Source organism: Rattus rattus, chromosome 3, assembly GCF_011064425.1.
Source record: "Rattus rattus isolate New Zealand chromosome 3, Rrattus_CSIRO_v1, whole genome shotgun sequence".
Taxonomy (NCBI): domain Eukaryota; kingdom Metazoa; phylum Chordata; class Mammalia; order Rodentia; family Muridae; genus Rattus; species Rattus rattus.
This window is the reverse complement of record NC_046156.1, coordinates 1,270,035-1,414,213: the sequence shown is the minus strand read 5'-3', so window position 1 is coordinate 1,414,213 and position 144,179 is coordinate 1,270,035. Positions and strand designations below refer to the sequence as shown.

General features: G+C 38.6%; 2 protein-coding genes, 1 non-coding gene and 3 pseudogenes across 3 annotated transcripts; 4 read left to right on the top strand and 2 right to left on the bottom strand.

Moving 5' to 3' along the window:
* The first annotated feature begins 24,876 nt into the window (after positions 1-24,876).
* LOC116895259 lies at positions 24,877-26,840 on the top strand (annotated as a pseudogene).
* Positions 26,841-36,456: 9,616 nt separating this feature from the next.
* LOC116895201 lies at positions 36,457-42,973 on the top strand (annotated as a pseudogene).
* Positions 39,630-39,771, top strand: LOC116897658. The gene has a single exon (XR_004387623.1). It is a non-coding gene; the product is annotated as a U4 spliceosomal RNA (small nuclear RNA).
* Positions 42,974-90,738: 47,765 nt separating the features above from the next.
* LOC116895200 (late cornified envelope protein 1C-like) lies at positions 90,739-91,152 on the bottom strand. Its single transcript, XM_032896540.1, has one exon. The coding sequence runs from the start codon at positions 91,150-91,152 to the stop codon at positions 90,739-90,741; it is 414 nt and encodes a 137-aa protein (XP_032752431.1).
* Positions 91,153-98,176: 7,024 nt separating this feature from the next.
* On the top strand, positions 98,177-120,186 carry LOC116895199 (annotated as a pseudogene).
* Positions 120,187-128,243: 8,057 nt separating this feature from the next.
* Positions 128,244-128,822, bottom strand: LOC116895258 (late cornified envelope protein 1C-like). Its single transcript, XM_032896577.1, has one exon. The coding sequence runs from the start codon at positions 128,820-128,822 to the stop codon at positions 128,451-128,453; it is 372 nt and encodes a 123-aa protein (XP_032752468.1). The 3' UTR covers positions 128,244-128,450.
* Between the last annotated feature and the right edge of the window lie 15,357 nt (positions 128,823-144,179).

Sequence of the window (144,179 nt, the reverse complement as noted above, 5' to 3'; positions counted from 1 at the left end):
AAGTACCACTCCATCTCCTGTATTTTGGTGTCACTCATGTGCTAGGTCATGTACATGAGATTATAATGAACTCTTTCAAAACTTGACCAAAGTTTTATACTTTGTTTTTCATTAATTAAAATAGGGTGCTTGGTATTGGAGAGATGGCTCAGTGGTTAAGCACATTTGCCATTCTTGCAAAGGACTGACACCCTTGGATGACTCATAAAAGCCTATTATTTAAGGGGATCCAACACTCTTTTCTGATACCCATATTATTAAGCATGAATATACAACACATGTATACATACAAGTGCTCATAGACATACACATAAATAAACCTAAAATACCAGAATGATGTACACTTTGGCTATTTTCAACCTTTTAAACCATGCTGTGGACATGATCAGTGATGTTTCAAAATTTAATAACTACTCCTTAAGGCTCAAGTTACTACATAACAATGTACATCCTGAGACAGTGTAGTGTGAGGCCACATCACGGGAACATTTGCTACTGTCTCACTAGCACTCATATTTGCTCTCCTGCTCAGGTCGCTCCAAGAGCTATGTAATGGAGACAAGTCAGGAATTTCTTCCTGGTTTCTGCAATGACATGTCTGTAACCCCAACTCCACCTTCTAGGATGACAGGATTCAGATGCCAGCTGATACATACCTGTACGTCTCTGCATGTACATACTTAAGTCCTCAGCTCATATGTGTGACTCTGAGGATGTGTGAGTGCTGTGCCTGCTTTGGGAGACTGGAATTTAAGGCTTATCTATATACTCTCTAGTATAGGTATCAGGTTCATATTACCATATGGATAAGAAAAAAGTGGTTTACAAGTGCTCTATTTGTCAAAGTGTCTCCATTTCTCCATCTCATGCAATATAAGAAATGCTGGTGACCTCTATCCAGAAATGATTTTATCTCAAAAGTTGTCTTTCTATGAATTTTACAGAAACCAGTGATTAATGTGTTTTCTTCTGTTTTCTCCATTTTACCTGTAAACAAGCAAAGCAATGAAGCAGTCATCTTAGAGTACAAGAGAAAATTCAATTAATATTCACATAACAGCATTTAAAGTTGTAATAGATAAACTTTTAGCCAAACTAATTAAAAGGCAGAGGGATAGTATCCAAATAAACAAAACCAGAAATGAAAAGGGAAACATAACAACAGACACTGAGGAAATCCAAAGAATCATCAAATCTTACTTCAAAAACCTGTACCCAACAAAATTTGAAAATCTAAACAAAATGGATGATTTTCTTGAACATACCACTTCTCAAACTTAAATCAAGATGAGGTAAACAATTTAAATAGTCCTATAACCTCCAAGGAAATAAAGGCAGTCACTTAAAGTTTCCCAACCCAAAAAGCTCAGGGCTAGATGGTTTTAGTGCAGAATTCTACCAGAATTTCATAAAAGAGCTAATACTCAAACTATTCCAAATAGAAATAGAAGGAACATTGTCAAACTAATTCTATGATGACACAGTCTCCCTGATACCTAAACTATACAAAGAAAGAGAATTCCAAACCAATCAATCAGCTTGGGTTGGGGATTTAGCTCAGTGATAGAGCACTTGCCTAGCAAGCGCAAGGCCCTGGGTTCGGTCCCCCGCTCCGAAAAAAAGAAAAAAAAAAGAAAAAAAAGAAAAGATAACAGCTTGTCTTTGTGTAGGGTTATCTTTAGCTTCTGAAGTCTATATTACTGGTTATTTTCCAGCAGTATTCTACAGTTTGTGCAATTTAATATAATAATTTTGCTCTGAAGTATAAAATTTGAAAGTATAGTAATTTGATACTTACAACCTTGAGTTTCTGTGTTTGATTACTTTGTTGGTATAAGCTCTATTAAATACCATGTCTTACAATTGTTTTTCAATTTCAGTTAAAATTCCTATTGTAGTCTATTTGATGAGGATTAGATTGAACTTGAAGATTGCTTTCTATAATATAGTTATTTTCACATAATAATTCTGTTATTATATTAAAATGGGAAGCTTTCCCATCTTTAGTGTTTCTATCAATGCTTTTCTTCAGTGTCATAAAGTAACAATGTAGAACTCTTTTGCCTCCTTGATTTTGTTTATCTCACAGCATTTTTTTTGGTCAAATGCTACCATAAAAGGTAGATGTTTCCTGAGTTCTTCCACAGTGTATTCAATTTTAACTTATACAAATAATACTAAACATAGGATATTGATTTTTGTACAACACTATCTGAGATTTTTCTAGTGTCAATTTAGGGCATTTCAGATATAGGCTAATACTTTCTGAAAAAAGGGTAATTTTTTCCTTTTCCACTTGAATCTTTTTTATGCCTTTCTATCTCAGGCCTGTACCTAAAATTTTATAAGTGTAAAAAGTGAAGATCCTTGTCTTCTTCTCAATTTACCATGAAGTATTTTCACTTTTATCTAATTTAGGTAATGGTTGATACATCCTTTATAATCCTAACTTCTTCACTGCTCAGTTCATAAAGGATGTTTCCTTGCCTGTAGGGTTTTTTTTGTTTTCTTTTTTTTTTTTTTTACATCAGTCTAGAGAGTATCGTGACCTTGACTCTAAGTCTATTAATATACTCTATTGCATTTACTGATTAGCCATTGTTTCACAATTCTGCCATCAAAATAATCAAACCAACCATCATAGTATTGTTTTTTTTAATGTGCTCCATTCTCACTGTTTTAATATATTACTTATCAGTTCATCAATCTTTGTCACATACATATTCTGTAGATTGTTAATATTCACTCTTTATTCTTCCTAATAAGTCCTTCAAGAGCCCCTTCTAGATCCTCTTCTAAATTTAAGGGATGAAGTAGGAGGAGAGGACAGTGAGGTTGGGTAGGAAAATATAACACAATAGATGTTAATGATGCCGTGTAGAAATATGCATGGGTGTGTGTATTACTATCATCCGTGGACAATGATTCTCTGAAGTACAGTGTAGTCTAGTATAGATCCACAACTAAGTTAGGCTAATTCACCTCACATCATTGTTGAAAACTGTATCAGAGATAACCAAAAGAATATAAACTCTTGTGGCTATTTAGGGCTGTGAACCAGAAGCATATGGCTAAGATTCTTTTGATAAAAGCACCAATCACTTTTGTCACAGTGCATAGGCAAACACATTGGTACTGATGAGGGCATTTACATCATTCTGGTTACCTTTAATAGTCTAAAAACATGCTATGTTAGTTTCTGGTGAGTTGGAGAAAATGTTTTCAAAAGTATTATCCTACTGGAAACCTTATGAGCTACAATCATGACAGGAATGGCAGAATAGGTCCATTGGGACAATAGTGGCATAGATCTTATGAAGGTAAACAACCTTTTCCTGGTAGGATTAAGATCTATGTAGAAATTATGGTTTACATGTTATTTTTAAAAATAGGATGCTGGTGTCTGTACTTATGAAAATTGGTTTTCAGTTATATTTTATTGTGTATTTATATAGTTTCCTGCTAATTTTTAAAATTAGCATGTCAAGTAGAAGGTTATTTTCTTTTAATTTTGAGATTTCAATACAACTCCATCATTATCCTATTTCCCTTCATCCCTCCAAACACTACCACACACCCCTGCTTGACCGTTTTCAAATTCATTGCCTCTTTTTCTGTGATGTGTATTTCAGACATATAATTGAAACACATTTCTTAATTTAACATTCTTTGTCAGTATGATAATGCTATCTGTAGATATATTTTATATCTAAACATTTTATAGTAAGCAACTTGTTTATGTGTTCTTCCCCAGGAAAGAGTGTTTCTCCTGCTTTCAGCATTGCTAGTTGTCTGTAGGTCTTTCCGGAAGGTTGAGACCTCCAGGGATTTCCTCTGTTCACTTTGACATTTTTATTGTTGCTATTGTTTGACTCATGTGTAGGCAGCCATGCTGGTGAGAGTACAATATTATTAGGAGACACATTCTCATCGCAAACTCCCTGAGCTTCTGACCCTTACACTTGTTCACTCACTATTCTATAATGGCAGTTAGCCTTAGTCGCTGAGCTTGTTGTGCAGATGTTTCTTTTGGAACTGATCCTTGCAGTCTGCATTTTTGAATTTTAATTATCTCTGTTTAGAAAATAAATTCTTTAATTGAGAGTAAGGAGTACACTTTTCTGTGGGGAAGCTATGTCGAGTGCAGTTGAAGTTTATCCTGATGAAGTAAATCGATTGAGATAAGTTTTCCTCCAAGACTTAGAACATCACTAGCCCTCTATAGTTGTCTAGGTTTCAATACCAGGCATGATTTCCCTCTCATTGAGTAGATATTAAGTTTAATTAGAGAGCTATTGGATAACCCCAAGCTTATGCCACAACTGCAACCTTGGGGTTTTTAAGTCCTCCTGCTCCTTGTTATGTCTCATAAGGAACACATGATAACTGCAAACCTCAGACTGTCAACAGCTTAGTAGTCATGACATTCATGTTAGCTTGAGGCTTAAGTCTCCAGAGCTCACATTCAAGGCTTGATTCTAGTTTTCTTCTAGCTTGCATGCTACTCATACATATTTACCATCATTCAGGTCAGCTGAGGACCTGAATGCTTTTCTGGACAGAGACACAAGTGTGGACTAAGTGATATCTCAGTTAAATGATCCCAGAAGTTCCAAAGTGAGCCAGACATAATTGCTATTGGTGAAATCAGGGATCTTTTCCTAATTTCTCCCAGTAACTAAGGCTATTATAACAACCTGAGCAGGAAAGTAAAGTCAACCCAGTTGAAACAGTAAACGACTTCATTCTGTCTCAGAGGTTAGGTTCTTTGGATGATCCAAGTATTTAGGAAAATCTTTTCCTAAGCTTAGACATCAATAAAGATGCTAGTGAGAAGCTTAGACAATAGTAAATGTCTATAAGATGAATGTGTTCAACTATTGACTATAAGAGAAAAACATGAAAAATAAGAAAGGTTAAAGAATTCATCTTGACTATATTAAACTTCATAGATTAAAAGAAAAAAAGGTGGATTCAAGGTGCACTATCAAGGCACCTAAAATGTTTATCATACATTTTAGGGAAAATCATAAAATAAAAGACCAGAAAATAACATCAATTACTTAAGGACATATTTGAAAAAAGGTAGAAAACTCTTCAGGTTAAATGGTGCAAACGGTTCTTTAATAAAGGTCTTTATTTCTCTTACATGACATACAGTTCTGTTCAAGTTCTCTATAACCACTTTGGATAGTTATAGTTGGGAGTGCATACGGCCCATAGCTATTTGTCTCACAGGCAGGAGTAGACTGACAATATATCACAGCGTATGGTCTGCTCCTGTGTTGTTTTATAGGTGAACAACATCCTTCTTTCCACATAATGTGAACTGTTTTTATGACTTTCTTTTTACTAATGTGCCATCTGACGTCACCAGGAGAGCATACAGTTTCCATGAGAGAGACATGATGGCTTCTGCAGAGATATCCAGCAATATTGAAACATTAAGGACAAGAGTACCATATTCATAAAGACAGATTAGATGTAAATTCATGAAATATTCAATACAAAAATATTTAACAAGACAAATGCAAAAAAACAGACAAAAATAAGGAAACTGGCTCTCCCTGGTAATGATCACTGTTTTGTTATTTAAATTCATATTATATTTGCCAAATCTTGGGTTTCCTTGGGACATTTTCATAGACATTATTTATATCGCCACCTTTTTTTAAATTATTATTTCCAAACTACTGTGTTATTGTGTGTGTGTGTGTGTGTGTGTGTGTGTGTGTGTGTGTGCTTGTACCTTTAGAGTTATGAAGAAGGTGTTAGATGCCCTGAAGCAAGAGTTACAGTTGGTTTTGAGCTGTTCCACTTGGATGCTGTGAATCAGTCCAGATCCTCACTATAAGAGCAGAATGAATTCTTCACTGATATGAACCTCTCTTATTTGCTGTGTTTGAAAAGCAGATTACTCACCCCATATTTAGCAGTTTATATACATGTCTGTTGTAAACAATATAAAATGCTCTTCTTTTTCCCCGTGAGACATTTTTATCTGTGAATTGAAATTTCATTAATTTGATATATTTCAAAACAGATTCTACTTAATACTCATTGCGATAGTATTGAATATAAATAGATAGAATGGAATGTGAAATGACACAAGCTACATAGACTTTCACAGCCATACCTCCACATAGCTTAGTGCTGAGCCAGATCCATTATGTAGGGATTTTACTGCTGTGGATGTCTAAAGTTCACACACATAGGCACAACTGTAAAAGTGAATGGATGAAAGCAGTCATGCCAAAAACTTCAAGATTTGATTAGCTCAATGTGGGCTACAAGCTGCACATGTCAGAGTAAGAACCATCAGGAAAAAGAAAAAAGGTGATGGGGAAATTGTCAGTTCCTAATACAGATACCCTGTAGGAATGCCAGGTATAAGTACCTAGGAATTCACCCCTTCCCTTCATGCCTACCTTATGCTTTAAGAGAGTTGCAGCATGCCTTGGTCTCAAGGAAGAAGGTTAATGATCTGTCACAAAACCATGTGGGTGTCAGGAGGCAGGGCATCCCATCTCCAGCCACAGTCTCACAGGCTGAGACAGAGCACAGGATCAGAATAAAAGGACAGATGGACAGGACATTTCCATCCACTCACTGGCTGAGATACCCACAGATCTGGTGCTACCTCTCATCTTGGTAAGTGTCCACTGGAGGTAAGGGCTGAGACTTTGGAGGGGAGCCAGACTAGAGATGGACAGGAGACTGGGAAGGATCCGGGGGCCTTGTAGCCATGACATATCATGTTAAAATGTGAGAGTTGAGGCAATGGCATCTTGGACAACAGTAGTCACGGTCTCGGTTCTGAGAGCCACTGGAAAGCATTGGGTATTCTGGCTCTGGAGAGCAGTACTGTCAGTGTATGGGACCCCATTGGATGGGACAATTAAGCACAGAGAAATGTGCATCTGAACAGGTTTCCGGGGGAGAAGGAATGGATTTTGAAGAAAATGCTTCCCCTCCCTGCCGATGAAAATCTAGAGTCAGGAAAGTGAGCAGGGTCTCATTTTGGCTTGGGAAAGAAAAAGAGCCCAGCTTCTGGAATCTGTTCATATATTTTTGCTGATCAATAGGACACCACCATGATGGCATGGACCTTACCACCATTAGCTTGAGCAGGTGGTGATTTGGTTACATCTGAATCCTGACTTCAAAACAGGGGCTTGTGTTACCAAGGAATGTCTGAACAAATTTTACATATTTTTTTGTCAGGGGTTAGGCTAGAAGGTCCTGTGAAATGCTGACCTTAAACTAAAATCAACCTCAATTATGCTTGTTTTTTCCTTCACAACTAGTTACCTCTGAAGTAGCACATATACTGGCATACGTACAAGGACTAAGAATAGCAGACCTTTTTAAATGTCACTAAATGTTTATTTACTGCTACTGGAGTCCAAAAAAATAAACAATATGCCATCTGCATGGGGTTCTGATGTTTAATGACATGAAGAACAGGATGGGAAAGCCTGAGAATATTATAAATAAAATGATTATAGGTGGTGTTTCTGTGAACATCGGGAATCCTTATGAGGGGGTCAGAATTGGTCAGATGACCAATGTCTAGTGTCTAACAAGTGTGTGACTCTCTCACAGCTCCTGAACAACTACAATTGAGATGTCCTGCCAGCAGAACCAGCAGCAGTGCCAGCCCCCTCCCAAGTGCCCCCCCAAGTGCCCTCCCAAGTGCCAGACCCCAAAGTGCCCTCCAAAATGTCCCCCTAAATGTCCTCCCAAGTGCCCCCCTGTGTCTTCCTGCTGTAGCCTGGGCTCTGGGGGCTGCTGCAGTTCTGGTGGCTGCTGTGGCTCCAGCTCTGGTGGCTGCTGCAGCTCTGGGGGTGGAGGCTGCTGCCTGAGCCACCACAGACCCCGCAGATCTCTCCGTCGCCATCGCCACAGCTCTGGATGCTGTAGCAGTGGTGGCAGCAGTGGCTGCTGTGGCAGCAGTGGCTGCTGTGGCAGCAGTGGTGGCAGCAGTGGCTGCTGTGGCAGTAGCCAGCAGTCTGGGGACTGCTGCTGACCTCAGTTAGGAAGACTCTAGAAAAGCGGTGCCGAAGGAACACATGCTCAGAAGACTCAGTAATGATGCTCTTTTTTCCCCCTATTTTCCTCCTTGCCTTGCCCTCTGAGATGCTGAAATCCCCAGGGAATGCTCTGCATTCTACTTTGGAGAGGACAATGCCTCTTTTCATCTTTGTTGCCAATTAAAAAAGCCTTGAAAACATTCCCGAAAAGACTCTTGTTCTTTTGTTTGTGTTTGTTTGTTTGTTTGTTCGTTTGTTTTAGTATCATCCTGATTCCTATACCACTGTCATCTTTTCTTTCAGAAAGTGGCTTTCTGAGCTATTGTCCTCTTTTGTACGTGTATCTACTTCCTATGACTTATACCTACTGCTCCACCTTATCTGTAAGAACTTTCTTGATCTTTTTAACATAAAGCTGATGTAAGAACTTAGAAAAGGCAATCACTCCTCACAATTATAAAACCTGAATACAGATTCAACTCAAGGGATTTGAAGCCAAATGTCCACTCTTAGACACTTATTAGAAGGACCATGACACAGCAGTCAAGTTCAATGAGGATAATCAGCACAGCGGTCTTATATTTCTTTGTCCACTTTATGTTTTTGTTGCTTTCTTGTAAACACAGTTGTGACCTAGAAATGTAGAGACTTACATTTCTTTCTCATCACATATGTTGTTGCTATAACTGATCTGTTGTAATGTGGGAACCCCTGTATAGCTGACTATTGGCAATGGTCTCATTCTTTCTCCTAAATTAGTGGCTGCAGAAATTCTGATAAACATCAAGTTCATTAGTAGAGCGTGAAATGTTTGGCAATCTTTTCATAAACCTACTCCCTACCTTCCTGCTTTAATTTAATACATATATCTACAGTAGTACTAAGACAAATTTGTCTTTGATCTTGTGGTTTTCTTCAGATCTCTAACTCTGTCCACCGTAATTACTAGGAAAGAGAACTTGTCATCATTATTCCCTCTGTCATTTCCATAGAATTGTCCCTAAAGTGCACTCACTCACCCTGTCAAATCCCCAGTGTCAATTTTATATACATATGTGTAAGTCTAACTGTATGTGAAAATGCCCCTATAATACTTATTCACAGTGCTATGTATAATTTAAGCAAAAATTCATTAATTTAAATGAAAATTAAATTATTCTTGCATAATATTTAGAGTTGTATGCCACAAACAGAAATTTTCCCATTGTAAATACTGTTGAAAGTTCACCACTTGCAATTTGAACAATTCGTGTGTGTGTGTGTGTGTGTGTGTGTGTGTGTGTGTGTGTGTGTGTGTGTGTGATATATATATATATATATACCATAGCTCAGCTTCCTTCCTGGGAGCCACTGAGGACAACCAGGTGAGATACCCATTCCCCAAAACCCTGCCTACTGAGACCCCAGCAATCCCAGCCGAGAGGTCTGCTCTGTGCCCGCTGCTTTCCATTTTGCAGTCCACACCTCTAACAGCAGTCTTGGATCTGCACACCTCTACCCAGGCCACAGATGAGCTTGACCCCCACCACCACCGGGGAAGCCTGAAGCCATCTGGAACAACCAGGAAAAACAATGCTGCGTGCTTCCCTAGAGGCCTGCTTACACTCAAGAAAACCATTGGCCTGTATTCATTAGGAACTACCAGCTTTACTGGCAGTCTTACAGGCCTGCTACCACCACCTACTACCAGACCAGCCAATACCAGAGATAACCAGATGGGTAAAGGCCAGGAAAAAAGCAGATTCACAAAAGTCAGGGCAACATGGCACCATCAGAACCCAGCTCTCCTACCACAGCAAGCCCTAGATATCCTAACATACTTGAAGGGCAAGACACTGTCCTTAGATCTCATTTTAAGAAGATGATAAAGACCTTTAAAGAATAAATAAGTAAATCTGTTAAAATATGGGAAACTACAATCAAACTAGGTCTTTCAAGAGAAAATGAATAAATATAAAGAAATATAGTAAAATAAAATCAAATGAGTAAAGGAAATAAATAAGATTATATGAGACCTGAAAAGGAAATAAAAGCAATAGAGATAACACAAATGGAGACAACCCAGGAGATTGAAAACCTAGGAAAGAGAAGAGGAACTACAGAAGCAAACATTGCCAACACAGCTTCCACGAGTGTTGATGGCTGCTGTGGATATAAGACTTGTTTGTATAATAATGTACATATTTTATATTCCTCCTTTAAGGAATGTCCTTCCTGTTGGTGTTAAAGACTCCATGATAATAAGACAGCAGGAGTCAAAGAGGTGAAGTTATGGCTAATGTCTCAACAAAATAGTATATCCTGGGACCTTCAGGACAGCCCATAACACTGTGGAAAATATCTCTAAAAACATGAGTTCAAAAATAAATAATTTCTCAAGTATGCAAAAAAATAAGAATGCATATGAATTATATGAGGGGCTCACAAAGATAAAGAAACAAAGGTGGCTGCATTAATGAGCTAACTTGTCAGAAAGACAGAAAAGCAGACAGATACAAAAGCAGAAAGATTCCTGAGTTCAAACTCAGGCTGAAACACAGAAAGGTTAAACCCAATGAGCGGTAGAAATGATAATTTCAGGACAGGGTCCCACCAGCTAGCTTATCATCTATGTTTAGCAGAGATAGACAGATTTCTGAATTCATTTGCAATGTTAAAAGAAAATGTGTGCTTGCTGCCTAAGAATTAAGGGGCTAGGGACAAGGGACGCAGATTCACAGGATAATCAAAAGGAAACCTGAAGTAAATGACTGGATTCATATGTAAAATAAAAGATTGGGCTTATGATCTGCAGGAGATGAGTTATCCAGAGAATTATTTTTTTAGAATAGCAAAAGACAACCACTTGGAGAACTGTCTCAAGTAGAGCATAGAGACAGCTGTTGGGAAAACATGATCATCTCACCAGATGCTAAAAAAGCCTTTGAGAAAATTTACCACCATTCCATTTTTAAAGTCTTGGAAAGATCAAGGAGACAAGATGTATTCCCAGACATAGTAAAGGCAATATGCAGCAGGTTAATAGCCAGCACCAAATTAGATAGAGAAAAAATTAAAACAATTCCACTAATATTATAGACAAGGTGGGGCTATCCACTGGCTATATCTACTCAGCATAGTACTTCAAGTTATAGCTAGATCAGTAACATAATTAAAGGAGATCAAGGTGATATAAATTGGAAAGAAATAATTCAAAATCTCACTATTTACAGATGATATGATAGTATATATAGCTAACCTGAAAATTCTACCAGAGAATTCTTACACCTTATAAATGCCTTTAGCAAAGTGGCTGGAATAAAAAAATCAGTAGCCCTCCTCAATACAAACTATAAACAGGCTGAGAACGAAATTAGAGAAACAACACCCTTTACAAAAGCCACAAATAATATAATGTATCTTGGTATAACTCTACCTAAACAAATAAAATACCTGTATGACAAAAACTTCAAATCTCTGTAGATCAAAATTGAAGTAGATATTAAATGAAAGTTTCTCATGCTCATAGATCAGTAACATTAACATAGTATAAATGACCATCGTATCAAAAGCAATCTACAGATTCAATGCAATTTCCCTTAGAACTCCAACACAATTCTTTACAGACCTTGAAAGAGCAATTCTAAATTGCATATGAAAAAGAAAAAACTTGGATAACTGAAACAATCCTGTGAAATAAAAGAACTTCTGATAGTATCACTGCGCCTGAATTCAAGTTATGCTACAGAGCAATATTATTAAAAAGCATAGTATTTGTATAGTGATAGACAAGTTGATCAATGGAATTGAGTCAAAGACCCTGAAATAAACCCACTCACCTATAAACACTTGATTTTTGACAAAGAATCCAAAACCATGCAATGGAAAAGGGAGGATGTCTTTAAAAAACTGTTCTTGCTTAACTTGATATATACATGTAGGATAATGCAAATAGATCAGTGTGTATCACCCACAAAACTCAAGTATGAGTGAATCAAAGACTTCTACATAAAATCAGACACATTAAACAAATAGAAGTGATAATGGGAACCTTTCTTGAACTCACTGGTAGAGGAGACGGCCTCCTGAACAGCTTCCCATAGATCAGGCACAAAGACCAACAATTAATAAACAAGACTTCATGAAACTAAAAAGCTTTTGCAAGACTGAGGACACCATCAGTAGAACAAAACCACAGCCTTCAGAATGGTACAAAGTCTTCACCAATCCTCCATCCAATAGAGGGCTAAGAACCAAAGTATGTAAAGACTAAGTCAGATACCAATAATCCAAATAGAGCTTAAAGGGAATTCTCAATAGAGAAATCTCAAATGACTGAGACTCACTTGAAGAAATGTTCAAATCCTTAGTCATCAAGGAAGTGTAAATGGAAATGACTGAGATTGCATCTTACGCCTATAAGAATGGCTAACGTCAAAAACTCAAGTGACAGCACACGCTGGTGAGGATGTGGAGCAATGGCAACCCTCCTCCACTGCTACTGGGAATGCAAACTTGTAAAACCACTTTTAAAATTAATTTGGTTGTTTCTCATAAAATTGGAAATAGTTCTACCCTAAGACCCAGTTATATCGCTTTTGGGAAGATACCCAAAAATGCCCCACTATACTACAAGGACACTTGCTCAACTATGTTCATAGCAGGTTTATTAGTAATCCCCAGAAAGTCGAAACAATGTAGATGCCCCTTAACCAAACAATGAATAAAGAAAATGTGCTACATCTACACAATGGAATGTTATTCCACTATTAAAAACAAAGACATTATGAATTTTTCAGGAAAATGTACAGAATTAGAAAATATCTTCCTGGGTAAGGTAACTCTGACCCAGAAAAACATACATGATATGCATTCACTTATAAGTGGGCATTAGTCATAAAATACAGGATAACCATGCTAAAATCCACAGACCCCAAAAAACCTAAGTAATAGAGAGGATGAGTGAATCTCAATCAGAAAGGGAAAAAAATATCAGAGGTAGATGAAGGAAGGGACCTGGGTTGGCAGGGTCAAGGAAAGAGAATGGGAATGGGGATAAACTATGGGAAGAGCATATAGAGAGAGGGCTAGAAGAGAGAATAGAAATAGGTGGGGGAACTTCAGGAACTAGCAGGGGACCTGGGACTAGGGAGAGTCCCAGGGTATATGGGGGTGACCCTTACTGAGACTCCTAGCAGCTGGGAATATGAAAACTGAAGTAGCCATCCCTGTAGCCAGGGTAGACTTTTAATATAAGAAAAGAGACATAATGGGGGTTGGGGATTTAGCTCAGTGGTAGAGCGCTTGCCTAGCATGCGCAAGGCCCTGAGTTCGGTCCCCAGCTCCGGAAAAAAAAAAAAAAAAAAAGAAAAGAAAAAGAAAAGAAAAGAGACATAAACCCACCCAGAAAACTTTTAACCCAATATTTGTTTTCAATGCATATGTTACATGCATATAAAGAGAGATACATATACACATATACATGTAGATAGACTCATAAATGAAAGACAGATAAAGAGATAGAGGTATGACCTATAGTTCAATCCTGTTAATTTTGAGGAAAGTGTTTTTCATATTCATATACATCCCAAACAATGCACAGAGGTACCAATTTCTCTGCATACTCCTCACGAGATGTCACTCTGTGTTGTGTTCATTGTGGCCACCCTCTTGGCTCTGAAGTTATAACTTATATGGATTTTATTTGTCTAATAGTCATATTGAGCAACTTGACCTGTGTTTATGGGACAGTGTCTCTCTATTATTTTTAACATATGTATATGGAGTCTTTTCTAAGTTTTAAATCAGATTGTTCATTTATATGTTGATAAGTTGAAAGTGTTTATTACACAATGAATAATCTCTTGCTGTCAGATATACTGATACCAAAAATTGTCTTTTTGACGTATGGGCTTTGTTCAGTCATTCATAGAAAAATTTACCATTAATGTAGTTCATGCAATCTACTTTCAGTTTTGGTACTGTGCTATAATTTCACAGAAGTAGAAAATTCCAGTATTTCAAAGTTTTGCCATTATATGTTCTTCTAATAATTATGTTTGCCTTCATTCTTATTGTTAGGTCCTTTCTTTGTTGCATAAGGGGCACTGGGCCTGTCTACATTTTAAGACAATGAAGAGCACCTGATATTGATCAGTTCTTCTTGGTGGATTTTTCCTTTGATGAATATGAAGTGTCCTTCCTTATCTTTTTTGATGAATTTTAGTTGAAAATTGATTTTATTTGATATTAGAATGGCTACTCCAGCTTGCTTCTTCCGACCATTTGCTTTGAAAGTTGTTTTCCAGCCTTTCACTCTGAGGTAGTGTCTGTCTTTGTCTCTGAGGTGTGTTTCCTGTAGGCAGCAGAATGCAGGGTCCTCGTTGGGTATCCAGTTTGTTAATCTATGTCTTTTTATTGGGGAGTCGAGGCCATTGATGTTGAGAGATATTAAGGAATAGTGATTATTGCTTCCTGTTATATTCATATTTGGATATGAGGTTATGTTTGTGTGCTTTTCTTCTCTTTGTTTTGTTGCCAAGATGATTAGTTTCTTGCTTCTTCCAGTTCTTGATTCATGTGAGATGTTAGAATACCACAGCACTTACTTTTAAAATACGTACTTTTTAGTTAGTAGTTAGGGACACCAGAGAAAACACCTACGTAGCCAAAAAAGTAAACTAGCCTAAGCTGAACATGACAGTTGGATTGGCCTCATTTGTGCACAGTAAAGGATGACAGACACTTTACTACCTATACTATGTGGAGCGATCTATACACTGGCTATATGACTCACCCAACTAATATCAGCTTCTATTCAATTCAAGGCACTACTGATTCCCAGATGTTAAAACTAATATGTGACAGTGGTCCTGGCCAAGATAAACAAGAGTTTTGGTAGACTCAATAAAGAAGACTTTATTTTCACAAAATACTGAAGAAGAAAGAGTAGGTCACTGGGACAATTTCAGAACCTGATACAGAATTTCAGCAGTTCACAGACAAGGACATGAAGAACACAAGAACAGAAAGCATTGGCTGGTCTTCTAAACATGGCTTCCTCTGCATAGCATGTTTAAGATCTTCATGGCACTGGTCAGCAGCAGCCCCCAGACTGTTGGTTACTGCCACTGCTGCCACAGCAGCTACTGCTGCCACCACTGCTGCCACAGCATCCACTGCTGCCACCACTGCTGCCACAGCAGCCGCTGCTGCTGCCACAGCAGCCACTGCTGCCACCACTGCTACAGCATCCAGAGCTATGGCGATGGCGACGGAGAGATCTGCGGGGTCTGTGGTGGCTCAGGCAACAGCCTCCACCCCCAGAGCTGCAGCAGCCACCAGAACTGGAGCCACAGCAGCTACCAGAGCTGCAGCAGCTCCCAGAACCCAGGCTACAGCAGGAAGACACAGGGGGGCACTTGGGAGGACACTTTGGGGGGCATTTTGGGGGACACTTAGGGGTCTGACACTTGGGAGGGCATTTTGGGGTACACTTGGGAGGGGGCTGGCACTGCTGTTGGCTCTGCTGGCAGGACATCTCAACTGATGAGTGCTCCGGAGCTGTAGGAGAGTCAAGAAGTCAGAACCATGACTGTCCAGTCACCGTACCCCGCATGCTTAGCATCTATGATAATCATAGAAACACCATCTCTAGTAATTTCAGTTCTAATGCACTCATCCTCTCACATCCTCATTATCATGTCTTGGTAACATCAAAAACTTATTTAAGTCAGGTAAGAACTGACATGTGCTGTCCAGCAGAGAATGACAAGCTAATGTTCTCTTGAACGGCTCAGAACCACAAACTTAAATGTGGCAGAGCAAACCATTCCAAATTTGTCTTCAGACTGAAACCTCCAGATTAAAGCATCACTTCCAGAAAAAAAATTTATTTTACAACAAAGTCCAATCATTCTCTTTCATAACTTCCAAGCTGGTTTTACTATGTAAGTCACTACTGTAAAGGATTTGGGTCTATTGGATTGGTAAAGTGATTCCCTCAATGAAATGTCTGAAAGATCCATATTTCCTAGACTAGGACCATGAATCCCTGCCACTCTTCTCTGTAAAGCCTTCCCATATTCTAAATTCACCACCTGTTCTACAGGATAGCACCACCATGGTAAGGCTGGTAGTATTCCGGTCATGTCTGGAAGTGTGTGAATAATCCCAGACTTTCTCTGGGTTTTTCAAGTTCAAAGAAACATCTACTACCCTATTCTGCCTCCCTCTGTTGCTTCCTTTACATTCGGGGTCAAGGATAAATTTCAAAGTAACCCTTTGAAGCTTGTTTAAGGTGAATGACCGGCTGTGCTTCAGGGTCCCCGTTATGACAGATTCACTCTAAAGAGAAGCTTGTGATCTGCAGAGCCCTTTGTTATATGGACCCTGTCTACTCATGCCTCACATTGCTGTGAAAGTGCCCTTTTACCCATCATTCTTGTCTACCCTATATCTTCTGTAAGAATAGCCTGAAGGCTCTGTGGCCCAACTAGTCTTTCCACCATCTCTCATCTCAGCTTCCCTTTGGTACAAGCCATGCTATTGCCCCCAGGGGACACTTACCAAGATGACAGGTACTTCAAGATCTGTGAACACCTCAGGAGAAGTAGATGGCAGTATCTTGTCCCTCAGCCCTTTTATGCTGATCCTGGGCTCTGCCCTGACCTGTGAGACAGTGGCTGAGCATGAATGGCCCTGTATCCTGACACCCACATTGTCTTATGACTGGTGATGACAAAATATTCTTCACCAGGTTTGGCCCATTGTTTCAAGGATGCTTAAGCCTGGACTATGGTTTAGGCAAGGTGTGAGGAGGAAATAGATTCATGTCATCCTCAATTTCACATACTTAAAGGGTATCAACCTTAGGAACTAATCATTTCTCAGTATATCTCATTTACTGCCTATAGCATGAGACTGCAGTATTCAAGCCAGTCACTTACATAGCTATCTACACTACTATGCCAAATCATATGGCTGCATCATATGACTAAACATCTACAGAGGCAAAATCTAAGATGAAAGACCTGGGCCTTTTAGGCGACCAGCTAAGGCTGTGTTTTGAAATATTTTGGGCCTTCATATTTCCCCCTTTAACTATACTATTGAAGTGTTAATGAAAATTAGCTGAGCACTATTAAAGTTAGTGAAGTATTAAAAATAATAACAGATCCTATGAGAGAAAATGAATTATGACAGATTCTTAATAGATGTTTCCTCTGGCTTTCTGAATAAATAGAGATGAAACTTTTCTTTAAGAAAAATAATTGAGAAAAAAGAAAAAAGAAAAAAAGAAAAAAGAAAATAATTGAAAAGCTGAAGAGACAGTTCAGTGGGTAAAATACTTGATGTGCAATTTGGATCTCTAGAAATGACAAAACATCAGATGCACAGAACATGCCTGTAATCCAAGTGGAATGGTATAGATACTGGGTGATTTCAGAAGATCTAAGACTAGTTAGGTTGAATTGCCTGAAATAGGGAGCTTTGGGTTCTATGAGAAACCATGTCTCAAATAAAAAGATGCAGAGAGAACAAGACTATACATCCTGACGTAACTCCCGTCCTCCTCATGTACCTGCCTCAGACATGCACCCATCAGGTACATGCTCACTCACTGTACACCAGACAGGTGCACACAAAAAATAAAATAACAATTGTAGCTATGTCCTCAGTAGTTATACTTCTTATGTATGAACATTTTATGAGAACACCATTTCTGTAAAATTAATATATACTACTAATAATTAAAAGACAACATTTCCTTCTGGAAAAAAAAGAGTTTCAGTTGTCAGATGGTTTTACATTTTTTAGGAGGACTGCTTCATGAATTTTGTATCGTCCTGCCCATAGGCTATGGATGTCCCCTCTATTCCTCTGAGCAAGCATGCTGCAGAAGGGAACCCATCCCTTTGTTTTTACAGATGTAAGTTGTAGGTTTATGTTTTGTTTATATCTGTGTGAAAGTGTGGATATGCATGCAAATATCAGCAGATGCTGGAAAAGGTTGTCAGATCCACTGGGGCTGGAGTTCCAAGCTGTTACTGTGTTAGGATTCAAACCCTGGTCCTAGCACTCTTAACCACTGCACCATCTCTCCATCTCTCATATGCTTGTTTTCAAATGCCAATTTCTGGATTAGGGTGACATGGTAGTATAAGAAGTGAGAAAATAGTAAAACAAATAGAACACATATCTTTGTTGTCTGTACTAGTCTGAGGTTTGCGGTTTAGGGCTTCATATAGATGGAGGGGATGATGTACACAGATGATAAGAGAAGAGAGAAAATTCTGTGGCAGATTGCAGGCATATTTATCCATGTGAGGCAAATGAGACACATCCTTCCATGACCTGGTCAAGAGCAAGAATTCTTACTAATGGGATGGTTTTGACCTGTTGTTTTTAGGCATCTGTAATGTCTTTTCCCCCTGCCTCCCATTTTTTGTTCTGTTGTATAAGTTGCTTATGGAAGGAGGGATTAGATTTAGTCAATTTTAGCATTTCAATGAAAATAGTTAAGATATAGTCCAGTACAAGAGAGTTGTAGAGTCACACTGTGTTGTTCCCTAAAACTGAACAAACTCAGGGAGATTGTAAACACAAGCTAGAATGAGTCAGGTAAAGCAAAAGGTCTTTGGGAATAAAGGACTAAGATGTTGGAACAATGTTCAAGGCACATGAGCACGATAAGCATCAAGAAAATGTGAGACATATGGCTCCATATATCTTTCTTTTTGTCTTTCTGTCATCTGGCAACTATCTCTTGGCTTATATTTATTAATCTAGTTATCTATGCATCTCTTCATATCTACTTTTTTTCAGAGACTGTTATGTACAAGTGACAGGACTCTTCTCAGAAAATACCCAGATTATTTGAATATCTTTATTCTATTCTAGTACATGTTCAAATAAACTACTCTTTGTAGTATTACATGTCTGAGGTATAGTAGGGACTTCAAACAGTTTAAAGGAGCTCTGGCCTTTTGCTTTACCTGTACATTGGGTATTTTTCACTTTCCCTAAGAAATTATCGTAATTGATCACTTTATTTTCTATACTTTGTAATAAATCTATTTCCCCGCAACACATGCTATGCACTTTACCCTGCTAGGTGTGTTCGCATCTGTCCTTCTGATTTTTTTTTTATTATCCATATGGCTACAATAAAGCTAGGACTACCATCCTGGCCTTTGTATTTTATTTTCATTAATTCACAGAATGTTTCATATGTTGATTGTTTTAAGACTCTTAAATCCTCTAACTAACATTAACAGAACATTTCATAATATTAATAGCTATTCCTAATGACTCATGTCACCTAATAATGACTTGCACTCTGAGACTCCTAGTGTGAGGCATTGGGGCAACATCGCTAAAAATCTGCCACCGTCTCACCAGCTGTGATATCTGTTCTTCTGGTCAGGTTGTTTCAAAGAGCTTAGTAACATGGGGAGGTCAGGAATTGATTTCTGGATTCAGGGGAAGGTCTGCTCAGCTCAACTTCCAATTTTGAGGATGACAATGGACTGAAATACCAGCTGGTCCACACCTCTGTCAGTGTGCAGGACAACACCCAAGTCTTCAGATGACCTGCATAAGTAATACATGAACACCCAGCTTGCTACAGGTAACTGGAATTTAATACCTGAGTGTGAGATCATCTGGCATATGTGTCAGATCTCTATAGCCATCGTGGTCAGTCAACTATTGTCTTTTCAGGGGCTCCCTTTGTTGTAATTATGTCATTTGCAGGCAAATTTCCTTCTTGTTGATTATAAGAGAAATTTGTTGAATCAGAACTAGAAACAATTTAAACTGACCCAATGATGTGATCCTATGTGATCCAACAATGCACCAAGCATAAACCCTTGAAATATTCATGAACAATAAAACAATTATTTTGTAGTGTAAAAGAAAAATCAGTTAGAATTTATATGTAGCATCTTTAAATCTATAACTTTTTAAAAATCTTTATTTTAATGTATACATGCCACTAATTATATGCATACATATCACTTGAGGGCAGGTGTCTATAGAGGCGAGAAGAATGAGTTGGAGCCCTGGTACTGTTGTCATTCACAATTTGTGAATCATCATGTGGGTCCTGGTCGAATGCAGGTCTTCTGCAAGAGCAGCAAATGATCTTAAGCACTGAACTGTCTCACTTGCTCCCTAAAGTTATGTTATTTGGGGCAATCAAGAAGGCTCAGTGGATAAAGATACTTCATCCTAAGCCTGACAACCTGACTCGTATACCTGGATCTATATGGTGAAAAGAACAAACTCCTGAAAATTGTCCTTTGATGTCCACATACATGCTGTACCATGTAGGCGTTCATACTCATAAGCACAATATACTAGACAGACAGACAGACAAATGTAATAAAAAAATAATTTTTTATCTGGGTGATGTTAGTGGTACGGTATTAATATGGCATATGCAGGTACTTTCAACATTTCTAAGTAGTTATAATTAGCATTATTTTTCCAAAAATATCAAACACACCACAGAAAATTTAAAATCGAGATAAATTTGGATAATTTACCTCTATGTGTTGAGTACAATTTCATTGCTCTATATTCAATCTGCAGAATATAATCTGCAAAGCTTAAATTGTATGCTCACTCATTAATAACTCTATTACTCTCTCTATCTAATTACTGAAACTGAACATTTCTTGCCTGGGTACAAAGAGTAATAGAGTGCTATAGATGAGACTTATTAACCTCAACATCTCAGCAGATTAGAAAAACACAATCAGTCTTTTGGTCATTGGTTTATTATATTTAACACAATATATTAATATTTGTTCCATGTATTAACATAATACTCTCTTTCAAGACAATTTAATATTACATTGTGTATATCCACCAGGACTTTTAATAACACCCTAAATTAATGGACATTGAATTACATAAGCCTTTTGGCTAGTGTAAACAATGCAACTGCAAATGGGTAAACAAATTCCTTCCCAAGGTGCTAGACTTTCTGCTTCTCTTGAGATTGCTGGTGTATGTTAGGAGACATAAGGCTGTTTTCATAATCATCATTGCATTTCGTGTTCCCTACTTTGAGTAAGGATCCTAATTCCTCTGCACACTTATTACCAACTCTCAATCTCTGCTGTTTACAATACACAGTCTCATTTGAAGTGTCATCTGGGTATATTTACACTTACCTAACAGCAATTATAAGCCATTCAAATAATTAGTAATTATTTTTTATCTTCTTTGGGAAAATACGTATTAAACCTCCTTCTTGAATAAATTTAGTTGTTCATTCTTTTGTGGGAGAGTTGAAGAGTTTGTTTTATACTGTTTATAGTGCCACACTCTCAGAAGTCTGATTTACACATGTTTAAGTCCTACCTCAAAGCTTTGCTTTAATTGTGTTTACTGAGCTATTGAGTAACAGTCTTTTATATAGAAAAGAGTTTTGGTATCCAGTTTAGGTAGTCATTGCCAAATCCGATGTTGCAAGGTTTCCTCTTGTGATTTGTTCTTAGTTTTAGTCCTTTGATACAGAGTCATCCTGTGTGTGCTTTGATGTACCAGCTTCATTTTTGAGCAAGTAGATAGCTAATTTTTATAATTCTGCTGAGAAAACTGTGTCCCCCATTGAATTCCCTTAGCACTCTGATTGAGAGTCATTTATTCAACCATGTATGTGAGGATCTCTCTCTCTCTCTCTCTCTCTCTCTCTCTCTCTCTCTCTCTGTCTCTCTCTCTCTCTCTGCTCTCTCTCTCTCTCTCTCTCTCTCTCTCTCTCTCTCTCTCTCTCTGTCTCTCTCTCTCTGTCTCTCTCTCTCTGTCTCTCTCTCTCTCTCTCTCTCTCTCTCTCTCTCTCTCTCTCTCTCTCTCTCTCAGTGCAAGAACTCCGCTGTCTCTCTCCAGCTCTTGGTTCTCTCTCTCTCTCACTCTCTCTCTCTCTCTCTCTCTCTCTCTCTCTCTCTCTCTCTCTCCCTCTCACTCGTCTCATTCCATTCCTTATTTTCTTACTAATTTCTTCCAGTTAATATGCATCTCTATATCCTAGTATGTTAACAACTTCATTATTTTAGATTTGCAATAAATTTTAAAATCAGAAATATATTTCCTAAATTTTGCCTTTTAATATGCTTTGAATTATTCAGAAAATAATTTGTAATAGGTCATATTGTATACACTTTAAATATTATTATGTTTTCTTTATTGGCAGGAGGAAGAGCTCTTTTTGTGTCATAATGAACATGAGGAGATCAGAAGAGAAGTGTAGCAATTGGTTCTCTTAATCATATGGGTCTCTGGGATTGAACTCATGTTTTTATATATAGGGACATGTTAATTTAAATGAAAATGAGTCCTGGTATTAGAGTTGGTGGAATTGTTTGGGAAATGTTAGGAGGTGTAGCTTCCTTGAAAACAGGATGTTATTGGGGTGGGTAGGCTTTGAGGTTTCAAATCTATCATTTCCAGTTGGATCTTCTCTATGTGTCCTGCTTTTAGATCAAATATAAGCTCTCAGTTACTGCTTCAGCAATTTCCCACTTGCCTGCTGGCCATGCTCCATTACCTGATGATTATGAACTCACCCTCTGAAACTGTAAGCATCAGACAATGCTTTCTTCTATATGTTTCCTTTATGATGTCTCTTCACAACCATAGAAAAGTTATTTTTTGTCCCCACCCCGATAGAAAAGTTATTTAGTCAAAAGTTGACACTGAGAATGGGGTACTGTCTGACAGACCTGAACATGCTATTTATTGGAACAATGTGGAAGACTATGGAAATTTGAAGTAGGAAATTTGTTGAATGCTATAAGCAAGTTTTTTATAATTCAAATACACTTTTTTATTTTTCATAGATTGTAATAGTTATACATTACTGTTAACATATAGTGAAATCTTAAGGATAAGGAGGCAATTTATATAACCTCTTCTATTCATTGTTCAAGATGGAAGTTTCCAAAGGGCAAAGGGATGAGATTTAACACTGGAAAAATACATATGAAACTTGTTTAACCGGCTGCGCATAGAACCAGGCATGGCACAATAAATAGAGAACTGCATAATCTTTTAAAAAGACTGCTATATTTTAACACATCCTTACTAAAGAAGCACTATCAGTGGACAATCTGAAACTCTACAATGTGGCCAAAGGGAAAGTTACAGTGAAAATCTAAGCATTGTTTCTGTAACTTCTTCACACTCATACATCAACAGTCTTAAAGGAAGAATGCACATCTCAAATCCAGGACAAAAAAAAAAAACTTGATCAAGTAGTTTCTTGGGATTATTCATTCTGATCACAAGCCTAGATTGCTGGTAAATATAGGCAGACAGGTTTTGAAATCTTTCTCATCTCCACTAGTCAGAGCTTCTGGATACAAAGCTATATTGGAAGCTAACTGATCAAGCAGCCCTGTTTAATCCACCTCTCAACAAGTCATTGCATAATCCATATCTGATAACAGCATTTAATAGTTTTTAAATTGTTATGTGGAAGAATATCCTCCTTGAATAGCAGTTCACTGTGTAGACATGCACTAGCAAGGATTTACACATTACATCTGAAGTGTTTACTATGTCTATCCAAAAGACCATAAGAAATGCACCAGCTAATAATTTAAACAGCATACCAAAGCTAAAAATAAATACTTTATGTCATTATACTTGTGTACTTGAGAGTGTTAGCCATGTTCAATACCCTTCCCCCTCCTGAAGAGGAAACATGAGGCCAGCACTATCACCCCAGAGAGTGAAGAGGGAGCTTGATCTCCAAGCTCTCAGAAGTGAGCCTTGCAAATATGGAAACTACTCTTTAAACACACTGAAACAGCAAGACAAAATTGACCTTTTCTTTTATTTTTGTTTTGTAACCAGTTAAATATAAGAACGTTTTTCATCTCTATTAACAGGAAGTCGCAGTGACCAGATACTTTGAGAAACTTTCTGAGTCAGTGAAAAAGAAAACATACAAAATATTTTCTACAATTGGTAATCTTGCTGTTTTCAGAATGTCAACAAGCAAACAAATACCTGACACATGTACTGTGGAAACAGTGCTGCTCTGGCCCCGAATTCCTCCAGTGCAGGTGATTCTCCCAGGGACACACTGCCTGCAAGCACGCTGTGGGTCTTTGTGGTATTCGAATCCCCACCCCATTTCACTCTGAGAAGCTCAAATTTGAGGAAAAGTATGGCTATGATGTGGATCACATTTTCAATGATTTTTAAATTGTACTTAAAAACGATTTCCTAGTAATAGAGTATATAAAAGTCCTTGAAGGGGCCTGAGACCCCATATGAACAACAATGCCAACCAACCAGAGCTTCCAGGGACTAAGCCACTAGCCAAAGACTATACATGGACTGACCCTGGGCTCCAACCGCATAGGTAGCAATGAATAGCCTAGTAAGAGCACCAGTGGAAGGGGAAGCCCTTGGTCCTGCCAAGACTGAACCCCCAGTGAAAGTGATTGTTGGGGGGAGTGTGGTAATGGGGACAGGATGGGGAGGGGAAGCCCATATAGAAGGGGAGTGGGAGGAGGGGTTATGGGGATGTTGGCACAGAAACTGGGAAGAGGAATAACAATTGAAATGTAAATAAGAAATACTCAAGTTAATAAAGATGGAGGAAAAAAAATAAAAGTCCTTACTATTAAATTTCTCTTAGTGAAATAAAATATGCTTAAACAAGATGATATCAATTTAAGTTTGACTACCTAGCTTTTTTTTTTTTCACATTTTCAGAAGGAACTGATTTATCTATTATGTTCAGTCTTGCAATTGTCTGTTAGAAAAACAAAACAAAGCTAGTTCCCAGTTTCTGGTCTGGCCTTCTAGCCGTAGTCGTGGAATCCCGCGCGTGTTCTAACGGGAATGTCATACCCAGGCTACCCCCGGACAGGCTACCTACCTTTCCCTGGATATCCTCCTGCAGGTCAGGAGTCCTCTTTCCCCACTTTGGGTCAGTATCCGTACCCTAGTGGTTTTCCACCAATGGGAGGAGGTGCTTACCCACCAGCTCCTAGTGGTGGCTACCCAGGAGCTGGAAGCTATCCCACATCTGGAGGTTATTCAGTCGCTGGGGGCTATCCTGGAACCCTAAATCCAGGGGGTCCTCCAGCCTATCCTGGAGGCCAAGGCTTTGGGACCCCACCCGGTGAAGCAGGCTTTTTTGGCTATCCACAGCCACCTGCACAGTCTTACGGCGGTGGACCAGCCCAGGTTCCAGTCCCAGGTGGCTTTCCTGGAGGGCAGATGCTGTCTCAGTACCCCGGAGGACAATCTCCCTACTCTGGCCAGCCTTCGATGACTCAGGGCACCCAAGGAACAATCTGCCCAGCCTCCAACTCTCGATGCTATGAGAGATGCAAAAATTCTCCGCAAAGCAATAAAGGGGTTTGAGACTGATGAGCAAGCGATTGTGGATGTCGTGTCTAACCGTTCCAATGACCAGAGGCAACAAATTAAAACAGATTTTAAGACCATGTATGGCAAAGATTTAATTAAAAATCTCAAGTCAGAGTTGAGTGGAAAAATGGAAGAATTAATCCTTGCCCTGGAAGGATCAATCCTACATACTATGATGCCTGGAGTTTATGGAAGGCGATGCAGGGAGCAAGAACTCAAGAGCGTGTGTTGATAGAGATTTTGTGCACAAGAACAAGTCAAGAAATCCAAGACATTGTTAGATGCTATCAATTAGAATTTGGTGTGAGCTCGAGAGGGACATTAGATCGGATACCTCAGGACATTTTGAATGGGTCCTCGTGTCCATGTGCCAGGGAAACCGTGACGAGAGTCAGAGTATAAACCAGCAGATGGCCCAGGAAGACGCCCAGCGCCTCTATCAGGCTGGGGAGGGGAGGCTAGGGACAGACGAATCCTGTTTCAACATGATCCTTGCCACAAGGAGCTTCCCTCAGCAGAGAGCCACCAAGGAGGCTTATTCCAGGATGGCTAATCGAAATTTGCTAAGCAGTGTGAGCCGGGAATTTTCCGGATATGTTGAAAGCGGTTTGAAGACCATACTGCAATGCGCCCTCAGCCGCCCTGCCTTCTTCACTGAGTGACTCTACTATTCCATGAAAGGCGCTGGAACCGATGACTCCACCCTGGTCAGGATTGTGGTCACTCGGAGTGAGATTGACCTCTTTCAGATAAACAGCTGTTCACCCAGAAGTGTTGTGGTTTGCCTTGGAGTTATTTGTATTTTGATGCTAATTCCACTGCCCCAAGGACAGCTGCCTAGTCTGGTACTCAGGACTCAGGTGACTTCACCAGAACCACCTCTCCATTGAATTTGTAAAGTACAGGTGAGGGGCAGGTACAGGATAGAAGGAGGCCTGTCATTGGAGGAGAAGGAAGGATGGGCGGGAGAGAAGTTTGAAGGAAGAGGAGGAGACTAGAACAGAGACAGGAGAGACCGAGAGAGGGGAGAAGCCGTGGCAGGACGAGATGACAGGTGATGTTAAGATTCCGCTCTGTGTATTTACAGGTTGTTATTAATGTTCTCAAGGGATGGATAGTACTGGGCTTTGTATGTTTAAGTGGGCAATTATATCTTACCAATTGGATCTAAGATTATTGTGATGTGTGTTCCTTTATGTGAGGGTTTAAGTGTAGGAAAGTGTGCGGCTGGGCTGTGTTTCCGCCAAGATATCTAGCAGATATCTTGGGGCACCGAGGTGTAGACCCAGCGAGGTAAAAGACAACCATATTTTTTTTTATTTTTATATTTTTACAACACAGATGTATCAGAAGACCTTAAGCACGATGATTGCAAGTGACACGAGTGGAGATTACAGGAAGCTGCTCCTGGCCATCATTGGCCAGTGAGGGGGATTTTTTTCCCTTTAAAGAATGAAGCTTGGGGTTGGGGATTTGGCTCAGTGGTAGAGCGCTTGCCTAGGAAGCGCAAGGTCCTGGGTTCAGTCCCCAGCCCGAAAAAAAAAAAAGAAAAAAAAAAAAAAAAAAAAGAAGCTTTCAGGGCCTATCTTTCCAAGCAATGACACCTGCATGCAGCCACGTCAGACACCAACTGACCAGAGTGGTTTTCCACTGAGGCCTGTCACGGGGTGTGCTGCATTTGCACATGTTGTCACTGCCTTAATTCTAATGTTAGTCTTTTTCTTTCTGTATCCAGTCAGTGTAAAAGCCATGTCAATGACAAATAATGTAATATTTGTAAAGCTTCACTCCCACTGCTTTCACTCTAATCCGGATTTCAAATTAAATAAAATTCATAGAAAAAAAAAAAAAAAACCAGTTCCCAAGTGCCCCACAAACAGTCTTGATTGATACTGGGGAAGCTACAAGCAATTGGAACATTAATCTTTTATGTTTTTTTTTTTTTTATTTAATAACAGTATTTCTTATATACATTTTGAGTGTTATTCCCTTTCCGGTTTCGGACAAACATCCCCTCCCCCCCCCTTCCTTATGGGTGTTCCCCTCCCAACCCTCCCCCATTGCTGCCCTCTCCCCAACAGTCTAGTTCACTAGGGGTTCAGTCTTAGGGACCCAGGGCTTCCCCCTTCCACTGGTGCTCTTACTAGGATATTCATTTGCAACCTCACGAGGTCAGAGTCCAGGGTCAGTCCATGTATAGTCTTTGGGTAGTGGCTTAGTCCTGGAAGCTCTGGTTGGTTGGCATTGCTGTACATATGGGGTCTCGAGCTCCTTCAAGCTCTTCCAGTTCTTTCTCTGATTCCTTCAACAGGGTCCTGTTCTCAGTTCAGTGCTTTCCTGCTGGCATACGCCTCTGTATTTGCTGTATTCTGGCTGTGTCTCTCAGGAGCGATCTGCATTCACATTTTGATCATCCGTCTTGAGTTTCATTTGTTCTAGGCATCTAGGGTAATTCAAGCATTTGGGCTAATAGCCACTTATCAATGAGTACATACCATGTATGTCTTTCTGTGATTGGGTTAGCTCACTCAGGATGATAGTTTCCAGTTCCAACCATTTGCCTACGAATTTCACAAAATCATTGTTTTTGATAGCTGAGTAATATTCCATTGTGTAGATGTACCACATTTTCTGTATCCATTCCTCTGTTGAAGGGCATCTGGGTTCTTTCCAGCTTCTGGCTATTATAAATAAGGCTGCGATGAACATAGTGGAGCACGTGTCTTTTTTATATGTTGGGGCATCTTTTGGGTATATGCCCAGGAGAGGTATAGCTGGATCCTCAGGCAGTTCAATGTCCAATTTTCTGAGGAACCTCCAGACTGATTTCCAGAATGGTTGTAGCAGTCTGCAACCCCACCAACAATGGAGGAGTGTTCCCCTTTCTCCACATCCTCGCCAGCATTTGCTGTCACCTGAGTTTTTGATCTTAGCCATTCTCACTGGTGTGAGGTGAAATCTCAGGGTTGTTTTGATTTGCATTTCCCTTATGACTAACGATGTTGAACATTTCTTTAGGTGTTTCTCAGCCATTCGGCATTCCTCAGCTGTGAATTCTCTGTTTAGCTCTGAACCCCATTTTTTAATAGGGTTATTTGTCTCCCTGCTGTCTAACTTCTTCAGTTCTTTGTATATTTTGGATATAAGCCCTCTATCTGTTGTAGGATTGGTAAAGATCTTTTCCCAATCTGTTGGTTGCCGTTTTGTCCTAACCACAGTGTCCTTTGCCTTACAGAAGATTTGCAGTTTTATGAGATCAAATTTGTGATTCTTGATCTTAGAGCATAAGTCATTGGTGTTTTGTTCAGGAAATTTTCTCCAGTGCCCATGTGTTCCAGATGCTTCCCCAGTTTTTCTTCTATTAGTTTGAGTGTATCTGGTTTGATCCACTTGGACTTAAGCTTTGTACAGGGTGATAAGCATGGATCGATCTGCATTCTTCTACATGTTGACCTCCAGTTGAACCAGCACCATTTGCTGAAAATACTATCTTTTTTTTCCATTGGATGGTTTTTGGCTCCTTTGTCAAAAATCAAGTGCCCATAGGTGTGTGGGTTCATTTCTGGGTCTTCAATTCTGTTCCATTGGTCTATCTGTCTGTCTCTGTACCAATACCATGCAGTTTTATCACTATTGCTCTGTAATACTGCTTGAGATCTGGGATAGTGATTCCCCTGAAGTCCTTTTATTGTTGAGGATAGTTTTAGCTATCCTGGGTTTTTGTTATTCCAGATGAATTTTGCAAATTGTTCTGTCTAACTCTTTGAAGAATTGGATTGGTATTTTGATGGGGATTGCATTGAATCTGTAGATCGCTTTTTGGTAGAATGGCCATTTTTACTATATTAATCCTGCCAATCCATGAGCATGGGAGATCTTTCCATCTTCTGAGATCTTCTTCAATTTCTTTCTTCAGAGTCTTGAAGTTCTTATCATACAGATCTTTCACTTGCTTGGTTAAAGTTACACCGAGGTACTTTATATTATTTGGATCTATTATGAAGGGTGTCATTTCCCTAATTTCTTTCTCGGCCTGTTTCTCTTTTGTGTAGAGGAAGGCTACTGATTTATTTGAGTTAATTTTATACCCAGCCACTTTGCTGAAGTTGTTTATCAGCTTTAGTAGTTCTCTGGTGGAACTTTTGGGATCACTTAAATATACTATCATATCATCTGCAAATAGTGATATTTTGACTTCTTCTTTTCGATCTGTATCCCCTTGACCTCCTTTTGTTGTCTGATTGCTCTGGCTAGAACTTCAAGAACTATATTGAATAAGTAGGAGAGAGTGGGCAGCCTTGTCTAGTCCCTGATTTTTAGTGGGATTGCTTCAAGTTTCTCTCCATTGAGTTTAATGTTAGCAACTGGTTTTGCTGTATATAGCTTTACTATGTTTAGGTATGGGCCTTGAATTCCTATTCTTTCCAGGACTTTTATCATGAAGGGGTGTTGAATTTTGTCAAATGCTTTCTCAGCATCTAATGAAATGATCATGTGGTTTTGTTCTTTCAGTTTGTTTATATAATGGATCCGTTGATGGTTTTCCGTATATTAAACCATCCCTGCATGCCTGGGATGAAGCCTACTTGATCATGGTGAATGATTGTTTTGATGTGCTCTTGGATTCGGTTTGCCAGAATTTTATTGAGTATTTTTGCATCGATATTCATAAGGGAAATTGGTCTGAAGTTCTCTTTCTTTGTTGGGTCTTTGTGTGGTTTAGGTATAAGAGTAATTGTGGCTTCATAGAAGGAATTCGGTAGTGCTCCATCTGTTTCAATTTTGTGGAATAGTTTGGATAATATTGGTACGAGGTCTTCTATGAAGGTCTGATAGAATTCTGCACTAAACCCGTCTGGACCTGGGCTCTTTTTGGTTGGGAGACCTTTAATGACTTCTTCTATTTCCTTAGGAGTTATGGGGTTGTTTAACTGGTTTATCTGTTCCTGATTTAACTTCGGTACCTGGTATCTGTCTAGGAAATTGTCCATTTCCTGCAGATTTTCAAGTTTTGTTGAATATAGGCTTTTATAGTAAGATCTGATGATTTTTTGAATTTCCTCTGAATCTGTAGTTATGTCTCCCTTTTCATTTCTGATTTTGTTAATTTGGACACACTCTCTGTGTCCTCTCGTTAGTCTGGCTAAGGGTTTATCTATCTTGTTGGTTTTCTCAAAGAACCAACTTTTGGTTCTGTTGATTCTTTCTATGGTCCTTTTTGTTTCTACTTGGTTGATTTCGGCTCTGAGTTTGATTATTTCCTGCCTTCTACTCCTCCTGGGTGTATTTGCTTCTTTTTGTTCTAGAGCTTTTAGGTGTGCTGTCAAGCTACTGACATATGCTCTTTCCTGTTTCTTTCTGCAGGCACTCAGCGCTATGAGTTTTCCTCTTAGCACAGCTTTCATTGTGTCCCATAAGTTTGGGTATGTTGTATCTTCATTTTCATTAAATTCTAAAAAGTCTTTAATTTCTTTCTTTATTTCTTCCTTGACCAGGTTATCATTGAGTAGAGCATTGTTCAATTTCCACGTATATGTGGGCATTCTTCCCTTATTGTTATTGAAGACCAGTTTTAGGCCGTGGTGGTCCGATAGCACGCATGGGATTATTTCTATCTTTCTGTACCTGTTGAGGCCCATTTTTTGACCAATTATATGGTCAATTTTGGAGAAAGTACCATGAGGAGCTGAGAAGAAGGTATATCCTTTTGCTTTAGGATAGAATGTTCTATAAATATCTGTTAAGTCCATTTGGCTCATGACTTCTCTTAGTCTTTCTACGTCTCTGTTTAATTTCTGTTTCCATGATCTGTCCATTGATGAGAGTGGGGTGTTGAAGTCTCCTACTATTATTGTGTGAGGTGCAATGTGTGTTTTGAGCTTTAGTAAGGTTTATTTTACGTGTGTAGGTGCCCTTGTATTTGGGGCATAGATATTTAGGATTGAGAGTTCATCTTGGTGGATTTTTCCTTTGATGAATATAAAGTGTCCTTCCTTATCTTTTTTGATGACTTTTAGTTGAAAATTGACTTTATTTGATATTAGAATGGCTACTCCAGCTTGCTTCTTCCGACCATTTGCTTGGAAAGTTGTTTCCCAGCCTTTCACTCTGAGGTAGTGTCTGTCTTTGTCTCTGAGGTGTGTTTCCTGTAGGCAGCAGAATGCAGGGTCCTCGTTGCGTATCCAGTTTGTTAATCTATGTCTTTTTATTGGGGAGTTGAGGCCATTGATGTTGAGAGAAATTAAGGAATAGTGATTATTGCTTCCTGTTGTATTCATATTTGGATGTGAGGTTATGTTTGTGTGCTTTTCTTCTCTTTGTTTTGTTGCCAAAAATGATTAGTTTCTTGCTTCTTTTTTAGGGTATAAGCTTGCCCCCTTATGTTGGGCTTTACCATTTATTATCCTTTGTAGTGCTGGATTTGTAGAAAGATATTGTGTAAATTTGGTTTTGTCATGGAATATCTTGGTTTCTCCATCTATGTTGATTGAGAGTTTTGCAGGATACAGTAACCTGGGCTGGCATTTGTGTTCTCTTAGGGTCTGTATGACATCAGTCCAGGATCTTCTGGCCTTCATAGTTTCTGGCGAAAAGTCTGGTGTGATTCTGATAGGTCTGCCTTTATATGTTACTTGACCTTTTTCCCTTACTGCTTTTAATATTCTTTCTTTTTTTTGTGCGTTTGGTGTTTTGACTATTATGTGACGGGAGGTGTTTCTTTTCTGGTCCAATCTATTTGGAGTTCTGTAGGCTTCTTGTATGCCTATGGGTATCTCTTTTTTAGGTTAGGGAAGTTTTCTTCTATGATTTTGTTGAAGATATTTACTGGTCCTTTGAGCTGGGAGTCTTCACTCTCTTCTATACCTATTATCCTTAGGTTTGATCTTCTCATTGAGTCCTGGATTTCCTGTATGTTTTTGACCAGTAGCTTTTTCCGCTTTACATTATCTTTGACAGTTGAGTCAATGATTTCTATGGAATCTTCTGCTCCTGAGATTCTCTCTTCCATCTCTTGTATTCTGTTGGTGATGCTTGTATCTACAGCTCCTTGTCTCTTCTTTTGGTTTTCTATATCCAGGGTTGTTTCCATGTGTTCTTTCTTGATTGCTTCTATTTCCATTTTTAATTCCTTCAACTGTTTGATTGTGTTTTCCTGGAATTCTTTCAGGGATTTTTGTGACTCCTCTCTGTAGGCTTCTACTTGTTTGTTTATGTTTTCCTGTGTTTCTCTAAGGGAGTTCTTCATGTCTTTCTTGAAGTCCTCCAACATCATGATCAAATATGATTTTGAAACTAGATCTTGCTTTTCTGGTGTGTTTGGATATTCTGTGTTTGCTTTGGTGGTAGAATTGGGCTCCGATGATGCCATGTAGTCTTGGTTTCTGTTGCTTGGGTTCCTGCGCTTGCCTCTCGCCATCAGATTATCTCTAGTGTTACTTTGTTCTGCTATTTCTGACAGTGGCTAGACTGTCTTATAAGCCTGTGTTTCAGGAGTGCTGTAGACCTGTTTTCCTGTTTTCTTTCAGCCAGTTATGGGGACAGAGTGTTCTGCTTTCGGGCGCGTAGTTTTTCTTCTCTACAGGTCTTCAGCTGTTCCTGTGAGCCTGTGTCTTGAGTTCACCAGGCAAGTCGTTTGTAGCAGAAAAGTTTGTCTTACCTGTGGTCCCCAGGCTCAAGTTTGCTCTCGGGGTGTTGCCTATGAGCTCTCCACGGCCTCAGCAGCCAGGAAGATCTCGCCGCCCCTTCCGGGAGGTTTAGTGCACCAGGGTTCCAGATAGGTTTTGTTTTCCTCTGGGGTCAGTACTGTGTGCAGCGTGCAGTCTCTTCTGGTTTCCCAGGCGTGTCCGCCTCTCTGAAGGTTTAGCTCTCCCTCCCACGGGATTTGGGTGCAGAGAACTGTTTATGCGGTCGGTCCCTTCAGGTGTGGTGTCTCTGACGCAGTGGATCTGCTGCTCCTGGGCCCTCCTCTACGGGTACCCAGAGGCCGTATACAGTTTCCTCCTGGGCCAGGGATGTGGGCAGGGGTGGGCAGCGTTGGTGGTCTCCTCCGCTCTGCTGCCTCAGGAGTGCCCGCCCGACCAGGCGGCGAGAACTCCCCTCCAGGGGGCCTGGGAGCAGAGAGCTGCTGAAGGCAGGGATCCTCCGCTGGTCCGGGACTCTGGCCAAACACGGGAAGTGTCCGGCCCCAGAGGAACTCCGCCTCTGTGTGACCCGAGATCACCAGGCAAGTCGTTTGTAGCAGAAAAGTTTGTCTTACCTGTGGTCCCCAGGCTCAAGCTTGCTGGCGGGGTGTTGCCTATGAGCTCTCCACGGCCTCAGCAGCCAGGAAGATCTGCGCCGCCCCTTCCGGGAGGTTTTGTGCACCAGGGTTCCAGATAGGTTTTGTTTTCCTCTGGGGTCAGTACTGTGTGCAGCGTGCAGTCTCTTCTGGTTTCCCAGGCGTGTCCGCCTCTCTGAAGGTTTAGCTCTCCCTCCCACGGGATTTGGGTGCAAAGAACTGTTTACGCGGTCGGTCCCTTCAGGTGCGGTGTCTCAGACGCAGTGGATCTGCTGCTCCTGGGCCAATCTTTTATGTTTTTAAATGGAAATACTTCCTGCAAAATGGTTACTCAACAAAATACTAAGTTGCAAGTGGTCTAACTAAAAACACTGAGTGGTCTAACTACAAAAGCTGAGTCCTTTCCTTAAGTAACTATACACGGTAAGGAGATCTGGCCTTCCATTCCCAATAAAGTACAAGTAGTAGTCCTGTTTACAGTTTATAGAGATGAGGGAAGGAGTAGTCACCTTACATACAGGTTTACAAAATGTATATGTTGTAATGTATATATTACATTGTGTATCATATGTATTACATTCACCACTTCAAATAAAAGTCAGGGAGCTCCTTCAAACAGTGGAACAAAGGAATATTTGCTTAATAAGACCTACCAAAGAAACAGAAAAATGATTGAGAACACATGTAGGCACTAGTCTCAAAGCTGCACAATATGGCAGTAAAGAGTTGGAGATGAGAAATTCAGGAAAATGTACAGGTATGAGCTTGCAGAGGAAGAGGAAAGAAGTCACAGTTCTAATCTTCGAGATAAGCAAGGTTTAATAGACCTCCCTAGTAGAATCTTGGATGGTAACACTGTTGAGAACAACATAGACTGTGGAAGCCTAACTGGAGGTTTCAGAGAGGAACAATACTAGCAGACCATGCTTGTGACATTTTGGTTTTAAAATAGTGGCTGTTTTCTTCATTTTTCCTAAAAATCTGCTTGAGGCTAAATTGAAAAGTTTCAGACTAATTTCATCAACACAGGAGATTTCAATTAAGCCGAGTATGAATTCTGCTGTGTGGCTTTAATAATCCCTTGTATGCAGGTCTACAATACAAAAGAGCAAGCGGAGGAAACAGAAATGCATAATATTTGAGAAGAAAAAGAACAGCAAGATGTTTCATGTTGGAGCTGTAACTAGTACTTAAGGAGTTAAGTACCAAGACGCTTAGTGAAATAAAGGCTGCTGGGCTTACTGGGGTCCCAGCAAGTGGGGCATTACAGAATTGATAACTCAACTAGTTGTCCCAGGTGTCAGGGAGAATCCTGAGAATCAGAATGACCTTTGACATCCATTTATATATTATAGTGAGCTATGCTGTTTTATAAATTGTTCAAATTGCATGTGATTAGTTCTCAACAGGGTTTATAGAGTATCCATTGCTCTTTGGGGCATATAACTCTAAATAAAATGTAAGAATAAATTTAGATTTAAACGAATGAATTTTATTTTGCTTAAGTTTTATGCAGCAATATGAATAAGTATTATAGGGACATTTTCACATACATTTATACGTGTGTGTGTGTGTGTGTGTGTGTGTGTGTGTGTGTGTGTGTAAACTTGACTACACTGGGAATTGACAGGGTGAGTGTACTTTAGAGACACTCCTGTGGAAGTGATGGTGGGAAAATGATAACAGTCTCTTTCCTACTAATGACAATGGACAGAGTTAGAGACATGAAGGAAAGTACAAGATCAAAGAGAAATTTGTGTAGCAATACTGCAGTAATATGTAGTAATTAAAACACAGAAATAGTGAGCAGGAAAATGAAAAGATTTCTAACAATTCACTCTCCACTGATGAACTCAGTATTTATTTGTCAAGAATAAATACAGCAGGTACTAAGACAGGGGAAAGAATGAGAGCATTGCCAAAGATCAGCCAATAGGAAATTCACATTATATCACATCAGTTATAAGAGAAAAGTTACATGATGGAAAAAATGTACATCTATGCATTTCTAGTTCACAAATTTGTTTACAAGAGAACAACTAAAAAAAGTGAAGAAGGAAATGACTGACTAATGTCCTAATTGTCCTCATTTAATCTGAGTGTGAAATAATCATTCTTCTAATAAGTGTCTAAGAGTGGACATACACCTTCAATTCCCTTGACATAGGGTTTGTTTCCCTATTTTATAATTGTGAGAAGTGATTGCCATTTCTAATTTTTCACACAGACATTACTATTAAAAAGACTAAGAATTTTTTCTAACAGATAAAATATACAGTATAAAGTCATAGGAAGCACATACATATGTAAAAGAGGACAATAGCTCTAGGTGTCATGCTCTGCTTGAAGGAAAAGATGATGAAGGGATGTTAATCAGGATGATTCTGAGAGAGAAAAAAGTGACCTTCTTGTCAAGAATGGTTGTCAAGACATTTTTAATTTGCAACAAAGGGGAAAGGGAAATTGTCATTTCCCGAGGAGCCTGAAAATCATTTGCCAGGACATTTGAGCACATCAGAGGACATGGAAGGAGGGAAGCAGGAAAATAGAGATCATCAAGCACTGGGGAGTCTTCTGAGCCTGTGCTCCTCCTGCACCACTTGACTGAAGTCTTCCTCACCCAGGTCAGCAGCAATCTCCAGACTGCTGGCTACTGTCACAGCAGCCACTGCTGCCACCACTGCTACCACAACAGCCACTGCTGCCACCACTGCTACCACAGCAGCCACTGCTGCCACCACTGCTACAGCATCCAGAACTGTGACGATGGCGACGGAGAGATCTGCGGGGTCTGTGGTGGCTCAGGCAGCAGCCTCCACCCCCAGAACTGCAGCAGCCACCAGAGCCGGAGCCACAGCAGTTCCCAGAGCTGCAGCAGCCCCCAGAACCCAGGCTACAGCAGGAAGACACAGGGGGGCACTTGGGAGGACACTTTGGGGGGCATTTTGGAGGGCACTTTGGAGTTTGGCACTTGGGAGGGCACTTGGCAGGGGGCTGGCACTGCTGCTGGCTCTGCTGGCAGGACATCTCAGGTATGTGTGTTCAGGAGCTGTGAGAAAATCACACACATGTCAGACACCAAACACTGAGGCATCCTGACCCATCCAGGTCACACAGAAGCATTAGTGATCATCATAGAAACAGCATCTATAGTCAGTACATTTATAATATACTTAGATTATCACATCCTGTTTCTCATGTCTTTGGAACATCAGAAACACAAGCACATGAGATATTGTTCCCTGTAATGTTGCAGCACTAAATCAATGCCTAGTGACGTTTTATAAAGGTCTGCTATTCTAAGTTTTCATATGTGTGCCAGTATATATACTATTTCAGAGATGACTAATTGTAAAGGAAAGATCAATCAGTACTTAAAGGTCATTTTAGTTTATGGTCAGTATTTCAAAGGACCCTTGAGAACACTTAGGGAGTAAGCTCAACCACTGACAAAAGAATAGCAGTACTTGTTCCAACCTGATATGGGGACACTAACCCTTGTTATGAGGCCAGAGTTCAGATGTGTCCAAATTACCAACTGCTAAGGCTAAGAGTGGAAAGATCAGTTTCATCCTGGTGGTATCTCTCATATCAAAGAAATATATGAGCATATCCCAAAGAATGAAGTTCTTTCCCAAACCAAAGTGAAGTCCTGTAGACTTTCCATGCTCTAGCTCTTCATTGTCAGAGAAAAAAAAGGCATTTTCTTTAAGAGCCATCCCTCCTCCTGGAAAGGAGTCTAGATGCATAGTTATCTGTGCTGAGCACTCCATCCTAAGCTGACCTATAACACTGAAGTTACTCTGCGCTCTCCAGAGCCAGAGTACCCAAGACTTTCTAGTGCCTCCCTAGCTAAAGCTGTGGCTAGTGTCTGACAAAGCTACCACTGCCTCAAACCTCAGATGTTTTATGATCTATCAGTTCTGTCCACAAGGCTGAGAGTCCCTTTCCAATCTTCTCTCCAGCTATAGTTTAGCTCCACTCTGGAAGTCTTTGACCTTACTTCCAGGGGACACTTACCAAGATGAGGGGTAGAACAGGATCTGTGAGTATCTCAGCCAATAAGTGGATGGAAGGGCCCTCTCCATCAGTCCTTTTATTCTAAACCTGGGCTCTGTCCCAGCCTGTGAGACAGTGGCTAGGGATGGGATGCCCTGCCTCCTGACGCCCACATGGTTTTATGACAGATCATGATAAGATATAACTCATCAACCTTCCTCTTTGCAGGCAAGGCAAGCTGCATCTATCTTAGAGCATGACTTAGGCATGAGATGAGGAAGTGAATTGATAGATCCTTAAACCTGGCATTCCTACAGAGTGTCTGCATTAGGAACCACTCATTTCTTCATCATCTTACTTTTCTGCTGGTTCTTATTGTGATGTGTGCAACTGGTATAGCATGCTAAGCTAAAAATAGTTGAAAATTTTTGCATGTCTGCTTCTATCCATATACTTTCACAGCTGTGCTTATGTGGTACACTTTAGACATCTAAAGCAGTAAAATCCAGCATGATGGATCTGGTGCAGCACCAAGACATGTTGAGGTGTCATTCTGAAAGACTACTGAGTCAATATCATTTCCCACTTAAACTATTACCATGGAATATTCAGGAGAATGAAATGCCAAGACATGGATAAAGAAAAATAAAATTCTCTTATATGGCTTCCAACAGACTTTTACAAACTGTTAAATATGTGGTGGGTAATATGATATTTAAACCCACCAATAGAGAGATGGCTCTTCAGTGGAGAATGCACACTGCTCTTGAAGAGAATCTGAGATTGATTCCTAACACCTAAGTGGGACAGCTCAGGACCAATTGTAACTCTAGATTCAGGGCGTATAACACCCTCTTCTTAACTACAATGATACAGTTACACACACAAACAAACATGCAGACATAAACATAGAAAGGTATACACACTGAACAAATAAAACACAGACATACACAGAAAAATGCAATTAAATATTTGCCCCAGAAACAATAATTGAAAACAACTGACCCAGACAGATATGGAGAGTCCTAGACAAACAGTGGATGGAGACTAGGGACTCACAGAATAGGAAGAAAGATAGCTGGCCACCAGGGGGTTAGGAACTCCACAGGAAGACCAACAGAAACCATTAACTTGGACCCTTGGGGCTCTCAGAGACTGAACCACCAACCAAAGAACATACATTTGCTGGACCTAGGCCTCCTGCACTTACGTAGCAGATGTAGAGCTTGGTCTTCATGTGGGTCCTGAACAACTGGAACAGGGACTATCCCAAAAGCTCTTGCCTGAATGAGGGATGTGTTCTTCCAGCTGTGCTACTTTTTATGGCCTCAGTGGGAGAGGAGACGCCTAGCCTTGGAGAGACTTGAAGTACAAGGGTGGGAGGATACTCAGGGCTCCCCCCATCCACTCAGAAGAAAAGGGTATGAGGGATGAGAGCAGAATTGTATGGGGGCTGAGAGGGAGGGTCAGTGAGCAGGGTATAAATTAAATGAATGAAAAATATAAATTATAATTTAGAAAAGATGGAGTTATTCAATAAATAATGTGTATGAAAATGTCACAAAGAAACATAAAATTTGCAAATAATAAAATAATAAATGAATAACTATAATTAAAATCAATAAAACCTTAATAATAATAAAGCAATGGTTGTTACCAGAGAGAATACATTTCCTTTTTGTCTGTTGCTTTGCATATGTCTTAAAAATATTTTTATATTAGATTTTTCATGAATTTACATCTGATCATCCTTTAATATGGTACTCTGGTCTTAACTTTTTTAATATTGCTGGATCTGTAGAAACCACCACATATCTCTCATGGAAACTGAATGCTATTAATTGTAATGTTAGATGGCATATTACTAACAAGAAAGTTAGAAAGAGGGTTCATATGGTATGTAGGAAATTATGTTGATCACCTATAAAAAACACGGGAACAGCTTTGCGCAGTGGCAGTATCGTAGCCAATGAGGTTTATCCGAGGCGCGATTATTGCTAATTGAAAAAACACGGGAACAGTCATATGCTATGATGTATTATCTGTATACTCCTGCATATGAGACAAAAGAGCTAAAGAGCCATATACCCTCCCAAGAATAACTGCAACAACTCATTAGCAAAGACTGTTCAGGACTGTATGTATCTTAAGAGAAGTAAAGACCTTATGAATAGTTCATATGAAATATTTTCCCTCCTGCTCTCAAATTTGTTCTTAGTTAAATGATGTGATTTTTGTCTCTTAGTTTATGGTTTTCCCTAAAATGTATATTACAACTTTAAGTCTCTTAATAATGTAAATTGATTCAATCTTTTTTCGTACAATGTTTAACATAATTAAAACAAATTCCTCAAGCTTGTTTGTGGATTATAATTTTTCTTATAAACCCTAGTTGAACACATTTTATTCTGTAGATATTTGGTGATGTAAAAGTCTCTTGCTACCATCTTCAGTGACATTTAAGCTATTCCTAAAGACTTGAATCACTGGGGAAAAAAAATACCTAACATCTGAGGCAGACTGAGGTATGTGTGGTCACATGACCTTGAAGAGTCAATAACTGTATCATCTGGGTTGACTTATTCTCCTGCTCATATTGTTACAGTAGCCTTAGTTACTGGGAGAGGTCAGGAACTGATCCCTGATTTGTCCAGTGGCAGTTATGCCAGGCTCACCTTGGGATTTCTAGGATGATGTAGCTGAGATGGTAGCTACTCCACATTTCTGCCTCTGGGTCCTCAGCTTACTTGCCTGACTGTAGGTATGTATGAGTAGCATGCTTGCTCAAAGAAGACTGGAATCTAGCCTTGAGTGTGATCTCTGGAAACTTAAACCTCAACCAACGTGAACATCATGGAGAGTAAACTGTGGACAGACTGAGGGCTTCAATTATCAGGTGCTTTCCTGTTAGGCACAAAAGGAGCATCAAGCCTAAGAAACCCAAGGCCATACTTGTGGCATACCTTGGGGTTATCCAACTATTCTATGATTACATTTAGGATCTACTCAGTGTCTGATACTGAAACCTAGGCAACTATACAGGGCCAGACAGGTCATAAATCTTTGAGGCAAATTTACCACAATCATATTACTTCAGTAGTATAATCCCCAACTGTACATTATATATCTGTCCCTATACTCCAGAGAAAAATGTAGTCCACACCCTCCATTAAAGAAAACTTTCTTCTAAATAGAGGGCCTTAAAGAAAAGAACAGACACTATATCAGAGTAAAAGGCTAGAAAAAATAAAATTCCAAGCAAATGGTCCCAAGAAACAAGCTGAAGTAGGCATTCTAATATTTAATAAAATAGACTTTCAACCAAAGTTATCAAAAAGATAAGGAAGGAAACTTCATATTCATCAAAGGAAAAATCCACCAAGATGAACTTTCAATTCTGGCACCTCCATTTATAAAACAAACCTTACTAAAGCTCAAAGCACATATTGCACCTCACACAATAATAGTGGGAGACTTCAACACCCCACTCTCAGCAATGGACAGATTGTGAAAACAGAAACTAAACACAGATACAGAGATACTAAGAGAAGTTATGAACCAAATAGATTTAACAGATATCTATAGAACATTTCATCCTCAAGCAAAAGAATATATATTCTTCTCAGCAAATCATGGTATCTTGTTCAAAATTGACCTTATAATCAGTCACAAAACAGACCTCGACAGATACAAGAAGATTAAAATAATCCCATGCATGCTATCAGATCACCACAGATTAAAACTGGCCTTCAATATCAACAAAAACAACAGAAAGCCCACATACACAAGGAAGCTGAACAATGCTCTACTCAATGATAACATGGTCAAGGAAGAAATAAAGAAAGAAATTAAAGACTTTTTAGAATTTAATGAAAATGAAGGAACAACATACTCAAATTTATGGGACACAATGAAAGCAGTGCTAAGATGAAAACTCATAGCTCTGAGTGCCTCCAAAAAGAAAGTCAAGAGAGCATAAACGAGCAGTTTCATAGCACACCAAAATGCTGTAGAACAAAAAAGAATCAAATACACCCAAAAGGAGTAGATGGCAGGAAATAAAATAATAATAATAATAATAATAATAATAATAATACAGTGAGAAAGAGAAAGGGGAGTTAGGTTGAAAAATGGGAAAAAAATGACCACTGTTGATATGCCTTAAAATAACCCCATAAAAGCTCACATACAATGTTTTGCAAATTTGGTATTCTAAGCTCGGTAGCAACATTGCTATAAGGGAAAACTGAATGGAGTGTCAAAGAACTCTGGAAACATCCTTTTCCATTGTAAAACTTAAAAAACTAAAAATGCCGTGAAATAAAATCAAGGAAGAAAAACAGTTCTACATGGATTCTTTATGACACCGAAGAAAGGCACTGAAGGCAACACTAAAGATGGGAAAGCTTTCCACTTATATACTAACAAAGTTATTATTGTGAAAATAATTAGAAAGGAAAGAGGGAGGAAACACCATCACTGCCACCAGCACAGCTGTGACAGAGCCGCGAGGAGACCAGCTGCTTGACATCCCCTCACTGGCCTCGGATTTGTTCCAACAGTCTGTTAAAACACGGTGGATTACTACGAAGTGCTGGGCGTGCACAGACATGCCTCACCTGAGGACGTTAAAAAGGCGTATCGAAAACAAGCACTTAAACGGCACAGGGACAAAAATCCTGAAAATAAAGAAGAAGCAGAGCGGAAATTCAAACAAGTAGCTGAGGCATATGAGGTGTTATCAGATGTTAAAAAGCGGGACATCTATGACAAATATGGCAAAGAAGGATTAAATGGTGGTGGAGAAGGAGGTGGAAGTCATTTTGACAGTCCATTTGAGTTTGGCTTCACATTCCGTAACCTAGATGATGTCTTGAGGGAATTTTTTGGTGGAGGGAACCCATTTTCATTTGACTTCTTCGAAGACCCATTTGATGACTTTTTTGGGAACAGAGAGGATCCCGGAGGAAGTAGAAGCGGAGGTGCTGGCTCCTTTCTCTGCCTTCAGTGGATTTCCTTCTTTTAGGCGTGTATTTCCTGCTTTTGATACAGGCTTTACTCCATTCGGGTCACTAGGTCATAGGGGGTCTCACTTCCTTCTCTTCAGTGTCATTTGGCAGCAATGGGAATGGGCAACTCCAACTAAAATAGTTAATGACAAAAAAGTCATGTAAAGAGAATTGTACAGAACGGTCAGGAAAGAGTAGAAGTTGAAGAAGATGGACAGTTAACGTCCCTGACGAAAAATGGTAAGGAGCACCTGCTATGCTTGGATAACAAGTAATTCAACGCATGCATTTAACAGAAATGTTAAACCACAACAAACACGATTTGAGAAATAACAGGAACTTTATTGTTTGAGGATTTCAAACGAACTCGACTTTCTGTATAACTGTACCTTATATAAAGTGTTTATAAAACAGTCCATCGAGGCCCCCATTTATCAGATTCTTGAGTTTGTTATTGGGACCACAAAATAAAACCTTTCTTTCATTTTTTTTTGTCTTTAAAATTGTTATAAGCTTTATATGCGCTTTGCTTTAAACAAAACGTTCTCTGGGGTGAGACCTGTGACACCTGAGTCGTGCTAGGAAGAGATTGTCTTTAACACCAGCATGGATCTTCTTCCCGCTGTGTTGAATTGTGAGTAGTGTCAGCCTGCTGTGAAGTTAACATTGCCAGATGAATCGTCTACAGAAATATTTCTATTTTATTTTCAGTATTTAGTGATGTAATCTATTACTGCCTCAAAGGTAACACATTTCTGGTTTAGTGCAAATTAAGGATGCTTTCTGGTTGTTCATGGATGCTGGCAACCTCGTCAGTTTGTATTGTGTAAATATGTAATGGTAAGTTTAGGTTTAAAAGAAGCAGGTAATTTGGGTTTCTGTCATTTGCTTAAAAAATAAATGTGAATGTGTTTGGTGCATTCTTTCATGAAAAAGAAGAAAATGCACAATGCTAAAGTATCACAATACCTATTTTCAAATTATATTCCAGAACAAAATTATTATGTTAAACAGCATAAACTGCTGTAGACTGCCAGGACATAATGTGTACAACACTAAAGCAAACTTCAAAACACGGACAGACATGTAATCGTTACGAAAGTGTCCAAACGCTTTGGAGAAGAGAGTTCCTCTTCAGTAACTGGAAATGAGAAAGTCAGAAATCCTCATAGACACACCTGTTTCACTTACACTCCAAAAAAAGAGAGAGAGAAAGAAAGAGAGAGAGAGAGAGAGAGAGAGAGAGAGAGAGAGAGAGAGAGAGAGAGAGAGAGAGAGAGAAGGAAGGAAAAAGAAAAAAAATCAACTCCAACGAGTCAAAGTACAAGAGCTAAAACTGACAACTATTGAAGGAACTGAGGGAGAAAATGCTTCAGGGTATATACATACACAAGGACTTTCTAAAAAACAAAGTTCATTTTTAGGAAAAAGTGATAAAGAAAGAGGTTAGTTTCAAAGTGCATTCTAGGCAAATATAACAAGCAGGAAAGGGACAGCTAACAAAATGAAAGAAAACTGTGGATCAGTATATGTTTGGAGGAGAATTAGTGCCTAGATTACAAAAAGAAGCAAAAGATTACCATGAAGAGATGCAACTAATAAAAGGGAAAATAAACAACCACTACTGTTGATGCCCGCACCAACATGGCACCGAGATCTGGGCATAAGCCTGCGGGATTTAAAAACACACATATTCAGGTCATTCGCATCATAGGAATGCCAAATCTGTAGCTTTATTCACGGAATATATACCCCAAGTTCACGGGGTGAAAAATTCCAGGAAGCCCAGTGGGAAAGCCCGGCTTAAGGCTTCAGGAACAAAAGACCAAACATGTGCCCCAAATTTTCTGGGGATAAATCCCGGAAGACTGGCCTAAGCCCGCAGGAACAAAGACCGAAGAACAAAAGACAGGAGTGAACCGTGCCCGGTGTGTCCCTGCTGGGCCAAGGCGTTCCTTTGTTAGGAACAAAAGGCTTCTACATGCATCAGCAGGGCTCAGCAGGGGTCAAACGCTGCAGGGGACCCAGGAGGGTACACACACTACTCATAAAAGTAAATAAATAAATAAATAAATAACCAGCAATATGTGAAAAAAGTTTACTGTTTTAAGCCATCAGGAACATGGACAAGAAACTGATGTTCAGATTCCAGCTCACAGCAATCATCATGCCACCATCAGGAAAACCAATAGCAAGAAATGCTGGTAAGGATGGTGGAGAAAAAGAACTTCAAAACCCACACAAGAATTACCTTTGGATCCAGTTACACCAATTCCGAGTATACGCCAAAGAATAATCATACCACAGTGACACCTACAGACCGCTGTGTATCATTGCATCATTCATAACAGTCACAGTATAGAACTACCCACACCCCGTCAAAAAAAGAAAGAAAAGGAAAATTGTGCTGTGCTTGTACAAAGGAGTCATATTCTTTCACTTGCTTGATTAGAGTTACACTGAGGTGTTTTATATTATTTGCGGCTACTGTGACAGGTGTTTTTTTTTCCTCTCCTAATTTTTTCTCAACCCTTTTACATTTGTTTAGAGAACTATTGATTTCTTTGAGTTAATTTTATATCCAGCCACTTTGCTGAAGTTGTTTATCACCTGTAGAAGTTCTCCTGAAGACTTTTTGAGGTCACATACGTATAGTATCACATCATCTGCAAATAGTGATATTTTTACTTCCTCCTTTCCAATTTGTATCCCCTGTTCTACATCTTTTGTCTTATTGCTCTAGCTAGAACTTCAAGAATTGATAGGGAGGGAGCACACTTGTCTTGTCCCTGATTTTAGTTGGACTGTTTCAAGTTTCTCTTTATTTAACTTGATGTTGGCTATTATTTTGGCATATATTGCTTTTATGATGTTTAGGTATGCGCCTTCACTCCCTTATCCCTCCAACACTTTTAACATGAAGGTGTGTTGGATTTTCTCAAAGGCCTTTTCAGTATCTAATGAGATGATCATGTGACTTTGTTCTTTCAGTTGGTTTATATAATGGGTTATACAAGAAATTCATGTCCCTGAAAATTGAAGAAGGTATCAGAAGATGGGAAGATCTCCTATGCTTATGGATTGGTAGGAATAACGGAGAAAATGGCCGTCTTAGCCAAAGCAATCTAAATACTGAATGCAATTCCAACAAAAATTTAACACATTTTTTAACATCCCTTGAAAGAGCAATTCTCAACTTCATATGGAAAAATAAAACGAGAAGTAGACATTGGGGACTGATAAGGTGAGTGAGTGCACTTTAAAGACCCTTCTTCTAGAAGTGACAGTGGGAAATGATGATAAAGTCTCTCTTGCCAGGAGCCTGCCCAGCCTGGAATGGGCTTGAAGAAGGACCTAGTGTTGGTAGGAAGTAGCTTTAAAGACTCATGGTCTCCAGACTTAAGTTTTAAACACTTGTGGTCTCTGGCTTCTAGCTCTCTAACTATGCTGAATGCTTGCTGATAACTTCTAAAAGATTCTAAAGTCTTTCTTGCTTATTCTTTGTGTAAAAATCACTGCCTTCTTTTCTCTTTAACCCTGAGCATTATTAAGTACTATAATCCTCTGTGCTTTATTTAACTCTATGTTTAAATAAGCACTAAGGAAACTTAACTCATAGTTACTGCTCTGTGTTGAGAACTTACCTTTTTTGTTATTCTGTGCTTCATTAAGTGCTAAAAACTTAACTCTTACTGTTCAGTGCTCCGTGAAGTCCTAAAAGTTTAACCCTTTATTACTGTTCTGTGCTTCATTAAGCACTAAGAACTTAACTTTATTAATTCTTTATAACTTGGGTTTTAATAAGTGTTAAATCTAGTGATTAATACATGTTCAACAGCAGAGAATTAAGTAAAAGGATTTATTGCTGGTTCTCATTTCTCTGGTGAATCAGCCAGACCCATCTATGGCTAAGCTGGTTAAATCTTTGTCAACCAGAGAGAAAAGAAGTAAAAGAATTAAGATGCCGTTTACAGGCAAATACACATTCATATACATTCAAAGATTCATACACCCTCACTCTGGCCAGGCCTGATTGTTGATCACAGTCAACTCCACAAGTATTCATGCATGCTTACATATAGGCACATATATCTATATATAGAAACATATAAACAAACAAACACACTTTTGGACGGATGGAGGGAAGGAAGGAAGGAAGGAAGGAAGAAAGGAAGGAAGGGTGGGTGGATGGATGGATGGATGGGGCAAAGTTCCCCAAACCAAAGTATTCCACTAACAAATTTATTTCTTTTCTCTGGTCTTTTTATACATTGTTAGACAAAGATTCTTTAGAAAATTACCTCATAAATCAAATGTTACTTAAAAGAGGAGTTACAGAAGGATGTTGATATCAAGTTCAGAGCAGCATTTCATTATAATATGCTCATATAAGTACAAAGCAACAGTTATTTTTTCATGGTCTTGTCTTATAACACACCCATGAATTTATCCTTGGACTGAAATATTTTTCCTTGAACAGAAATATGTCTTAAGTCTATTTCTCTTTTTAGTGTAATTATGAAAACTCACTATATTTCTTATAATGTTGCCTTTACTTACTATTATGAGGAGTGGGCATTCTATTCTTGATTCTGATTTTATTATATCCTTCTAGCAAGGGACCTAAGACCATCTCTAAAAACTTTCTTCCTAAAGTTATTTGAATCAAAATAGGAATTCTATAGAATCATCACCTATTTCTCTATATAGCATCATTACACGATACCATATCTTTGTAGGTCTGCAGAAATCTGCTCAAAAGGGTGGGTCAATGTGAGGTGGTGGGCTGTCAGAGGAAGCCTGGTAAGGTTGAGCTAAGGTTTGAAGTCCCAGGGACCCTGAAAGGACGATAGGAACTTTGCCCATTCCAAGAACTAGGCCCCAGTCACATAGCCACAGCCCAGGACAGCCTCCCCAACCCAAAGAGGTGTGCGGTCATCAGTCACATAGGAGCAGCATCCCAATCCCACCACATGTAGATGAGGTATCCCCAACCACTCAGACCAAACGAATAAGAAGCATTTCTCCCACCCCAAAACTGTATATAAGGATCCTATCCAGAGGAATAAAGGCATGTGAGAATTACTCTGTTGTCTGAGAACTTCTGTCATTAAGCTGTAAGACCTTTGCCAGGGAAGAGACCTGATCTTGGAAAACCACCAGAAGCTTCCACACACTACTCACTGGCTAATCAGCTTCCTGCTGCCTCAGCCTGGCCAGTCAGCATAGAGCAACCAGTACAGCATCTTGTAGCCACAGAAGCAATGGCAGCAGCAGAGGTAGAGGTTGAGGCAGAGGTGGAGGCAACTGCAGCAGGGAAGGCAGCAGAGACAATTCCCACTCCCTTCTCCCCAGTTTACCTGAACCCTTACACGGGGCAGGGCCAGAGATCTCCATGGAAAGCCTCCAGTACACAGGCCCACATGTCAACATCTAGTGTTGGTTGTATATTTCATTGTAAGAGGAAAAGCATATTAGTAGCAGGAATCTTTCCTTAAATTTGATCTCCTTAGCCTTGCCTAAGGAACCAATTTGGCACTCTGCCCTTTTAATGACAGAAGACAGACTTAGAGACCTCTAGGAAACCACAAGATCAAAGACAAATTTGTTCTATTACTACTGCAGTGACTTGTATTAAAACATAGAAGTAGGAAGCAGGCATATACAAACATTTCCAAACATTTCTCTCTCTGCTAATGAACTCATCATTTGTCAAGAGTTCAGCAGGCACTAACAGAGGGAAAGAAATGAGAGCATTGCCAAAGATCGTCTGTACAAAAATCCCCACACTAAAATGACATGAATAAAAAAAAAATGTGACTTTCTGCTCATTTGGGTCACAACTTTATTTACAAGAAAGCAACAAAAAACACAAAGTGAAAAAAGAAGTAACCGAATGGTGTCTTGTGTCCTCGTTTCATCTAATGTGGAATCATTGTCCTTCCAATAAGTCTTGAACAGTAGACATATAACTTCAATTCCAATGACATTGGGTTTGTCTCTCTGTTTTATAATTGTGAGGAGTGACTGCCATTTCTAAAGTTCTCACATCAGCTTTACTATTAAAAAGATTAAGGAAGATCTTACAGACACAGTACAGCAGTTGATATAAGTCATAAGAAGTGCATACAGAGCTAAAATAGAACATAGCTATAGGTGCAATGCTCTGATAGCAGGAAAAGATGACTAACGAATGGGAATTGGGATGAGGAAAAAAAAGAAAAGCAATGGTCTCTTCAGGAAAGGTTGTCAAGGCTTTTTTATTTTTAATTCTTAACAAATTGCCAAAGGAGCACCGTTATCTCCTGAACAGAATGCAGAATGTTTCCTGGGGGTTCCAGCCTCTCAGAGGGCAGAGAAATGAAGCAAGCAGGAAGAGAGAGAGCATCATGTATTGGGGAGTTTTCTGAGCATGTGCTCCTCATGCATCATATGTCTGAAGTCTTCCACACCCAGGTCAGCAGCAATCCCCAGACTGCTGGCTACTGCCACAGCAGCCACTGCTGCCACAGCAGCCTCCACTGCTACCACAGCAGCCTCCACTGCTGCCACAGCAGCCACTGCTGCCACCACTGCTACAGCATCCAGAATTGTCGCGATGGCGACGGAGAGATCTGCGGGGTCTGTGGTGGCTCAGGCAGCAGCCTCCACCCCCAGAGCTGCAGCAGCCACCAGAGCTGGAGCCACAGCAGCTCCCAGAGCTGCAGCAGCCCCCAGAGCCCAGGCTACAGCAGGAAGACACAGGGGGGCACTTGGGAGGACATTTTGGGGGGCATTTTGGAGGGCATTTTGGGGTCTGGCACTTGGGAGGGCACTTGGGAGGGGGCTGGCACTGCTGCTGGTTCTGCTGGCAGGACATCTCAGCTGTAGGTGTTCAGGACCTGTGAGAGAGTCATAAATATATCAGACACCAGACATTGTGGTCACCTGTCGCACCCTGCCCAGGAGTATCACTGATCATCACAGAAACACCATCTACAGTCATTCCACTAGTTGTCACATCCTGTTAAACATCAGATACACAAGCACATAAAATTATATTACTTGAAATCCAGCAGCACTAAATCAATGCCCAGTGACATTTCAAAAGGTTGTCTATTCTTAGTCCTCAGGCACATACCAGTGTATATAGTCTTTCAGAGATGACTAATTGTAAAGAATAATCATTAAGTGAAGGTAATTTTAGTTTAATGTCAGTATTTCAGATGAACTTCTAGCACCCTTTGAGAATAAGCTCAGTCCCTGACAGAAAATATGTAAACCCTGTTCAGACCTAGCATGGGAACAGTAGTTCTTGTTGTGAGGCCAGGGTTCAGATATATTCAAAGTACAATCCGTTCAGGCTAACGGTGGCAAGCTCAGTGTCATCCTGGTGGTGTCCTTTTGATCAGAGAAGTCTGTGAGCAGATCCCAGAAGAAGGGATCTCCTTCCCAAGACACACTGAGGCCCTGTGGACTTTTGATGCTGTAGCTCTTCATTATCAGGGAAGGGAAGCAATTTCTTCAAAAGTCAACTTCCTCTAGAAACATGTCCAGCACCGTTCTCGGTGCTTGAATGTTATATCCTAAGAAGTCCTAAACACTAAATGTTTGTTCTCTCCAGAGCCAGAATACAGAAATCTTTCCAGTATCTCTCAAAACCAAGGATGTGACTTGCTTTTGTCAAACCTGTCCCTCACATTTCAACATATTTTATGAGCTGTAATTGTGGCCTCGAGGCTAAGGTATCCTTCCCAGTCTCCTGTCTGCTCTAGTCTGACTGCCCTCTGAAGTCTCTCCCCTAACCTCCTTTGAACACTTACCAAGATTATGGACAGCACAAGATCTGTGTTTATCTCAGATGGGGAGTGGATGGAAGTGCCCTGTCCCTCAGTCCTTTTATTCTGATCCTGGTGACGGTCCCAGCCTATGAGATAATGGCTACACATCTGACACCCTGAATCTTGGCACCCATGTGATTTTTTTAACTCATGATGAGGAGATATTAGTCACAAGCTTTCCTCCTTGAGGTCAAGGCATGATGCATCTATCTTAGAGCATGACTGAAGCATGGACTGGGGAATTGGATTCCTAGATCCTTAAAGTTGTCATTCCTGCAAACAATCTGCATTAGGTAGCAGCCCTTTTCTCCATCTTCCTCCTTTTCTGCTGGAATTTACTATGATGTAGGCCATATTGAACTAAGAAATCTAGATGTTTCATGTATGTCTGCTTCAATCCATGCACTTTCCCAGATATGCCTATGTGGGTACACTTTAGACATATGCAGTGGTAAAATTCTGCATGAAGCATCTAGTTCAGCATCAAGACATGTTGAGGTGTGGTTCTGAAAAGCCTTTTAGCCTGTGCCACTTTCCATTTAATCCATTGACATGGAATATTAAGAAGAATGTGTATGGGAATATATGAATATCAATGCAATTTCAGACCTAAACAAAAATATATCCCACAAAAATAGAGCATCCTGTTATATGGTTTCCAACAGACATATTGCAAACTGCTAAGTATGGGGTGAGTAATATGCTATTTAAACACAGTAATTGAGAAATTTCTAATCAGTAAAAAATGCATGCTGCTCTTGAAGCAGATCTGAGTTTGCTTCCCAGCACTTAAGTGGGACAGCTCACAACCAAATCTAACTCTAGTTTCAGGGAATCCAACAACCTCTTCTTAAACAACCTCTTCTTAAGTGTAAAGGTACAGTCACACACAGAAGCAAACATGCACACACATACACTAATAGGCACAGACATACTGATTCAAACACAAATGCAGAAATATACACACATGCGTGCACATGTGCATACACACACACACACACACACACACACAAACCAAGCACACACAAACCAAGCACACACAATACACACAGATGTAAACAAAACACATACAGACATACACAGAGACTTACACATACATAAAGACAATCAGGAAATAAAAACATCACCAACATCACCTTTGAAAAGAAAATTAAATGAAGACAGAGATAATAAACAATATGTTTGAATATATCCCACAGAAACATAGTATTTCAAGTAGAATATGCATCAGTAACATAAAGCAGGGCTTGTACCAGAGATAGTGGATATCCTTATTTCCCTCACTTTCTTTGAATTTGTCCTGGTAAGTATTTTTATAATGGTTATTTTATGAATTTACATTTAATTATCCTTTAGCAATATGCTACTCTTATTTTTAATATTTCAGTATTGCTCTATATCCTGTGGAGGCCAGGGCATCTCTGTCATGGAAATTGCATGCTATTATTTGTGAGGTCATGTAGGGCACATTAATAAGAAGAAAAGCAGGAAAAGTGTTCTCATTGTGTAGAAGGAATGGTGTTGTTCACCTATAAGAAACACAGCAACAGTCTATATGCTGTGAGAAATTGTCATACAAAACAGCTTATTTGCAATATCCATGAATGATGGGAGGCAGATTATGCTAAAAAGAATCACACCTTAGTATTTAAGATGAATGTAATTCTGTAGTCATTAGACCTGTTTCCTCTGTGTGTCCCTGATTTATTTGTATTCTACATGACCATAGGTTCTTTTCAGGATTTAACAGAAAGAGTTGTGACTCATTATAGAATGATATGGTTGTAAAAGTCGTGCACATATATCTTAAATCACCATATATCTAAAATGATAAGAAGGCAAACTAAATGGGCAAAATCTTTTCTTAAATGCTGATGAACTCTGAATTCCCAAGCCGTGGGAATAACATGAGACTCCTGTACATGAGAATGCCAAGCACAAATAACATACAGTAGAGAAACATGGGTATTCAGAAATATGTAAAGTATTTCATATAGAAAGGTACACAGGCCTCTATGTCCTATAGTCTATATTCATCTGTCTATCATCTATCTGTATGTCTGAATATCATACTGACTTTTAAAAGCACATCTAATATTTACACATGACCAATATTCTAACTCAAAACAGTTCCACTAAAGTACCTTGATCATTAATTTATTATGCTACAACATCAGATACAATAACAGACCGTAGCACTCAAAATTAGAACTATTACAGAGTCATCAGCAAAGACTTGTTCAGGGCTGTAGATCACTTAACAGAAGTCAAGACTCTTATGACATCAGTCTTTTGTGCTTCATGAATTCACCTGAAGCATTTTCCCATTTGCTCTTGAATTTGTTCTTAGGTGAATGATGTTCTCTACTCTTTGGTTATGATGTTCTCTGAACTATATATTATAGCCTTTAGTTGCCATGATAATGCAGCTTTTTCCACATTTTTTTTTCTTTTAATCCAGGACGTTTAATGTAGTCATGATGAATTCCTTAACTTTTCTTAGGGTTTATGTTTTTTTCTTTCTTATAGTCACTAGTTGAATACATTCATACAATCATCCTATAGATATTTGGTGTTGTCTAATCCTCTCACTAGTGTCTTCACTGATGTCTAAGCTTAGGAATAGATATTCCTAAAGACTTGGATCACCCCAAAGAATCTTAACCTCTGAGACAGAGTAAGGTATGTGTGGTCACATGACCTTGACCTTGACCTTGAGGAATCTTTTACTATCTCAACTGGTTTGACTTTGTTCTCCTACTCAGGTTGTTACAAAAGACTTAGCTACTGGGAGAGGTCAGGAAATGATTCCTGATTTCCCAACCACAGTTACGCATGGATCACCTTGGAACTTCTAGGATGATGTAGCTGAGATGCCAGCTAGTCCATACCTGTCCCTTTGTGAAGGACAACACCCAGGTTGTCAGCTGACCTGCCTGAAGACAGGTATGTATGAATAGCATGCTAGTTTGTAGAAGACTACAATCAAGCCTTGAGTGTGAGTTCTGGAGACTTAATTCTAGTAAATTTGGGACATTCTGAGGGTTTCAGTTATTAGAGGTTCCTTTCTGCTAAAGGTAATTTTTCCATCTCCTGAAATATTGGAGAACACTGAAAATTACGACTGGAAATAATTCAAATGAAAAAACAAAGGTATTTTCTCTGCACTCTAATGGCAAGAAAAGAAAAACAATGTTGTTTTAGAGGGAACTTTTTTCTTAGCTTTCAGCATTTTAATCGAAAATAAACATTATTATGTAATATATTCTGACATGGTTCCTCCTCCTTGATCGTTGTCCAGATACCCCCCACCTCCTCATCCTTCCAACTCTATTTGTTCTTTCTCTTTTACTTTAGAGAACAGGAGAAAGTATAAATAAATGAGAAGAAAAATCACCAAACCAAAATTTAAAAAATGAACAACGGAAAAAGAAAAAAGAAAAATATTAGAAACGCTCATGAACCCACAAACATCCACATAAAATCCATAAAGACACAAAAATCCAAGTCATAATATCTAAGCAAAAAACAATTAAACTAAAACTTTTCAAAATGAAGCATGATGAGGCAAATAAATAAAATAAAATGAAATAAAATAAAATCTCAAAAACTGCTATTGACTTCCTTTTGGGCTTTTCATCCAATAGTGGACGTATAGCCTGTCTTTAAGTGTACTTTGTATATACATAAGGTTTTGTTGGAGAAACTTAATTTTTCTTTTGTTACCAGTTGACATTTGGAGATAGCACCTGGAAGAGGATTGGGGGCTTCTATTTCTTAGGTTCATTGTAGGTCCCCCTAAAATAGCAGTGCTACTGACAATGACCTAAACAGAATGATTCTGACCAAGAAACAAAGAAATTGTTATTAGATAAACAGGACCCTAAATTCAGCATTCCTCAGGAATCTCAGAGGACAGGTTTCAGTTTACCAGAGACCTTGCTTCTTCAGGCAGGGCATCTAGTTCCTGGCCTACCCAAAACAGCCTGTATCATATCAAAGACCCCCAGTCTGCTGACTGTCAAAATACATCCACATGTCTTTTCACCAGTTAGAGTCTCTCTTCCTCATCCCTGAGAGATAGTCTTAGCAGTTTGATCCTCAAAAACTTTTCTTTCTACCCACAGAGTGGTCCTGTTTAGTGATTTCCCAGCACCTTTCTCAGTGCTGGAAATTCAGTGCCAGAAAGGATTTGATTTGGTGCTCTGCAGACCTTGCATAGGATGGCACAGCTTTTGTGAGTTAATATTTGTTTCAGTCCTGTTGAGTCTGAAGGCACTGTTTCTTTTATGGCTTCCGTTTCTATTGTCCCTTACAATCTTTCCACTTCCTCTTCTGCATAGCTCCCTGAGCCCCGAGAGGAAGGATTTTAATAAAGATATTCCATTTAAGAGAGTATATTCAAAAGGCTTGCTCTTAGAACATCATCAGTTGTGGGCTTCTTTAATATTTCCCGTTGCCTGCAGAAGGAAGTTTATCTGACACTGGCCATGTAAGACACTTACCTATGGGCATAACACAAGGTCTGTAGAGGTCGTTCAGTTGCAATGTTCTATTAACAATACAGTAGTATCTTGTTTTCTCTATATCACAAGTTATCTACTCCTGTGATCTTGGCTAAACAAGCAGTGTCATATGTGGAATCTGTCTCATGTACAGGACACAAATAAAACCAACTTTTATTTATTTCCCACAATTCTTGTGCCACTGTTCCACTGGTGTATTATACAAACCAATCAGCATTGTAGATTGGGGGATATGTAACTGATTGGTGATTACCTTTCCCTTTTGTAGCTTGCATATTATCTTATAGTACCATGAAAACTAGTCAATAGGGGTGAAGCCTCCTGTCAGTGACCAGCATGACGTATCCAAATTGAATGGTATTTGAAGGCATTGTCTTTTGTAATAGATCCTTACTATCAGTTTACAAAAAGTTGTTTGGGGGTTTCCATGGGGCCACTTAAACCAGGAACTCAATAGATGTAACCCATTCATATCACTGAGAGGTCTAAATGTCTTGTTGGGACACCATCTTTCTCCTTATTTTGTGATTGCATTTATATTTCTATTATATATCTACATACTTTAAGAGTCTTTTACTCAGGGAGGTTTCCATTTATTCCCACAAATAAACCTTCTGCTCACTGTCACACACCCCAGTATTCTTTCCCATAACCTCTCATGCCAATAAATTGGTAGAATTAATATCACAAAAATGATCATTCTAACAAAAGCTTTTTACTAAGTCAAAGCAATCTCAGTCAAAGTCCCTGTCTCATTTTCACAGAAATAGATTTTTGAAAGTATTCTAAAATTTATTGGGAACTAAAAAGTACCCCATATGGCCACAAATATCCTGAGCAAAAGTAGCCACATGGGGCAGATTCCATTCCAGACCATCAGCTATATTACAGAATCATAGTGGCAAAAATATTGTAGTAGCACAAAACCATAAACAGTACAATGCAATGAAATAGAATGGCCAAACATGACTACACTTAACTTCAGCAATTTACAATGTGACAAAGACCCTTAGGACATGAGTAGGAGGAAAGAAATCATCCTAAAATAATGGACTCAGAAAACAGGATTCTCACATGAAAAAACAAAAACAAAAACAAAAACAAAAACAAAAAAAAAACAAAAAAACAAAAAACAAACAAACAAAAAAAGCCCTAGAGCATATTGTCACTTTTCAGGAAAAAAGAATTTAAGTCAAAGACCTAAATGTAAAACATGAAAAAGACTGAAAAGGGGAAGAAAATATTACATTCATAGTATTATATATACATAATATAGGCATAGGAAAGGAATTACTGAATAGAAGGACATTTGCACAAGAATTAAGTTTCACAGAACTAAAAATCTTCTGCAAAGCTAAGGAAACAATCAAGTGGGTGAAGCATAAGCCCACAGACTAGAAAAGGAGAGGAAACTACCCAAAATATGTAAACGACTCAGAGCAGATAGAATAAAATAGTAAACATAGCAAGTTAGAGACTCATCTGAGGAAACACCTCCACGAGTCTAGCTGTAAGGCATTTTCTCAGTTAGTGATCTAAGTTTGAGGGCACAGGCCGTTTCAGAGCTACTGATCTAGTTTCATAAGAAAGCAATCTAAGCAAGCCAAGGAAAACAGAGCAGTAAGCAGCACCCTTCCATGGCTTCTGCATCCACGCCTGCCTCCATGATCCTGCCCTGTTTGAGCTCCTGTCCTGACTTCCTTCAATAAAGAACAGCAATATGCAAGTGGATGTATTTAAATGCATGACTACCTAAAGAGGAACTGAACACAATAATCTTTATAAGGTGGAAAGGGAAAGCTCATGAGGATTCAGCCCTTCAAAAACAAAGAAACAAACAAACAATACAACAAAAGCAAAACAAAAACCAACCAAACAAGAAGCACTACAGGCAATTACGGAATGCTGACAGTGGAAGGTAAAGTCTTTCCTAGCAAGGACACCAATAAATTATTCAGCACCAAAAGGTCAGCTATAAAAATATATGCATAAAAAACATTATACTATGAGTATTATATTTAGAAATACATATGCATATACTTTTAATTATATGCTTAAAACAATGAGTACTAAGAAAAGAAGCCATGGATTTGCAAAAGATTAAAGAGGAATATGAGGTAAAGGTTAGAGGGAAAAGAGGGAATACCAAGATGGTATAACTATTGTAATTTCAAAACAGAAAGAAAAACGGTGGCTGTTTTACATGCTAATTTTAAAAATTAGCAGAAAACTGCAAAAGGACACACTAAAATAAAGCTGCATATCAATTGCCATAATAACTACAGTTACAACCATTTAATTTGTTAAAATAGCACACAAACCATACATTTTTCAATTAATGTATTTACTTGTTCACTTTACTCATTTTACATCTCAATCAGGGTCCTCTTTCACTTATGGGTGAGTACAGACCACGCATGGCATTTTAAGTCTGGGTTAACTTACTCAGGATGATATTTTCTAATTCCATCCATTTGCCTGCAAAATTCAAGATGGCCTAGTTTTTTTGTTTTTTTGTTTTTAATTTTTTTCCATCTTTATTAACTTGAATATTTCTTCTTTACATTTCTATTGTTATTCCCCTTCCCAGTTTCTGGGCCAACATCCCCCTAACCCCTCCCTCCCCCTTCTATATGCGCTTCCCTCCCATCCTCCCCCCCATTACCACCCTCCCCAACAATCCTGTTCACTGGGGTTCAGTCTGCAGGACCAAGGGCTTCCTTCCACTGGTGCTCTTACTGGCTATTCATTGCTACCCATGAAGTTGGAGCCCAGGGTCAGTCCATGTATAGTCTTTGGGTAGTGACTTAGTCCCTGGAAGCTCTGGTTGCTTGGCATTGTTGTTCATATGGGGTCTCGAGCCCCTTCAAGCTCTTCCAGTCCTTTCTCTGATTCCTTCAACGGGGGTCCCGTTCTCAGTTCAGTGGTTTGCTGCTGGCATTCGCCTCTGTATCTGCTGTATCTCTCAGGAGAGATCTACATCCGGTTCCTGTCGGCCTGCACTTCTTTGCTTCATCCATCTTATCTAGTTTGGTGGCTGTATATGTATGGGCCACATGTGGGGCAGGCTCTGAATGGGTGTTCCTTCTACCTCTATTCTAAACTTTGCCTCCCTATTCCCTGCCAAGGGTATTCTTGTTCCCCTTTTAAAGGAGTGAAGCATTCCCATTTTGGTCATCCTTCTTGAGTTTCATGTGTTCTGTGCATCTAGAGTAATTCAAGCATTTGGGCTAATAGCCACTTATCAATGAGTGGTGGCCTAGTTTTTAACAGCTGAATATTATTCCTTTATGTAAATGAGCCACATTTTCTGTATCCATTCTCAGGCTATTAAAATAAAACTGCTATGAACATAGTGGTGCATGTGTCCTTATGGTATAGTGGAGCTTTTGGGGGTATTTGCCCAGAAGCAGCATAACTGGGTCTCCAGGTAGAACTCTTCCCAATTTTTTGAGAAACCTCCAAATTGATATACAGAGTGGTGGTACAAGTTTGCAATTCTACCAGCAATAAAGGAGTGTTCCTTTTCTCCACATCCTCACCATCATCTGCTGTCCCCTGAGTTTTTTTATCTTAGCCATTCTGATGGGTATAAGATGTAATCTCAGGGTCATTTTGATTTGCATTTTCCTGATGACTAAGGACATTGATCATTTCTTTAAGTGCTGCTTGGAAACTCAATATTCCTCTTTTGAGAATTCTCTCTTTAGTATGTACCCCATTTTTGATTAGGTTATTTGGTTTGTTGCTGTAGAACTACTTGAATCCTTTATATACTTTGGATATTAGCCCTCTGTCAGATGTAGGGTTGCTAAAGGTCTTTTCCTAACCTGTGAGCTGCCATTTTGTCCTATTGACAGTGCCCTTTGCTGTACAAAGCTTTTCAGTTTCATGAGGTCCCATTTATTGATTGTTGATTTTAGTGCCTGAACCATTGGTGTTTTGTTCAGGAACTTGTCTCCTGTAGCAATGAGTTCAAGACTATTTCCCAGTTTGTATTCCCTTGATCTCCTTCAAGTTGTCTTATTGCTCTAGCTAGAACTTTAGTACTATATTGAAGAGAAATGGAGAGAGTGGACAGCCTTGACTTGTTTCTGATTTTAATGAAACTAATTTTTATTTTCTGTTATTTTAATAGTGGTGGTTGGTGTGTGTGTGTGTGTGTGTGTGTGTGTGTGAGAGAGAGAGAGAGAGAGAGAGAGAGAGAGAGAGAGAGAGAGAGAGAGAGAGAGAGAGAGAGAGAATCTTCCTTTGGCTTTACTGTCAAATTACTTATTTTGTATGTTTTCTTGGGTGAAGTTACTTTTCTTGTATTGGGGTGTTCCTTCTATATCCTTTTTAGGACTAGGTTAACAGAAAGATGTTGTTTAAATTGGATTTTGTCACAGAATATCTTTACTCCACCTATAGTGATTGAAAATTGTGCTGGATATAGTAGTCTGGTCTGACATCTGTGGTCTCTTAGGTTCTGGAAGACAACTGTCTAGGCACCTCCTAATTTTAGAGTCTCTGTTGAGAAGTCAGTTGTAATTCTGATAGGTCTGCTTTTATATGTTACTTGGCCTTTTTACTTTGCAGCTTTTAATATTCTTTCTTTGTTCTCAACACATAGTATTCATTATTATATGGCAGGAGGATTTTCTTTTCTGCTCCAATCTATGCAGTACTCTGTAAGCTTCGTGTATGTTTAAAGCCATGTCTTTATTTATGTTAGGGATATTTTCACCTATGATTTTTTAGAAGATACTGTCTGGGCCTTTAATCTTGGAATTTTCTCCTTCTATTCCTATTATCCTTGGGTTTAGTTAATTCATAGTGCCCCACATTTCTTAGATGTTTTGTGTCAGAAACTTTTTAAGCCTGACATTTTCTTTGACCAATGTAAGAATTTCTTCTATATCATCTATATTTCAGACTTTCTCTCCATCTTTTGTATTCTGTTGGTGATGCTTGCATCTCTAATTCTTGTTCTATTTCCTAGGTGTTCCATCCCCAGGGTGGCCTCTGTATGTGTTTTATTTATTGTTTCTGTTTCCATTTTCAGGTCTTCAACTACTTTTTATTATTTTTCTTTTCCATTTTCTATTTTCTTATATTTCTTTATATCTGTTCATTTCCTATTATAGGCCTGTACCTGATTGATTGTATCTTCCTGTATTTCTTTAAGGGATTTATTATTTCCCCTTTAGGTCTCTATCACCTGCATAAGATGAGACTTAAGGACATTGTCTTGCTCAGCAGCTGTGTTAGGATATGGGGGACTTGCTATAGCAGGATAATTGTTCTGAAGATACCGTATTACACTGGCTTCGTTGATTGTGCTCTTGTACCAGTCTTTAGCCATCTGATTGTTGCTGGTGTTGGCTGGCCTTGTAGACTGCAGGGAGAGCCTGTATTCCTTAATGACAGCAGGCCTCTGGTTGTCTTGTACGGCAGCAGACCTCCAGGGAAGCAGGTAGCACTGGTTGTCCTGGTTATCCCAGGTGGCAGCAGGCCTCCAATGATGTGGACTGAGCTATGGCCTGGGGAGTAAAGTGCAGATCTCAGATTGCAGGTAGAGGTGTAGACCAGAATATTGAACTTAGTGGGGATGAGGCAGACATCAGGGCTACTGCGCTTGCCAGTGGTCCAGCAGGCAGAGGATTGGGGAATGGGTATCTCACCTGGTTGTCCTGGATGGTAGCAAGCCTACTAAGAGACAGGCTGACCTATCACCTGGGGAGTAAAGTACATATTTGGAATTGCATGTAAAGAAAACAACACACTTCTTGAAGCATCTTAAGCCTACCAGAGAATGCTTGATTGCTCTCATAACTTCTATTTCACTATTTTACCAAAGAGAACATCTTGTCATACTTGTCTTTATAGTAGTCCACAGGGGTTCACACGTGAATAATACTTTTTAAGCCTTTATGTGTCCTGTTCACCAGGAATTTATATATGAATTCAGAATATGAAAGACATAAAATGGATTCAAGCAGAAATGAAGAAAATTATCCCACTTTGCAGAAAATATTAGCCCATATGTGAGAAGCCTGAAAACAATGCTAGAAAAATCTTAGATACAATGTTTTACAAAAACAATATTGCAAGTTAAGTAGCATGGCTACATGATAAATGTGATTATATTGTCAGATAAGTTAGGAAGCCTCCCCTTTTCAGAATAACATGAAAAACAATAATATCTTGAAATAAACAAGATCAACGAGGTAAAAGAGTTCTACAATAAAATTTTATGACACTGAAGACAGGCATTAAAGATGAGAAGTCTTCCCATTTTCACATACTAATACAATGAGTGTTGTGAAAATAAACATATTACAGAAAGCAATCTTCAAATTCAATTCAATTCTTATCCAATACAACATAATAGTAATTTTAACTAAAATAAAAAATGCAATCATAAAACTAAGAATAATATTTTAAAAAGCCTACACCAAAAAAGAAATCAAACACAGAAAACACAATGTCAAAATATCACAATACCTAATGTTAAAATATTTTCAGAAAAAAATATGATATTAAACAGCAAAAATCTGCTGAATACTGCCAGAAAATATCGTGTATACCAGTAAAGTATACATCAGAAGTCAGCGGTAAACCTACACAGAGACAGGCAACTAATCTTTGACAAATGTGTCAATAACACATGTTGAAGAACAGTGTCTCTTCAGAGAATGGGACTGCAAAAGCTGCACATCCTCATGGACAAGACAAAACCCAGACCCGTTCCTCTTACCCTGCATAAAATTGACTCAAAAAAGTCCAAGAGCTAAAATTGACAATTACTTGAGCTAACCAGAGAGAACAGGCTTCAAAGTATATAAATAGAAAAGGACTTTCTAAAAAAAGCTCTTCATTCTGAGGAAAGAGAATTATAAAGATCAAGGTTACAAATCAAAAAGTGCATTCTCTACAAATGTAAGAAGCAGGAAAGAGACAGCTTACTGAATGAAAGATAATGTGGATCACTGCACACTTAATGGGGAATTAGTGCCTAAAATACACAGATTAGTTAATGATTACTATAAAGTCATAAAATTAATAAAAGAGTAAATAAAATGGACAGACAGTACTCAAAAAAATGACTAACAATACTTGTAAAAGGTTTACTGATTTTAGCCACCAGGAAAAGAAACTGATACTTAGATTCCATCTCATAGCAATCATTATGGCCACTATCAGGACAATCACTGGCAACAAACACTGGTGAGAATGGTAGAGAAAAGGAAGCTCAAAGCTAAAGCAAGAATTACCTTATGATCCAGGCATACAATTCCAAGAATACACCCAATTTCATTAATACAGTATACCACAGAGACACCTATAGACTAATAAAACTAGAAAATACCATCCTGAGTCAGGTAACTTAGACCCAAAAGGACATGAATGGTATGTACTCATTTATAAGTGGACATTAGCCATAAAGTATAGGAAAATCATACTAGAATGTTTAGACCCAAAAAAGAAAAATAACAAGGAGAGAAGAAGGAAAGTGGTTGAATCTTTCTCAGAAGTTGAAATAAAATAGATATCAGAGGTCAACGGAAGGCGAAAACTGGGTAGAATAGAAGACGGGGAAAGAAGAGAGGTGGGGAGGATCATATATAGGCAGAGCATGGGTTGGGGAAATCTCTAGGACGTGCCAGAGACCTGGTATGGGAGATGCCCCAGAAGATCTAAGGGGGAAATTCTAGCTGAAATTTCTAGCAATGAGGGGAATATGGATCCTGAAGTATCCACTCCCTGTAGCCATGCAGGACTTCCAGTGGAAGAATAAGAAAAGCAACCCTCCCAAAAGGCCTTCAGCTCAAAATGTGTCCTGCCTACAAATGTTCAGCAACAAAGATAGAGCAGAGTCTGAGAGAATGGCCAAGCAATGACTGGCCCAATTTGAGACCCATCCCATGGAGAACTAATTCCCACCACTATTAATGATACTCTCTTATACTAGCAGTCAGGAACCTAGCATAACTGTCTTCTGAGAGGCTCTACCTAACAGCCAATGGAAAGAGATACAGACACTCACACTCAAATAGTAGGTGGAGCTTGGAGAGTCTTAAGAACAAGTTGGGAGAAAGATTGTGGGAACCTAAAAAGACAGGCACTCCACAAGAAGACCAATAGAGTCAACTAACCTTGACCTTTGGCGTCCATCCAAAGAACAAGCACAGGCTGGACCTAGGCTCCCTACACATATGTAGCAGATAAGCAGCTTGGTCTTCATGTGGGTCCCCAAAATAACTGGAGCAGGGACTGTCACTGCTGCCTGTTGACTATGTGCTTGCCTATGGATCTTGCACCTCTAAATGGACAGCCTTGTTTGGCCTCAGTGGGAGAGGATATGTGTAGTCCTGCAGGAACTTTCAGTGTGGAGATGGAGTTTAGGGTGCTGGGGGCTATGGGGAAATAAGGGTCTGGGGAGTTGGAGGTGGGGTGAGGACATGGGTGGTAAGGTGGGTGGTGAGGGGGTGAGAGTAGGAGGATGAGGACTTCTACTTCTAAGGGAGTGAGGGGAGATCTTCCCTGAGGGGATAGTGTGAGGAGAGGAAGGTTTGATATTGTGATGTAAAGTGAATAAATAAGCTAATTTAATAAAAATATAATATACATTAGACTTTGGAATGAAATTTTCTATCAGTTTGAGAATGATTTCTAACACATATAGTTAATTTTATTAAAATAATGTTAATCAAATTTTCATCTATATTATACTGAAGTAAGCTGTTCTCTAAAAAGTTTAAATACCAAGTGATTAGCTCTCTGCAGTATTCACACTGTGTTCATAGTACTTTTTGACACACAACTCTAAATATGATAGAAAATAACAACTTCAGATTCAAATTAATGTATTTTGCTCTAATGATGTGCTCAAATATGGAAATGAGAATGAATGTTATAGGGACGTTTTCACAGACATTTACACTTGTGTATATAAATTTGATGCTAGAGGTTGCCTGGGTGAATGAGTACAATTCAGACAGCATTCAGAAGTGACAGTACGAAAATGCTGACAGAATTTCTTCCATAGTAAGTATAGAGAACAAAGTTAGAAACATGAAGGAAACCACAAGGTCAAAGACAAATTAGTCTGAGGAATACTACAGTGACTGATATTAAATAAAAACAAAGAAGTAGGGAGGAGGCATGTGAAAAGACTGGAACATTTCACTCTCCGCTAATGAACTCAACATTTGTCAAGATTTCAGCAGGCACTAACAGAGGGGTAAGAAGGAGCGCATTGCCAATGGTCAGCTGTACAGAGTCCTCACACAACAACACAGCAGTTACAGTAGCAAAATGACTTGAAGAAAAATGTAAGTCTCTATATTTCTGTGTATTTCTGTGTTATTTATAAGAGACCAAAAAGAACATAGACAAAAAGAAATGATTGACCAGAATGCTGCTTGTTCTCATTTATCTGAATGTAGAAGCATGGTCATCCTAATGAGTGTCTAATAGTGGATTTGTACCTTCAACTCCATTAATATTCAGTTTGTCCCACAATTTAAAATTGTGGGAGGTGGTTGCTTTTCTTGGATATTTAAACCAACTTTACTATTACAGAGAGAAATAAATTTGTACTGGCAGAGTACAGCAGTTAATATAAAATCATAGGAAATACATACACATCTAAAAGAGGACAATAGCTCTGAGTACCACAGTGTGTTGGAAAGAAATGATGACTACAAGATAGAAAACAGGATGAACCACGAAAAAATGAGCAATGGTCTTGTGAGGAATGGTTGTCAAGGCTTTTTTAATTTATAACAAAGAGGAAAATAACATTGTCATTTTCTGAGAAGGTGACAGAACATTTCCCAGGAGGTTTGAGCACCTCAGAAGAAGGGAAACAGGAGGAGGGAGAGCATCAAGCATTGGTGAGTCTTCTGAGCATGTGCTCCTTCTGAACCATTTGTTGGAATTCTTCCTCACTCAGGTCAGCAGCAGTCCCCAGACTGCTGGCTACTGCCACAGCAGCTACTGCTGCCACCACTGCTACCACAGCAGCCACTGCTGCCACAACAGCCACTGCTGCCACCACTGCTACAGCATCCAGAGCTGTGGCGATGGCGACGGAGAGATCTGCGGGGTCTGTGGTGGCTCAGGCAGCAGCCTCCACCCCCAGAGCTGCAGCAGCCCCCAGAACCCAGGCTACAGCAAGAAGACACAGGTGGGCACTTGGGAGGACATTTTGGGGGGCATTTTGGAGGGCACTTTGGGGTTTGGCACTTGGGAGGGCACTTGGCAGGGGGCTGGCACTGCTGCTGGCTCTGCTGACAGGACATCTCAGCTGTGGGTGTTCAGGACCTGTGAGAGAGTCATAAATATATAAGACACCAGACAATGTGGTAACCTGTCCAATACTGGCCCCAGAGAAGCATTACTGATCATCATAGAAAGTACATCTATAGTCACTCAAATTTATAATGTGACTACATTTTCGCATGCAGTTCATCCTGTCTTTAAACATCAGGAACCCATACACAGGAGAAACAGTTCTCTAAAATCCAGCAGCACTAAATAAATAACTGTTGACACTTAGATAGGTTGGCTTTTCTTAGTCTTCATACATTCTAGAATCTGTACTATTTTGGAGAGAACTAGTTGTTGGGGAGAGAACAATCATAACCTGAAGGAGAGTATTGTTTATGGTCAGTATCTCAAAGGACCTTCTAACACATTTGGAGAACAAGCTCAGCCCATGACAGAAAAATATGTAAATCCTGTTCAGACCACCTAGGAATACCAGCTTATGTTGTAAGATGAGAGGTCAGATGTATGCAAAATATCATGTGCTCTGGCTAAGGGTAGAAATGTCAGTGTCATTTTGTCCTCTTGATCACAGGAATATGTGAACAGATCCTAGACACAAGACTTTTTTTCCCAAGGAAAACCAAGAACCAAGACCCTGTTGACTTTCCTTGCTCTAGCTACTCAGTGCCAGAGAAGGGAAACATTTTATTCAGGACATCAGTTACCAAAGCTAACCTGTCTAGATGCACAGTTATCTCTGCTGAATGTCCCATCCTAAGCAGCCCTATAAGCTGAAAGTACTTAGTGCTCCCCAGTGCCAAAATATGCAAAGGTTTTCAGTATCTCTGACTATCAAGGCTGCGCCTAGTGTCTGTCAAGTGACCATTGCCTCAACCCTCAAACTTTACCGTGTTTTATGATATATCAATGTAGCCACAAGGAAGAAGGACCTTTCCAAGTGTCTGTCCAGCTCTAATCTCACTCCCCTCTAAAGTCTCTGTCCTTACATCCAGTGGACACTTACCAAGATGAGTGGTAGCACAAGATCTGTGGTTATCTCAGCCGGTGAGTAGATGGAAGAGCCCAGTCTACAGGTCCTTTTATTCTGACTCTGGGCTGTCTCAGCCTGTGAGACAGTGGCTAAAGAAGGATGCCCTGCCTCCTGACACCCACATGGTTCTGTGACAGATCATGACAAGTTATTCCTCCACAGCCTTCCTCCACCTTCCTGCATCTTTTGTAGAGCATAATGTAGGAATGAAATGAGGAAATATATTCACCGATCCTTAAACTCAGCATTCCTACAGAGCATCTGCATTAGGCACTACTCATTTTCACATCATTCTCCAAATCTGCTGCTTCTTACTATAATATATGCCAGTGGTGGACCATGCTTACCTAATAAACCCTTGAAGATTCTTGCAGGTGTGAATACATTCTGGTACTTTGACATTGGGCTTATGTGGGTGCACTTTAGACATCTACAGAGGTAAAACCATGCATGGTGGACCTGGCTCAACACCAAGACGTGTTGTGTCATTCTGTAATTATTTTTAGCCAGTATCATTTCCCACTTAAAGTACTAACGTGGAATATTAAGGATAATATTTATGGGAATATATAAAAATCAATGAAATTTCAAGACAAGGATAAAAATATATCACAGAAACAGAATATCCTCTTATAGGCTTTCCAACAAACATGTGCAAAAAGCTAAATATGCAGTGGGTATTATGTAGTTTAAACACAACAAATGAGAGATAGCTCAACAGTGGAAAATGCACACTGCTCTTGAAGAGGTTGATTCTTAGACAGATAAAAACAGCTACAGCCTAACAGAGGATGGAAACTGTGGCCTTTTATGGAAGAATAGGAGAAAGGGCTGTGGGCTTCCAAATGGATAGAAACTCCACAGGAGGACTAACAGAATCAACTAACCTGGATACTTGTGGCTTTCAGAGACTGAAAACACCAACCAAAGAACGTATATGGGTTGGACTAAGACCTTCATGCACATAGTAGATGTGCAGTTTGGTCTCCAAGTGGGTCCCAAAGAACTAGAACAGGAGCTATCCTAAAAGCAGATGCCAGCATGAAGGACATGTTAGTCTAGTTGGGCTGCCATGTGTGGCCTCAGTGGGAGAGGAAGCACCTAGCTATATAGAAACTTGACATGGCAGGGATTGGGGATACCCAGGTCACCCCCACATGTTGAGAGAAAAAGAAAAGGACTAAATTAGGAATGTTGTGTGGGGGTGAGTTGACTGGGAGGGGAGCCATTATCAGGATCTAAAGTATATATGGAAAATTTAAATTAAAAGCAAAAAGGATGAAAATATACAACATACAATGCATATGAAGATATCCAAAGAATACACAAAATTTTCTAAATAATGTACTTTAATAATAATAAAGAAGTAGTTGTTACCAGAGAGAACAGGTTTCCTTATTTTTGTGTTTCATTGTGCTTGTCTTAGAAAATATTTTTATATTAGACTTTTCATGAGTTTGCATCTAATCCTCCTTTATATATATATGCTATTCTAGTTTTAATATTTCAGTGTTGCTAGATCTATAGAAACCACAAGAAATCTCTCATGGAAATTGAATGTGATTTCTGGTAATGTCAGATGTAACATTACTAAGAAGAAAGTTAGGAAATGGGTTAATATGGTGTTGAGAGAATGATGTTGGTCATCTATAAAAATACAGTCAGTGTACTTCTGCATAGGAGACAAAAGATCTAATGGCCATATGAGCTCCCAAGAATGACTAAAACAAATTCATTAGCAAAGACTCGTCAGCACTGTATGTCACTTAAGAGAAATAAAGACCATTATGACGTCAATCACTTTCAGTATTTCATCTGAAACATTGTTCCTCATGCTCTCAAATTTGTTCTTGGATGAATGATGTGTTTATTGGCTCTTTGTTTAAGATTTTCTCTAAAATGTACATTACAACTTTAGAAGCCTTAATAATGTAGCTTGTTACTATCTACTATCTTTCTTTCTTTTGATCTATGATGTTAAATATAATCATGATGAATTCCTTAAAGGTTTTGGGAGTTACGTTTTTTCTTATAATCCCTAATTGAACACATTCATCCTGCACACATTTGCTGATGTGCACTACCATCTTCATTAATGTCTAAGCTTAGGAACAGAAATTCCTAAAGACTTGTATCACACTAATGGAACCTAACCTCTGAGATAGACTGAGGTATGTGTGGTCACATGACCTTGAAGAGTCAGTTACTGTTTCATCTGGGTTGACTGTATTCTCCTGCTCACATTGTTACAGTAGCCTTAGTACTGGGAGAGGTCAGGAACTGATCCCTGATTTATCCAGTGTCAGTTATGCCAGGCTCATCTTGGAATTTCTAGGATGATGTGGCTAAGATAGCAGCTATTCCACATTTCTGCCTCTGGGCAAGACAACACCCAGGTCCTCAGCTGACTTGCCTGAGTGTAGTAATATATGAGTAGGATGTTTGCTGGAAGAAGACTAGAATGTAGCCTCGAGTGTGATCTCTGGAGACCTACACCTTTAACCAATGTGAACATCATGGCTAGTAAACTGTAGACAGGCTGATGGCTTCAGTGATCAGGTGTGTCCTGTGAGGCACAACAAGGAACATCAAGACTATGAAACACAAGGTTGGAATTGCTCCATTGCTTGTGGTTGTCCAACTGCTCTATAATTACAGTTAGAATCTATACAATGACAGTGAACTCATGCCTGGTGCTGGAACATAGAAAACTATTCAGGGACAGTGAGGTCATATGGGGTAAACCTACCACAGTAACATTGCTTCAGTAGCACAATCCCCAACTGCACTCTAAATATCTGAAGAAAATGAAGTGATTTCATTAAAACTTTGGAATAAGACAAGGGTGAATGCTCTCTCTACTCTTAAATTTTTAGCTAAAAGTCAAAGAAAGAGAGGAGGGAGGAATGAATTCAGAATTCAATATATGCAAAAAAAATACCACTGTTGAAATGCCATAAAATGACCCTGGAAAAAGCTCATATAAAATGCTTCACAATTTAATATTCCAAGTTCAGTAGCACTGCTATAAGGGAATATACTATTAAAGAATTCATGAAACATGCTTTTGCCATTTTAGATATTTAAAAAAAACTAGGAACCTTGTGAAATAAACAAAATCAAACAGGTAAATAGTTCTACCCTGATATTTTTATGATGCTGAAGAACAGCATTGAAGAAAACAATAATGAGAAGGCTGCCCACTTACATAGTAATAGAATTAATATTGCTAAATAATTATAAAAATTATAAACATGAAAACATTATTAAAGTATTCTTCAATCCTCAACAAAAACAGCAAATAGACATTTTAACTGAAATTTTAAAAATCAATCATAATACTCACATGGAATTGAAGAGAGTACACCAACCAAGAAATAAAGCATGGAAAGCACAATGAGAAGACTATCACAATAATACGTTCAAATTATATTCCAGAGCTAACTCATTATATTAAATAGCATAAATTACTGTAAACTGCCAGAAAATTATGAGTACACCAGTAAACTAGGCTTCAGAACACAGAGATAAACCAATACAGGGACAGACACTCTATGACAAAAGTGTCAATGACATATGTTAGGGAAGAGACTGCCTCTTCAATACTTAGACAGCAAAAGCTGGAAATCATCACAGGGAAGAGAAAATCCACACCACTTTCACTATACATCGCACAAAACCAACTCCAATGTTTATTTTCTGTACAAGAACTAAGACTGAGAACCACTCAAGACAATGAGGGGAAAAAGGCTTCAAAGCATACAAATAGGCAAAGACTTTCTAAAACAGAACAACAAAAATGAAAAACAATAAAAACTTCATTTTTTACAAAAAAGAAATGATAAAGATTGAAGCTAACTTCAAAGTGCATTCTATGTAAATGGAACAAGCAGGAAAGAGGCAGCTAACAGAAGGAAAGAAAACTGTGGATCAGTATAAATAGGGAGGAGAATTAGTGCCTAGACTACCAAAAGAAGTAAAGGATAACCACTAAATCATGCAATTAATAAAAGGTAATTTGTAAAAGCAGTACTCTGAAAGAAAAACAGCCATGATATTACTGTTTTTAGCCATCAGGAACATGAAAAAGAAACTGAAGCTCAGATTCCAGACCACAGCAATCATCATGGCCACCCTCAGGAGAACTAATGGCAAGAAATGCTGGTGAGTATGGTGGTGAAAAAGAACCTCAGAACACAAACAGAATTACCTTTGGATCCAGTTACACCAACTCCAGGTATGCACCAAAGACATCAGAGCCACCAGACCACGGTGACACCTGCAGACTGATGTATATCACTGCATCATTCATAACAGCCACCATACAGAACCAACCTAGAGATCCCTCACAGGTGGGTAAGAAAGAAAGGGATAAAGAAAAGAAAAGAAAAATGCTCGTAGAAAGGAATGGTATCTTTCACTTGATTGATTAGAGTTACGCTAAGATATTTTATATTACTTGTGGCTATTGTGATGTGTTTTCCCCCTAATTTCTTAATGCAATTATTACAAAGGAAGGCTATTGATTTCTTTGAGGTAATTCAATATCCAGTCACTTTGCTAAAGTTGTTTATGAACAGTAGTAGTTCTCTAGTAAAATTTTTGAGGTTGCTCATGTTTTCTATCACATCATGCACAAAACGGGATACATTTACTTCTTCCTTTTAAATTTGAAACACCTGATCTACTTTTCTTGTCTTATTGCTGTACATAAAAGTTCTAGTACTATATTGAATAAACAGGAAAAGAGTGGGATCCCCTATCCTTGCCCCTGACTTTAGTGAAACCATTTCAAGTTTCTCTTTATTTAATTTGATGTTGGCTACTGTCTTGGTGTATATTGCTTTTATTATGTGTAGGTATGTGTCTCAACTCCCTAATCCCTCCGGCACTTATAACATGGAGATGTGTTGGATTTTCTCAAAGGCTTTTTCAGTTGGTTTATATAATGAGTTGTACAAGAAACTCATGTCCCTGAAGAAGAAAATTGAAGAAGGTGTCAGAAGATGGGAAGATCACTTATGCTTATGGATTGCTAAGATTAACAGAGAAAAGGTCAATCTTAGCCAAATCATTCCACATATTCGATGCAATTCTCATCAAAAATCCAACACAGATTTTTTATCCACTAATTTAGATTTCATTTGAATTTTAATCTCACATTTTAGTCTCATACACAAATAAACTGGGACTCTAACATATTAAAGGAATTATTTATGTTTTCTTTTCTTTTTGGATAATTTTTATTTACATTGCAAATGTTATTTCCTTTCCCGGTTTCCTGGATATAAGACCCCTATCCCAACCCATTCCCCTTCTTCTATAGTGGTGTTCCCCTCCCCAGCCACCCCCTTTCTGCCCTCCTACATTCTCCTGCACTGGGAGATCCAGCCTTGGCAGGACCAAGGGCTTCTCCTTCCATTGTTGCCCAACTAGGCCATCCTCTGCCAGATATGCACCTGGAGCCTTGAGTCAGTCCATGTATAGTATTTGGGTAGTGGATTAGTCCCTGGGATCTCTGGTTGGTTGGCATTGTTGTTCTTATAGGGTTGCAAGCCCCACGCTCTTTGAATACTTTCTCTAATTTCTCCCAACAGGTACTCTGTTCTCAGTTCAATGGTTTGCTGCTAGCATTCACCTCTGTATTTGACATGCTCTGCTGTGCCTCTCACGAGACAGCTATATCAGACTCCTGTCAGCAAGCACTTCTTAGCTTCATCAATCTTATCTAGTTTTGGTGGCTACATACACATGTGGGGCAGGCTCTGAATAGCTGTTCCTTCAGTCTCTGGTCCAAACTTTGTCTCCATATTCCCTCCTATGAATATTTTTGTTCCCCCTTTTAAGAAGGGGTGAAGAATTCCCACTTTGGTCGTACTTGAAGGAGCTTCACGTAGGTGGTCTGTGGAATGTATCTTAGGTAATTCAAGCTTTTGGGTTAATATACACTTATCAGTAAGTGTATACCACATGTGTTTTTCTGTGATTGGGTTACTTCACTCAGGATGATATTTCCTAGTTCCATCCATTTGCCTATGAATTTCGTGAAGTCATTGTTTTTGGTAGCTGAGTAGTACTACACTGTGCAGATATACTAGATTTTCTGTATCCATTCATCTGTTGAAGGGTATCTGGGTTCTTTCCAGATTCTGGTTATTATAAAAAAGCTGCTATGAACATAGTGGAGCATGTGCATTTGTTGTATGTTGGAGAATATTTTGGGTATATGCCCAGGAGAGATATAGCTGGTCCTCCCGTAGTGAAATGTCCAATTTTCTGAGGAACCTACAGATTGATTTCCAGAATGGTTGTAACAGTTTACAATCCCACCTACAATGGAAGAGTGTTTTTCTTTCATCACATCCTCACCAGAATCTGATGTCACCTGAGTTTTTGATCTTAGCCATTCTGAAGGATGAGAGGTAGAATCTCAGGGTTGTTTTAATTTGCATTTCCCTGATGACTAAGAATGTTGAGCATTTCTTTAAGTACATCTCAGCCATAAGATATTCCTTAGCTGAGAATTATTTGTTTAGCTTTGTACTCCATTTTAATAGGGTTATTTAGCTCTTTGGAATTCTTTGTATATTTTGGATATTAACCCTATATCAGATATAGGATTGATAAAGATATTTTCCCAATCTGCTGGTTGCCATTTTGTCCTAATGACAGTGTCCTTTGCCTTACAGAAGATTTGCAGTTTTATGATATCCCATTTGTTGATTACTGATCTTAGAGCATAAGCTATTGGTATTTTGTTCAAGAAATTTTCCACAGTGTCTGTGTGATCGAGACACTTCCCCACTTTTTCTTCTATTAGTTTGAGTGTATCTGGTTTGATGTGGAAATCCTTGATCCACTTGGACTTAAACTTTATACAGGACAATAAGAATGGATCAATTTGCATTCTTTTACATGTTGACCTCCAGCTGAATCAGCTGCATATGTCTAAAATGTGATGCTTTTTTCCATTGGATGGTTTTGGCTCCTTTGTCAAAGATCAAGTGACCATAGGTGTGTGGGTTCATTTCTGGGTCTTCAATTCTATTCCACTGGTCTATCTGTCTGTCTCTGTACCAAACACACAGTTTTTTTTATCACTATTGTTCTGTAATACTGCTTGAGTTTAGCGATGGTGATGCCCCCCAGAAGTTCTTTTAGTGTTGAGGATAGTTTTCCCTATCCTGTTTTCCTGTTTTTTTTTCTTTTGTACTTCCCAATGAATTTGCAAATTGCTCTTTCTAACTCAATGTAGAATTGAGTTGGAATTTTGATGGGGATACATTGAATCTGTAGATTGGTTTTGCCAAGATGGCCATTTTTACTATATTAATCCTGCCAATCCATGAGCATGGGAGATCTTTCCATCTTCTGAGATCTTCCTTGATTTCTTTTTTCAGAGACTTGAAGTTCTTGTCATACAGATCTTTCCCTTGTTTGGTTAGAGTCACACTGAGGTATTTTATGTTACTTGGGACTATTGTGAAGGGTATCATTTCCCTAATTTCTTTCACAGCCTGTTTATCCTTGAGTAGAGGAAGGCTACTGGTTTGTTTGAGTTAATTTTATACCCAGCAACTTTGCTGAAGTTCTTTATCAGGTTTAGTAGTTCTCTGGTGGAACTTTTTGGGTCATTTAGGTATAATATCATATCATCTGAAAATAGTGATATTTTGACTTCTTTCTTTCCAATCTGTATCACTTTGATCTCCTTTTGTTGTCTGATTGCTCTGTCTAGGACTTTGAGTACTACATTGAATAAGTAGGAAGGGAGTGGGCAGCCTTGTCTAGTTCCTGATTTTAGTGGAATTACGTCATGTTTCTCTCTATTTCATTTGATGTTGACTACTGGTTGGCTGTATATTGCTTTTACTATGTTTAGATATGAGCCTTCAACTCCTGATCTTTCCAGGACTTTTATCATGAAGGGATGCTGAATTTTGTCAAATGTTTTCCCAGCATCTAATGAAATGATCATGTGGTTTTTTTTTCTTTGAGTTTGGTTATATAGTGGATTACATTGATGGATTTCCATATACTGAACCATCCTTGCCTCCCTGGGATGAAGCCTAGTTGATCGTGATGAATGATTGTTTTGATGTGGTACTGGATTCTGTTTGCAAGAATTTTACTGAGTATCTGTGTCAATACTCATAAGGGAAATTGGTCTAAAGTTCTCTTTCTTTGTTGGGTCTTTGTGTGGTTTAGGTATAAGCATAATTGTGGCTCCATAAAAGGAATTGGATAGTGCCACTTTTGTTTGTATTTTGTGGAATACTTTGGACAGTATTGGTATGAGGTCATCTATGAAAGTCTGATAGAACTCTGTACTAAACCAATCTGGTCCTGGGCTTTTTTTGGTTGGGAGACTTTAGTGACTGCTTATACTTCTTTAGGAGTTATGGGAATGTTTATATGTTTTAACTGGTCCTGATTTAACTTGGATATCTGGTATTTGTCTAGAAAATTTTCCATTTCCTCCATATTTTCAAGTTTTGGTGAATATAGACTTGTGTAGTAGGATATGATGATTTTCTAAATTTCCTCAGATTCTGCTGTTATGTCTCCTTTTTCATTTCTGATTTTGTTAATTTGGATACTGACTCTGTGCTCTCTGATTAGTCTAGCTAACAGTTTATCTATTTTGTTTATTTTCTCAAAAACAAACAAACAAACAAACAAACCAGATCCTGGTTTTGTTGGTTCTTTGTATAATTTTTTGTTTTGCTTTGTTTTGTTTCTACTTGGTTGATTTCAGCTCCGAGTTTGATTATTTTCTGCCATCTACTCCTTTTGAGAGTATTTCATTCTTTTTGTTCTAGACCTTTTAGGTGTGCTATCAATCTGCTAGTATATGCTCTTTTCAGTTTCTTTTTGGAGGCACCCTGAGCTATGAGTTTTTCTCTTAGCACTGCTTTCATTGTATCCCATAAGTTTGGGTATGTTGTACCTTCATTTTCAACAAATTCTAAAAAGTCTTTAATTTCTTTCTTTATTTGTTCCTTGACCAAATTATCGTTGAGTACTGCATTAATCAACTTCCATGTGTATGGAACTTTTGTTGTTGTTGAAGACAAGCCTTAGTCCATAGTGATCAGATAGTATGCATAGAATTATTTCAATCTTCCTATGTCTGTTGAGGCCTATTTTGTGACTGATTATATAGTCAGTTTTGGAGAAGGTGCCATGAGAGGATGAGAAGAAGGTATATTCTTTTGTTTTAGAATGAAATGTTGTATTGATATCTGTTAAATCCATTTGATTCATAACTTCTGTTAGTTTCTCTGTGTCTCTGTTTAGTTTCTGTTTCCATGATCTGTCCATTGCTGAGAGTGGGGTATTGAAGTCTCCGACTATTATTGTATGAGGTGCAATGAGTGCTTTGAGCTTTACTAAGGTTCTTTTATGAATGAGAGTTTATCTTGGTAGATTTTTCCTTTGGTGAATGTGAAGTACCCTGCTTTATCTTTTTCAGTAATTTTTGGTTTAATGTTTCTTGGGACAATTTGCTTAGAAAATTGTTTTCCAGCCTTTTACTCTGAGATAGTGGCTGTCTTTGTCACTGAGGTATGTTTCCTGTATGCAGCAAAATGCTGGGTCTTCTTTGTGTATGCAGACTGTTAGACTATGACTTTTTATTGGGGAATTGAATCTATTGATTTTAAGAGATACTAAGGAATAGTGATTGTTGTTTCCTGTTATTTTTGTGTTTAGAGGTGACTCTCTTTGTTTGGGTTTGTTGAAAGAAGATTACTTTCTTGTTTTTTATTTATTTTTTTAATGTGTTCATTAAAACTCCCATATAGATCCAACCTAGAAATCCCTCATATGTGGGTAAGAAAGAAAAAAGATAAAGAAAAAAAAAGAAAAGAATCTTGTGCTTGTAAAATATACGATGATATTCTATCACTTGCTTGGTTAGAGTTACGCTAAGATTATTTTATATTATTTGTAGCTAATATAATGTGTTTTCGCCCTAATTTCTACTCAATCTCATTACCATATGTATAAAGGAAGGCAATTGATTTCCTTGAGTTTATTTTATACCCATGCACTTTCTTGGAGTTATTTATCAGCAGTAGCAGTTCTCTTGTAAAATTTTTAAAGTCGCTTATGTATCTTATTACATCATGCACAAACAGTGATACATATACTTCTTCCTTTTAAATTTGTAGGACCTGATCTACTTTTCTTGTCTTATTGCTGTAGCTATAAATTCAAGTAATATATTAAATAGACAGGAAAAGAGTGGAGACCCCTGTCCTTGATGCAAAAGGGTGGCATGATACCTAGAAGGTCTCTACCTTGTCAGAGGAAAAGGGCTTGGGGGAAGTCTCAGGATTCTGGGATGTGGGTCAAGATTTAAAATGTAAGTAAATAAATAAGGAACTATAATCTGTCCAAAAAATGATTAATTTACAAAATAATGGATACAATCAGTTTTAATATTACATTAAAATTGATATACTGATGTGAAGTGATGTATGTTGTCTCATATAAAGAAATATTGTTCATTATACTTTTTCAAAATAAAATGTGCCATCAGTTAATTGTTTTAACATATATGGTTAAATTTTATTCAAATTTGTATTTATCATGTTTTGTTTTGTTTTGTTTTTTGACTTTTTTCTCCATCTTCATTAAATTGGATATTTCTTATTTACATTTCAATTGTTAACCCCTTTCCACTTATCAATGAGTGCATACCATATGTGTTTTTCTGTGATTGGGTTACCTCACTCAGGATGATATTTTCCAGTTTCATCCACTTGCCTATGAATTTCATAAAGTCATTGTTTTTGATAGCTGAGTAGTATTCCATTGTGATTAAATTTTATTTAAATTTGTGTTTATCATGTTTTAATTTACCTGTTATAATGAAGTTATGCCATTTTATGACTTGTTCAAATTCCAGGTGGTGCGTTCTCAATATTTTTCTGTGTGTACATTGTTTCTTATGGCATACACTCTAAATGAGTGCAAATATAAATTAACTTTATAGATAAAACTGAATTTTAAATTTAATTTTAAATTTAAAAACTGAATTGCTTAAATTATACATAGCAATGTGAATAATTACATTAACATTTATTTAATATGTATGAACAATGGGGGCTGAAAATGTAAGACTATGCTCAGAAAGACCCTTTCTCTGGAAGAGACAGTAATAAATGATGACAAAGTCTCTTTCCTACAAAGGACAAAAAACAGACTTAGAAACCTGAAGGAAACCACAAAAACAAAGACAAATTAGTCTGAGAAACACTGCAGTGACTTTCATTAAATTAACATACAGAATAGGGAGGAGGCTTGTGAGAAGACTTCCAGTCATTTAACTCTCCTCTAATGACCTCAATATTTGTGAAGATTTCAGCAGGCACCAACAGAGGGGAAAGAAGGAGAGCATTGCCAATGGTCAGCTGTACAGAGTTCCCACACAATAGCACAGCAGTTACAGGGGCAAAATGACTTGAAGAAAAATTTAAATCTCTGCGTTTCTGTGCACCAACTTGGTTTACAGGATACGAACAAGAATGTAAAGAGGAAAGGAATTGTGCTGCTTAAACCCATTTAATCTCAGTGTAGAATCATGGTCCTTCTAATGAGTGGATAATGTGGACATATACCTTCAAATAAAAAAAAAAAAAGAAATTGAGTTTATTCCCCTGGTTTTATAATTGTAAGAAGTGACTTGCTATTTCTGTGTATTCAAATCAATTTTAATATTACAGAGAAATAACATTTTACCAAGAGAGTAAAGCAGTTAATTAAATGTTATTTAAAATGCATACACATCTAAAGAGGACAATAGTTTTGGGTAACATGGTGTGTTGAAAGGAAAAATGACTATGAGATGGGAAACAGGATGAGGCATGAAAAAATAAGCAATTGTCTTGTCAGAGATGATTATCAAGGCTTTTTTTTTTAATTTATAACACAGAGTGAAAGAGGGATTGCCATTTTCTGAGGAAAATACAGAACATTTCCTATGAGATTTCAGCACATCAGAGGGCAGGGCAAGGAGAGCAGCAGGAGGAGAGAGCAACAAGCACTGGGTAATCTGAGCATGTGCTTCTCCAGCACCATTTGTCTTCCACACCCAGGTCAGCAACAGTCCCCAGACTGCTGGCTACTGCCACAGCAGCCACTGCTGCCACAGCAGCCACTGCTGCCACCACTGCTACAGCATCCAGAGCTGTGGCGATGGCGACGGAGAGATCTGCGGGGTCTGTGGTGGCTCAGGCAGCAGCCTCCACCCCCAGAGCTGCAGCAGCCCCCAGAGCTGGAGTCACAGCAGCCCCCAGAGCTGCAGCAGCTCCCAGAACCCAGGCTACAGCAGGAAGACACAGGGGGGCACTTGGGAGGACATTTAGGGGGGCACTTTGGAGTCTGGCACTTGGGAGGGCACTTGGCAGGGGGCTGGCACTGCTGCTGGCTCTGCTGGCAGGACATCTCAGCTGTGGATGTTCAGGACCTGTGAGAGAGTCATATATATACTATATGATATATACATCAGACACCAGACAATGTTGTAATTTGTCCAGTGCTGGCCCCACAGAAGCATTAGTGATCACCATAGAAACACCATCAATAGTCACTTCCTTTGTAATATGATCAGATTATCACATCCTGTTCATTTGGTCTTTAAACATCAGGAATCATGCACATGACATACAGTTATCTGAAATTCAGCAGCACTAAATAAATAACTGGTGACACTTAGATAGGTTTGCTGTTTTTAATCTTCATACATGCAAGTGTCTGCACTATTTCTGAGATAACTTTTGTTGGGGAGAGTACAATAATAACATATAGGAGAGTATAATTTATGGTCAGTATCTGAAAGGACCCTCTAGCCCACTTAGGGAACAAGCTCAGCCCATGACAGAAAAATATGTAAACCCTGTTCAGACCACCTAGGAATACTAGCTTATGATGTTAGATGAGAGGTCAGATGTATCCCAATTACCATCTGCTCTGGATAAGTGTAGAAATGCCAGTGTCATATTGGTCACAGAAATATGTGAACAGATCCCACAAACAAGGCTTTATTTTCCCAAGCCAAACTGAGACCCTCTTGACTTTCCTTGCTCTAGATCTTCAGTGCCAGGAAACGTAACCATTTTAATCAGAACATCAATTTCCCCTGGCAACCTGTCTAGATGCACACTTATCTGTTCTGAATGTCCCATCCTAAGCAGCCCTATAATCTGAAGGTACCTAGTGCTCCCCAGAGCCAAAATACGCAAAGATTTTCAGTGCTTCTTACTATCAATGCTGTGCCTAATGTCTGTCAAGCGACCATTGTCTAAACCCTGAGCTTTACCATGTTTCATGATATATCAATATAGCCACAAGGAGGAAGGATCCTTCCAAGTGCCATTCCAGCTCCAATGTCTCACCTCTGTAGTCTCTGTCCTTAATTCCAGTGGACACTTACCAAGATGAGCGGTAGCAAAAGATCTGTGGTTATCTCAACCAGTGAGTGGATGGAAGAGTCCAGTCCACAGGTCCTTTTTATTCTGACCCTGCGCTCTGTGTCAGCCTGTGAGACAGTGACTAGAGCTGGGACGTCCTGCCTCCTGACATTTACATACTTTTGTGACAGATCATGACAAGTTATGCCTCATCAGCCTTCCTCTTTGCAGGCAATGCAAGCTGCATCTTTCGTAGAGCATAATGTAGGAATGACATGAGGAAGTATATTCATAGATCCGTAAACTCAGCGTTCCTACAGAGTATCTGCATTAGGCACAACTTATTTCCTCATCATCCTCCAGTTCTGCTGCTTCTTACTGTAATATGTGCCAATGATAGACCATGCTGAGCTAATAAACCCTTAAAGATTCCTGCATGTCTGCTTCCATTCTGGTACTCTAACAGTTGTGCCCATGTAGGTGCACTTTAGACTTCTGCAGCAATAAATCCCTGCATATTGGGTCTAGCTCACAACACTCAAGACATGCTGAGGTGTCATTATGAAAGTATTTTTAGTCAGTATCATTTCCCACTTAAACAACAACCATGGAACAGTAAAGGTAATATTTATGGGAATATAAGAAAATCAATGAAATTTCAAGACATGGATAAAAGAAAAAGAGCATCCAACAAACATGTGCAAAGCGATAAATATGTGGTCGGTAATATGCAGTTTAAACACATCAATTGAGAGATAGCTCATCAGTGAAGAATGCACACTGCTCTTGAAGAGGATCTGAGATTTATTCATCGCACCTATGTAGGGCAACTCGGGACAAATTGTAACTCTAGATTCAGAGCATGTAACACCCTTTTTTATTTAACTATAATGGTATAATCACTCTCTAAAACAAACATGTACACACAAAGACACACAGGTCTACATACTTATCAAATAAAACAGACTCACACACACCGTCTCAAACACAAACACATAAAAACAAAATTCAAATATATTTTAATATATTTAAATATATTAAATATAAAATAAAAACATTTGCCTTGGAAAGAATAATTAAAAACTGCTGACTCAGACAGATAAAAACAGCTACAGCCTAACAGAGGATGGAAGCCGTAGCCTCTTATGGAAGAACAGGAAAAAGGATTGTGGGCTTCCACTGGGATAGAGACTCAACAGGAATCAACTAACCTGGACACGTGTGGCTTTCAGAGATTGAAACACCAACCAAAGAACATAGATGCTCTGTACCTACGACTTCATGCACAGATGTAGCAGATGTACAGCTTGGTCTCCAAGTGGATCCCAAAGAACTAGAACAGGAGCTATCCCAAAAGCAGTTGCCAGTATGAAGGATCTGGTACTCTAGCTGGACTAACATGTGTGGCCTCAGTGGAATAGGAAGCACCTAGTCATACAGAGACTTGAAGTGTCAGGGTTTGGGGATACCCAGAGCATACCCTCATGAAGAGAATTACAGTAGGATTATGGGGGTGGGTGAGTTGACTATGAGGGGAGCAGTTTTCAGGATCTAAAGTAAATATGGAAAAAAGTTAAATGTAAAAATATGAAAATATTCAATACATGATATATATGAAGAGGTCAAAAGAAAAGCCACAACTTTTTAAAATAATATGCCCTAATAATAATAAAGTGGTGGTTGATACCAGAGAGAATAGGTTTCTTTATTTTTGTCTGTTTCATTGCATTTGTCTTAGAAAATATTTTTATATTAGATTTTTCATGAATATGCACCTAATCCTACTTTAGATATTTGCTACTCTGGTTTTAATATTTCAATGTTGCTGGATCTATAGAAGCTATCAGATATCTCTCATGGAAATTGAATGTGATTACTGGTAATGTCAGATGTCACATTACTAAGAACAAAGTTAGGAAAAGGGTTAATATGGTGTTGAAAGAATGATGTTGACCACCTATAAAAATACAGTCAGTGTACTTCTGCATATGAGACAAAACAGCTAATGGGCCATATGAACTCCCATGAATATCTACAGCAAACTCATTAGCATAGACTTGTTCAACATTTTATGTCACTTAGAGAAATAAAGACCTTTATGAAATCAACCGCTTTCAGTATTTCATCTGAAACGTTGTCCTTCCTGCTCTCGAATTTATTTTTAGGTGAATGACGTGATTTTTGGCTCTTTGTTTATGATTTTTCCTAAAATGTATATTGTAACTTTAGAAGCCTTAATAATGTAGCTTGATTCCATCTTTCTTTCTTTAATCTCTGATACTTTGGGGGTTAATGTTTTTTCTTATAATCCCTAATTGAACACATTTGTCCTGTACACATTTGGTGATGTATAAGTCTTTCACTACCATCTTCATTGATCCATCAGCTTAGGAACAGATATTCCTAAAGACTCGGATCATGCTAATGGAACCTAACCTCTGAGTCAGACTGAGGTATGTGTGATCACATGACCTTGAAAAGTTAGTCACTGCTTCATATGGGTTGACTTTATGCTTCTGCTCAGGTTGTTACAGTAGCCCTAGTTACTGGGAGAGGTCAGGAACTGATCCCTGATTTATCCAGTGGCAGTTATGCCAAGCTCACCTTGGGATTTCTAGGATGATGTGGCTAAGATAGCAGCTAGTCCACATTTCTGCCTCTGGGCAAGACAACACCCAGGTCCTCAGCTGACTTGCCTGACCATAGGGATGTATGAGTAGCATGCTTGCTGGAAGAAGACTGGAATCTAGGTTTCAGTGTGATCTTGGGAGACTTAAACTTCTAGCCAATGTGAATACCATAGGTAGTCAACTGTGAGCAGACAGAGGTCTTCAGTGATGAGGTGTTTCCTGTGAGGCACAGCAACTAAGAAGCCCAAGGTTTTAGTTGCTGCATTGCTTTTGGTTATCCAACTTCTCTATAATTACACTCAGGATCTACACAATGGGAAGAAAATCATGACTGGTATTGAAATCTAGACAACTGTCCAGGGCCAGTGAGGTAGTAAATCTTTCAGGAAAACTTACCATAATCACATTACTTCAGTAGCATAATCCCCAATTGCACTCTAAATATCTGTCCCTATACCCCACAGAAAAGTGTAGTCTCCATGCCCCATTAAGAAAAACTATCTTTTAAAAAGAGGCCTTTATAGAAAACAACAGCCATTCAAAAGTCAGACTGAGAAGATCAGTTCTAACAGATAGATCTACATAACAACTTTAGCACTAAGTTCATTTGTCTTTGTGGAAGAGCAAGTGAATAAATTGTAAGTGTTAGAAGTTAAGTGAGTTTGCTGTAAGAATGTATCTCCCTGTAATATAATGGGCTAGGTACATAAATTCTCATAAGTTTGGCTGCCTAAACATGAGCTAAACAATAACAATAAATATTCAGAAGTATACAGAGGAAAACCCTTGAGATATGTGCCCTACAGAAAGGACTACAGGAGACTAAGAAATCCTGAGAGCAGAAAAAAATATTTTCCCTGAGGAGGAGCATATCAATAAGTTATCCAGTACCAAATAGTTGCCTATAAAATGCACAAACAAATAACTTTATATTGACTGAGAAATTTAAATTTAGGAATGCATTTAGTTAAATGCCTGAAATAACAATTACAGAGAAAAAAGAGACCAAGAATTTGAAAAGGTTCAAGGAGGGAAGAATATGTTGTGGTGGCTACGGCAATAAAAGAAAATAGGAAAACAATGTAAATGCATTGTAATCTCAATATTAATAAAAGTGCTACATTGCATGTAATATTAAAAATTACCAGAAAACTACATAAGAACACAACAAAATACAACTGTAAAATACTTTCAATAATGAGCTCACACAAACAGTTTGTTCCTAAATGTAACACATAAACCACAAATTTTCAATAGTGGGTACTATTGCTCTACAAAATATGTAGGTGACCCTCATGCTATCTATGCCACTATTGCGCCAGTAAGGCATTTATGCCATACCTGTCATGTTGTAGCTTTCTGGGGTCACAGCTCGTTAATATTTATGAAACGTTTTTAACCTAGCCAACAAAAACTAGCATAGCATGTCCTTAGACCATTAAAGGTATCATTCGGTACCAATGTGTTTCTTTATTCACTGTAAAAGAATGGTGGTGCTTTCACCAAGGGTCTAAAACATCAACTTTGGGTGCAAGCCCAAAACAATTACATAGTTTACATTAGTAGTGCTATCTCTGGAATAGATTTGACCAACAACGTGAGGTGAATATATGAGCTTAGTTCTGGACCTATACCACACTGTAGTGTATTTCAGAGAAACATTTTTCATCACTGGAATAATACATACATATGCATATTTACTCATGGCATTATTAGCATCTATTATATTAGATGTTTTTGTATCCATGCCTCACTGTTGTCTCCTCCTACCTTTGTTGTTGTGAATTTAGAAGTAGCTACAGCAGAGGCTCTTGAGGGAATTAGTTGATGGAAGAAAAAGTGAGTATTGTAGAACTCCAGGAATCCATGAGACAAAAATAATCAAATAATAAAAGTTACATTAAAATAGTGAAAATGAATCACATTAGGGAAATTGTATCATTGTGGTATGTTTGATTACATGGATGCAAGAATTCTGAATCAACTGCTAAACAATAAAAGCAGTAGGGTATATGAACAGGCACTGGCACACAGTTGTGATACTCGTCTCCAATAGGGCCAAAGGGTTTCAGAAAAGTTAAATGATGTTTAACTTCATGGCCCTTGTGATGAGGAACCTAGCAAAAGAAAACATGCATCAAACATTAAATAAATTGGGAGTTATTTCATTAAGTCTTGAGAATAAGATAAGGGTATACCTTTTCTCTACGCTTCAATTTTTAGCTAGAAGCTAGAGAGAGAGAGAGAAGGAAGGAATGCATTCAGGCTTAAATATATGAAAAAAGCATACCACTGCTGAAATGCCATAAAATGACCCTGGAAAAAGCTCCTATAAAGTGATTTATAATTCAATATTTCAAATTCAGTAGCATCGCTATAAGGGAATATACTATTAAAGAACTCAGGAAACATCCATTTTTCATTGTAGAAAAAAAAACTAGGAACCCTGTGAAATAAAGAAAAACAAGCAGGTGAATAGTTCTATGCTGATATTTTATCACACTGAAGAATGGCATTAAAGACAACAATAATGAAGGGAATGCTGTCCACTTACCTATTAATAGAATTAATATTGTTAAATTATTACAAAAATTATAAACATAAAAACATTATGGAAAGCATTCTTTAATCCTCAACAAAAATAGCACATAGACATTTTAAGTAAAATTTTTAAAAGTAATCATAATATTTACATGGAATTGAAAAGAGCATACACCAACAAAGAAATGAAGCATGCAAAGCACAATGCAAAAAGTATCAAAATAAATACCGTCAAATTATATTCCAGAATTAGCTCGTTATATTTATCAGTATAAATTACTGGAAACTGCAAGAAAATTATGTGTACATCAGTAAATTAGGCTTTAGTCCACAGAAATAAATCAATACAGGGACAGACAATCAATGACAAAAGTGTCAATGACATATATTGAAGAAGAGACTGCCTCTTCAGTACTGGGACAGCAAAAGATGGAAATTCTCATCGACAAGAGAAAAAAACCACACCTGTTTCACTTACACTGCACCAAATCAACTCTACTCTAATGTTGATTTCATGTACAAGAGCTAAGACTAACGACTACTGAACACAACAAGGCAAACACAGGCTTCAAAGCAGAGAAATAAGCAAAGACTTTCTAAAACAAAACAAAAACAAACAAACAAAAGATCAAAACCAATAAAAAATTTCATCTTTTACAAATAGGAATGATAAAGGTTGAGGCTGACTTCAAAGTGCATTCTAGGCAAATGGAGGAGGCAGGAAAGGGGCAGCTAACAGAATGAAAGAAAACTGTGGAACAGTATAACTTGGAGGAGAATTAGTGCCTAGACAACACAAAGAAGTAAAGGATTACCATGAAATCATGCAACTAATAAAAGGGAAACTGAAAACCGGTACTCTAAAGGAAAAATGACCAGTGATATATGGAAAATGTTTAGTGTTTTTAGTCATCAGGAACATGAAAAAGAAGCAAGAACCTGATGTTCAGATTTCAGCTCACAGCAATCATCATGGCCACCATCAGGAGAGCCAATGGCAAGAAGTGCTGGTGAGGATGGTGGTGAAAAGAACCTCAATACACAAACGAGAATTGCCTTTGGATCCAGTTACACCAATTTCAGGTATGCCAAAGAAAACAGAGTGACCAGACCACAGTGACACCTACATGACAGCTAACATGTAGAACCAATCTAGAAATCCCTCAAAGGTGGGGAAAAAGGAAAAGAGAAAAAGAAAAGAAAAATATGTTGCACTTGTACAAAGGAACGTTATTCTTTCACTTGTTTTGTTAGAATTGCACTAAGATATTTTATATTATTTTTGGCTATTGTGATTGTTTTCCCCCTAATTTCTTTCTCAACCCCATTAATATTTCTATAAAGGAAGGCTATTGATTTCTTTGAGTCAGTTCTATATCCAGTCACTTTGCTGAAGTTGTTTATCAACTGTAGTAGATCTCTAATAAAATTTTTGTGGTTGCTCATGTACTCTATCACATTATGCACAAACAGTAGTACAATTACTTGTTCCTTTTAAATTTGAAGCACCTGTTCTACTTTTCTTGTCTTATTGCTGTACCTCAAACTTCTAGGACTATATTGAATAGACAGGGAAAGAGTGGGCACCCCGTCCTTGTCCCAGATTTTAGTGGAATTATTTCAAGGTACTCTTTATTTAGTTTGATGTTGGCAATTGTCTTGGTGTATATTGCTTTTATTATGCTTAGGTATGTGCCTTGAGTCCCTAATCCCTCCAGCACTTATAACATGAAGGGGTGTTGGATTTTCTCAAAGTCTTTTTCAGTATCTAATAAGATATTCCTGTGATTTTTTTCTTTCATTTGGTTTGTATAATGGGTTATACAAGAAATTCATGTCCCTGAAGAAGAAAATTGAAGAAGGTATCAGAAAATGGGAAGATCACCTACCCTTATGGATTGGAAAGAGAAAAGGTCCACCTTAGCCAAATCATTCCACATGTTCAATGCAATTTGCATCAAAAATCCAACACAGGATTTTACAGACCTTTAAAGAGCAATTCTCAATTTCATATGGAAATACAAAAATAAAAAAGAAAGAAAGAAAAGAAGAAGAACTGAGACTAGAGAAAACAAACAATACTGAATAATAAATTGACCTGGAGAAATCACTATGCCTGACCTCAAGCTGTACTACACAGGAATAGTGGTAACAAAAATACATACATACATACATACATACATACATACATACATACATACATACATACATACATGCATACCTAAGAAGAAAGATTACCTGCATGCTATTGGTACTGAAACATCCAGGGTAATTAATAAAATTTAATCAAAGATTGAGAAATAATCCTACACAATTATGAACACTTGATTTATTACAAAGAAGCAAAAAAATAAAAAAAGTGTACAAAGGAAATAGTACTGCATGCAGGAGAACGCAAAAAGGTCTATATCACACTGTATAAAACTCAAGTACAACTGGATCAAGAAACTGAACATAAAACCAGGTACACTAAATTTAATAGAAAAGAAAGAGGGAAATAGTCTTGAAGTCATTGGTATAGGAAAAAATTTTATGAACAGAAAAGGTACTAAGATCAACAATTCATAAATGTTACTCCATGAAACTGAAAAGCTTTTGTAAGGCAAAAGGTACTGTCTTTAGGACAAAGTGGTAGGTTACAGATTAGGAAAAGACCTTCAGCAACTCTACATCTGACAGAGGATTAATATCAAAAATATATAAAGAACTCAAGAAGTTGAACACCAACAAACCAAGCAATACAATTAAAAACTAGTTCTACAATGCTAAGCAAGGGAATATTTAAGGAGGAACCTCAAAGGGCCAAGAAGCATTTAAAGAAATCTTCAAAATCTTTAGTTATCAGGAAAATTCAAATCAAAATGACCCTGAGATTCTATCCTACAACAATCAGTAAGGCTAAGATCAAGAAGTCAAGTGACAGCATATGCTGGCTAGGTTGTGGAGAAAGGCAGACACCCCTCCCTTTCTGGTGGATTTGCAAACTTGAACAACTACTTAGGAAATAAATTTAGCATCTTCTCAGAAAACTAGAAATAGTTCTACCCAAAAGATGCTGCACCAAACCACAAGCACATGTCCTCCATGATGTTCATAGCAACCTTATTTGTAATATTCAAAATCTACAAACATCACAGATGTCCCAAATCCAAAGAATGGGTACAGAAAATGGAGTTCATTTACCCATTGGAATACTAGTCAGCTATTTTAAACAAGGACAGCATGAATTTTAAATGGAATTAGAGAATATCATCCTGAGAGAGGTAACACAGTCTCAGAAGGAAAAGCGTGGTATATACTCACTGGGAACTGGATATTAGCCATAAAGTACAAGAAAGCAGTGATGCACCCACAGAACTTAAAGAGGAAGAAAGGCCCAAGTGAGGACGCTTGAATCCAGCTTAAAGGGGGAAATATTAGTCATAGGAGGCAGAAAGAGGGAGAGATCTAGTTGTTAGAGGGGATGGGAAAGGAAGTACTGGGAGAGGATCAGGTGTGGGAAGAGACAAGACAGCCAGTGGACCAGGAGAATGAATGGAAATATGTGTCTTCCTATGGTGGAGGTGAGGGAATTAGTAGTCCTGGGATAGGTTAGACTCCTAGTACTCAGTGTGGGTGACCTACATCAAGATGCCTTATAGTGGGGACATGGAAACTGAAATACCCTTGCAGACCCTTCAGTAGAGGGATAATGACACAAACACAACCACAAAATTTTCTACCTAAAATTTGTTCAGTGTGAAAAGAAACAATGGCACAAGATAGAGCTTTGGCAAGCTTGAAGGAACTGCCAACCAATAACTTGCCCAACTTGAGACCCATCCCATAGGCAAACAGCAGACCCTGAATCTATTGATAATACAGATATACTTGCACACAGGAGCCTAGCATAGCTGTCCTCTGGGAGTCACTACCCAGCAGCTGACTGAAACAGATGCAGATACCTACATCAACATTGGACAGATGATGGAACCACTTTTGCAAGACTTGGGGGGTGGATTGCATCGTCTGTTTTGGATAAGAAGCTCACCCAAAGAGCTCTCAGAGACTGAGCCACCAGTCCAAGAACATATACTGGCTGGACTGAGACCCCTAGCACGCATATGGCAGATGTGTATCTGACAATCAATGTGGGTCTCCCAACAATTGGAACAGTCACTGTCCTTAAAACTATAGCCTGATTGTACAATACTTTTGACAATTGGTCTCTCTTGTATGACCTCAGTGGAAGATGATATTCCTAGTACTGCAGAGTCATGATGCAACAGGGTGGGTGATACCTAGACGGTCTCCACCCCGTCACAGGAAAACGGCTTGGGGGAAGTTTCAGGATACGGAGAGGTATGTGAGTATTTAAAACATAAGTAAATGAATAAGGATCTATAATAGTCCAAAAATTATTAATTAATTTGCAAGAAAATGGAGACAATACATTATAATATTACATTAAAAATTTGATATACTGAAATGAAGTGATGTGTTCTCTAATATAAAGAAATATTATTCATTATACATATTCAAAATAAAGTGTACTACGAGTTAATTGTTTTAACACATATTATAAAATTTTATTGTATTTTGTGTTTATCATATTTTCATTTACATTTTATAATAAAGTTATGCCCTTTTATGACTTGTTCAATTTGTATGTGGAGGGTTCTCAATGTGTACACGAATCTTTGTGGCGTATACTCTAAATAGTCTGCAAATATAATACAACTGTACATTTGAATTACTGAATTTTGTTTTGCTTCAATTATTCCAATAACATTTATTTATGAGAGGTGGACACTTGGGCCTGAAAGAGTAAGACAGTGCTCAGAAAGATGCTTTCTATAAAAGTGACAGTAATCAATGATGAAAAAAATTTCTTTCTTACTAAAAACAGAGAACAGAGTTAGAAACCTGAAGGAAACCACAAGAACAAAGACAAATTTGTCTGAGAAACCGTTCAATGACTTGTATTAAATTAGCACACAGAAGTAGGGAGGATGCACGTGAAAAGACTCCCAAACATTTAACTATCTTCTAATGAACTCAACATTTGTCAAGATTTCAGCAGTTACTAAGAGAGGGGAAAAGAATGAGAGCATTGCCATTGGTCAGCTGTACAGAGTTACCACATTATAACACAGCAGTTTCACCAGCAAAATGACTTGAAGAAAAATGTAAGTCTCTGTATTTCTGTGCACCAACTTGGTTTACAGGATACCAATGAGAATGTAAGGAGGAAAGGAATTGATTGACCAATGAGCTGCTTGGTCACATTTAATCTCTGTGTAGAATCATGGTCCTTCTTATGAGTGGCTAAGGTGGATGTGTACCTTCAAATTACCTGAAATTGAGTTTGTCCCCTGTTTTTTTTATTTGTGAGAAATGACTTGCTATTTCTACCTAATCAAAACAAGTTTAATATTACAAAGAGAAAAGAAGTTGTACAGATAGTGTATAGCAGTTAATATAACGTCATAAAAAACATACACATCAAAAAGAGGACAATAGCTCTGGGTAACATGTTCTGCTGCAAGAAAAGATGACTAAGAGATCAGAAATAGGATGAGCCATGAAAAAATAAGCAATCTTGTCAGGGATGATTAGATAGGCTTTTTTAATTTATAACACAGAGTAAAAGAGGGATTGCCATTTTCTGAGGAGAATACAGAACATTTCTCATCAGATCTCAGCCATTCAGAGGGCAGGGCAAGAAGGGAAGCAGAAGGAGAGAACAACAAGCATCGGTGAGTCTTCTGAGCATGTGCTCCTTCAGCATCATTTGTCTTAATCTTCCAAACCCAGGTCAGCAGCAGTCTCCAGACTGCTGGCTACTGCCACAGCAACCACTACTGCTGCCACAGCAGCCACTGCTGCCACCACTGCTGCCACAGCAGCCACCGCTGCTGCCACAGCACCCACTGCTGCCACCACTGCTACAGCATCCAGAGCTGTGGCGATGACGACGGAAAGATCTGCGGGGTCTGTGGTGGCTCAGGCAGCAGCCTCCTCCCCCAGAGCTGCAGCAACCACCAGAGCTGGAGCCACAGCAGCCACCAGAGCTGCAGCAGCCCCCAGAACCCAGGCTACAGCAGGAAGACACAGGGGGGCACTTGGGAGGACATTTAGGGGGGCATTTTGGAGGACACTTTGGGGTTTGACACTTGGGAGGGCACTTGGCAGGGGGCTGGCACTGCTGCTGGCTCTGCTGGCAGGACATCTCAGCTGTGGATGTTCAGGACCTGTGAGACAGTCAGAAATATATAAGACACCAGACAATGTGGTAACCTGTCCAATGCTGGCCCCACAGAAGAATTTGTGATCTTCATAGAAACACCATCAATAGTCACTCCATTTATAATATGATCAGATTGCCACATCCTGTTCATCTTGTCTTTGAACATCAGGAACCATGCACATCAGATAGAGTTATTTGAAATCCAGCAGCACTAAATAAATATTTGGTGATCATTAGTGAGTTTTGCTGTTCTTAATCTTCACAAATGCAAGTGTCTATACTATTTCCGAGATAACTAGTTGTTGGGGAGAGTACAATCATATACTGAAGGACAATATTGTTTATGGTCAGTATCTTGAAAACATTCTAGCACACATAGAGAGCAAGCTCAACCCATGACAAAATATGTAAACCCTATTCAGACCACTTAGGAATACTACTTCTTATTGTAAGATGAGAGGTCAGATGCATGCCAATTACCAACTGCTCTGAATAAGGATACAAAGGTCATTATCACACTGGTGCTATCCTACTAATCAGAGAAACATGTGGACAAATCCTAGAAACAACACTTTTTCCCCAAGCCCAACTGAGACCCTGTTGATTTTCCTTGCTCTAGCTCTTCAGTGCCAAGGAATGTAATCATTTTCTTCTGAATATCAATTACCCCCCATAACCTGTCTAGATGCACAGTTATCTGTGTTGAATGTCCCATCCTAAGCAGCCCTATAAGCTGAAGGTACTTAGTGCTCCCCAGAGCTAAATAACACAAAACTTTTCAATTCTCTGAGTATCATGGCTGTACCTAGTGCCTTTCAAAGCCACCATGGTCTAATCCCACAGACTTAACCATGTGTTATGATATACCAATGTGGCCAAAAGGAAGAAGGACCCTTCCCAGTGCCTCTCTAGCTCTAATCTGGCTCCCTCTGAAGTCTCTGTCCTTAATTGCAGTGGACACTTACCTAGATGAGTGGTAGCAAAAGATCTGTGGTTACCTCAGCCAGTGAGTGGATGTAAGAGTCCAGTCCACAGGTCCTTTTATTCTGACCCTGGGCTATGTCCCAACCTGTGAGACAGAGCCTGGAAATGAGATGCCCTGCCTCCTGACACCCACATGGTTTTATGACAGATCATGAGAAGATATAACTCATCAGCCTTCCTCTTTGCAGGCAAGGCAAGCTGCATCTTTCTTAGAGCATGACTTAGACATGGGATGAGGAAATGTATTCCTAGATCCTTAAACCCAGCATTTCTACAGAGTATCTGCATTAGCCACAGCTTATTTCCTTATCATTCTCCAAATCTGATGCTTCTTACTGTAATATGTGCCAATGGTAGGCAATGCTAAGCTAATAAAACCTTAAAGAAAATTGCATGTTGCTTCCTTTCTGGTACATTGACAGCTGTGCCTTTTTGGGTGAACTGTAGACATCTAGAGCAGTAACACCCAGCATGGTAGATCTAGCTCAGCACCAAGATGTTGCAGTGTCCTTCTGAAAGTAGTTTTAGCCACTGATATTTCCCACTTAAACTACTGCCACGGAATACTAAGGATACTATTTTTGGGAATATATGAAAGTCAATGAAATTTCAAGACATGGATAAAAATGTATCAAAGAAACAGCACATCCTCTTATATATTTCCCAACAATCATCTGCAAAAAGCTAAAAAAAGTGGTGGGTAATATGCAGTTTAAACACATCAATTGAGAGATAGAACACGAGTGGAGGATGCACACTGCTCTTGAAGAGGACCTGAGATTGATTCCTAGCACCCAAGTGGGGCAGCTCAGGACCAATTTTCATTCTAGATTCAGAACATATAACACCCTCCTTTTCACACTCAAAAAACCTGTACACATAAACAAACAGGTATACACAGTAATTAAATATAACAGACAAACAGACAGACAGGCAGACACATACACATTCATAACAGTCTCAAACACATGCACATGAAAACCAAATTCAAGTATATTTTAACATATTTAAATCTACTAAACATTAAATATTTGCCTTGGAAAAAATAATTAAAATCAGTTCACTCAGACATATAAAAACGACCTCAGCCTACCAGAGGATGGAACCTGTGGCCTCTTATGGAAGAATAGGAAAAAGGGTTGTGGGTTTCCAATGGGATAGAAACTCGACAGGAGGACTAACAGAATCAACTAACCTGGACACTTGTGGCTTTCAGACACTGAAACACCAATGAAAGAACATGCATGGGTTGGACATAGGCCTTCATGCACATATGTAGCAGACATACAGCTTGGTCTCCAAGTGGGTACCAAAAAACTGGAATAGGTTCTATCCCAAAAGCAGTTGTCTATATGCAGGATATGTTATTCTAGTTGGGCTCCTATGTGTGGCCTCAGTGGGAGAGGAAGTTCCTAGCCTTATATAGACCTGAAGTCCCAGACATTGATGATACCCAGGGCCCCCACATGTTTTAAAGAATAGAAGAAGAGGACTACAGTAGGATTGTGGGGGGGTGTGAGGTGAATATGAGGGGAGTAATTATCAGGATCTAGAGTAACTATGGAAGAAAATTAAATTAAATAAAAATAAAATGATGAAAATATTCAATTCATAATATATATTGAACAAAAGGAAACCCAAATTTTTCCAAAACAATATGCCTTAATAGTAATAAAGTGGTGGTTGTTACCTGAGAGAATACGTTTCCCTATTTTTATCTGTTTCATTGCATTTGTCTTAGAAAATACTTTTATATTAGGCTTTTCATGAATTTGCATCTAATCCTCCTTTACATATATGCTTCTATGGTTTTAATGTTTCAACGTTGCTGTATTACAGAAGTCATGAAATATATCTCAGGGAAATTGAATATGATTACTGGTAATGTTAGGTGTCACATTACTAAGAAGAAAGCCAGGAAAAGGGTTAATATGGTATTGAGAAAATGATATTGATCACCTATAAAAATACAGTCAGTTTACTCCTACATATGAGACAAAACAGTTAATAGACCATCTGCACTCCCAAGAATAACTACAACAAACCCACTAGCAAAGACTTGCTCAGCACTGTATGTTATTTAAGAGAAATAAAGGTCTTTATGACATCAATGGTTTTTGCCACATCATCTGAAATATTGTCCCTTCTCCTTTCAAATTTGCTCTTAGATGAATGATATGAATTTTGTCTCTTTGTTTATTACAACCTTAGGTAACTTAATAATATAGCTTGATTCTAGCTTTCTTTCTTTTGATCTATGATGTTTAATGTAATCATGATGAATTCCTTAAACGTTTAGGAGGTTTATGTTTTTTCTTATAATCCCTAATTGAACACATTCATCCTGCACACATTTGCTGATGGGCACTACCATCTTCACTGATGTCTAAGCTTAGGAACAGATATTCCTAAAAGTTGGATCGCCCTTTGATCCTTTGAGACAGAGTGAGGTATGTGTGGTCACATGACCTTGAAGAGTCAGTCACTGTATCATCTGGGCTGACTTATTCTCCTGCTCATATTGTTACAATAGCCTTAGTTACTGGGAGAGGTCAGGAACTGATCCCTGATTTATCCAGTGTCAGTTATGCCAGGCTCACCCTGAGATCTTTAGGATGACGTAGCTGAAATGGCAGCTACTCCACATTTCTGCCTCTGGGCAGGCAACACCAAGGTCCTCAGCTGACTTGCCTGACCATAGGTATGTATGAGTAGGAAGCTGGAAGAGGACTAGAATCTAGCCTTGAGTGTGATCTATGTATACTTATACCTCTAGCCAATGTGAACATAATGTCTGGGACACTGGACAGATTGAGGGCTTCAGTTATTAGATGATTCCTGTGAGGCACAACAAGGTGAATCAAGACGGAGAAGCCCAAGGTTGCAATTGTGGAATAGTTTGTTGTTATCCAACTGCTCCCTAATTTCAATTAAGATCAATGGGAGGAAAATCATGCCAGGTACTAAAACCTAGACAGCTATCCAGGGCCTATGAGTTCATAAACCTTTGAGGAAAACTCACCACAATCACATTACTTCAGCAGCATAATCCCCAACTTCACTCTAAATATCTGTCCCTATACCCCACAGAAAAGTGCAGTTTTCAATCCCCATTAAGGAAAACTCTCTTCAAAAGAATAGTCCTTAACGAAAACCATGGCAATTTGAACTGCAGATGGAGAGGACCAAATCCCAACAGGTAGGTCTGTATAACAACTTCAGCAACTGAGGCTCAACTGTCAGTACCTAAGAGCCAGTGAAAATCTTGTAAGTCCAGATCAGAGCGTTTGCTGTAAGAATGTGTGTCCCAGTAGTACAATAGGTTAGATCCGTAAAATCTCATAAACTTGGCTGCCTAAAAATGATCTGAATAAGAACAACTACAATAAACATTCCAAAGTATACAGAGGAAGGCCCTTGAGCACCTGCCCTATAGATAAGACTACAGGCAACAAAGGAATCCTGAGAGCAGAAAAAATATTTCTCCCTTGGGAAGAGCATATCAATAAATTATCCAATATCAAATTGTTACCTATAAAAATGTACGTACAAATAATTTTATACTGACTGAGAAAGTTAAATTTAGGAATGTGTTTTAATTGTCTTGAACAACATTTGCAAGAAAAAAAAAGAGAGTGATCAAGAATTTGAAAAGGTTCAAGTAGGGATGTATATATGGTAGAGGCTACAGCAATAAAAGGAAATAGGAAGACAATATAGATTAATACTAATTAATCTCAATATTTAATAAAACTGCTACATTATATGTAATTTAAAAATTACCAGAAAGCTACATAAGGACACAGTAAAATATAACTGAAAAAGCAATTTTCATAGTGAGCTCAAACAGTAACATTCCATTTCTCAAGTAATGTATAAAGCCCAAATTTCTTAGTGGATATTATTCCTCCAAGGAAGAAGTTGGTTACTCTCATAATATCGATGCCACTATTGAACCAAGGAGTCCATTACACCATCCCTGTCATTAGTGTCGCTCTCTGGGTACACAGTCAGTTAATATTTTTGAAGAGATTTTTATCTTACCATCGGACAGAAATTTGCATAGCATGTTTTTACACTATTAAAGGTATCCAGCAGGTTGTTTCTTCCCCCATCAGTACCAATGTGTTTTCCTATGCACTGTAACAAAAATAACTGGATCTTTCATCTAAAGGGTCTTAAATATCAACCCATGGGCACAGCCCAAAGCAATTGCAGTGCTTTATATTCTTTTCATTATCTCAGGAACAGATTGACCAACAATATGCATATCTCAGCTGAGTTGTGAACCTATCCTATGCTGTTCTGAATTTCAGAGAATCATTTTACCCTGGTGATAGTAATACACACATATACATATTTCCACATGGCATTATTAAACATCTATGTGTTAGATTTTTTTCTACCCTCCCCTCACTGTCCTCTTCTCCCACTTCTGTCCTTTTGAATTTAGAAGATGATATAGCAGGGGCTCTTAAATGACATAGTGGGAGGAATAAAGGCAGATATCCTCACACTTGAGGAAATCCATGAGCCAAAATATAACCAAGAAATGACAATTATATTAAATTATCGAAAATGAAGCACATTTAAGCACTTGTATTATCATGGTTGGTGTGATAGTATGGATGAACAGATTTTGAAACAATTACAAAACAGTAAATACATTAGAGCATAGAAATAGACTTAGGCACACAGTTGTGATACTAATCTCCCTTGACGTCAAAAGGGCTACAGAGCAATGAAACCTCATTCACAGCCAATGTCATGAAGATTCTAGAAAAAGCAAGGATATATCAAACAGGGTGTGAATGAGATTATTTCATTAAAACTTGAGAATATGCAAGGGTGTGCATGTTCTCTACTCTTAAATTTGTTGCAGGAAGTCTGAGAGGAGGGAAGGAGAGAATCAGGTTAAAAATTAGGGAAAAAATGACCACTGTTGAAATGCCCTAAAATGAACCAAGAAAAAGGCCTTATACAATGTTTTACAAGTTTGATAATGCAAGTTCAGTAGCATCAATAAAAGGGAAAACTGTATATACCATTAAAGAACTCAGGAAACATCCTTTTTCTATTGTAAAAGTTCAAAAATAAGAATGCTGTGAAATAAAATAAAGGAGGCAAAGAGTTCTACACTGATACTTTATGACACTGAAGAAAGGCATTGGAGACAACATGTAAGATGGAAAAGCTTCCAACTTACATACTAAGAAAGTTATTATTGTGAAAATAATTATATTATAGAAAGTAGTGTCCAAATACAATTCAATCTACACCAAATACAGCACAATAGAAATTTCAACTGAAATTTAAGAAAGCAAACACAATACTTATGTAAAATTGAAAAGAAAATACACCAACAAAGAAAGCACCATGCAAAGAATGAAATGAACAATGCAAAGAGTATCACAATAGATACCTTCAAATTATATTTCAGAACTAGCTTGTTATATTAAATAGCATAAATTACCATGAACTGCCAGAAAATAATGTGTACACCAGTAAAGTAGATTTCAGAACACAGAAATAAATCAATGCAGGGTCAGACAATCTTTCACAAAAGTGCCAATAACATTAGAATTGATTTTGCGTATAAGAGCTAAGACTGACAACCACTCAAGACAATGGGGGAGAAAAGGCTTCAAAGCATATAAATAGGCAAGGAATTTCTAAAAACAAACAAATGAAAAAACACAAATAGAACTTCATTTTTAGGAAAAGGAATGATAAAGATTGAGGCTAACTTCAAAGTGTGTTCTAGGCAAATGGAGGTAGCAGGAAAGGGGCAGCTAACAGAATGAAGGAAAACTGTGGATCAGTATATACTTGGAGGAGAATTAGTGCCTAGACTACACAAAGAAGTAAAAGATTACCATGAAATCATGAAACTAATAAAAGGGAAATTGAAAACCAATACTATTCAGAGAAAGATAAGCAGTGACATATGGAAAATGTTACTGTTTTTAGTCATCAGGAACATGATAAACGGATTCTCAGATTCCAGCCCACAGCAATCATCATGGCCACCATCAGGAGAGCCAATGGCAAGAAATGCTGGTGAGGATGGTGGAGAAAAAGAACCTCAAACACAAACAAGAATTATTTTGCATCCAGTTACACCAACTCCAGGTATACACCAAAGACATCAGAGTCACCAGACCACAGTGACACCTACAGACTGATGCATATCACTGCATCTTTCATAACAGCCACCATACAGAACCAACCTAGAGATCCCTCACAGGTGGGGGAAAAAAAAACAGATAAAGAAAAAGAAAAACATGTTGTGATTATACAAAGGAACGATATTTTTCACTTGTTTGGTTACAGTTATGCTAAGATATTTCATATTTTTGTGGCTATGATGATGTGTTTAACTCCTAATTTCTTTCTCAGCCCCATTAACATTTCTATAGAGGAAGGTTATTGATTTCTTTGAGGTAATTCTTTGTCCAGCCACTTTGCTGAAGTTGTTTATAAGCAGTAGTAGATCAACAATTAATAAATGTGACTCCATGAAACTGAAAAGCTTTTTTAAGGCAAAAGGAACTGTCATTAGGACAAAGCAGTAGGTTACAGTTTAGGAAAAGACCTTCAGCAACTCTAAATCTGACAGAGGGCTAATATCAAATATATATAAAGAACTCAAGAAGTTAGACACCAACAAACCAAGCAATACAATTAAAAACTAGTTCTACAAAGCTAAACAAGGGAATATTTATAGAGGAACCTCAAAGGGCCAAGAAGCATTTAAAGAAATCTTCAAAATCTTCAGTTATCAGGAAAATGCAAATCAAAATGACCCTGAGATTCTATCCTACAACAATCAGAATGACTAAGATCAAAAAGTCAAGTGACAGCATATGCTGGCTAGGATGTGGGAAAAGGCAGACACCCCTCCATTTCTGGTGGATTTGCAAACTTGAACAACTACTTAGGAAATAAATTTAGCATCTTCTCAGAAAACTAGAAATAGTTCTACCCAAAAGATGCTCCACCAAATCACAAGCACATGTCCTCCATGATGTTCATAGCAACTTTATTTATAATACTCAAAAGCTACAAACATCACAGATGTCCCAAATCCAAAGAATGGGTACAGAAAATGGGGTTCATTTACACACTGGAATACTATTCAGCTATTTAAAACAAGGGCAGCATGAATTTTCCAGTCAAATAAATGGAATTAGGAAATACTATCGTGAATGACGTAACACAAACCCAAAAGGAAAAGCATGGTATATACTCATTGTTAACTGTATATTACTGTTAACTGGATATTAGCCATAAGATACAAGAAAGCAGTGATACACCCAAGGAACTTAAAGAGGAAGAAAGGCCCAAGTGAGGATGCTTGAATCCAGCTTAAAGAGGTGAAATATTAGTCATAGGAGGCAGAAAGAGGGAGAGATCGAGTTGTTAGAGGGGATGGGAAAGGAAGTACTGGGACAGGATCAGGTATGGGAAGTGGCAAGAGGGCCAGAGGGCCAGGAGAATGATTGACAATATATGTCTTCCTATGGTGGAGGTTAGGGAATTAGGAGTTCTGGGGTGGGTTAACCTCCTAGGACTCAGTGCAGGTGACCTCAACCAAGATACCTTACAGTGGGGACATGGAAACTGAAATAGCCATGCAGATCCCTCAGTAGGGGGATAATGACACAAGCTCAACCACAAAAATTTCTACCCAAAATTTGTCCTGTGTAAAAAGAAACACTGTCACAAAGACAGAGCCAAGACTGAAGGAATTACCAACCAATAATCTGCCCAATTTGAGACCCATCCCATAGGCAAGCACCAGTCTCTGAATCTGTTAATAATACTCAGTTACACTTGCACACAGGAAACTAGCATGGCTGTTCTCTGGGAAGCTCTACCCAGCAGCTGAATGAAACAGATGCAGATACCCACATTCAACATTGGACAGATGTTGCAGACACTTAAGCAAGATTTGTGGAGTGGATTGAAGGGTCTGTGTTGGATAGGAACTTCACCCAAAGACCAGCAAGGTTAACTAACCTTGATACCTATGAGCTCTCAGAGACTGAGCAACCAGTCCCAGAGCATATACTAGCTGGACTGAGACCCCTGACACACATATGGAAGATATGTATCTGACAATCAATGTGGGTCTTCCAACAACTGGACCAGTCTCTGTCCTTAAAACTATAGCCTGACTCTAAAATACTTTTGACAACAGGGTTCTCTTTTCTGGCCTCAGTGGAATATGATATTCCTAATTCTGCAGAGTCATAATGCAACAGGGTGGGATGATACCTTGAAGGTCTCCACCACGTGGAGGAGAAGGGCTAGCGGGAAGTTTCAGGATACTGGGAGTTGTGTCATAATTTAAAATGTAAGTAAATAAATAAGGAACTATAATCTGTCCAAAAAATGATTAATTGATTTGCAAGACAATGGATACAATCAGTTATAATATTTCATTAAAATTTTGATATATTGAAGATAAGTGATGTATGTTCTCTAATACAAAGAAATATTCATTATATATTCAAAATAAAATGTAATACCAGTTAACTGTTTTAACATATATTATTAAAATTTATTGTATTTGTGTTTATAATATTTTCATTTACATTTTATAATAAAGATATGCCCTTGTATGGCTTGTTCAATTTGCAAGTAGTGGATTCTCAATATTATTCAATGTGTACATTACTCTTTGAAGCATACATTCTAAATAGTGTGAAAATATAATTTAACTGTACATTTGAATTACTGAATTTTATTTTGCTTAAATTGTACATAGCAATGTGAATAAATATTGAATTAACATTTATTTAAGAGAAGTGGACACTTGGGGCTGAAATAGTAAGACAGAGCTCAGAAAGCCCCTTTCTGTAAAAGTGACAGTAATCAATGATGACAAAATCTCTTTCTTACTAAAAACAGAGTACAGACTTAGAAGGAAACCACAAGAACAAAGACAGATTAGTCTGAGAAACACTGCAGTGGCTTTAATTAAATTAACATACAGAATAGGGAGGAGGCTTATGAGAAGACTTCCAGTCATTTAACTCTCCTCTAATGACCTCAACATTTGTGAAGATTTCAGCAGGCACCAACAGAGGGGAAAGAAGGAGAGCATTGCCAATGGTCAGCTGTACACAGTTCCCACACAATAACACAGCAGTTACAGGAGCAAAATGACTTGAAGAAAAATATAAGTCTCTGCATTTCTGTGCACCAACTTGGTTTACAGGATATGAACAAGAGTGTAAAGAGGAAAACCCATTTAATCTCTGTAGAATCATGGTCCTTCTAATGAGTGGCTAACGTGGACATATACCTTCAAATTAAATGAAAATGAGTTTGCCGCCTGATATTATGTTTGTGAGAAATGACTTGCTGTTTCTATGTATTCAAAACAAGTTTAATATTAAAAAGAGAAATAAAGTTGTACAGCTAGTGTACAGGAGTTAATATAACGTCATAAAAATACATATACATCTAGGGGTTGGGGATTTAGCTCAGTGGTAGAGCGCTTGCCTAGGAAGGGCAAGGCCCTGGGTTCGGTCCCCAGCTCCAAAAAAAAAGAACCAAAAAAAAAAAAATACATACACATCTAAAAGAGAACAATAGCTCTGGATACCATGGCCTTTTGGAAGAAAAAGATGACTACGAGATCTGGAAGAGAATGCGCCATGAAAAAATAAGCAATCGTCTTGTCAGGGATGATTGTCAAGGCTTTATTAATTTATAACAAAGAAGAAAGGAGGGACTGACATTTTCTGAGGAGAATACAGAACATTTTTCATGAGAATTCAGGACATCAGAGGGCAGAGCAAGGAGGGAGACAGGGGGAGAAAACAACAAACATTGCAGATGTTTGTGCTTTCCAGCACCATTTGATTGAAATTTTCCACACCCAGGTCAACAGCAGTCCCCAGACTGCTGGCTACTGCCACAGCAGCCACTGCTGCCACCACTGCTACCACAGCAGCCACTGCTGCCACCACTGCTGCAGCATCCAGAGCTGTGGCGATGGCGACGGAGAGATCTGCGGGGTCTGTGGTGGCTCAGGCAGCAGCCTCCACCCCCAGAGCTGCAGCAGCCACCAGAGCTGGAGCCACAGCAGCCACCAGAGCTGCAGCAGCCCCCAGAACCCAGGCTACAGCAGGAAGACACAGGTGTGCACTTGGGAGGACATTTTGGGGGGCATTTTGGAGGGCACTTTGGGGTTTGACACTTAGGAGGGCACTTGGCTGGGGGCTGGCACTGCTGCTGGCTCTGCTGGCAGGACATCTCAGATATGGGTATTCAGGACCTGTGAGAGAGTCATATATATATACTATATGATATATACATCAGACACAAGACAATGTTGTAACTTGTGCAATGCTGGTCCAACAGAAACATTAGTGATCACCATAGAAACACCATCTACAGTCACTCCATTTATAATATGATCAGATTTTCAAGTCCTGTTCATCTTGTCTTTAAACATCAGGAACCATGCACATGAGATATACTATATGAAATCCAGCAGCACTAAATAAATATCTGGTGAAGATTATAGAATTTTGCTGTTCTTAATCTTCATACATGCAAGTGTATATACTATTTCTGAGATAATTAGCTGTAGGGGATAGTACAATCATACCCTGAAGAATAATATTGTTTATGGTCAGTATCTTAAAGAGCCTTCTAGCACACTTAGGGAGCAAGCTCCGCCCATGACAGAAAAATATGTAAACCCTGTTCAGACCATCAAAGAACACTAGCTTATGTTGTAAGATGAGAGGTCAGATGTACCCCAATTACCATCTGCTCTGAATAATGGTAGAAAGGTTATTATTATACTAGCGCTGTCCTACTGATCAGAGAAATAATGTGGACAAATCCTAGAAACAACAATTTTTTCCCAAGCCAAACTGAGACCCTGTTGACTTTCCTTGCTCTAGCGTTTCAGTGCCAAGGAATGTAACCATTTTTATCTAAACATCAATTATCCTAGCTAACCTGTCTACATGCACAGTTATCTGTGTTGAATGTCCCATCCTAAGCAGCCCTATAAGCTGAAGGTACTGAGTGCTCCCCAGAGCTAAATAACACAAAGCTTTCAGTGTCTCTGAGTATCATGGCTGTACCTAGTGTCTTTCAAAGCCACCATGGTCTAATCCCACAGACTTAACCATGTGTTATGATATACCAATGTGGCCAAAAGGAAGAAGGACCCTTCCCAGTGCCCGTCCAGCTCTAATCTGGCTCCCTCTGAAGTCTCTGTCCTTAATTCCAGTGGACACTTACCTAGATGAGTGGTAGCAGAAGATCTGTGGTTACCTCAGCCAGTGAGTGGATGTAAGAGTCCAGTCCACAGGTCCTTTTATTCTGACCCTGGGCTATGTCCCAACCCGTGAGACAGAGCCTGGAAATGAGATGCCCGGCCTCCTGACGCCCACATGGTTTTATGACAGATCATGAGAAGATATAACTCATCAGCCTTCCTCTTTGCAGGCAAGGCAAGCTGCATCTTTCTTAGAGCATGACTTATACATGGGATAAGGAAATGTATTCATAGATCCTTAAACCCAGCATTTCTACAGAGTATCTGCATTAGACACCGCTTATTTCCTTATCATTCTCCAAATCTGATGCTTCTTACTGCAATATGTGCCAATGGTAGGCAATGCTAAGCTAATAAAACCTTAAAGAAAATTGCATGTTGCTTCCTTTCTGGTACATTGACAGCTGTGCCTATTTGGGTGAACTGTAGACATCTAGAGCAGTAAAACCCAGCACGGTAGATCTAGCTCAGCACCAAGATGTTGCAGTGTCCTTCTGAAAGTAGTTTTAGCCACTGATATTTCCCACTTAAACTACTGCCATGGAATACTAAGGATAGTATTTATGGGAATATATGAATGTCAATGAAATTTCAAGGCATGGATAAAAATGTATCAAAGAAACATAATATCCTCTCATATATTTTCCAACAATCATCTGCAAAAAGCTAAAAAAAGTGGTGGGTAATATGCAGTTTAAACACATCAATTGAGAGATAGCACACAAGTGGAGGATGCACACTGCTCTTGAAGAGGACCTGAGATTGATTCCTAGCACCCAAGTGGGGCAGCTTGGGGCCAGTTTTAACTCTAGATTCAGAACATGTAACACCCTCCTTTTCACACTCAAAAAACCTGTACACACAAACAAACAGGTATATACACTGATCAAATAAAACACATACAACACACACACACACACACACTAACACACACACAGTGTCAAACACATACACATAGAAAACAAAGTTTAAATATATTTAAATATATTAAATATAAAATATAAAAATATTTGCCTTGGATACAATAATTAAAAGCAGCTGACTAAGACATATACAAACCACTACAGCCTAACAGAGGATGGCGCCTGTGGCCTCTTATGGAAGAATAGGAAAAAGGGTTGTGGGCTTCCAATTGGATAGAAACTCGACAGGAGGACTAACAGAATCAACTAACCTGAACACTTGTGGCTTTCAGACACTGAAACACCAACCAAAGGATATATATGCGCTGGATCTAGACCTTCATGCACCTATGTAGTAGATGTGCAGCTTGGTCTCCAAGTGGGTACCAGAGACTTGGAATAGGTTCTAATCCAAAAGCAGTTGCCAAAATGCAAGATATATGCTGGGCTGTCACGTGTGGCCTCAGTGGGAGAAGAGCACCTAGGCATACAGAGACTTGAAGCGCCATTCATTGTGTATAACCAGAGAACCTCCACATGTTTAATAGAATAGGAGAAGAGGACTACAGTAGTGTTGAGGGTGAATGGGGGTGAGGTGACTGGGAGGAGAGCAATTATCAGGATCCAGAGTAAATATGGAAGAAAGTTAAATTAAATACAAAATAAAAAGCTGAAAACATCTGATATATAATATATATGAAGAGGATCAAAGGAAACCCAAATTTTTCCAAAATAATATGCACTAATAATAATAAAGTGTTGGATGTTACCAGAGAGAATGCTTCCTTATTTTTGTCTAATTTTTTCATTTCATTTGTCATAGAAATATTTTTATATTAGACTTTAATGAATTTGCATCTAATCCTACTTTACACATATACTACTTTGTTTTAATATTTCAACATTGATGGATCTATAGGAGCCATGAGATATCTCTCATGAAAATTGAATATGATTACTAGTGATGTTAGCTGTCACATTACTAAGAAGAAAGCCAGGAAAAGGGTTAATATGGTGTTGAGAGAATGATGTTAATCACATATAAAAATACAGTCAGTCTACTCCTGCATATGAGACAAAACAGTTAATGGGCCATGAGTTCCCAAGAACAACTACAACAAACTCATTAGCAAAGACTTGTTCAGCACTGTATATCACTTAAGAGAAATAAAGACCTTTGTGACATCAGTGGTTTTTGCCACTTCATCTGAAACATTGTCCCTCCTGCTCTCGAATTTGCTCTTGGGTGAATGATATGATTTTGGTCTCTTTGTTTATGATTTTCCCCAAAATGTATATTACAACCTTAGGTGACTTAATAATGCAGCTTGATTCCAGCTTTCTTTCTTTTAATCTTTGATGTGTAATATAATTGTGATGAATTCCCTACACATTTACTGGGTTTATTTTTTTCTTATAATCCCTAATTGAAGACATTCATCCTGTACATATTTGTGTGATGTGCATTACAATCCTCACTGATGTCTAAGCTTAGGAACAGATATTCCTAAATCTTGGATCACCCTAATGGAACATATCCTTTGAGACAGAGTGAGGTATCTGTGACCACATGATCTTGAAGAGTCTGTCACTATTTCATCTGGGTTGACTGTATTCTACTGCTCAGGTTGTTAACAGTAGCTTTAATTACTGGGAGAGGTCAGGAACTGATCCCTGATTTATCCAGTGGGAGTTGTGCCAACTCACTTGGGATTTTTAGAATGATGTACTGAGATGGCAGCTACTATACATATCTGTCTCTGGGCAAGACAACACCCAGGTCCTCAGCTGACTTGCCTGACCATAGGTATGTATGAGTAGGATACTTCCTAGAAGAAGACTAGAATCTAGCCTTGAGTGTGACCTATGTAGACTTATCCCTATAGCCAATGTGAACATCATGGCTAGTAAAATGGACAGACTGGAGGTGTCAGTTATTAGGTGATTCCTGTGACCCATAACAAGGAGAATCAAGGCTATGGAGACCAACATTGCAGTCGTGGAATAGTTTGGTGTCATCCAACTGCTCTCTAATTTCAATTAGGATCTACTCAATGGGAGGAAAATCATGCCAGGTACTAAGACCTAGACAACTATCCAGGGCCTGTGAGTTCATAAATTTTTGAGGAAATATTACCACAATCACATTACTTCAGAAGTGTAATCCACAACTGCACTCTAAATATCTGTCCCTATACCCCACAGAAAAGTGCAGTTTTCAATCCCCATTAAGGAAAACTCTCTTCAAAAGGATAGTCCTTAAGAAAAATCATGGCAATTTGAACTGCAGATGGAGAGGACCAATCACAACAGGTAGGTCTGTATAACAACTTCAGCAACTGAGGCTCAACTGTCAGTACCTAAGAGCCAGTGAAAATTTTTTATTGGCTGCCTAAAAATGAGATGAACAAGAACAACTACAATAAACATTCCAAAGTATACAGAGGAAAGTCCTTGAGCGTCTGCCATACGGAAAGGACTACAAGTATCAAAGGAATCCTGAGAGCAGAAAAAATATTTCTCCCTTGGGAAGAGCATATCAATAAATTATCCAATACCAAATTGTTACCTATAAAAATGTAAAGAAATGTTCAACATCTTTAGTCATAAGGGAAATGCAAATCAAAACAACCCTGAGATTTCACCTCACACCAGTGAGAATGGCTAAGATCAAAAACTCAGGTGACAGCAGATGCTGGCAAGGATGGGGATAAAGAGGAACACTCCTCCATTGTTGGTGGGATTGCAGACTGGTACAACCATTCTGCAAATCAGTCTGGGAGGTTCTACATTGAAAGAATATACCTCTTGGGCATATGTACAATGTTGAATTTATAATAGCCAGAAGCTGGAAAGAACCCAGATGCCTTCAACAGAGGAATGGATACAGAAAATTACATCTACACAATGAATATTACTGAGAAAGGCAAAAAAAAAATTTGAGCTAACCCAATCACAGAAAGGAATGGTATTTGAATAAGTTGGTCTTAGTCCAAATGCTTGAATTAGAGAAAACAAATGAAAAAAGAAAAGAAGATCAAAAGAATTTGAAAAAAAACAGTTCACCTTCAGGACATGGGCCCATGGGATAAGCATTAAGTAGGCTGACAGGAGCCGGATGTAGATTTAAGACACAGCCAGAATACAGAAAAGAGGTGGAATAGCAGCAAACCACTGAACTGAGAATAGGACCCCCGTGAAGGAATCAGAGAAAGAACTGGAAGAGCTTGAAGGGGCTCGAGACCCCATATGAACAACAATGCCAAGCAACCAGAGCTTCCAGGGACTAATCCACTACCTTAAGACTATACATGGACTGATCCTGGACTCTGACCTCATAGGTAGCAATGAATATACTAGTAAGAGCACCAGTGGAAGGGGAAGCCCTGGGTCCTGCTAAGACTGAACCCCCAGTGAACTAGATTGATGGGGGGAGGGCGGCAAGGGGTGGAGGATGGGGAGGGGAGCACCCATAAGGAAGGGGAGAGGGGAGGGGGATGTTTGCCTGGAAACCGGGAAAGGGAATAACACTCGAAATGTATATAAGAAATACTCAAGTTAATAAAAAAAATGTACGTACAAATAATTTTATACTGACTGAGAAAGTTAAATTTAGGAATGTATTTGAATTGTCTTGAACAACATTTGCAAGAAAAAAAAAGAGAGTGATCAAGAATTTGAAAAGGTTCAAGGAGGGATGGATATGTGGTAGAGGCTACAACAAGAAAAGGAAATAGGAAGACAATATAGATGAAATGTAATCTCGAAGTTTAGGAAAACTGTTACATTATATGCAATTTAAAAATTACCATGAAGCTACGTGAGGACACAGTAAAATACAACTGAAAAACAATTTTCATAATGAGCTTATTTCTTAAACTAACCTATAAAGCACAAATTTCTTAGTGGATATTATTCCTCCAAGGAAGAGGTTGGTTACTCTCACAATTTCTATGCCAGTATTGCACCATGGAGTCCATTACACCATCCCTGTCATTAGTGTCGGTCTCTGGCTACACAGCCAGTTAATAATTTTGAAGAGTTTTTTTGTACCTCACAGAAACTAGCATAGCATGTTTTTAGACAATTGAAGGTATCCAGCAGGTTGTTTCTTCCCCCATCAGTACCAATGTGTTTTCCTATGCACTGTAACAAAAATAACTGGTGCTTTCATCTAAATGGTCTTAAATATGAACCCATGGCACAGCCCAAAACAATTGCAGTATTTTATAGTCTTTTCATTATCTCTGGAACAGATTGACCAACAATATGCATATCTTAGCTGAGTTGTGAACCTATCCTATGCTATACTGAATTTCAGAGAATCATTTACCCTGGTGGTAGTAATACACACATATACATATTTCCACATGGCATTCATTATTAAACATCTATTGTGTTAGACTTTTGTCTACCCTCCCCTCACTGTCCTCTCCTCCCATCTCTGTCCTTGTGAATTTAGAAGATGATATAGCAGGGGCTTTTGAAGAAGATAGTGGGAGGAGTAAAGTGTGAATATTCTCACACTTAAGGAAATCCATGGGCCAAAATATAATCAAGAAATAACAATCACATTAAATTATCAAAAAGGAAGCACATTTAAGCAATAGTACCATCATGGTTGGTGTGATTGCATGGATGCAGAGATTCTGAGACAATTACAAAACAATAAATACATTAAAGCATAGAAAAAGACTTAGACACAGAGTTGTGATACTAATCTCCATTGAGATAAAAAGGGCTACAGAAAAACCAGACCTCACTCCTAGCCAACGTCATGAAGATTCTAAAAAAAGCAAGGATATCTCAAACATTAAGTTAACGGGGTGAGAATAAAATTATTTCATTAAAACTTGAGAATATGACAAGGGTGTACACTTTCTCTTATCTTATATTTGTAGCTAGAAGCCTGAGAAGAGGGGAGGAGGAAGAGAATCAGGTAAAAAAAAATCGGAAAAAAAATGACCACTGTTGAAATGCCCTAAAATGACCCTACATAAATATCATATACAATGTTTTACAAGTTTGATAGTTTAAGTTCAGTAGCACTGCTTAAACTGAAAACTGAATATGCTGTTAAAGAACTCAGGAAACATTCTTATTCTAATGTAAAAATTCAAAAACTAAGAATGCTGTAAAGTAAAACCAAGGAAGCAAAAGAGTTCTACACTAATACTTTATGACACTGAAGAAAGGTATCAAAGACATAACAGAAGATGGGAAAGCTTCCAACTTACATACTAAGAAAGTTATTATTATGAAAATAATTATATTATAGAAAGCAATGGTCAAATATAATTAAATCTTCACCAAATACAGCACAATAGAAATTCCAACTGGAATTTGAGAAAGCAATCATAATACTTATATGGATTTAAAAAGATCGTTCACCAACAAAAAAATCACAATTCAAATTATGAAAAGCACAATGTAAAGAGTATCACAAATATATTACCTTCAAATTATATTACAGAATTAACTCATTTTATTAAATAGCATAATTACCATAATCTGCCAGAAAATAATGTGTACACCTGTAAAGCAGACTTCAGAACACAGAAATAAATAAATACATGGACAGACAGTCTTTCACAAAAGTGTCAGTAATATTAGCGTTGATTTTGTGTACAGGAGCTAAGACTGAAAACCACTCAAGACAATGGGGGAGAAAAGGCTTCACAGCATAAAATTGGCAAGGAATTTCTAAAACAAACAAATGAAAAAATAAATAGAACTTCATTTTTTAGGAAAAGGAATGATAATTATTATGGGTAACTTCAAAGTGCCTTCTATGCAAATGGAACAAGCAGGAAGGAGACAGCTATCAGAATGAAAGAAAACTGTGGATCAGTATATATTTGGAGGAGAATTAGTTCCAAGACTACACAAAGAAGTTAAAGATTACCAGGAAATCACACAACTAATAAAAGGGAAATTGAAAACCAGTACACTAAAAGAAAAGTAACCAGTGATGTATGGAGAATGTTTAGTGTTTTTAGCCATCAGGAACATGAAAAAGAAACAAGAAACTGATGCTCAGATTCCAGCCCACAGCAGTCATCATGACCACCATCAGGAGAGCCAATGGCAAGAAGTGCTGGTGAGGATGGTGGAGAAAGAGAACCTCAAAACACAAACAGAATTATCTTTGGATCCAGTTACACCAATTCCAGGTATACACCAAAGACATCTGAGTCACCAGACACAGTGACACCTACAGACTGATGTGTATCATTACATCATTCTTTACAGCTAACATGTAGAAACAACCTAGAGATCCCCACATGTGGGGAAAAAGGAAAAATAGATAAAGAAAAGAAAAATATGTTGTGCTTGAAGAAGAAGCCGTATTCTTTCACTTGCATGGTTAGTGTTAAGCCAAGATATTTTACATTATTTGTGGCTATTGTGATGTGGTTTCTCCCTAATTTCTTTCCCAACCCCATTATCATTTATATAAAGGAGAGCTATTGATTTATTTGAGTTAATGTTATATTCATGCACTTTGCTGAATTTGTTTTTGAGCAGTAGGTATTCTTTAGTAAAATTTTTGAGGTTGCTGTTGTATTCTATTACATTGTGCAAAAACAATGATATGATTACTTCTTCCTTTTAAATTGGAAGCACCTGATCTACTTTTCTTGTCTTATCACTGTTCCTCAAACATCTAGGACTATATTGAATAGACAGGGAAAGAGTGGGCACCCCGTCCTTGTCCCAGATTTTAGTGGAATTGTTTCAGGTTCTCTTTATTTAACTTGATGTTGGTATTGTCTTGGTGCATATTGCTTTTATTATGCTTAGGTATGTGCCTTGACTCTCTAATCTCTCCAAAACCTATAACATGAAGGGGTATTGGATTTTCTCAAAGGTTTTTTCAGTATCTAATGAGATGATCATGTGATTTTTTTCTTTCAGTTGGTTTATATAATGGGTTATAAAAGAAACTCATGTTCCTGAAGAAGAAAATTGAAGAAGGTGTCAGAAGATGGGAATATCGTCTATCCTTATGGATAGGTAAGATTAAAAGAGAAAATTTCAATCTTAGCCAAATCATTCCACATGTTCAACAGAATTACCATAAAAAATCCAAAACAGTTTTTTATAGACCTTTAAAGAGCAATTCTCAAATTCATATGGACATACCAAAAAAACAAAAAAACTAAAAACAAAACAAAAAACAAAAACAGAACATAGAGAAAACAACCAATCCTGAACAGTAAGTTCGTCTGGAGAAATCACTGTACCTGACCTCAAACTCTATTAGAGAGCAATAGTGTTTAAAAGAATAACAACAAAAATAATAACCTGCATGTTATTGGTACTGAAACATCCAGGATAATTAATAAAATTTAATCAAAGTCTGAGAAATAATCCTACACATCTATGGACACTTGATTTTTTACAAAGAAGGAACAAAATGCATACATCGGAAAAAAGAAAGCATCTTAAGGAAATAGTGTTGCTGCAGGAGAATGCAAGTAGATCTATATCACCCTGGACAAAACTCAAGTCCAACTGGATCAAGAAACTGAACGTAAAACCAGGTATACTAAATTGAACAGAAAAGAAATTGGGATATAGGCTTGAAGTCATTGGTACAGGAGAAAACTTTATGAACAGAACAGGCACTAAAATGAAAATTAATAAATGTGACTCCACGAAACCCAATAGCTTCTGTAAGGTAAAAGACACTGTCATTAGGGCGAAGTGGTAGGTTACAGATTAGGAAAAGACCTCCAGCAACTCTACATCTGACAGAGAGCTAATATCAAAAATATATTAAGAACTCAAGAAGTTAGATACCAACAAACCGAGCAATAAAATTAAAAACTAGTTCTACAGGACTAAACGAGGGAATATTTAAAGAGGAATCTCAAAGAGCCAAGAAACATTTAAAGAAATGTTCAAAATCCTTAGTTATCAGGAAAATGCAAATCAAAATACCCTGAGATTCTCTCCTACAACAATCAGTAAGGCTAAGATCAAAAAGTCAAGTGGCAGCACATCCTGGCTAGGTTGTGGAGAAAGGGGAACACCCCTCCATTTCTGGTGGGTCTGCAAACCTGAACAACTACTTAAGAAATCAATTTCGAATTTTCTCAGAAAACTAGAAATAGTTCCACCTGACAATGCAGCTATACCACTCTTAGCTATATACCCAAGAGATATTCCACCGAAGCACCAGGACATGGGCTCCATGATTTTCATAGCAGCCTTATTTGTAATACTCAAAAGCTGTAAACAACACAGATGTCCCAAATCCATAGAATGGGAATAGAAAACATGGTTCATTAACATATTGGAATCCTATTCGTTTATTTAAAACAAGGACAGCATGAATTTTCCAGTCAAATAAGTAGAATTAGAAAATATGATTCTGAGTGCACGAGGGCGTTGGCGCGGAGCAGCTCAGGATCGCCAAGGCAGAGGTGCAGCAACTCCGAGTTGAGGAGGCTGTGGACGCCATGGTGAAAAGTGTGGAGAGAGAGAACATCCGGAAGATGCAGGGCCTTATGTTCCAGTGCAGTGCCAACTGCTATGAAGACAACCAGGCGTCTATGCACCACTAATGCATAGAGCGCTGCCATGCATCTCTGGCTCAAGCCCGGGTCCTGGTCACCAGCGCTCTGGAAAGGTTCCAGGACTGCCTGGCCCAGTGCACCATACATTGAAATGACAAAGCCAAAAACTCAATGGATGCAGGAAATAAGGAGCCTCAGGTGAAGCGATAGCTAGACAGCTGTGTGGCCAAGTGTGTGGATGACCACATGAACCTCATCCCAACAATGACCAAGAAGATCAAGGAGTCTCTGTCATAAAAAAAATGGCATAAAATTGTTTGAAAGTATCCATTGGGGCTGAGGACAGGCTATTTACAGAAGAATGGAAGTTTAATATGTTAAGCAATGTTTACAAATGAGCAAAACTTAGGACACAGCAAGTTTCAGGCAAACTAAGCTCACTGCCAGAAACTGGTTCCTTTACATCTGGATCTTAGAAAATGAAGTGGAAAGAAGCTGGTGCTGAGATTTGTATCAAAATAGCTCAGAGGAGAAGTCTAGATCCTAAATATTTATGTGCAATGTTTGTTCTGTAGTAGAGATCAACCTTGTACCAAGGGCTGAGATTTCTACTACAAACATCCAGGCTGGTGGCTCTCTTAAAACCTGCTGGTAAAACCTGAGGAGAGGTGGGTCTCCTCAGAGAAGCTTGGCAAATCCTGTTCACCACAAGTAACACCACACCACCTTGCATATGCTGTGAAACAAAACCCAGTAGGCTAGTGATTTAGAGAGGAAAAGATCTCCTTTCCAAATCTACAGTTTGCTTGGTTTTGTCTTCTGTGCAAGGGCACACAGTGGATTTAAGATACAGGAGGGAGAGTGCTTTGAATAACTTCTAAAGGTTCCTAGTATTTTCTGGCCATCAAGATGGGAATGTCCATTTCTTCAAATTCTGTTATTCTAGAAGCCCCAGAAAATACAGACAGTGTCACGGTGTACATGGGAAACAGCTTTCTTCACGGACTTGTACAGCAAAGTGACACATCCTCATCAAAAGCAAGGGGCAGGAGTTTGGTTGTCACTCACATGCCAGTCGCTGAGAATAAACAGGAGCTGTTGAGAGGTATTGGCCTTGGGTTCACAAAATAAAAGTGCAAACCCAGTATTAATCAGCTCTGAATTCACAGAGCCTTGTAGCCACAAGGAGGACTAAAAGTAAGCAACTTCGGCCAAGGAAAGCTATGGCCACTAAAGCAGGAGAAACACACACTTTCTTACCAAATGCCATTTTTTCCGGGGTTTTGCAGTGCAGTGTTGCTGGGCCATCATGGCACCTTATCTTTTGTATGAGTACTATGTTTTATTTATACTAATTAATTACTTGAAACATTGATACATCTGCTGTTTGCTGTGTCAAGCCAGCAATATATTTTCCAAGTGGATTGGTTTTTAAATAAAGTTTCATTGTTTCCAAAAAAAGGAAGAAAAGAAAAAGAAAATATCATTCTGAGAAAGGTAACACAGTCTCAGAAGGAAAAGCATGGTATATACTCAATGGGAACTGGATATTAGCCATAAAGTACAAGAAAACCATGATGCACCCAAAGAGCTTAAAGAGGAAGAAAGGCCCAAGTGAGGATGCCTGAATCCAGCTTAAAGGGGGAAATATTAGTCATAGGAGGCAGAAAGTGGGAGAGATCTAGTTGTTAGAGGCGATGGGAAAGGAAGTCCTGGGAGAGGATCAGGTGTGGGAAGAGACAGGAGGGCCAGAGGGCCAGGAGAATGAATGGAAATATGTGTCTTCCTAGGCTGCAGGGGAGGGAACTAGGAGTCCTCAGGTGGGTTAGCCTCCTGGGACTCAGTACGGGTGACCTCAACCAAGATGCCTTACAGTGGGGACATGGAAACTGAAATAGCCATGCAGATCCCTCAGTAGGGGGATAATGACACAAACCCAACTACAGAACATTCTTCCAAAAATGTGTCCTGAATAAAAAGAAATGCTGGTGCAGAGACGGAGCCAACTGAAGGAATTGCCAGCCAATAACCAGTCCTGAATCCATTAGTAATACTCTGGTGTACTTGTACGCAGGAGCCTAGCATAGCTGTCCTCTGGGAGGCTTTACCTAGCAGCTGACTGAAACTGATGCAGATAATTACATCAAACACTGGAAATATGTTGAGGACACTTATACAAGACTTGGAGAGTGGATTGAAGGGTCTGTGTTAGATAGGAACCTCACCCAACGAGCTCTCAGAGACTGAGTCACCAGTCCAAGAACATATACTGGCTGGACTCAGACCCCTAGCACGCATATGGCAGAGATGTAACTGACAATCAATGTGGGTCTCCCAACAACTGAAACAGTCACTGCCCTTAACACTACAGCCTGATTCTAAAATACTTTGACAGATGGCCTCTCTTGTCTGGCCTCAGTGGGAGATGATATTCCTAATACTGCAGTCATGATGCAACCGGGTGGGGTGATACTTAGAAGATCTCGACCCTGTCAGAGGAGAAGGGCTAGGGGGAAGTACAGGATACTGAGAGGTGTGTCAGAATTTAAAACATAAGTAAGGAACCTAAATCTGTCCAAAAAATGATTAATTAAAATTAATTAAATTTTTAATTAATTAAAAAATTGATCCATTGCGAAACAATGGATACAATCAGTTATAATATTACATAAAAATTTTGATATACTGAAGTGAAGTAATGTGTGTCTCTAATATAAAGAAATATAAATTATTATACTTGTTAAAAAATAAAATGTACTACCACTTATTTGTTTTAACACATATTGTTAAATTTTATTGTATTTTGTGTTTATCATATATTCATTTACATTTTATACTAAAGCGATGCACTTTTAAGACTTCTTCAATTTGTAAGTGGTGGGTTCTCAATATTATTCAATGTGTACATTATTCTTTGAAGCACACGCTTTAAATAGTCTGCAAATATAACTGTACATTTGAATTACTGAATTTTATTTTGCTTAAATTGTACATAGCAATGTGAATAAATATTGAATTAACATTTATTTAAGAGAAGTGGACACTTGGGGCTGAAAGAGTAAGACAGAGTTCAAAAAGACCCTTTCTGTAAAAGTGACAGTAACCAATGATGACAAAATCTCTTTCTTACTAAAAACAGAGAACAGAGTTAGAAACCTGAAGGAAACCACAAGAACAAAGACAAATTAGTCTGAGAAACCCTGCAGTGACTTGTATTAAATTAGCACACAGAAGTAGGGAGGATGCACATGAAAAGATTCCCAAACATTTCACTCTCCACCAATGAGCTCAACATTTGTCAAGATTTCAGCAGCTACTAAGAGAGGGGAAAGAATGAGAGTAATGCCATTGCTCAGCTGTACAGAGTTCCCACACTATAACACAGCAGTTACAGCAGCAAAATGACTTGAAAACTGTAAGTCTCTGTATTTCTGTGTAGCAGCTTGGTTTGCAGGATACCAATGAGAATGTAAGGAGGAAAGGAATTGATTGACCAATGAGCTGCTTGTTCACATTTCATCTCAGTGTAGAATCATGGTCCTTCTAATGAGTGGCTAACATGGACGTGTACCTTCAAATTACTTGAAATTGAGTTTGTCCTCTGGTTTTATATTTATGAGAAATGACTTGCTATTTCTACCTTCTCAAACCAAGTTTAATATTAACCATGGTCTGTTGTAAAAAAAGATGACTCCGGAATCAGAAAGAGGATGAGTCATGAAAAAATAAGCAATTGTCTTGTCAGGGATGATTATCAAGGCTTGTTTAATTCGCAACAAAGAGGAAAAGAGGGATTGCCATTTTCTGAGGAGAACACAGAACATTTCCCATGAGATTTCAGAACTTCAGAGGGCAGGGCAAGATGAGAAGCAGGAGGAGAGAGCCACAACCATTAGGTAGTCTTCTGAGCATGTACTCCTCCAGCACCATTTGTCTAAAGTCTTCCACACCCAGGTCAGCAGCAGTCTCCAGACTGCTGGCTACTGCCACAGCAGCCACTGCTGCCACCACTGCAACCACAGCAGCCACTGCTGCCACAGCAGCCACTGCTGCCACCACTGCTACAGCATCCAGAGCTGTGGCGATGGCGACTGAGAGATCTGCGGGGTCTGTGGTGGCTCAGGCAGCAACCTCCTCCCCCAGAGCTGCAGCAGCCACTAGAGCTGGAGCCACAGCAGCCACCAGAGCTGCAGCAGCCCCCAGAACCAAGGCTACAGCAGGAAGACGCAGGAGGGCACTTGGGAGGACACTTTGGGGGGCATTTTGGAGGGCACTTTGGAGTCTGGCACTTGGGAGGGCACTTGGCAGGGGGCTGGCACTGCTGCTGGCTCTGCTGGCAGGACATCTCAGCTGTGGGTGTTCAGGACCTGTGAGGCAGTCATAAATATATAAGACACCAGACAATGTGGTAACCTGTCCAATACTGGTCCCAGAGAAGCATTAGTGGTCATCATAGAAACACCATCAATAGTCACTCCATTTATAATATGATCAGATTGTCAAGTCCTGTTCATCTTGTTTTTAAACATCAGGAACCATGCACATGAGATACGGTTATTTGAAATCCAGTAGCACTAAATAAATATCTTTTGACACTTAGAGAGTTTTGCTGTTCTTAATCTTCATACATGCAAGTGTATATACTATTTCTGAGATAACTAATTGTTGGGGAGAGTACAATCATAGCATGAAGGAGAGTATTGTTTATGGTCTTAAAAACCTTCTAGCACACTTAGGGTACAAGCTCACCCCATGACAGAAAATATGTAAACCCTGTTCAGACCACTTAGGAATATTAGCTTATATTGTAAGATGAGAGGTCAGATGTGTGCCAATTACCAACTGCTCTGAATAAGGGTAGAAAGGTCATTATTATACTGGTGCTATCGTATTTATCAGAGAAATATGTGGACAAATCCTAGAAACAACACTTTTTCCCCAAGCCAAACTGAGACCCTGTTGACTTTCCTTGCTCCAGCTCTTCAGTGCCAAGGAATGTAACCATTTCCATCTGAATATCAGTTACCCCCACAACCTGTCTAGATGCACAGGTATCTGTGTTGAATGTCCCATCCTAGCAGCCCTATAAGCTGAAGGTACTTAGTGCTCCCCAGAGCTAAATAACACAAAGCTTTCAGTGTCTCTGAGTATCATGGCTGTACTTAGTGCCTTTCAAAGCCACCATGGTCTAATCCCACAGACTTAACGATGTGTTCTGATATACCAATGTGGCCAAAAGGAAGAAGGACCCTTCCCAGTGCCTCTCTAGCTCTAATCTGGCTCCCTCTGAAGTCTCTGTCCTTAATTCCAGTGGACAGTTACCTAGATGAGTGGTAGCAAAAGATCTGTGGTTACCTCAGCCAGTGAGTGGATGTAAGAGTCCAGTCCACAGGTCCTTTTATTCTGACCCTGGGCTATGTCCCAACCTGTGAGACAGAGCCTGGAAATGAGATGCCCTGCCTCCTGACACCCACATGGTTTTATGACAGATCATGAGAAGATATAACTCATCAGCCTTCCTCTTTGCAGGCAAGGCAAGCTGCATCTTTCTTAGAGCATGACTTAGACATGAGATTAGGAAATGTATTCATAGATCCTTAAACCCAGCATTTCTACAGAGTGTCTGTATTAGGCACCGCTTATTTCCTTATCATTCTCCAAATCTGATGCTCCTTACTGTAATATGTGCCAATGGTAGGCAATGCTAAGCTAATAAAACCTTAAAGAAAATTGCATGTTGCTTCCTTTCTGGTACATTGACAGCTGTGCCTTTTTGGGTGAACTGTAGACACCTAGAGCAGTCAAACCCAGCACGGTAGATCTAGCTCAGCACCAAGATGTTGCAGTGTCCTTCTGAAAGTAGTTTTAGCCACTGATATTTCCCACTTAAACTACTGCCACGGACTACTAGGGATACTATTTATGGGAATATATGAAAGTCAATGAAATTTCAAGACATGGATAAAAATGTATCAAAGAAACAGCACATCCTCTTATATATTTCCCAACAATCATCTGCAAAACCTAAAAAAAGTGGTGGATAATATGCAGTTTAAACACATCAATTGAGAGATAGCACACGAGTGGAGGATGCACACTGCTCTTGAAGAGGACCTGAGATTGATTCCTAGCACCTAAGTGGGGCAGCTCGGGACCAGTTTTAACTCTAGATTCAGAACATGTAACACCCTCCTTTTCATACTCAAACAAGTCTGTACACACAAACAGGTATAAACACTGATCAAATAAAACACACATACACACACACACACACACACACACAAACAGTCTCAAACACATACACATAGAAAACAAAATTCAAATATATTTTAATACATTCCATTAAATATAAAATAAGTATAATACATTAAATATAAAATATAAAATATTTGACTTGGATATAATAATTAAAAGCAGCCGACTAAGACATATACAAACCACTACAGCCTACCAGAGGATGGCGCCTGTGGCCTCTTATAGAAGAATAGGAAAAAGGGTTGTGGGCTTCCAATGGGATAGAGACTCGACAGGAGGACTAACAGAATCAACTAACCTGGACACTTGTGCCTTTCAGACACTGAAACACCAATCAAAGGACATGCATGGGCTGGATCTAGGCCTTCATGCACATATGTAGCAGATGTACAAATTGGTCGCCAAGTGAGAACAAAAGAAGTGGAATAGGTTCTAATCCAAAAGTAGTTGCCTATATCCAGGATATGTTACTCTAGCTGGACTGCCATGTGTGGCCTCAGTGGGAAAGGAAGCACCTTGCCATACAGAGACTGGAAATGCCAGGTGTTGGGAATACCCAGAGAAACCCCACATGTTTTATAGAATAGGAGAAGAGGACTACGGTAGGATTGTGGAGGGGTGAGGTACCTGGGAGGGGAGCAATTATCAGGACCTAGTGTAACTATGGAAGAAAGTTAAATTAAAAAGAAAATGAAAAGATGAAAACATTCACTACATAATATATATGAAGTTGACCAAAGGAAACCCAAATTTTTCCAAAATAATATGCACTAATAATAATAAAGTGGTGATTGTTACCAAAGAGAATATGTTTCCTTATTTTTGTCTAATTGTTTCATTGCATTTGTCTTAAAAATATTTTATATTACATTTTCATGAATTTGCATCTAATCCTCCTTTATGTATATGCTACTCTGGTTTTAATATATTAACATTGCTGGATCTAAAGAAGCCATCAGATATCTCTCCAGGAAATTGAATATGATTACTGGTAATGTCAGATGTAACATTACTAAGAGCAAATTTAGGAAAAGGTTGAATATGGTGTTGAGAGAATGATGTTAATCACCTATAAAAATACAGTCAGTTTACTCCTGCATATGAGACAAAACAGCTAATGGCCATATGAGCTCCCAAGAATGACTACAACAAACTCATTAGCAAAGAGTTCTTCAGCACTATATGTCACTTAAGAGAAATAAAGACCTTTATGATATCAATCGTTTTTGCCTCTTCATCTGAAACATTGTCCCTCCTGCTCTTGAATTTGTTCTTGGGTGAATAATATGATCTTTGTCTCTTTGTTTATGATTTTCCATAAAATGTATATTACAACCTTAGGTGACTTAACAATGCAACTTGATTCTAGCTTTCTTTTCAATCTATAATGTTTAATATAATTATGAGGAATTCCTTAATTATTTATTGGGTTTATGTTTTTTCTTATAATCCCTAATTTAACACATTCATCCTGTACACATTTGGTGATGTGCACTACCATCTGCATTGATGTATAAGCTTAGGAACAGATATTCCTAAAATTGGATCACCCTAGTGGAACATATCCTTTGAGACAGAGTGAGGTATGTGTGATCACATGACCTTGAAGAGTCAGTCACTGTATCATCTGGGTTGACTGTATTCTCTTGCTCACATTGTTAACAGTAGCCTTAGTTACTGGGACAGGTCAGGAACTGTCCCCTGATTTATCTGATGGCAGTTATGCCAACTAGCCTATGGATTTTTAGGATGATGTAGCTGAGATGGCAGCTACTCCACCTTTCTGCCTGTGGACAAGACAACACCTAGGTCCTCAGCTGACTTGCCTGACCATAGGTATGTATGAGTAGCATGCTTGCTGGAAGAAGACTAGAATCTAGCCTTGAGTGTGATCTATGTAGACTTATACATCTTGCCAATGTGAACATCATGGCTACTACAATGGACTGACTGAAGACTTCATTTATTAGGTGATTCCTGTGAGGCACAGCAAGGAGAATCAAGACTAAGAAGCCCAAGGTTGCAGAATAGTTTCTTGTGGAATTGTTTCTTGTTATCCAACTGATCTCTAATTTCAATTAGGATCTACTCAATGGGAGGAAAATCATGCCAGGTACTAAAACCTAGACAACTATCCATGGCCAGTGAATTCATAAATCTTTAAGGAAAAATTACCACAATCTCATTACTTCAGAAGTGTAATCCACAACTGCACTCTAAATATCTGTCCCTATACCCCACAGAAAAGTCCAGTTTTCAATCCCCATTAAAGAAAACTCCCTTCAAACGAATAGTCCTTAAAGAAAACTATGGCAATTTGAACTGCAGATTTAGAGGATCAAACCCAACAGGTAGGTCTGTATAACAACTTCAGCAACTGAGGCTCAACTGTCAGTACGTAAGAGCCAGTGAAAATCTTGTAAGTCTAGATCAGAGAGTCTGCTGTAAGAATGTGTGTCCCAGTAGTATTATAGGATAGATCCATAAAATCTCATAAAAATTATCAGAAAGCTACATAAGGGCACAGTAAAATAAAACTGAGAACAATTTCCATAATGAGTTCAGACACTAACATTACATTTCTCAAACTAACATATAAAGCACAAATTTCTCAGTGGATATTCTTCCTCCAAGGAACAGGTTGGTTTCTCTCATAATATCTGTGCTAGTATTGCACTAAGGAGTCCATTACACCATCCCTGTCATTAGTGTCGCTCTCTGGGTACACAGTCAGTTAATATTTTCGAAGAGATTTTTATCTTACCGTTGGACAGAAACTAGCATAGCATGTTTTTACACTATTTGAAGGTATTCAGCATGTTGTTTCTTTCCCCACCAGTACCAATGTGTTTTCCTAACTGGTCCTTTCATCTAAAGGGTCTCAAATATCAACCTATAGGCACAGCCCAAAACAATTGTAGTACTTTATATTCTTTTCATTATCTCTGGAACAGATTGACCAACAATATGCATATCTTAGCTGAGTTGTGAACCTATCCTATGCTATTCTGAATTTCAGAGAATCATTTTACCCTGGTGGTAGTAATACACACATATACATATTTCCACATGGCATTCATTATTAAACACCTATTGTGTTAGACTTTTGTCTACCCTCCCCTCACTGTCCTCTCCTCCCACCTCTGTCCCTGTGAATTTAGAAGATGATATAGCAGGGGCTTTTGAAGAAGATAGTGGGAGGAGTAAAGTGTGAATATTCTCACACTTAAGGAAATCCATGGGCCAAAATATAATCAAGAAATAACAATCACATTAAATTATCAAAAAGGAAGCACATTTAAGCAATAGTACCATCATGGTTGGTGTGATTGCATGGATGCAGAGATTCTGAGACAATTACAAAACAGTAAATGCATTAAAGCATAGGAATAGACTTAGACACAGAGTTGTGATACTAATCTCCCTTGAGATAACAAGGGCTACAGAAAAACCAGACCTCACTCCTAGCCAACGTCATGAAGATTCTAAAAAAAGCAAGGATATTTCAAACATTAAGTTAACGGGGTGAGAATAAAATTATTTCATTAAAACCTGAGAATATGACAAGGGAGTACACTTTCTCTACTCTTAAATTTGTAGCTAGAAGCCTGAGAGGAGGGGAGAAGGAAGAGAATCAGGTAAAAAAAAATCGGAAAAAAATGACCATTGTTGAAATGCTCTAAAATGACCCTACATAAATATCATATACAATGTTTTAGAAGTTTGATAGTTCAAGTTCAGTAGCATTGCTAAAATGGAAAACTGAATATACTGTTAAAAAACTCAGAAGACATCCTTTTTCTAATTTAAAAGTTCAAAAACTAGGAATGCTGTAAAGTAAAATCAAGGAAGCAAAAGAGTTCTACACTGATACTTTATGACACTGAAGAAAGGCATTGAAGACAGCACGGAGGATGGGAAAGCTTACAACTTACATACTAAGAAAGTTATTATTATGAAAATAATTATATTATAGAAACCTATGTTCAGATTCAATTCACTCTTCACCAAATACAGCACTGTAGAAATTCCAACTGAAGTTTAAGAAAGCAATCATCATACTTACATGGAATTGAAAAGAGTGGACACCAACAAAGAAAGCACAGTGCAAAGCATGAAAAGCACAGTGTAAACAGTATCACAATAGATACCTTCAAATTATATTCCAGAACTAACTCATTTTATGAAATAGCATAAATTACCATAAACTGCCAGAAAATAATGTGTACACCAGTAAAGTTGACTTTAGAACACAGAAATAAATCAATGCAGGGTCAGACAATTTTCACAAAAGTGTCAATAACACATGTTAAAAACAGACTGCCTCTTCACTACCTGGGAAAGCAAAAGCTGAAAATCCTCATAAACAAGAAAGGAACCACATCTCTTTCACTACACTGTTCAAAAATCAATATTAGAGATAATTTTGTGTACAAGAGCTAAGACTGACAACCACTCAGAGCAATTGGGGGAGAAAAGTCTTCAAAGCCTATAAAAAGGCAAGGAATTTCTAAAACAAACAAAAAACAAATACAACTTCATTTTTATGAAAAGGCATGATAAAAATGGAGGCTAACTTCACAGTGCATTCTAGGCAAATGGAAGAAGCAGGAATGGGGAAGCTAACAGAATGAAAGAAAACTGTGGATCGGTATATATTTAGAGGAGAATTAGTGGCTAGACTACACAAAGAAGTAAAAGATTACCATGAAATCATGGAACTCATAAAAGGGAAATTGAAAACCAGTACGCTAAAAGAAAAGTAACCAGTGATATATGGAAAATGTTTAGTGTTTTTAGCCATCAGGAACATGAAAAAGAAACAAGAAACTGATGCTCAGACTCCAGCCCACAGCAGTCATCATGACCACCATCAGGAGAGCCAATGGCAAGAAGTGCTGGTGAGGATGGTGGAGAAAGAGAACGTCAGAACACAAACAGAATTACATTTTATCCAGTTACACCAATTCCAGGTTTACACCAAAGACAACAGAGTCACCAGACCACAGTGACACCTACAGCCTGATGTGTATCATTGCATCATTCTTGACAGCCACCATATAGAACCCCCCTAGAGATCCCTCACAGGTGGGGAAAAAAGAAAAGAGATAAAGAAAAGAAAACTATATTGTGCTATATATTGTGCTTGAACAAAGGAATGGTATTCTTTAACTTGCTTAGTTAGAGTTATGCTAAGATATTTTATATTGTTTGTGGCTATCATAATGTGTTTTCCCCCTAATTTCTTTCTCAACCACATTATCATCTGTACAAAGGAAGGCTATTGATTTCTTTGAGTTAATTTTATATCCATGCACTTTGCTGAACTTGTTTATGAGCAGTAGGAATTCTCTAGTAATATTTTTGAAGTTGCTTTTGTATTCTATCACATTATGCACAAACAGTGAAACAATTACTTCTTCCCTTCAATTTGTAGCTCCTGATCTACTTTTCTTGTCTTAGTTCTGTAATTAGAACTTCAAGTATTATGTTGAATAGACAGGTATAGAATGAGTACCCCTGTCCTTGTCCCTGATTTTAATGGGATTGTTTCAAGTTTCTCTTTAATTTGCTTTTGGCTATTGTCTTGGTGTGTATTGCTTTTATGATGTTTAGGTATGTGCCTTCACTCCCTACTCTCTCCAACACTTATAACATGAGGGGGTGCTGGATTTTCTCAAAGGCTTTTTCAGTATCTAATAAGATGGTCATGTGATTTTTTTTCCTTTCAGTTGGTTTACATAATGGGTTATATAAGAAACTCATGTCCCTGAAGAAGAAAATTGAAGAAGGTATCAGAAGATGGGAAGATATCCTATGCTTATGGATTGGTAAGATTAACAGAGAAAATGTCCATCTTAGCCAAATCATTCCACCTGTTCAATGTAATTCCCATAAAAAACCCAACACAGTTTTTTACAGACTTTTAAAAAGAAATTCTCAACTTACTATTAAAATACCAAAAAAAAAAAAAACCAGAGAATAGGAAAAACAAACAATCCTGAACAATAAAATTCTTCTGGGGGAATCACCATCCCTGACTGCAAGGTACACTACAGAGTAATTGTGATTTAAAAAACTAAAAAACAAAATTAATAACCTGCATTCTATTGGTATAGAAACATTCAGGTTAATCAATAGGAATTAATCAAAGACCCAGAAATAAACCTACACAACTATAGACACTTGATTTTTGACAAAGACCCCAATAAGCATACAATGGGAAAAGAAAACATCTTCGGGAGGTAGTGCTGGTCTAACTGAATGTTTGCATGCAGGGGACTGCAAATAGATCTATATGTATCACCCTCTACAAAACTCAAGTCCAAGTGGATCAAGAACCTCAACATAAAACCAGATACACTAAATCTAATAGAAGAGAAAATGGGAATTAGGCTTGAAGTCATTGGTACAGGAGACAATTTTATAAACAGAACAGACAATAAGATCAACAATTAATAAATGTGACCCGATGAAACTGAAAAGCTTCTGTAAGGCAAAAAACACTGGCATTTTAAGACAAAATGGCAGCTTACAGTTTAGGAAAAGACCTTCAGCAACCCTATTTCTGACAGTGGGTTAATGTCTAGTATATATAAATAACCAAAGAAGTTAGACTCCAACAAGCCAAGTAACCCAATTAAAAACTTGGATGCAGTGTAAAGCAAGGGAATATCTAGAGAGGAATCTCAATGGGCCAAGAAAGCACTTAAAGAAATGTTCAACATCTATAGTTATAGGGGAAATGCAATCAAAACGACTCCAAGATTCCATCCTACAACAATCAGAATGGCTAAGACCAAAAACTCAAGTGACAGCACATGCTGGCCAGGTTGTAGAGAAGTGGTTCACTCATTCATTGCTGATAGGATGGCAAACTGGAACAACTACTCAGGAAATAAATCTGGCATTTTCCAAAAACTAGAAATAGTTCTATCTGACAACCCTGTTATACAGCTCCTGCACATATACCCAGAAGATGATCCACCATACCACAATTACACATGCTCCATTATGTTCATGGTAGCCTTATTTGTAATACCCAGAAACTGGAAACCATCCAGATATCCCTCACCTGGAGGATGGGTACAGAAAATATGGTTCATTTGCACATTGGAATACTATTCAGCTATCAAAAGCAAAGTTATCGTGAGTTTTTCAGTCCAATAAATGAAACTGGAAAATATCATCCTGAGTAAGATAACCTAGACCCAAAAGAAAAGCAAGGTGTGTACTCACTGGTAGATGGATATTAGCCATAAAGCATAGGATACCTATGATTCACTCCACAGAGCCAAAGAACTTAAAGAAGAAGGAAGATCCAAGTGAGGATGCTTAAATCCAAATTAAAAAGGTAACAAATCAGTCATAGGAGGCAGAAGGCGGGAGAGATCTAGTTGGTGGAGTAGATGAGAAGGGAAATAGGAGGGCAGGATCAGGTGTGGAAAGAGACTAGGGAGAGGGCCAGGTGGACAGGAAAATGATTGGTGGAGGTGGGGAAATTGGGAATCCTGGGGTGAGTTAGCCTTCCAGGACCTAGTGAGGGTGACCTAAACCAAGATGCCTTCCAGTGGGGACATGGAAACTGAAATAGTCAGGCAGATCCCTCAGTAGAAGGATAACGACACAAAACCAACCACAAAACTTTCTACCCCAAATTTGTGTTGTCAAAAAAGAAATAGACAAAGATGGAATCAAGACTGAAGGAATTACCAACCAATAACCTGCCCGAGTTGATACCCATCCCATAGGCATATGCCAGTTCCTGAAACTATTAATGGTTCTCTGTTATGGTTGCACACAGGAGCCTAGCATAGCTGTCCACTGGGAGGCTCCACCTAGCAACTGGCTAAAACAAATAAAGGCACCCACAGCATACATTGGACAGACATTGGGGAATCTTATGGAAGAATTGTGGGAGGCATTGAAGGGTCTGTGGTGGATAAGAACCTCACCAGAAGACCAACAAAGTTAACTGCCCTGGACCCCTAAGACACTGCGCCACCAATCTAAGAGCATACACTGGCTGGACACAGGCCCCTGGTACATTTGTAGCAGACCTTTCAGTTATATATTCTAATTAACTAAGACCATTTTATAAATTGTTTAATTTGATAAGTGGTGATTTCTCGACAATATTGAGAGTGTACATTGCTCTTTATGGCATACACTCTAATTATTGTACAAAAATGATTGAACTTTACATTTAAATTAGTGGATTTTATTTTGCTTAAATTATACATAGCAATGTGAATAAATATTACAGTGACTTTCAGATATATTTAAGAGAACTGGACATTAGGGGTTGATAGGTGGGTGAGTGCACAGAAGGACCCTGTCTGTGGGTGTGACAGTGGTAAATGATGACAAATCTCTTTTGTACTAATGACAGAGGACAGAGTTAGAAATCTGAAGGAAGCCACAAGATCAAAGACCAATCTGGCCAAGTACTAATGCAGTGACTTGTATTAAGTTGAAACACAGAAGTAGGAAGCAGGCATGGGAAACGTCTTCAAAACATTACTCCCCACTAATGAACTCAACATTTGTCAAGATTTCAGCAGACACTAACGGAGGGGAAAGGAAAGCCTTGCCAATGGTCAGCTGTACAGAGTTCCCACACGAGAACACAGCAGTTACAGCAGCAAAACAACTTGAAGAAAAATGTAAGTCTCTGCCTTTCTTTGTAACAACATTGTTTACAAGAGACCAACAAGAATATATAAAGAGGAAAAGAAATGATTGACCAATGTGCTGCTTGTTCACATTTAATCTTAGTGTAGAATCATGGTCCTTCTAATGAGAGGGTAATGTGGATCTGTGCCTTCAAATTACCTGAAACTGAGTATATCCCCTGGTTTTATAATTGTGAGAAGTTATTTTCTATTTCTATGTATTCAAACCAACTTTACTATTACAAAGAGAAATGAAGTTGTACAGATAGAGTACAGCAGTTAGTATAACATCATAGGAAATACATACACATCTAAAAGAGGACAATACCTCGAGTACCATGGTCTGTTAGAAGGAAATGACGACTACCAGATGGGAAACAGGATGAGCCAAGAAAAAAATGAGCAATGGTCTTGTCAGGAATGGTGGTCAAGGTTCTTTTAATTTATAACAAAGGGGCAAACAGGCATTGTCATTTTGTGAGGAGAATACAGAACATTTCCCAGGAGATTTCAGCACCTCAGAGAGCAGGGTGAGGAGGAAAGCAGGAGAAGAGAACAACAGGCATTGGGGTATCTTCTGAGCCTGTGCTACTCCAGCACCATTTGTCTGAATTCTTCCTCACTCAGGTCAGCAGCAGTCCCCAGACTGCTGGCTACTACTACAGCAGCCACTGCTGCCACCGCTGCTGCCACAGCAGCCACTGCTGCCACCACTGCTGCAGCATCCAGAGCTGTGGCGATGGCGACGGAGAGATCTTCGGGGTCTGTGGTGGCTCAGGCAGCAGCCTCCTCCCCCAGAGCTGCAGCAGCCACCAGAGCTGGAGCCACAGCAGCCACCAGAGCTGCAACAGCCCCCGGAACCCAGGCTACAGCAGGAAGACACAGGGGGGCACTTGGGAGGACATTTTGGGGGACATTTTGGAAGGCACTTTGGGGTCTGGCACTTAGGAGGGCACTTGGCAGGGGGCTGGCACTGCTGCTGGCTCTGTTGACAGGACATCTCAGCTGTGGATGTTCAGGAGCTGTGAGAAAATCACACACATGTCAGACACCAGACACTGGGGCTCCCTACCCCATCCTGCCCTGACCCTGCCCAGTGGTATCACTTATCATCATAGAAGCACTATAGTCATTCCGTTTATAATATTCTCAGGTTGGCACATCCTATTCATCACACCTTTGGGTCATTAGAAACATGAGCACATGGTATATCATTATCTGAAATTCAGCAGCACTAAATAAATATCTAGTGGCATTTAGAAAAGGTCTGATATTCTTAGTCCTCATACATGTGCTAGCATATATGCTATTTCAAAGATAAATAACTGTTATGGAAAGAACAATCATCCTTTGAAAATGGTTTTAGTTTAAGGTCAGTATTTCACTGGACCTTCTAGAACTCGTAGGAAGAAAGCTCATCCACTGACAGAAAAATATGTAAATCCTGTTCAGACATCCATGGGAACACAAGCCCCTCTTGTGAGATAAGAGGTCATGTGTATTCAAATTACCCTCTGCTCAAGCTAAGGGAGGCAATGTCATCTAATCTTGGTGGTGTCCATTTGACCAGATAATTGTGAACAGATCCCAGAAGCAGGACTTTCTTTCCCATACCAAACTGAAATCCTGTTTCTCTTTCGACTCTAGCTCTTAACTGTCAGGGATGGGAAACTTTTTCTTCAGAAGTCAATTCCCCCAAGAAACCTGTCCAGATGTTTATGCTGAGTGTCCCATCCTAAGGGGTCCGACACACTGAAGACTGTTGTGTTCAACAGAGCCAGAGTACCCAAAGCTTTTCAGTGTCTCTTGGTAACAAGGCTGTGGCTAGTGTCAGTGTCTCTTGGTAACAAGGCTGTGGCTAGTGTCTGTCAATGCTGTCCTTGCCTCACCCTTCAGACTTCATCATGTTTTATTATCTATCATTATGGCCACAAGGCTAAGAGATCCTTCCCAGTGCCTCTCCAGCTCTAGTCTAGCTCCACTCTTAAAGTTTCTGCCCTTACCTCCAGTGGATACTTACCAAGATGAAAGGTAGATCTTTGAGTATCTCAGCCAGTGAGTGGATGGAAAAGCCCTATCTATTGGTCCTTTTATTCTCACCCTGGGCTCTGTCCCAGCCTCTCAGACAGTGGCTGAACATGGGACACCCTGCCTCCTGACACCCACATAGTCATATGACTAGTGATGACAAGATGTTTCTTCCCAGCCTTCCTCTATGACATCCAGGCAAGCTACATCTTTCTTAGAGCATGACTTAGACAAGAGGAGAGGAAGTGAATTCCTGGATTCTTAATCCTGGTGTTCATAAAGAGTATCCAAAGTAGGAAGCAGTAATGTTTTCATCTTCAGCTTTTGTTTTGCTGGTTTTAATCTGTGAGATATGCTGTTTGTAGCCCAAATCAAGCTAACAAAATATTGATCTTTCTAGTATGTCTCCTTCCACCTATTTACTTTCTCTCTGTGCATGCACTTTAGACATCTACTTTGCATAATGTAAAACCTTGCACAATGGAACTGGTTCAGCACCATGATATGTTGAGGTGTTGTCCTAAAAGTCAACTCAGCCTGTGTCATTTCCCACTTCAACTACTACAATAAAATATTAAGGATAATATTTATAAGAATATTATGAGAGTAAATAAAATACCAAAACAAGAATAAGAAATAGTGCCTGCCTGGCAGTAGTAGGGGATCATAGTAGAGTGTTTACAAAAACATGTGAAACCTGCTACACATACAATGAGGATTCTATGATTAAACAGTATAATATGGACTTAAGAAATGGTTCGCCATGAAAATTATATACTCCTCTAAGAGAGCCCTGAGGTTATTTTCCAGAACCTGATTGGATGGCTAATGTAATTCCATTTCCAGGGGAAGAAACAATGACCACTCTTCTGACCTCCAAAGGCACAAGTTGTCAAATGCACATAAGCACATATAGACATACACATAATATATAATTAAAATATTAATAATTTTTCCAACAATAATTGAGATAGTAGAAATCTTCAGTATATATTATCTATATGAAATTGTCACAAGAAAACTATTATTTTGTAAAATTAATGTACACTAATAATAGAAAAAGCATTGCTGCCTTCCAGAGTGTAGATCTTATTTTTGTTGTTTGAGTCTTCAAATTTATCTTCATAAATATTTTTATATATGATACTTCAACGCATCGTTGGTTAGACCTATGATAGTATTATCTTTACTATTTCAGTGTTACTAAATATTCTATGAAATCCAGAACATTTCTGTCATAGAAAGGGCAAACTATTTATAGTGACATTATAGTTGGGGAAGAGTTCAGAAGAGAATAACACTTCTCATTTCTCAGATTGGATCACCTGTCCCCTGCTATTTCCTTCTCTATCACATGTCCACACCAGAGCCCTGGCAATGGTCCCATTTTACATTCCAAGTTTCTGAAGTTATTCCACATATGTACTCAGACCTGAATATTTAGATCTAGAAGCCTGTGATGAGAGAAAATATATGATTTTTGGGGGAGTCTGGGTTACCCCTCTCCATGTGATCATTCTATTTTCATCCATTTATATGCAATGTTCTTTTTATTTTTCTTTACAGTTGTATATTTTTCTATAATGTGCATATGTATTGTGTTTTTATTATACATTTGTCCACTGAAGGGGCATTTTGGTTATTTCTCTTTCCTACCCTTTGTGAATAGAGCAGCAATGAACATGACTCAGCAAATATCTGTAGAGTTGGAGGAGGAGAAGCCTTCTTTTGTGTAGTTAATCAGAGTTGTCCTCAAACCTTCCAGGCTATTGTTCTAGCCTGTGGTTGTCTCCTAGAAGTGGAAAATAAGTACCTTTTGCTGAAGATAGCATGCACTTCAGACACAGGGTTCAGAAACCCATGAGCTAAAAATTTCAGATGAAAATGCCATGCACACTTCCAATAGGAGGGAAGCCACTAACAGTCCAATCGAGCTATAATTTCTATGAAACACAACTACAACCAGCAAGGCATGATAACCATAAGGATGCAACCAGTACACACATCATGGTGGGAACAAAAGTTCTCTAATTGGACTTAAAATCTGATAGCTAAGGGGGAAATCATGCCTGGTTATTGGAAATCTAGTAAACTACCCCAACTACTTAGGACATAGATCTTGTAGGATATTCTATAACCAACATTTTATTAAACCAGCACAATCCCTAACTGCATTCTAAACATTTATCCCTATAGCCCCAGATAAGTGTAGTTCTCATATTCATCAGCAGATGTAAACCATTACAGAAAACCACAGCTAACACAAATCAGAATTGTGGAGTTCAGACCTGACAGATACAACCACAATACTATGCCCATCCCTTAAGGTTCAATGATAATTGTAGAAATGGGGGTGAAAATTTTGTAAGATCCAGAGGAACAGGGATTAGTTGTGCAGTTATATCTCCTAGGACAGAAGATGCACTCAAAATTTCTCACAACATGACTATTTAGTCATGAGCTGAACAAGAATAACTCCAGATATGCTGACATGAACTGGGTAAACCTACGAGACCTCAATGCTACACAAAGAACTACAGGCAACTAGGGAATGCTATGAAGAGTAAAAATAGTATTTCCAGAGACGAGAACACTAATTGGTTATCCAATACAAAATAGACAGCTCTTAAAATATGCAAAATATTATACAGACTATAGACTGGGCAGGTATTTAAGAACATACACCCACTCATGAGCACATGTGAGTATATGTGTGTGTGTGTTTGTGTGTGTGGGTGTGTGTATAATATGTTTATGTATGTATGTGTATATGTAACAATTTTTAAAAACTGAGTCCATGAATTTGAATGAGAGTGAGAAGGGTTTTTATAACCTCCTTTATGATTTGGAGGGAGGAAAGGAAAGGGAAAAATAATGTAAATATACTATAATCTCAAAAATAAATAAATAATAAAAAAGAATCAGTCCTCATTAATTCACAAGAATATGCTTGTGCCTTCATTAGGCATCTGTTCTCTCTCTCTCTCTCTCTCTCTCTCTCTCTCTCTCTCTCTCTGGTTTGCATTAGTTTTCTTCATTTGCATAGGCTGTACATGAAGGTACTATTTTGAGCTTGTATTTTTTTCAATGTGAGGCAGACAAAGGAAAATCAGTTTGAATTGAATTATTGACAAAGCCTCTTCTGCATGAACGCTGATTGACTCTAGACTTGCCAAAATCTTGAAAAACATGAAGCTGGGCCACTTGAGAAGAGTAAACTCAAGTGAAATGTGGTAAAGATATGTGGCTATTAATAAACATGTATAGAGAGTCTACATAAAGAGATGAGTACCTCTATCATCTTTTATTATGTCTGTCTGTCTACCATCTTGCATTTTTCTAAATGCATCTACTTTTTACACATACCCAAATCCTATGGCAAAATACAGCACCCAAATCTCCTTTGTATATCAATGATTCTGTTGCAATATCAGATCCAACAAAAGATGTTAACACTCCCATAAATCATTAGCAAAGACTTGTTCAGGACTATATTCCATTTAACAGGGAGCAAAATTATTATGCTATACAGCCCTTTGTGCTACCTGTTCCTGAAGAAGTTCCCACTTGCTTTCAAAACTGTTCTTGGGGGAATGATGCTATTTTTCATCCTTTGCTTATGATTTTTTTCTTAAATATACACCATGCCCTTTAGCGCTCAAGATATTGAAACTGGGTTCCACTTTTTTCTTTCAATCCATCATATTTACTATAATTATCATGCATTCCCTTGACAACCTTTGTTAACAATTTGTGGACTTTTTTATCTTCAGTAGTCGAACACAGCATTATGCCTACAATATTTATGGTGTCTAAGTCTCTCACTAGCACCATGATTGATGTGTCAGCACATAAACAGCTATTCCTTAGGACTTAAGACACCACATGGAAACACCACATGTCTCTGAGACAGACTGAGTCATTTGTTTCAACATGATCTTGAAAGACTCACCACTGTCATACATGGTCTGACATTTGCTCTCCTATTTAGATTGTTCCAAACTGATTAGTAACAGGGAATAGGTCAGGAATTGATTCCTAGTTTCCATAATAATAGTTCTGTTTCTGGTCCATTCCTGATTTCTAAGATGACTAAGATGAAATGAATCTATTCCATACTCCTGCCTCTGTGCATAACTACACCCAGTTCCTCGACTGATATGGATGTGTATAGGTACTTATGAGTAGGATGACTGCTGAAAGAAGAGTAATGGACATAGGCTTCAAGCCAATATTAACACCTCAACTCACAAGTATTTGACACTCCTAGAGTTTTTAGCTACTGGGTATTTCCTAAATGTAAAACAAAGGCAATTTTTCTCTATCACATAGAACGTAAGCAAGCACTGGGAATTCTAAATGAGAAGCAATTCAAATGGAAAAAATATTCTTTTGAACAAATGCAGGGTTGATATAGAGATTTTTGTTGCTTTCTTTTGTTGAACTATTTGAACATTGGAATTGAAAATGGAAATAGAAAAAATAAAGAAAGCACAAAGGGAGACAACCCTGGATACAGAAAACCAAAGGAAGAGACAAGGAGTCGTAGATACAAGCATCACCAACAGAATACAAAAGATAGAAGAGAGAATCTCAGGAGCAGAAAATTCCATAGAAAGCATCAACACAATGGTCAAAGATAATGGAAAATGGAAAAAGCTACTGGCCTAAAACACACAGGAAATCCGGGGCACAATGAGAAGATCAAACCTAAGAATAAGTATAGAAGAGAGTGAAGACTTCCAACTCAAAGGAGCAGTAAATATCTTCAGCAAAATCATAGAAGAAAACTTCCCTAATCTAAAGAAAGAGATGCCCATAAACATTTAAGAAGCTTACAGAACTCCAAATAGATTGGACCATAAAAGAAACCTGTCACATAATAGTCAAAACACCAAAAGCACAAAATAAAGAAAGAATATTAAAAGCAGTAAGGGAAAATGGTCAAGTAACATTTAAAGGCAGACCTATCAGAATTACACCAGACTTCTCACCAGAGACTATGAAAGCAAGAAGATCCTAGACAGATGTCAAAAAGACCCTAAGAGAACACAAATGCCAGCCCAGGTTACTGTATTCAGGAAAACTCTCAATTAACCTAGATGAGAAACCAAGATATTCCATGACAAAACCAAATTTACACAATATCTTTCTGCAAATCCAGCCCTACAAAGGATAATAAATGGTAAAGCACAACACAAGGAAGCAAGCTACACCCTAGATAAAGCAAGAAATTAATCGTTTTGCAACAAAACAAAGAGAAGACAAGCACATAAATATAATCTCACACCCAAATAGGAATATAACAGGAAACAACAATCACTATTTGTTAATATCTCTCAATATCAATGGACTCAATCCCCCAATAAAAAGACACAGATTAACAAACTGGATATGTAATGAGAACCCAGCATTTTGCTGCCTACAGAAAACACACCTCAGAGACAAAGACAGATACTACTTCAGAGTAAAGGCTGGAAAACAACTTTACAAGCAAATGGTCTGAAGAAGCAAGCAGGAGTAGCCATTCTAATATCAAATGAAATCGATTTTCAACCAAAAGTCATCAAAAAAGATAAGGAAGGACATTTCAAATTCACGAAAGAAAGAACCAAGATGAACTCTCAATCCTAAATATCTATGCTCCAAATACAAGGGAACCTACATATATAAAACCAACATTGCTACAACTCAAAGCACACATTGCACCTCACACAATAATAGTAGGAGATTTCAACACTCCACTCTCATCAATAGACAGATCATGGAAACAGAAATTAAACAGAGACATAAACAGACTAAGAGAAGTCATGAACCAAATGGATTTAACAGATATTTATAGCACATTCTATCCTAAAACAAAAGGAAATACCTTCTTTTCATCACCTCAATGTACTTTATCCAAAATTGACCATATAATCGGTCATAAAACATGCATCAGCAGATATAGAAGGATAGAAATAATCCCATGCATCCTATCAGACCACCATGGGCTAAAAATGGTCTTCAATAACAATAAGTGAAGAACGCCCATATATGCATGGAAATTGAACAATGATCTACTCAATGATAACCTGGTCACAGAAGAAATAAAGAAAGAAATTAAAGACTTCTTAGAATTTAATGAAAATGAAGGTACAACATACCCAAACTTATGGGATACAGTGAAAGCTGTGCTAAGAGGAAAACTCATAGCTCTGAGTGTCTACAGAAAGAAAAAGGAGAGAGCATATATGAGCAACTTGACAGCACACCTAAAAGCTCTAGATCAAAAATAAGCAAATAAACCCAGGAGGAGAGGAAGGCAGGAAATAATCAAACTCAGAGCTGAAATCAACCAAGTAGAAACAAAAAGGACTATACAAAGAATCAACAGAAGCAAAAGCTGGTTCTTTGAGAAAATCAACGAGATAGATAAACGCTTAGCCAGACAAACAGAGGACACAGAAAGTGTGACCAAATTAAAAAATCAAAAATAAAAAGGGAGACATAACAACAGAAAAAGAGAAAATTCAAAAAATCATCAGAACCTACTACAAAAGCCTATATTCAACAAAACATGAAAATTTGGAGGAAATGGACAATTTCCTAGACAGATACCAGAAAATGAAGTTAACTCAGGAACAGATAAACCATTTAAATAACCACATAACTCCTAGAGAAATAGAAGCAGTCATTAAAAGTCTCCCAACCAAAAAGAGCCCAGGTCTAGATGGGTTCAGTGCAGAATTCTATCAGACCTTCATAGAAGAACTCATACCAATACTATCCAAACTATTCCACAAAATTGAAACAGACAGAGCACTACCAAATTCCTTCTATGAAGCCACAATTACTCTTATACCTAAACCCCATAAAGACCCAACAAAAAAAAGAGAACTTCAGACCAATTTCCCTTATGAATGTTGATGCAAAAATACTCAATAAAATTCTTGCAAACCGAATCCAAGAACACATCAAAACAATTTTCTAACATGATCAAGTAGGCTTCATCCCAGGTATGCAGGGATGGTTTAATATATGGAAAACCATCAACATAATCCACTATATAAACAAACTGAAAGAACAAAACCACATGATCATTTCATTAGATGCTGAGAAAGCATTTGACAAAAGTCAACACCACTTCATGATAAAAGTCCTGGAAAGAACAGAAATTCATGGCCCATACCTAAATATAGTAAAAGCCATATACAGCAAACCGGTAGGTTACATTCAACTAATTGGAAAGAAACTTGAAGCAATACCACTAAAATCATGGACTAGACAAGTCTGACCACTCTCTCCCCACTTATTCAATATAGTTCTCAAAGTCCTACACAGAGCAATCAGACAACAAAAGGAGATCAAAGGGATACAGGTTGGAAAGGGAGAAGTCAAAATATAACTATTTGAAGATGATATGATAGTATATTTAAGTAATCCCAAAAGTTCCACCAGAGAACTACTAAAGCTGATAAACAACTTCAGCAAAGTGGCTGGGTATAAAATTAACTCAAATAAATCAGTAGCCTTCCTCTACACAGAAGAGAAACAAGCCAAGAAAGAAATTAGGGAAACGACATCCTTCATAATAGCCCAAATATTATAAAATACCTCGGTGTGACTTTAACCAAGCAAGTGAAAGATCTGTATGATAAGAACTTCGAGTCTCTGAAGAAAGAATTTGAAGAAGATCTCAGAAAATGGAAATATCTCCCATGCTCATGGATTGACAGGATTAATATAGTAAAAATGGCCATTTTACCAAAAGTGATCTACAGATTCAATGCAATCCCCATCAAAATTCCAATCCAATTCTTCAGAGCATCAGACAAAATGATTTGCAAATTAGTCTGGAAAAACAAAAAAAAAAAAAAACAGGATAGCTAAAACTATCCTCAACAATAAAAGGACTTCTGGGGGAATAACTATCCCTGAACTCAAGCAGTATTACAGAGCAATAGTGATAAAAACTGCATGGATTTGTTACAGAGACAGGTAGCTAGATCAAAGGAATATACTCGAAGACCCATAAATGAACCCACACACCTATGGTCACTTGATTTTTGACAAAGGAGCCAAAACCAACCAATGGAAAGAAGATAGCATTTTCAGCAAATGGTGCTGGTTCAACTGGAGGTCAGCATGTAGAAGAATGCAGATCAATCCATGCTTATCACCCAGTACAAAGCTTAAGTCCAAGTAGATCAAGGACCTCCACATCAAACCAGATACACTCAAACTAATAGAAGAAAAAGTGGAGAAGCATCTCGAGCACATGGGCACTGGAGAAAATTTCCTGAACAAAACACCAATGGCTTATGCTCTAAGATCAAGAATCGACAAATGGGATCTCATAAAACTGCAAAGCTTCTGTAAGGCAAAGGACAGTGTGGTTAGGACAAAATGGCAACCAACAGATTGGGATAAGATCTTTACCAATCCTACAACAGATAGAGGGTTTATATCCAAAATATACAAAGAACTCACGAAGTTAGACTGCAGGGAAACAAATAACCCTATTAAAAATGGGGTTCAGAGCCTGGGGACCACAGGTAAGACCAACTTTTCTGCTACAAACGACTTGCCTGGTGAACTCAGGTCACACAGAGGCGGAGTTCCTCTGGGGCCGGACACTTCCGGTGTTTGGCCAGAGTCCCGGCCGGCGGATCCCTGCCCTCAGCAGCTCTCTGCTCCCAGGCCCCCTGGAGGGGAGTTCTCGCCGCCTGGTCGGGCGGGCACTCCTGAGGCAGCAGAGTGGAGGAGGACCACCAACGCTGCCCCCTTCCGATCTCTAGATGCACAGAACACATGAAGCTAAAGACAGATGGTCCCGTGTGAGGAGGGCTCAGGGAGCAGCAGGTCCACTGCGTCTGAGACACCGCACCTGAAGGGACCGACCGGAGTACAGACGTGTGCTCTTCCGATCTTCCCGTGGGAGGGAGAGCTAAACCTTCAGAGAGGCGGACACACCTGGGAAACCAGAAGAGACTGCACGCTGCACACAGTACTGATCCCAGAGGAAAACAAAAAAGCTATCTGGAACCCTGGTGCACGAAACCTCCCGGAAAGGGCGGCGAAATCCTGCCGTTTGCTGAGCCCACGGAGAGGTCATAGGCAACACCCTGCGAGCAAACTTGAGCCTGGGGACCACAGGTAAGACCAATCTTTTCTGCTACAAACGACTTGCCTGGTGAACTCAAGACACAGGCTCACAGGAACAGCTGAAGACCTGTAGAGAGGAAAACTACACGCCAAAGCAGAACACTCTGTCCCCATAACTGGCTGAAAGAAAACAGGAAAACAGGTCTACAGCACTCCTGAAACACAGGCTTATAAGACAGTCTAGCCACTGTCAGAAATAGCAGAACAAAGTAACACTAGAGATAATCTGATGGCGAGAGGCAAGCGCAGGAACCCAAGCAACAGAAACCAAGACTACATGGCATCATCGGAGCCCAATTCTCCCACCAAAGCAAACACGGAATATCCAAACACACCAGAAAAGCAAGATCTAGTTTCAAAATCATATTTGATCATGATGTTGGAGGACTTCAAGAAAGACATGAAGAACTCCCTTAGAGAAACACAGGAAAACATAAATAAACAAGTAGAAGCCTACAGAGAGGAATCGCAAAAATTCCTAAAAGAATTCCAGGAAAATATAAATAAACAAGTAGAAGCCCATAGAGAGGAGTCACAAAAATCCCTGAAAGAATTCCAGGAAAACACAATCAAACAGTTGAAGGAATTAAAAATGGAAATAGAAGCAATCAAGAAAAAACACATGGAAACAACCTGGATATAGAAAACCAAAAGAAGAGACAAGGAGCTGTAGATACAAGCTTCACCAACAGAATACAAGAGATGGAAGAGAGAATCTCAGGAGCAGAAGATTCCATAGAAATCATTGACTCAACTGTCAAAGATAATGTAAAGCAGAAAAGCTACTGGTCCAAAACATACAGGAAATCCAGGACTCAATGAGAAGATCAAACCTAAGGATAATAGGTATAGAAGAGAGTGAAGACTCCCAGCTCAAAGGACCAGTAAATATCTTCAACAAAATCATAGAAGAAAACTTCCTAACCTAAAAAAAGAAATACCCATAGGCATACAAGAAGCCTACAGAACTCCAAATAGATTGGACCAGAAAAGAAACACCTCCCGTCACATAATAGTCAAAACACCAAATGCACAAAATAAAGAAAGAATATTAAAAGCAGTAAGGGAAAAAGGTCAAGTAACATATAAAGGCAGACCTATCAGAATCACACCAGACTTTTCGCCAGAAACTATGAAGGCCAGAAGATCCTGGACTGATGTCGTACAGACCCTAAGACAACACAAATGCCAGCCCAGGTTACTGTATCCTGCAAAACTCTCAATCAACATAGATGGAGAAACCAAGATATTCCATGACAAAACCAAATTTACACAATATCTTTCTACAAATCCAGCACTACAAAGGATAATAAATGGTAAAGCCCAACATAAGGAGGCAAGCTATACCCTAGAAGAAGCAAGAAACTAATCGTCTTGGCAACAAAACAAAGAGAAGAAAAGCACACAAACATAGCCTCACATCCAAATATGAATACAACCGGAAGCAATAATCACTATTCCTTAATATCTCTCAACATCAATGGCCTCAACTCCCCAATAAAAAGACATAGATTAACAAACTGGATACTCTACGAGGACCCTGCATTCTGCTGCCTACAGGAAACACACCTCAGAGACAAAGACAGACACTACCTCAGAGTGAAAGGCTGGGAAACAACTTTCCAAGCAAATGGTCAGAAGAAGCAAGCTGGAGTAGCCATTCTAATATCAGATAAAATCAATTTTCAACTAAAAGTCATCAAAAAAGATAAGGAAGGACACTTCATATTCATCAAAGGAAAAATCCACCAAGATGAACTCTCAATCCTAAATATCTATGCCCCAAATACAAGGGCACCTACATACGTAAAAGAAACCTTACTAAAGCTCAAAACACACATTACACCTCACACAATAATAGTAGGAGATTTCAACACCCCACTCTCATCAATGGACAGATCATGGAAACAGAAATTAAACAGAGACGTAGACAGACTAAGAGAAGTCATGAGCCAAATGGACTTAACAGATATTTATAGAACATTCTATCCTAAAGCAAAAGGATATACCTTCTTCTCAGCTCCTCATGGTACTTTCTCCAAAATTGACCATATAATTGGTCAAAAAATGGGTCTCAACAGGTACAGAAAGATAGAAATAATCCCATGCGTGCTATCAGACCACCACGGCCTAAAACTGGTCTTCAATAACAATAAGGGAAGAATGCCCATATACGTGGAAATTGAACAATGCTCTACTCAATATAACCTGGTCAAGGAAGAAATAAAGAAAGAAATTAAAAACCTTTTAGAATTTAATGAAAATGAAGGTACAACATACCCAAACTTATGGGACACAATGAAAGCTGTGATAAGAGGAAAACTCATAGCGCTGAGTGCCTGCAGAAAGAAACAGGAAAGAGCATATGTCAGCAGCTTGACAGCACACCTAAAAGCTCTAGAACAAAAAGAAGCAAATACACCCAGGAGGAGTAGAAGGCAGGAAATAATCAAACTCAGAGCTGAAATCAACCAAGTAGAAACAAAAGGACCATAGAATCAACAGAACCAAAAGTTGGTTCTTTGAGAAAATCAACAAGATAGATAAACCCTTAGCCAGACTAATGAGAGGACACAGAGAGTGTGTCCAAATTAATAAAATCAGAAATGAAAAGGGAGACATAACTACAAATTCAGAGGAAATTCAAAAAATCATCAGATCTTACTATAAAAGCCTATATTCAACAAAACTTGAAAATCTGCAGGAAATGGACAATTTCCTAGACAGATACCAGGTACCGAAGTTAAATCAGGAACAGATAAACCAGTTAAACAACCCCATAACTCCTAAGGAAATAGAAGAAGTCATTAAAGGTCTCCCAACCAAAAAGAGCCCAGGTCCAGACGGGTTTAGTGCAGAATTCTATCAGACCTTCATAGAAGACCTCGTACCAATATTATCCAAACTATTCCACAAAATTGAAACAGTTGGAGCACTACCGAATTCCTTCTATGAAGCCACAATTACTCTTATACCTAAACCACACAAAGACCCAACAAAGAAAGAGAACTTCAGACCAATTTCCCTTATGAATATCGATTCAAAAATACTCAATAAAATTCATGGCAAACCGAATCCAAGAGCACATCAAAAACAATCATCCACCATGATCAAGTAGGCTTCATCCCAGGCATGCAGGATGGTTTAATATCGGAAAACCATCAACGTGATCCATTATATAAACAAACTGAAAGAACAAAACCACATGATCATTTCATTAGATGCTGAGAAAGCATTTGACAAAATTCAACACCCCTTCATGATAAAAGTCCTGGAAAGAATAGGAATTCAAGGCCCATACCTAAACATAGTAAAAGCCATATACAGCAAACCAGTGGCTAACATTAAACTAAATGGAGAGAAACTTGAAAACAATCCCACTAAAATCAGGACTAGACAAGGCTGCCCACTCTCTCCTACTTATTCAATATAGTTCTTGAAGTTCTAGCCAGAGCAATCAGACAACAAAAAAGGAGGTCAAGGGATACAGATCGGAAAAAGAAAGAAGTCAAAATATCACTATTTGCAGATGATATGATAGTATATTTAAGTGATCCCAAAAGTTCCACCAGAGAACTACTAAAGCTGATAAACAACTTCAGCAAAGTGGCTGGGTATAAAATTAACTCAAATAAATCAGTAGCCTTCCTCTACACAAAAGAAACAGGCCGAAGAAAGAAATTAGGGAAATGACACCCTTCATAATAGATCCAAATAATATAAAGTACCTCGGTGTGACTTTAACCAAGCAAGGGAAAGATCTGTACAATAAGAACTTCAAGACTCTGAAGAAAGAAATTGAAGAAGATCTCAGAAGATGGAAAGATCTCCCATGCTCATGGATTGGCAGGATTAATATAGTAAAAATGGCCATTCTGCCAAAAGCGATCTACAGATTCAATGCAATCCCCATCAAAATACCAATCCAATTCTTCAAAGAGTCAGACAGAACAATTTGCAAATTCATCTGGAATAATAAAAACCCCAGGATAGCTAAAACTATCCTCAACAATAAAAGGACTTCAGGGGGAATCACTATCCCTGAACTCAAGCAGTATTACCGAGCAATAGTGATAAAAACTGCATGGTATTGGTACAGAGACAGACAGATGGACCAATGGAACAGAATTGAAGACCCAGAAATGAACCCACACACCTATGGGCACTTGATTTTTGACAAAGGAGCCAAAACCATCCAATGGAAAAAAGATAGCATTTTCAGCAAATGGTGCTGGTTCAACTGGAGGTCAACATGTAGAAGAATGCAGATCGATCCATGCTTATCACCCTGTACAAAGCTTAAGTCCAAGTGGATCAAGGACCTCCACATCAAACCAGATACACTCAAACTAATAGAAGAAAAACTAGGGAAGCATTTGGAACACATGGGCACTGGAAAAATTTCCTGAACAAAACACCAATGGCTTATGCTCTAAGATCAAGAATCGACAAATGGGATCTCATAAAAACTGCAAAGCTTCTGTAAGGCAAAGGACACTGTGGTTAGGACAAAATTAGCAACCAACAGATTGGGAAAAGATCTTTACCAATCCTACAACAGATAGAGGGTTTATATCCAAAATATACAAAGAACTCAAGAAGTTAGACCGCAGGGAGACAAATAACCCTATTAAAAAATGGGGTTCAGAGCTAAACAAAGAATTCACAGCTGAGGAATGCCAAATGGCCGAGAACCACGTAAAGAAATGTTCAACATCGTTAGTCATAAGGGAAATGCAAATCAAAATAACCCTGAGATTTCACCTCACACCAGTGAGAATGGCTAAGATCAAAAACTCAGGTGACAGCAAATGCTGGTGAGGATGTGGAGAAAGGGGAACACTCCTCCATTGTTGGTGGGATTGCAGACTGGTACAACCATTCTGCAAATCAGTCTGGAGGTTCCTCAGAAAATTGGACATTGAACTGCCTGAGGATCCAGCTATACCTCTCCTGGGCATATACCCAAAAGATGCCCCAACATATAAAAAAGACACGTGCTCCACTATGTTCATCGCAGCCTTATTTATAATGGCCAGAAGCTGGAAAGAACCCAGATGCCCTTCAACAGAGGAATGGATACAGAAAATGTGGTACATCCTCACAATGGAATATTACTCAGCTATCAAAAACAATGACTTTATGAAATTCGTAGGCAAATGGTTGGAACTGGAAAATATCA

Coding starts and splice junctions, on each gene's coding strand:
- LOC116895200 (XM_032896540.1), bottom strand. CDS start 91,152: ATGTCCTGCCAGCAGAGCCAGCAGCAGTGCCAGCCCCCTGCCAAGTGC.
- LOC116895258 (XM_032896577.1), bottom strand. CDS start 128,822: ATGTCCTGTCAACAGAGCCAGCAGCAGTGCCAGCCCCCTGCCAAGTGC.